General features: G+C 39.3%; 1 protein-coding gene across 1 annotated transcript; it reads right to left on the reverse strand.

Annotated features, from left to right (window-relative positions):
* Positions 1 to 16,270: 16,270 nt before the first annotated feature.
* Positions 16,271 to 67,349, reverse strand: zgc:172282 (leucine-rich repeat and fibronectin type III domain-containing protein 1-like protein). Its single transcript, XM_054605594.1, has 8 exons — positions 67,157 to 67,349; positions 65,483 to 65,634; positions 65,032 to 65,285; positions 64,622 to 64,865; positions 64,337 to 64,494; positions 62,919 to 63,299; positions 22,660 to 23,309; positions 16,271 to 16,380 (listed from the first exon to the last, which is right to left on the reverse strand). Exons 1-8 carry the CDS (start codon positions 67,347 to 67,349, stop codon positions 16,271 to 16,273), a joined length of 2,142 nt encoding a protein of 713 aa, XP_054461569.1.
* Between the last annotated feature and the right edge of the window lie 76,830 nt (positions 67,350 to 144,179).

Consider the following 144,179-nt stretch of genomic DNA (forward strand, 5'->3'; position numbering starts at 1 on the left):
TAGCTCATAGGATTTTATCCTATCTTACCAGTCCGCAGTCAGAGTGCTAAGCACTAAGTCATGTAACACCGCAGAGAGGAGAGACAGACAGGCTGATACAGACATACAGCGAGAGCACGCAGGGAGCAAGATGCCTTAATATCAATTAAACAATATACATTTTGAATTTTAACATATCATCACACTTTGATCAGTTTAAATGATATCTTAATTTGAATAGCCTATAACATGTTTATGCCTTTTATTAAAGTAATTTGAAATTATACATTTGTATTTGTTTTAGTATTTCAGATTTTATTTATTTTTTAAACAGATAATGTGAAATTGCACTAAATGGGCGATCAATTGGTTGTTTATTTTAAGAGACCCCTCTTATTTTGTCCTTTGGTATATTTACTATTGCTCCTTTATAAGCAAAAGGATTTCTAATCAGATTACTCAATGACTAGATGGAATAATGAGCGGCCATAATTACCACCATCCGACTTATTGCTGTCAGATTTGTGATCTGGTCAACGGAGAAGTGTACATGTTGCTAAAAGTGTGTTAAATTATATGAAATATATAAATGGATTGAGCATTCAGCCGCGGTGGTTGCTATTCGCCTTGTGTATGTTGAAATCAGGCTAAAACAGCTCACATTTGTAGATAGTTTGACATTTTCCTTCCGTCAAAAATGCTTCACACCTTAACATTGCAAGGATTTGCAAGAAAATCATATCAAGTTGGCCAGTCTCCACCTGAGTAGACGGCAGTCCTTAAAGGCATAACACATCCGGGTGTAGCTGTGGACTCCCCCGAGTGTGTATGAGGAGGAAACGTTAAACACTTGCAAATGAGATTCAGCTACACATGCTGGCTTTAAACCTATCTCACGATGTTGGCTGTGTGTCTTCCAGCGTTCTCTTTTCCATTTTTATTTTTCCACTGAGACTCTACCAAGAAGGGAGTAACTTCACAATCTTCAAAAAGAAGCTGTAAACAATCAGTCAGTGTTTGTTGTATGGCACGGACAGGAAATAGAAGTCTAATTTAAAAATAAATCAGTCAGTCGCTCAAGAAGCAGTCAGACAAGTATATGGCACAAAGAGCACATTTTGAAGAAGTCACTCATGCATGGAGGAAGTCAGTTACTTCAGCTCAACCTTTTAAGGAGAAACTTGAGCAGTTTTAAAAACAGAATTTATTTCTTAAACCTTTGTGTTCACACTCTTTTCTCTGTGAATCTCTACATGCTTTACTGCATCTGACTCTATCAGGGAGGATATCTGTATGTGCGTGGGGTTTCAAGGCTTCTCACTCAAGGCTACACTTTTCTTTAAAAAGAAAAAAAAGAAAAAGTTGGCCTCTCTTATCCGTCCAATCAGGCGTGAGTTCTACGGCCTTGTGGTTAATTTTCTAACCAATTAAAATGAATAGGTTATTTTCTGCCTTTCAAGGCTTTGATTTATCAAGCAGCAGAACGAAATATCCATTCCATAATTCTAACTAAGGACAGCCAAGGACACTGACAAAAGTTCTTGCGCTCTTTGTGTTACTTTTAATACCGTCGTGCTGACATCTGTCTCTCTGTGTCTGTTCAGACTTTATTTATTTCATTTATTTTGTGAAAACACAAACTTGAGACCATCACATGACAATTATTCACTACGTACACAAATAGTCGTCCCTGTAGGGAAGATGTCGTGATTAAATATGAAGTTCCCTGCTGCATAGATTTACATTTCAATGAACACAAAATTATTTTCCTGAAACTACTATAACTTCTAAATGCTGCAAGTTCATATTGATACGATGCAGAGTATGTTGACATAAATATTTGGCCTAATTAATGAATTCAGTAGAATAACTGATTAATTTTAATAGTATCACAGTGATTATGTTTGGTGTTGTCAGCTTAAATGCCTCTTGTTTTATTCATACACTTGGAGGAAAACTTTTAAGCGAAGGTGACTGTTAAATAATTAATTCTTAATGATAATATTGACTCATCAGGATACATTTGACTTTGTTTTTTACTCTTCCGCGTTGATTTCCCACTTTAATAATATTCCCTGCATGGTATAGAGCTCAAAGAGTGAAATATGAATCAAATTGTAATATGAGGATCATTCTTATAATGAGACCCCAGGTGCCGCATTTTCTACGGCTGCTGATAGCTCATGGGATGACTGTCTTCATCCTTATTCCATTTGTCTGTTTTTGATGGTGCTATGGTAATGTTAGAGCAGCCATTCCCTTTTTATACTTCTGTTCAGAAAGATATATTCTAGCGTACTTCTCCTTCATTATACCCCATCCATCATTCTTTCCGCTTCATGTGTGTGTACAAAAGAAAAAAGAAAAAAATAGGAAGGGAGAGGAAATAGAGTTAACAGGTGGTGATGGGAGTAAAGGAGAAAGAGGAGACAGAGATGGTTGGGGAGCTGATCTGGTGCTGGCGGCCTGCCAAGGACTAAGAAGATGAGAACTGAGGAATGGAAGAGATCTGGGGAGCAGGGTGGAGTTGTGTAGAGCAGATTGGGTATTAAAGTTGAGAGAAAAAAAACAGTGCTAGAGAAATGAGGGGATTGGAGGTTAGCAGAAAAGAGCATGAGGGGAAAAGACGAGGGGAGGAGGGAAGTGATAGGTGGAGATAAAAGGAGAGGAAGGAGGTCAGGAAGCAGACATATTTAGGTTAAGTTCCCAGGAAGCATTAACAAATAGTAGGAGGAAACAAAACAACTTCCTTTAAAAGGAACTACTGCTCAACTTAAACTGCTTTACGTAAAGTTCATATCTGTAATGTTGTCAGCCAGTACAATATTAATGCATCCATGCACAGTATATGATGAAACCAATCTAAGTGAACAACCATGGGCAAATTTGACAGTATATTGTGACAGTATATACTTGGCAGCTGTATTTATTTTCCACTTGGAAAGTCCCAATCAAAGGCCTAGTGAGTGATGCATTGATCCAGTCATGTGCAGGAAGGCTTAATGTTGACGTCTCAGCAGAGGGAAGCAAAAGCATCTGTCATCAGTAGGGAACTGGTTAAAGACTGATCATTTGATACAAGTCATTTTGGTCTTTGATGACTGATGACACATGCACAGTGAGCCTTAACTAAGGATCTGTATTACAAGTTAGCTTTCTTTTTCTTTTGTTACAATGCTATTTTTTTTCTGTTTAAAACGAACATATATAGAGGAGAAATGTCTACCTGAGCATAGAATGAAGGGGCCCCTCTCTCTGTGTGTGTGTGTGTGTGTGTGTGTGTGTGTGTGTGTGTGTGTGTGTGTGTGTGTGTGTGTGTGTGTGTGTGTGTGTGTGTGTGTGTGTGTGTGTGTGTGTGTGTGTGTGTGTGTGTGTGTGTGTGTGTGTGTGTGTTGTAATCCGAGCTGCTCTGGGCTTTGTTGACTTAGCCGGGTGGGCCTTGTGTGCCTTTTAGTGCATGTGAGTGCATGTTAGTGCATGTGAGAGTGCTGTGAGTATCACGACTGCTGCTCTGATGCTGGTTACAGATGAAAATGCCATCTTTTGTAGCACCGAGCCTCCGGTTCCCCCTCAGGTAAAAACTGTTCCCGTTATTTGTTTGAGCTGTTAGCATCATTAGCTGCAAGCTGCTGCCTCAGCTCTCGCTATGTTCAGAGCCGTATGGAGGAACTAGATATGCTTTGCATATCAAATTTAGTACCTTTAAATCTTAATTTATCCATATGTTTACATATTTACATCCACCTACAGCATACACCTCGACAACAATAATTAACACATTTCAAAGATGAAATTGAGTTGCTTTCAATCGAGGTGGAAAACACAAATTACTGTGTTTTATGAAATTACTGTCAATGCTTACTTTCACCTGCATTGAAAATTGCCAACTTTGTTAAGATCTTGAAAATTGTACCTGGTGTTTGTTTAGACCCAAAGGTTGATTATATGTTTTATACAGAACAACTAAAGCTGGACATAGTTTTTCCGTAAAAAAAAAATAGAAGATAGAAACAATGCAGCCAGTCTGGAACGAAGTCATCCATTTTTGTTTTAGTTTATTAAAAAAAGTCCACACACCATAAAAATTACATGTACAAAACTATAAGATTTCAAATTGCTGTATGTACACATACAAAATATAAAGCCCAAAAAAAAGTGAAGGGAGCACAGAGGGAGGAGAGTGAAGACATAGCTTTTGAAGGCTTTTTTTAGTTTTTTTGGGAGGGGGTATTTCATTCTGACATGGTTCAAACGGTTTGAGGTTCTCTTGTCTATCTGCTTTTCTATCAACATACATCTCTGCAAGGAACTGTAACAATCATGATGATCATAATGACACTGGGGAACGGCGGCGAGCGCAATTACGTGCACACACAGACACACAAATGGAGAGCACATATCTAGGAGGACACCTTTGTACCACATATCCCATTTACAATAACCAGCTTGAAGTCAGAGTCAAAGCATGTAAATGATGAGAGAGATGCTAGTATAGAGCACCTGTGTCATTCTGATGATTAATACAAAGGGATATCTGAAATATAACTCTTTCGACCAAGAGCATGAAGTGAGATGTGTCCTGTTATCTCTCATGCTGTGTGCACGTAAACACACTCCACGGGGATAATGGGCATGTTGTTATGGAGATGTGCTGAGGGCCTCGATGACTACGACCATGATGTTAACAACGCAGGTGGTGCAGTCGTATACAGTCATACAGCATTTTTCTTCACAAAAAAGTAATTAGATTTCAAAGTAGAACTCTGGACCTGTAAACTTATTCAGTGATGACAGTGATGATGATTCTGATGAGGATGAAGGCTGATTGGCGTGATTTGGCTTACTGATACCCTGCTACTTTATTTTTTTTTATCTCTATCTGTTTCCTTCTTGATTTGAGACATGTGGCTTTCATCCGGATTTCTGCGTCTGAAAGAGAAATGAACAAAAAAGAGAGAATTAAATTAGCTTGCATTTTAATGTGGTTTACAGTCAGAAACATTTGAAATACTGTGTTTTGCAAGAAAAATATGCACCGTCCAAACTTGTCAAAGTCATAACTAATGCCTAAAGATGTTTGTGGTCCTGACCCACACTTGAGTTATATAATTCCAAACATGAAAAAAATGACCAATGATGTAATCTTTTCATGCAAAAATGTACATCTAAAGATTTTCAATCACAAAGCAGAGTTTTTCTACCCCTGTTTACAGCTGTTTCATGTTTTCAGCAAAAAATATGTGTTTAGCTAGATGTAATGTGCTGTTTGTCTGGATAACAGTTATGACAGTAATGTGCTTTGTGTGTCATGGGCCAAAAGGCTGCAGATGTGTTTTTTTCTCTCTGTATATGTGAGATTTTTTTCCTCAAATCATGGCCACACAGCTTTTTTTTTCTTCTGTCAGTTGCTTTTTGGATTAGACCAGGCTTAATCAGCAGCTGATTACAGTTCAAATTAAGAAGATCAATCTGCAAGTAAAGGTGGATGAAGTGCATCCACCTTTACTTGCAGATTGATGGCCATGAAAGGCAGATACTTTCAGAGCACTTCTGATGGGAGAACGTCTACAACCGACAATATTTGCACATTTATCTTGTTACCTATTTGAAAAAAAACTAACACAGTGATGGACAGTCAACCCAAAGGCAGACACATTTCCAGCTTTCTCATTCTCAGTGCTCTGCTTTAGATACTGGGACCAACTGGGTTTGAAATCATGTGTACTCAAGTGTTTGACAAAAGGAATCTCATTTTGTTTAAGATTATACTGATCCATATCATGCACAATTGTTCAAACTGTCAAATCCATGTCAGAAAAGCCCTGAATCCAGAAAAAAAATGTAAAGCTTCATGATGTTGGCTGTCCATTCCCCTGTTAGGATAATTCAATAATAACATTCTGCTAAGTGACCATAGATTTATGGGAAAACATGTGATGGAAAGCAATTGGCCGGCCCACCAACCTTCTTGTTAAACTTGAACAAATATCCCACTGCTGGCCTCATTAGTAGAGTAATGTGAGCATGCTAAAATGATTAGCTGTCACATCGTAAGTAGCCCTCTTGGGGGAAACCTGTTGCTATATTCACATTGTGCTCATCGGGTGGTTGACACAAAGAATATGGTTAAATGTTATTGGTAAATTAAATAATAACTGGACCGAACAAAGGCCTCCAGCAGGTCCCATTTAATAACTCATGACGGAACAATTGGACTGACTAACGCTGGCTGTTTTTTGTAGTATGCATGCTCACTAGAAGGCTACAAATTCCTCTAAATGTTTGTCCAATTGATTAAACCACTGCCCGCCCTTCTTCATACACTGCAACATGGGCATTAAATTGTACTGACTGAGTGACATGGAAGTACTCTCTTATTAATGTGAATCACAACTTCATGAAATTCTGCTCACGAAAATTTATAAAGATGTCTAAACCCATCTGGACAAGGATGAAATGTGACAACTGAGATTTCAAACCTAATGTCAGCTGTTATATGGCAAATATAAATCAATATTTAGCATCATATGGAGCTCTCTGCAGCATTCTTTTTTATTTTTTTTCATTTCAAGCAACTGATGCATTATTTAACATGTGAAGTAGTAATGCATTTAGTCTTTGGTCTGAGCTGCCCCATACATGGACAAAACAAATCCTGGGTTGTATAACAAATAAAGACTAATCCCCTAAAAGCCTGTTAAAAAAATATAAATCTAACATCTAACTCAAGATAGACATTTGCCATTTCTTCACAAAATTAAACTAGAAACAAACACTAAGCATTTAACAGGAACAAAAGACACACCAACCCCAGAGCTTTGTTCCCACTGGTATTTTCAAACAAAAGCTTGTCTCTCCATCTTTATTTTTCATGGCGTCCCCCCTGAGACCATTATTTGCGTAAAGCTTTGAATCCACCAATAAGCCAATCGACCACTACAAAGCACTTTATGTTTGCAACACATAAAAGACTCCAAATCTTCAAATTCAACACCCTCAAATCTCACCATCGTCTTTTTTTCTCCTCCCAATACAAATAAACTGCATCAGGATTTTTGTTGTAAATCTGCCGATATAATCGCCAAAGAGCTGGTCTGAGACTAAAACCTTAAACCTGGACAATATTTTAATCTAACATCCCATTCTCTCTCCTGCCTGCAGAAGGAAATGGTTTTCTGCCGAGAGAGATAAATGGAAAGGTGCTAACTCAAAGCCCCTGTAGTCAATAGATGTGTGAATACTTGCATTGCCATTGATTTAGTGGATATTTTATTAACACTGCATTATGTGTCACATGTGAGGCAGTATAATACATGGAAATCCATTACGACTAGGGTGTAAATATGAAAGTGGCAAACATACATTAACACACTGCATACATATACATTAACAATATTGATACTTTTGATGGGGTGTGAAGGTTAATGCTAAACTATGTTAATTCATATCATACTGCATCCAAATTAGTTTATTCTATTATTATTATTATTATTATTATTATTATTGCTTTACCCTATGCAGCCACAGCTACTATACTGACTCTCTTCTCATACTCATACTCACACACACAATCTATTGTAAAAAAAATAGTGTGAATGTACATAATGCACTGCAGTAATACTGGCTACTGTACTTAACTCTTCATTACTACGTCAGCCACACATATTTTGAAGCTTAAGCTGTAAAGTACACAGCGTAACGCAGTAACAACCTCGGCAATCTTCAACCCAAACTTGCTGAATAGTGCTTTCCCATTTGTATTTTCATTTTGTTTGCATCTGCATCCTGAAAGTGCACCATGCATCACACATTAACAGTCCTCTGATGTGGATGAGATGCAGGGGAGAGAGTGTGAGGGTTATATATATATATATATATATATATATATATATATATATATATATAAACACACACAGCCATCAGTAGCGTCCAATTATAGCTTTACTTTATGCAGCCACAGCTGCTATACTGATTCTCTTTCTCACACACACAAATACATAACATTGACTTCCATTCAGTACTTTTACAAATCAGAGTATCACTAAATGTCAACCAGTTTCAGTTGCTATTGTGTTTATTTTCTTTAATGGCTATACATATAATTAATTGGCATCACAGGCTCTCAGTGACAATTAATGATTATTCTGCTGTCTTGAGTCAGAACTTTAAATCATTTTTAGCGCTGGAGTATGCTGACTGATATGCTCTAAATGAGAGAGAAAAAAGACTGCAGCCAAAGATTCAGCACTGTGTCATCATTTGATTTACTGAGATCAGTGTAAAAGCATTGGTAAACTGAAGTTTCCAAAACCATTCCAAAGTGGGAGTTATGTGAAAATCATCACTTTTCATATTTTTTGCTTTAAAATTCATGTTCTGAAATCTCTTTGATGGGATAAAGGTGCTGGGCTGTAGACTTTCATTGAATACACAAATTGACAGCAGTGCTTTGAAACGGTTGAATATGCTGCATTGCTGACCTTCAAAAGCCGACGCTGGTACACTAAGAGCATGATCTTTTGCAGAACAAATCCCAGTGGTCCTCACATTTTCGTGCTGAACACCGCCCAGAAAGAATATTTTTTTTCGCTGCATCAGGGTAGTTTAGCATTCACAGCTCTACAGAGGCTTTTCCTGGATGGCCAACTGGCAGAAATGTCAACTTTTTAATGTGACTGACACATGAATCCGTTCACTGAATAATTCATTCACTCACTCATTCGTCCTGAAGTATCAACACTTTCTCAGTAAGTTCGTATTGTCCTCGCAAACAAACACGCATCATTGGAAGGGCACGGGATCTTTCCATGGACATTTCTTTCGACTCACTGAGTATGTGTCCGTGTGTTGACTTATATGTTCAGCTGAGGGCATCATCTGCCCCGCTAAGTAGATCTTTTTTTTCAACCATTTAAAAAGGGGATAAGGAGTCACACAATACACACTTACAAAAATAAACATGCATTGTTTGTATGTGTCATCTATTATTCATACTACCATGTTTTCTTTCTGAGGAACCATAAGACACCTCACTGCACAATACAGCTGGAGCTCAATACACACTGGAGTAATCCTCCGCACATCCCACTCGCTGTTTTCTCCCTCTTTTATCATCGCTGTTCTTTTTCTTCTACTTCTCCATCTTAACTCTTGTCCATTGCCTTCACATCTCATACCCACTACTTTAAAAAAAAACCATAATCTTGTCTTTTCTCCTTTACCACCTCCTATTCATAAAGCTCCTTATCTTGTGCAGCCTCTCTCCTTTGTTTTGCTCTTCACACTGACACTGCGATTCAAGAAGCCAACACTGGCATGATAAGGTTTCAGCTGGAGGGTCTCAACATACCAAAAGACCATGTTAAGCTACACTAAACACGCATGTGTATGCAAATTTGGAATTATCTCACAGAGCTCAGCTCCTCTTATGTTTCTCCCCCTTGTATAATCTTTTTTTTGTTTTTGTTTTTTCGACCCCATAGTCTCACTTTCTCCCTTTCCCTCGCCCCCAGTTCTTCAGGACCTGTCACTGTTCTAACCATAGAGTCTCTGTGACTTCACCCACATGTCCACAACCTCACTTATGCCCACAACTTTAAGCCTTTTTATAATTTAGCACCTTTGGCTGAGAGGGACAGGCTTAGTAGGGCTGGTCTGTCATCTTTTCGGCTAGAGAGGGTTCCACCATTGCCCTCCACATGCCAAATTGGTCAGGTCAAGAGCTGGTGCAAGGAAGGAGTCTTCCTCAATAGAGCATGATGTTCATTCATGTTCAAAATAATTATTATCCAGTTTTGAGTAAAATAGACCATAAAGGGACTATGCTTTAAGGTGGGCTAACTGTGATTTACACTTCGCTGTTGCTACCCGAGATATATACGGCATCTCTACGTCATGCCTCCTCATTCCAAATATGATAACTTCCATTCATTGGCTGCAAAAATCCAAGATGGCGACAGCGAAATCGCCCAACTCAAAGCATCAAAGCGGTCGTCCACAAACCAATGGGCGACATCACGATGACTATGTCCACTTTTGGTCTATGGTCTGCACGTGTGTCCTCCCCTTTACGATTTTTGTATTCTTCTCACTCACACAGCAGGAAAGTCATGTGTAATGAGTGTAGGATTTTTCGGAGAACCTTAGGGTCATTTTACGATGCGTGTTTGTGAGAGATGTCAGATAGTTCTACATTAATGCAGTTATGTATGCATTGCCACATCTAGCTACATCACCGCCACATCAGCTACCAGATGTGACATGCTGCTAAACTTGGAAGTCATAGAATAGCCCCAACAGCCCACATAAAGGTAGCACACAATGATTCTCTGCTACTTTAAATTTGTAATAACAACTACAATATGTCTGTCTCGCTGTGCCATTCAAGCCTCAAATGAAATCAACTGAATGGTTGCTGGGAGGGACTCATAAATGCTGCTGCGAAACGACTACAGATGCAAGCTGTCACATCAAGTGAAAAAAGCACCGTGTTGCCATTCAGGCAAAATAGTGTAACTGAAAAGACGTAGTGCAACATAAAACATGTCTGGTTACATTGCCAGTTAAGTGATTACCTGATCAATCGTTCCGAATTTTAGAGGTTGCAAGACCTCAAAATGTCACTTCTTTGGCATAAAGGAAAAAGAATAAAGGAAAAGTTTGACATTTTGTGAAGTATGCTTGTTCTCTCCCTCTCATTGGGTCTTTATACAACAAAGCATTAATAAAGCCTTATAAGACTATTTCCTATGTAAAGATATAGTGGAGTGATGAAGTCTCTCTCCCTCTGCATGTGTTGTAATAAAAGCTTCTCTGGGCATTTTTTTTCATAGCCAGGCTGGCCTTGAGTGTCTTTAAGTTAATTTTAGTGTGTGTGAGCTAATCAGCATGCCCCACTGGTTAGCTCAAGCCTTCTGTGCTGAATTCTGCTTATACAGCTGTAAAAGCTGATAACCAGGCAGCTACCTCATGTTCTAAAAAGTTAAGCCAATGTTGAAGCAACTTACATTTGCAATCTCTATAATAGCCATCAGGGAATGGCTCCTTTGTTTGCAAAAAGCAGTCCAATTGTATGGAACTCTATGAGAAAATGAACCTACCTCTCACTTGATTTATTACCTCAGTAAACATTGTGAACATGAGTTTATGGTCTCAATCGATAGTTTAAGTCTTTTTCAATATTGCACAATATCCATTTTGGAAAACCATGGTCACATTTAGAGGGAAATGGACGATAAAGCAGGATATGTTTCAGGGCTGTCTACCGCGTGATTGACAGGTCGCTACCAGAGCCATATAAGGCGTCTCAACCACGGCGTCACTACTCTGCAGACCAAATATGGTCACTTCTATTCAGTGGTTGCAAAAAAACAAGATTGCGATGGCCAAAATGCTGAACTCAAGGCTTCAAAACCGTAGTCCAGGCATGCCATGGTGACTATGTCCACTTCTTATATACAGTCTATGATGATAACACTGTCGCGACCGATGGCATAATCGGGGAAGGGAAGCGTCCGCCCTCCGGTTAACCCTCAGGTTAACACTGTAAGCTCTGTTGCTATTGTTTGCACTTGTTGTTAGCACCGTTAGCACCATTAGCTGCGAGCCACCGACTCAGTGGCCATGTTGATAGCCATGTGGAGACACTAGATATGTTCTAAACAATGCTGTATTGGAGGGACACACACTCTTGTAAGTAAACATCACAGAACTGCAGCATAGTTTTGACACACAGGACACAGAGATAAATGGATGCCAAGGAAAGGGTTTTACAGTCCCTCATTGGTTCAATATTTAAAACTTTATAAAAAAGTTGGAATGAAATATGGTTACACAACAACCATATTGATCACAAAAAAGGTGGATCACAAAAATCAAATGTCCTTGCAACTTGTTCTCCCATTGCCATCCTACCCCTTCGGTGTAACAATTCATCATTAGATACTGTCAATCGCTACAGGCTTAAATATATTAATTCAATCATACCTATCGAACAGCCAATAAGCTTTTCCCTTGGCGAAAAAAGCAAACAGAGACAAACTGTACAAAACAGATACACACTAGAGATAAAGATAGACAACAGACCGGTATTCTTCTTAACTTTGAAACCCAACTGAAGGTACTTTAGAACGTTCACTTTATAGAGTTATTTCTATTTTTTTACCATAATTGTAGCATGTGCATTTGTGCATTTGTTTTGTGTTATCTCTCTTTATTGTGCGAGTATGAAAGAAATGGGCAAGATGACTCAAATAATCACGAGCGACAAAGGAGAGAGGCATTGTTTAAGTGTAAACAGCTTCTGGTGTCTGACATTGTGTAATCATACTGTTCATGCTGTCTTGATAGGACACACAAACAAGTAGTTACACAGTCAAAGGTGTATAAAGAGATAACCCAAATAGAGGTACCCACTCTTACTTGTGTCTGTGTACCAGGACCACAAAGACCGATTGAGTGATTCATTGATATTGTCACTGAACAAACAACGAAAACAGTTTGTGTCACTTTGTTATATTTGTGAATTTAATCTTGAGATAGTTGTCATTACTGTTGGTCGCTGCAACATCTTGTACCCATAATTTACAGGAGAAATAAATGTCTTTGTATTGCTGCCTCCTCAAAACACAGAAATCCCTGTATTATCTCACTACTTTATCCTGTACTTTCAATGTTATATATTTTATATTCATGTAATGACAAAAAAACAAACTGCATCAGTCTAAAAACATCCTCTTACGGTTTGTTTATGTGTGTGTTCATGGGTGTCAGGCTAAATAAATTATCTTTGACCAGATTGTAATTAATTTGAAATTACCAAGTAAAGTAATAATGGGTATAGAAAATCCATAAAATGTTCTTAGTTATTTAGCACCACTGCACAAACAATGAATCAAATAAATTCAACAGCGGTTTAGAGTAAATTATTGTTTGACAATTAAGGGAAATATATCCGTGCATGACAAGCTTTATTACTGATACCAATATGCAATGTAAATTTTATATGCAGCTTTTGAAGAGCGTATTACATATTATTAGGTAATAACGTAGTTCCGTTACTTGAAATATTTTGAATGGATACATTTCAGTTTGTAGCATCATGAATCTTTGATAAGCAAATGGTTGGACGAATGTATCAGTTCAAGTCCAGTAGTGAACACTTTAAGCAGCAGTTGTGTGCCAGGACCATAACATAGCCAGGGATGATTCAAGAGTGTAAAGGGCACTATTCAACTACTGGTGCTGTTTTTGTTTACACCCACATTCAGTTATAATGGAATATATCATACTTTCTCTGGAGATTAAAGAGGTTTAAATAAGTTAAGAACCCCCGCTAGATGCATAAAAAAATTACTACAGATAATCCTATTGATTACCTATATTAAATGTCTAAATTCATTTTGACAGTGAAAATCTCTCTAGCCTGGAGACTGGATAAGTTCAATTATGCAGCATCAGACATCAGGCTCTGTCCGTGACTTTAAGAGATAATGCTGACCCTTCCCCACCCCCCTTTGTACAGGCAAAGTCCATCCCTGAGGCTGTGGTGTTAACTCATAACCATATCCTCCCAGCCAGCATAGTATATTCTCCAACAGTATTTGATCACTGCCTCAGGCAGGCAGGAGAAAAACAAGAGACATCTGATTGAGAGGGGAAGAGAGGAGCATGAGATAAGGAGTGACTCAAACACTAAAGGAGGGAGAAACAAAAAAGAGGGGGGTGCATTTCCTGTGTCTTGTTGTGATATTGTCAGTGGAGAGTGGTAACGAAGCCGATCGTCAGCCAGGGTGGCTCTCTAATTGTCTTGCTGACAGCAATTAGATGGCACTTGTTAAAGCATTGCCCTTATTAGGTTACTGAGCACTCACAGCAGGAGGAGACAGTACAAAGTGTAAATGTGTCTTCAACTGTGGGGCAGGACCCAAAATCGGTGGAGGGCCGAGGTGACTGCCGGTGGGTCACCATTTGTCACACTAATTAATGAGACCGGGTCTTTGGGTGAGAGAACTCCACATTTGGCTGCGTGTTTGGTGAGGTTAATGGGCTAATCAGCAGATTACTCACCTGTATAAATGGGCCTAACGAGATGTTAGAGAGGCTGGTAAAGGTCCACAAGGTCCTCACCAGTCCCATCCAGTGGAAAAACAGACAAGACCAATTGATAACAGGCCGTTCTAGTCCAGTCTAGTCCAGTTTATTCTGCATCGGATCACTGCACAGTCTGACTCCTTTACCAGTGTACAATTCCAGTTGAGGCTCCATGGCGTCCAAGTTTGGGTCCAGCTCAGTTCAGGTTTTTGTTTTATTCTGTATTTCCAGAAACAGACTTCTGATAAATAACAGGGTCCAGTCAAGGTTGAGATCCAGCTCCAGCTCCAGGAACAGCTCAGTTCAGTTTAGCAGAATTGGATCAGTCCACATAGATGAAAGGAGCGGTGCTACTTAGAGCCAGCCATGTTGAGAGTCCCTTATGTTCAGTTGCAGAAACAGTGAGCCATTATTATTCAAGTGCTTAACACATGTTCATATCCAAATCCAACAAAAAAAATCTGTGTAATATTATTCTCTTTCTGTTTGTGCAGTCTATCACATTGTATATCCGGGTCAAGGGTGATTATCTATTAATCCATCTTTTACTGTCTGTCTGATAATACCATCCACTCGGTATCAGCATTTTGATGTTGCTTCGGATGATAAGAAGTTCATTCTTATTTTCTGCCCATGTTTATGTTGTTACATGTCCACATATTTATGTATGCTTCCTACACCCATTGTATCCACTTCCACTGACACACATGTTTCAAAGTGGAAAATCCAGCAATCAGTGTGTGCCGTTCCATGAAAAAGATGATTTATGATGATTATACTGAAAGCTGGATCCTGCAGCAAGTGGCCAATCAACAGCCAAAGAGCCACCGGGCCTTGATGCATCCAATCCAGACATAACCAAGATTGGCAGTTAATAGTAAACCAGACAATATAGTTCTTTCACCCAATCATACTCATGGAAACAAAGTGATGGGTACGGTAAACAGGATATATAGGAAAAGGATCTTTAGGGCTTTTTTTTTCTTCAGTTTTCACCAGCTTCTCCCTGGTGGTTGAGGTTCTCCACATCTGCCACTCAGAACAACGTCAGGGTTCTAGAGAACAGAAGAGTAACAGAGAAAGTAGAACATTAAAATGACTGCATTAGGCTAGAAGGAGAAGGACATTAGTATAAGGACTGAGCAGTTCTGAAAGGGACTATTTAGGACAAGGGGGTTAAAGGGATCAATAAAACATCAGGGATGTAGAGTAGGACATCAGGTCTTTACAAAAGGATCGAAAACGAAGGTTCTTGTCACAAAATATTTAAAACAGCAGAAGTCTAGAAGACACAGCTTGGCACCTGCGAGATCTGGAATATGCCAGTTAGAGTTCAAGAATATAACTGCCTTCAACGTGTGTTAGTTAGTCACAATTTAACTTTAAATTGTTGTTCAGTCTCCCGAGTTGAACTACACTTGATCCTACCCACAAGCCTGATTTATAACATTGTCTGAGGGTGCTGTTTCATTTATTTTCATAACTTCTACAATGATTTAAAAGCCGAACAAAAGCTCATATTCACAAATGGAAAATTTGTGAATATGAGCTTCAGTCCCCAATGTTTTGGGACTACATTACCCCCCCGAGGGAAAACAGAAGAAAACGAAACAATATGAAATTATTAGTAAAGTAAAGGTTCAAATGTTTTGTTTTTTTTGTTTGTTTTTTAATCTAGACTTGCTGGTAACATTAGACTTGATTCCAACGAAAGGAAAAAAAAAACGGACTTGGCTAACAATTCAGGATCTATCAACTTGTTTAGTCAGCTTTTTGTTCGGATTAAATGTCATGTCTGACATAATAGCTATTGACTTCTTACCTAGAAAATGTTTTTTTATTTTGTCCCTTAGGAAATGCTATTTTAACAGCTTAGAATCTGTGTGTTTTCTTGTGTGAGAGTGTGACTGCTGTGTAAAAGAGAGATGCATCAAATGCCTGCATAAACAAGGTCTGCTGACAATGGGAAGCAAAGAAGTGATGAAGCTGTACTTGCTGGGGAAGAATATCGCCCCAGCTGCTATTTGTAATGTGTATGTTTGTCAGGAGATCATTTCTTAACCGTATTTGTCAGGTGGAATATCTGTTAACTGCACTTATGTACAGCCAGTGCTTATTGTGTCAGTTTAAGAATGAGGGAGAGTCTTCTTAATGCCACAGTCTGTATTCATCCATCACAACCACAGCACATCACCACTGTTTATCCTCCATCATCCTCCACTCCTCTCCCCTTTCTTCCTCCATCACCCTTTGCACCACGCAGATGGATGAAGGCGATGGGGTGATACAGAGAGTAGAGCAAAGGTGGCGCTATGTGGAGACGATAAAGCAGTGTGAGTGGTGAAGAGATGGATAGAAAGGATTTAAGTGATAAAAAAGTAGCTACACAGACAAAGGTGTTATAAATGGAAAACAGACCGGGGAAGGAGTGGTGATACGGGATTAAAAAGAAACAGTATGTGCAAACAGAGAATTATAGAAAAGGGAGGTTACAGCAGAAAGGAGGCAAAGGGAGGGATGACAGAATGAGTATTAGAAAAAATACAATTAAGAGAATCAGGGAAAAAAGAAAATAAACAGTTTTTGAGGTAAGATAATACAAAAAACTATAAAGGGAGATAATTCATTGAAAATACAAAATAAAAGGGAAGAATTGAACTACGACACATCAACGAAAGAATCAGGAATCCAGAGATTATCAATAGAGATATAAAGTTGATCACCAGGATAGAAAAAAAAAGAGAAAGTTTCAAGGACCCATGAAGAAAGAAGGAGGGATCAGTTCACCCACCTGACAAAAAAAGTAATTCCCTCTAGTCGTATCTAGCCATGCAGTTTTGTTATGCACATTTTGAGATGCTTGTCCTGGCGATACCTGCCTCGACCCCAATGAAATAATGGTCAATGGAAATGTTTGTGTTGCTCATAACCTGGAGGAATTTCATCAATGGGCGGGACATTGCTATATTTATATATGATGCTATTCCTCGCAGCCCGAAGTGACACATTTGTTGCTTGTTTTATTTGAACAGTCTAAAACCCCCAAATATTTAGTTGACTATCATATATGACAAAGAGGTTTTATCACATCACATTTGATAGTCTGGAATCAGTCAAAATATTTCATTTTCTCTAGAAAAATGACTGAAATTGAAACAAGATTATTAAAATATACTACTCGTTTATTCAACTAATTATTGCAGCCCAAGGACGAAGTGTTGCTGTTGAAATTGTTTTCCTAATGTCTCTATTCTGTGAGCACCACAGATTCAATGCTTCATTGTATTTTGATGGAGGCAGGAGTCGCAATGGCTTGGATATCTCAAAACATAAGCACACAAAATCACTAGAGGAAAGTTACAATATGTTTTATGTGTTAGTTTTGAGAATTGACCTGACAAGAAAAGAAGAATCCCCATTAGAAAGGGGCAGATAGTGGTAGTGACACAGAGTGAGGGAAAGGGAGAAAATGTAGGTAGACTTCAGGGGAAAAACAAATTCAGGGAGTGCTTAACGTTAAAATGCCAGTCATTACTCTTTGCTTGTAGTGTTGGCGTGCTCTCTTTGTGAGGCCAAAAGACCATCAGATCTTAAAGTCTCTCCATTCGACAATATGAGGCCGCCTGTCGTCTGCTGCTGGAGGCGTCAGAGAGAGAGAGAGAGAGAGAGCCAGAGCCAGTAAAGGCAAAAAAAAGAAGTGAGAGAGAGAGACATTAAGAACAACAGTGAGACTCAGAGATAAACAACGATACAGATGCAGCCAAACAGCACGGAAAAAAATTGGGCACAGAAAGGAAGCAAACATTTCTGGACAGTCACAAATCTGGGTTGAGAAGAAAGACCAGAGAAAGTGACAAGGAGAGCTTGAGAAACACTGTGAGGGAAAGAGAGAGAGAGAGAGGGATGAATTCAGAGAGACAGATGGTGGTGAAAAATGAGGCCTGGCATACCGGATGACACTGAAAGGAGTGATGATAGATTAAAATACATGGAGGACAGACAGGCTCCAGGGTCATGGACGGGCCATGGGGAGAACACATTCTTGCACTTCACACGGAGTCACACACATCCCTGTGTTGGCCTCGGCTATCTCTCTATCTGGTCTAACCTCGTGGGAACATTTGAACTTGCTCAAGGCGGTTACACCTCACATACACAACACACAAATGCACAGACAGACCGGCAGGGATTTGGTAGCCGAGCTTACACAGACCCACACATGCAATGAATATTGAATATTACCTGAAGGCTTGCCCTAACAAGTCTTAACGCCTTAAAATTAATGGTTTACCTTGAGGCAACATCCCCAAAATGTTGTTAATACATTACACACACACACACACACACACACACACACACACACACACACACACACACACACACACACACACACACACACACACACACACACACACACACACACACACACACACACTCATACACTCAGTGTTTGGTTGGTTTGGTTTTTAATCTAATAACACTTGAAATAATCATAAAATGTTTGTGTCAAGCATATAATTGCTGATCATCTTGATTGAAAATTGCCTACTTAGTATTCAGGTTAAAGAGATACTTCTGATGCTGACTCCACATGCAGCATCATGTCACAATCTAGTGCTAGAGCTCCAAGATGAAACTGTGATTTGTCAGAACGTTCCGTACTGTGTATTTGTTTATTGATTTATTTTTCTAACTAAGGGATAGGTTCATATTTTTCAAATCTATGTCAGTACAATACTCTCATAACCGTATGTACAAGATATCTGTTGCTGTAATTCATGCCGGATTCCCTCCAGATACAACTGGAAAAACCTCAGTCCTTTGGTGCAAAAAATACATTTAAAGGCTCTGCAGAAGTGATGAGGTGAGCCAGATAAAGTGAGTTTCTCCCAAAGTTATTGAATGTTAGGATGACTACGGTATTACCCCTGCCTCCTTTCTGAGCCATGGCAGGGGGTTACGGTGAAAAGTAAAAAAAAAAAAAAAAAAAAAGCAGAGTTAAACTTTAAAACTAATCTTTGCAAGGTGAAGAATGTCAACTCGGTCTTCCGTTTCTTACATTAGTTTAGTAACAAATAACTGGAACCAAAAAGTGAATGGCAAAAAACGCTTTCAAAACAAGTCTTGAATATTATTAGTGTAACCTTTTCTCTTTTCAAAGAAAAGAAAAAAAAATCCGATAAGCACAAAGATTTAACAAATTCAAAACCATGTATCAAGTTTACATATGACTGTGAGCGAAACAGTCTGTGAAAAGCAAACAAACACAAGGAGAACTATCACCCACAATGTGCCTATTTTTTCATGTCGGGTTACATATCTGACAACCGTGGGCCTTTAATGGGGCCTCTCTGTGTATCTGTCAGCTGCTCTGTTCCTCAGGCGCTCTGACTCACTGCGGTTCTCTCTCTGATCAGATCAATGTTGCCTTTCTCTGCAATGCAGCAACCAGTGAAACACATCAGACACAACTACACCCTGAGAAACCCCAACAGCCTCCAAGCATACACATGAGTATTAACCCTCGTTGTCAGTTGCCCTCAAAGTGCCAGCAATCCCCGGAATCAAAGAGAGGAAACAAAGAACACAAAAAGGCCAGCGGTAACTTTCCCTCCTGGGTGAAGTGTCGGAATGAAAAACTTTAATAATTGCTTTGTTTGTCTGTGTCGTTGTAGTTTGGGATTCTCTTTTGGAAGCTCCTTTGAGTGACGCACTTCAATCAGTGAAAGGTTGTGATGAGGTTAAAGCAGTTAATTAGGCCTGTTAGACATGTTTGAGTTCATATGGTGGCACCTTATTGCGACAACAAAGTCAAATCTACGCTAACTCCTTGATCCCAGTTTGCAAAATTCTATCCTGTACCAGCCCAAATTAGCCCTCCTCGACTTCTCTGCTTCGTGACTCCTATTTGGCCTTCAACCTCTTGAACAACAAACTTCACCTCACATAGCTTTTGATATGAGAAAAAAACACCTAGAAAACAACTTGTTTGACTATGATGTTTTAATGCAGTAGCCTATTAATGAGAACGGCTCTTAATACCATCAAAAATCTCTACAACTCTTCTTTCATAATCACATTAAAGACTGTGATGTGTGCTCATTTCATTTGCTAAGGATGTCCAACCAACTAAGATCAATCAGAGTTCACAAAGGTGAAAACTTTCCCTGAACTTTCCCGGCTAAGCCGCTGCACGCTGCACAGATCTCTCGTCTCTGCCCCGCTATCAACGTGAGGCTCAATGACACCTCATTTCAACCCATACAGAGAGGCCAATTGAATTGACATATCAGCCGCTGATAAAGAATTTCAACTCAGCTGTTTAAGCCACTCATGTGAAATGGTGTCTCCATTTATTCGTTCTAATGAAAGCCCCATTTCCTGAGTGGATTAGTGTTAAAGGGGAAGAGCACGGCAGTGGGTTTAGCACATGAAAAATCTACCCAAAAATATATTCTCGTGCTCTTTTGGTTTATTATTATAAACACTATTATTATCATTATTATTAATATAACTCTATTGAGCATTTCAAGGGATCTTTGTGCTCACATGCAAGTCACTCCAAAAGTTTGAATCAAGAGATATGGGGCCTGATTACATAATAAGACAGTTTTATCTAATAGGCTTTGCTGGCAATGACACAAAAGTTACATAAAAAAATGATCTTCCATCAGTATCTCATGTTAATGAAAGAGTATACCGTCCTATCATACCTTTAGAGTTTTGCACTTCTTAGATTATACTGCGAATAAACAACAACAAACCTTAATGAATTATCATAATTTAAGTGTAGAAAATCTGTCTGTGTACCTCTCTCTGTTAACCAGCTAACAGCTATTTCCTGTCAGTAAGCCAGTAGCAACTACTGTAGAAGCTAAAAATACTTAATTCAAGCTGGCACAAGAGGTCAATCCACTGCCAGACGAGAGGCGAGACATCTTGATAAAGTGAATGGTAGCCTGAAGCTCAACTAGTACTAATAGTTCTGAAGCTGGAAAATAAAAAAATAAAAAAGCAAATTAGGTTGCGAATGCGTTGAACTTTAGTCATTTACACTAACTGGAACATCTTCAGAAAGTAGTTCTTGGTTCCATGTCTAGGTGTCAGAGAGGTTTCATCACAAATCGTGGCTGGGCTGCCCAAGTTCTTCTGTTTTTTCTACTTTATAGCAAATCTTTTCTTTTCTGATGTTTTCTTAATTTATATTTTGGCATCCCTTATCATTGCGAAAAGAAGAAAACACACTAGTGGGCAAAATCTGAACTGTAAATGTATGCAGCTGTTTAAACATACATATGCTGTAGTAAAGGTTTAACTTTATGCAGAGAGTGGCAGACAAGCTTACAGTGGTGAACTTTAGTCAACTTCTTTTTTCTTTTAGTTATGCATTTATTTTATCGGGTAAAGAATAATTTAAAATATAATATTCACAGCATGGACACTCACTCACTAAGGATGAGCATATAGGCCCCTCCGAAGACTTAGTAGCCTCTTTAACCCAATGTAACAATATATATATATATATTTTTTATACCAAGGAAGGCACACAGATGTGATAAATAAAAAGACAAATCAAGTTTTAACTTCCCCATGATAGCATTTTTTATAAAGGAGATATTAAGGTCTGGTCTTTTTTTGTACTGAAGTAACATTCTTCTTTCACTCTTAAGAGCTCTGGTCATGTCAAGTTCAATGCCAACAAGCCTTCTCGGGGTGCTTAGTCTAACAGTTTGTAGCACCCTAACAGAAGACAGGCAAGAAACTCTAACCTTAAAAATCTAAACTGGGCTGCGACGGGCAATCCCACTTGCATTACCAAATCCCTATCTCGTCTGATTTTAAACCACAAAGATTTCTCAAGAATTATGCATGAGAAAAGGCCCAAGAAGTCCAGTTTCTTGGGCAGAGGTCACAGCATCAGGTACATACAGTATATCACTTTGGCAAACAAAATAAACTCAGTAGTTTCTTAAACTCCTTAACAGCTTTCAGGCTTTTCGAGTTAATTTCCTATCCACCTTGTAAAGTATCTTCCATCGTTAAGAAAATGATCTTGGTAATTGGCAAGAGCAGGATACAAAAATCAATGATCTTGGAGGAAGTGAGGATTTAGGTTAATTCCGACTACGCTGTGCGGAGGTTGATTTTTTGTTTTTGTTTCATGTGATAAAAAAAGAATGCACGTTTTCTCATGCTGAGCGAGAGACCAGCGATCTGATGTATCAACAACCGTAGATAGTTTACTATGACTTCAGATGTTACTTTGGCTCCACATAGAGAACACGTGTTCCCCCCTCTGTCTCTCTTTACTAGCTTCCCAGTGTGCACGATGGCATCCCTCTACATTCTCTCCTTCACACTCACTCAGTTTCTTACTGTTCCACACTCTGTTATCATCTTGCTCAATTTCACACCCCCAATTACATGTCGTCTATTTCTCATCTGTAGAACTGTATTTTTGGGCTCTCCCTCTCTTTTCTGTCTTTATCAACTTCTTTTTGTCTTTCTTTCCACCTCTCTGAAATCCCTTTTTGCTCTACTGCTTGCATCCTCTATGTAAATCTCTCTGTAAGTCTGTCTCTCTACTACCTGCCAGTTCCTTGGGGGAGGTGGGCTCTTTGGCGACAGATGGCGGTCTGCTTTTCATCTCAATGGCGACCCTGGAGGAGAAGCGGGCCTTGGTGGGCGAGAGCAACTCCTCATTGGCCAATGAGTCAGTCCTTGTCATTGTGCTCCGTCCACTGCTCGACTCCTCCACCAATGCCACAGTGTCTCTCAGAGTGTTGCTAGGCGACATAGCCCTGGACGGGGCTATCCCTTGGTCCTCCTGACTGTCAGGCATTTTTGAGGCAGAGTGAGGGAGGACTTGGACCTGTCCGCCTCCTCCTTGCCCGTTGCTCTGCGGTCTTGGCGGCGTCCCTGCGATGGCTGCTTTCCCGGGGCCTGCCCCTTGGTGGCTGTAAACCTTGTATCGTATCATCAAGATGATAATGAAAACCAACACAGAGGCAACAATAATCCCTCCAATGATGATGATCATAGTGCCACCCAGGAAGTGGCTGTGCAATGCCTGGCACTGGCTGAACTCCGTGTCTGTGGTGAATGACAGACAGCCCAAAGGACGAGTTGCAGTCAGTGACGTTACGACATCATCAAACACGGCCAGGACACAAAGATCATAGTTGCGTCCAGCGGCGAGATCCCGAACCAGGAAGTCGTTGCTGCTGGATGGAATCATCCTGCCAAAGCAAAAACAAAATACACAAAGAAATGATGTCAAGCAATAACTTTAAATAAATTAATAAACATCAATCAGAAGTTTTTTTTTTTATAGTTTCCAAAATGTTTTTTGGAAGTGTAATTTGGTATTTATTATAGTAAAAATGTACACATTAAATTGATAATTCACATTCATTGTTACCATGACCTAAAGTCCTGTACTCTAGCCAGTGTACAGTAAATCAGTTGAACATGCAAAATGTGAAATGTTTTGACAGGCAAGCATACAATTTAACATGTACGGAGAAAAATCTACTTACAAATTTTCTATGTTTAACCAAATTGCGTATAAATACATATGCAAATAAATAAAAGTGATATTTAGTAACTTAGCACCAGACTGAACAGAATAGTGTTACTGTCTTTCCTTTTTGAAAGATTCAGGCCTGTTTGACCTCTGACCACATCAAACTGTGATGTCAAAGGGTCCTGGAGTTCAACAGTACATCACTGCAGCAAGGTCAGCAAAGACCACATTTCCAGGGGATGTTAAGTCCCTCTTTAAAGGCTTCGAAATTGTTTGACAATCAGAAAGCCAACATACCTGCCAACACAAACTTGCTCAGTCCAACTCTGTCTGTCCATTCACCACCACTCTGTACCACCAAACAAGCAACGCTGAGTAACACAACAACAAAAAATTCCCTTGCCCGAAATGACTTACGATTACATCAGCTTGTATTGCTCCCTCGTATTCTGTTGTGTGCTATTATCTGAAAGCAGCAGCGGTGACACATGAACCATCATCATATATTTCAATGCGGCGCCGCCCGCGGAGCAACAGCCACCTCATCGCTCTTATTTCCCCACAGAGTTAGAATTCATAAGCCGGCGACCTGACAAACACTCGAACAGATCCATCCCCCACAGCTGCAGAGATCATCATTCTCTGATTAAACGCATTCCTGATTCTTACCATTGTCAACTTCTATCTCGGTCTATCCCGAGGTAAATACTGTAGCTCTAGTTTTTTTGCTTGGCAGGTTGCTTTCCCTTGGGCAAATCCAAGGAAGAAAAGTCTCCCCCGGTAAACAGGAGCAGGTGCTTATCTTAGTTTTCCTTTCTCTTCTTGTCTCTACTTTCTCTAGGGGTCTTCAGTGTAACTAGTGGAATTGTCAAACAGCCATATGTCATTGCTACAATTTATCTAAATAATTTGTCCCCTTCTGCTTCAGTCACATCCCCCCCCATGTACTGTAAGTATTTCTGCCTGTGCCCATCCCTCCCCCATAAATGTATTTCCAACTCTGCACGGAGACAGACAGCTTTGCAATATAGTCCAAGTGAAATAGAACTGAAGGGAGGCTACTGTGTGTGTTTGTGAGTGCCAGTGGGCAGCAGGGTATTAACTGGCCTAGTCTCAGAGCCAAGCTCATCGATGGCATTGAACCACCACCTGGAAGTATATCTTGGCAGATAGCTCAGTGTGTGTGTGCGACCTTGTATGGCTGTGAAGTCTGGTGTGAAACGATCCCGGGACTGAGTTCCAAATAGGAATTGAACCAGGAAACTTTATCTGCCCTGATGTCTTGCCGAAGGGTCGCAGCATGATTTGAGAGCCAAGCTGGACTGGGGTTCCCGTAAGCAATTTTAAAAGGGGTATTGGAAGAAAAGAAATAGTGTATATAGTTTTAGATAAAGAAGTGCTTCCGTCTACCTTATTAAACTCAAATATTAAAGACTGGAAAGTCGCCCAGCTGTGTTTGAACAAAATGATACCATGGCTGTTTGTCTTTCTTCTTATCTCCGCAGTGCGACCAACTAAATCATAGTTTATTAAGGGGGAGAAACGTCAGGGAAATCAGTAGGAGACCTGGGGTCCCATTTATAAAACAGTGTGTAGGATCCACCCTGAATGGTTGCGTACATACAAATGAGGACACTAGCTATAAAAATATTCTGATTTATAAAACCTTGCGTACGCGCCTTCCGCAAAGTCACTTTCATAAATCCCAAATCCACCCGGAAAGGTACACATCCCGCCCTATATACGGCAAGATTCAACCATAAAAGTTCATGGCAAAGCACCTCATGAATGTTGATGCATAGAAATGAGCCTGCTGATTAAAAATTATTTACGGTGAATCACAGCCACTACTCAAACAAGGACCAACAAAATATGTTTTCTGACACAGAAATCAAGATGCTTGTGGTTGACGTGGTCTTAATTCTTCCATTCACATAGTTAGCTCAGTGCCAGCCCATCTATCATGCAGCATTGCTTAGCGTGTCACTGCAGTATTCACATGTTTCTAGCAATCGGACTCATTGCCTTCAAAATAACATCGGCCAGCCGATGATATCATTTGAAAATTTAAGTTTGAATGGTGAACAAAATGTATTTATTAATTTAAAGTGTGTTATGGTGAATTATTCCTGCATGATTATTAGGACTCATGGAGGATATGGAGTGTAATGATGTGCGAGTCATTGGCTTTATTCCCAGACTTTGCTAGTTTACACCATCCATATGTACAGGTGATGAAGATGTGCTGAGTTAGTTGACTGGAGAAGGGTGTGTGTGTGTGTGTGTGTGTGTGTGTGTGTGTGTGTGTGTGTGTGTGTGTGTGTGTGTGTGTGTGTGTGTGTGTGTGTGTGTGTGTGTGTGTGTGTGTGTGTGTGTGTGTGTGTGTGTGTGTGTGTGTGTGTGTGAGAAACAGTCACTGCGGTGTGTACCTATCCCTAACAAATGCATCATAAATGAATCAATAAAATCCTGTTCACTGCAACTATCGTACTTGGTGATACACAGTCTAAGATGATTATTGAAAACTATTGGAGCTCTGTTCTACAATTTCTGAATGCTATTTGATGTTATCTTGGATTGCTACAACCAATGATCACAGTTTCATCAACTGCGTTGCGCTCCACAGCTTACCAGAAGTGTTGGAGGTCTGGTGAGGGGAGGCGATTGCGCTGAATACTGAGTGAAATTTGATGTGAGATTTGAGTTGGTTTATATCTTTTACAATTGAAAGGTTCTTCTGGAATATGTATGACTCCCTAGCAGAAGCGAAAACATCACTGCTGGTTTGAATGTTAATGATGAGATTAAGTGAATCTAAAGATAACATTATGATAAATCATTATACTAGTGATTACATAATGACGCCTCTCCCGTTTAAATCTACAATCTGGCTTCAAATCACCAACTCACGATCTGCGTCGCCAATTTCCCATCTCCATAACGTGCATACTCATGGGTTTTCCTTAAAGGTGAGCACATTCTCCCGTCAAGTTCTTCAGTGAAATCAGTTGTTTTGATTTTTTGAATTCTGTTTCATGATGACTAGACTACACTGAAGAAAATATGACAGTTACATCCTTCTGTGTTCTGTCTGAGGATGCATGATTTAATGTGCGTCTGTTATCAATCAGTCTGCAAATTAATCCCAAGTGAAATAACAGATGAAATGAAATGTTATAAAAAAATGTATCTTTAACTGTAATCTTGGTGAGAGCATGGCTAGTGAGATGTTTCTAAGGACTAAGCGCATTATGTGGAACATAGCTGGTGATTGATTTCCATTTGTTATAACACAGGGTTTGCCCAAAAAACTATATTCAATGAGTATTCATCATTATCAATTACCTCTTCACCTTGCTCAAATTAGCTAGGAGTCTCTACTATTGGCATGAATCTGTAAACACCACACCACGTACACCACTGGACTTGATCAGTTGCCAGGTCATAAATATAAATTGTGTTATCACTGAAGCAGCTCAGATCAATCTAATCATAACCGATCAGGTATGCCTGAATCAGTGAACCCCATTCATACTACCCAGATAATCTTTGCACACCGTCAGTGTTGCCTACAATTGTCAGGACGGGCAAATCTAGTGGAAATCAACCAGGAAAATCCCTCGGTGTCCCCACCAGCCTGTAAGCGCTCTGTTCTTAATAGGAATCAAACTGGGAAACCTCTACTGCCCCGAGGCTTTGTTAAAAGGCAGCTGCAGACGAACCGAGGAGCGAGCGAGTGGGTGGGATGAGGTTGAGGGAATTCTTGGGGGAAATGTTACACCACCACCACCACAGGCCTTGTTAAACTTGAAGGATTAAATGTTCTGAACAGAGTTGAATACTTTAATGCCGACACTAACATTTGCGTACATGTAATTTTTTACAGATATATAGATTTTTCTATTTCAGACAGAATTACTTAAAAAAATGTTCTGTTATAGAACAACCTTGGCGCAGTGAAGGATTGAACATCTTGTGCAAGGACACTTCGACAGTGTTTGCTCACCCAGAACAATGTAACTGGACATTCTTATAGAATTCTTCTTTTTATTCGCCCACCTTTGCCGTTACCTGATGTACAAAAATTATCACAGCAACCTCAATTATATCTACTGAAATCAGCATATGGCATTTTATTTGCTCACTGGCCAGCATCTGTTTGTGTTTTGTACATCCACAGTTACACAGATGTGAGGATTGATGCGGCAGTTCCAACCAATCAATAATTAACTGTGGCTGGGAGTTTTGGGTCTTGTGCAAGTGTGTCATGTCTTTAGAAAGAAAAAAAAAAGTCTGCTGGGCAAAGCAGAAATGGTTCAGCAAGCCCATTTGACACCGCAATCATACTGGATGATTTATTCAGTTAATGGGTTCAACCACGGACACTCGCACACACTCAGAGAGAGTTAAACAGCTTTCCTTTCCTGTACGACTCAGATTCAAAGACACGGACAGAGATACTGAGCAAAACTAATGGTTTGTACAACTCTGCTGCTCTCTCGTACAAACACCACACAAACGGATCAACAGTCAGTTATGTTTTGTCACTCCTCGGTTTATCCTGACACCCACGGACACATGTGCACACACAGACACATGAACGTGCGCCCACACACAGCTAAAAAGACCGCAAGACTCCTTTAAACAGGAAAAACAGAAAAACCATCTCACTGTTTGAATTGAACAGATTAGTGCACGTCATGTGATCTTGCTCAGTGTACGCATGCAAAAACCTACTGACAATAGCCTGATTAATGTGTTTAAATGATCGCATAAGCTGACAACTCCTCAAAATAATCCCTTCCCCACTATTTATTTAATTCTTTAACAAAGCTGTTAACATGTGATTGCTAACAAAAGCTTTGCATTGGTATGAGCCATTGTTTTCTTACAGAGCAATCACACTAAGCCCTGAGGCGCTGTAACTTTGGGCATTGCACAGCGCTCGGATTTTACACTTATTTACTGCAAATGATTTACTGCTGACCTTTCAAAGTACGTTTTATCAGATTGTGCTGACAAAGATGTAAAAACACTTTTTTTTACAATCAAGTTTAACCCAAAGGTTACAGCCATAAATCTGCACTATACATCAAACACTACGTAAAGAATACTAGATAAATGAAAAAGAGAACATCTCACAAGGTGCAAAAACAAACCTCTGAAGGACTATAGACTAAACAATTAACATAACATATTCATAAAATGTAACTTCTTATAAAATGTAATGTAGGTTATTATACTGGAAATATGCGTTATGCATTGTACACAAGCAAACGGTAAACAGGACAACTATAGGAGTTGAATACAATGGACCTCATGCAAGAACACTTTTGTATTCTTATCCTAATTTTCACAAATTATTTTTGTTGGGGGGGCTCGTACGAGTGTGCCCATCCTGATTCAGCAAACGCTCCAAGCTTCGGATAACTGTTTTAATGATGTTATGATGTGAGTAAAAGAGCGCGCGTTCATGCTGTATAAGGCTACGCATCCTGCCCCATGTGTCCTATATTTAAGTCCTTTAGGAGATCATTTTCCACAGTGTCAGCAGCAGCATTAAAGGACCTACTTAAGTCAAAGAATGGGGGTAAAAAGAGTGTTGTTAATGTTGTGTTACCTGAGGGTTGTACTGTCACTAAGATAAAGAAGAAATGGTGATATGAAAAACTTGAAGGGAACTGATCACTGCGACTGGACAGGGTCAGATAGTTTAAGTTGTTTTGCGGGTGTAGATGTTTATATTGAAATTGTATTGTATAAATAATACAATAATTCAATACATCCACTATGAAGTATATAAATGCCAAAACAGTTAAATAATGTGATTCAAAGCACAGTGGGTTACTCAAATGTTACTGTAATTGCGCTTAAACACTTTATTATATTGTTTAAAACAATGTTCACATTGTGTATATATATATCAATTTTAACCTCAGCCAGATTCTTCCCCACAGTAACTGAAAGATTATTGATTTACCTAGATGTCTATTCTCTCGGAAGTTCACTCTTTGAATTCTGGTTTTAATACAAATTGCACCCAAATTTCAAATATGACAATGTTAACCTCCACTGAGATTCTAATGACATTACACAGTAACCAGTTGGAAATGAGAGCATTGAGTCCTTGCCCTGTGCTGTGATGGAGAGCAATCTGTAATACCACATGTTCATCCTGAATATTCAATAGCTATGGTAATGTTGCCGTCTCTGCATATTTTTCAGGTGTGATTCAGAGAAAATTGTTTGTTCCCGTCCTATAAGGCCTATTTTCTCATGTATCTCTACATCTAAACAGAGAATACAGCAAATATTGACATGCTCTCAAAGCACTCGTCTTTGCAACCAAAGACGAGTGCTGTCATTTCCCCAGGTGGGGTTATTCCTCGCCTGTTTCACTTTTTGATCATTTCACTGGAATGAAAAGATGCAATTGAACTGAATTTGCATACTTTCTCCTACAACTAGAACTGTCTTATATGGTATATATAGGTAGCCAGATAGATACCATTCCCCTTTAACTACTGAGAGTACAGTTGTTCTAAAGTAGCTCTAAATATATGTACTTCTGTAAACTAAAGTGTACTAAACTAATTCAATACACTAGACGGTTATGTACAATTAAAAAAACAATACATATAACTGCAGTACCACAAACATGTAGACTTGCATACCAAGTGACATCTTATACATGCGTGTGCTTTATCATGCAGGCTTTGTCTGAAGTTACTGTTACTGACTTAGCTGTACCAAAATCAAGTCACCTAATGTCACTTTTTGTTACATACATAAGTTTTGGTGGTAAAATAGATATCCTCTTTCGTTAAGGTAATAGTGAGGCTTATAAAGACTTTGTCACCTCAGCTCTGGTTGGATCCGCTGCCACCCATAACTAATAATAATAATATGGATATACAGCTTCGAAATATTCATGTGTTTCTTTGATAGTATTCTTCAGGCTGTGCTGCATTAATAAAAACTAAATTAGGAAGGCAGTTCACACATTAATCAAAATAATGTGTGTATATGAAATTGACACATGATTGGTGGTGTGAACGTATTTTGTTTAAAACCTTTTAAATGTTATCAAGCATGTTTATGTAAGTAAATAAAATGCAGTTTATGCTAGCCTTTCATACTATTATATTAGAGGGGTGAAATATAATTGTGTGGTTGTAACACACACACACACACACACACACACACACACACACACACACACACACACACACACACACACACACACACACACACACTATATTTGGTATTCAATGCATAAGAGCTTCCATTGTGTCTGTACAGCAGAGGTGTTGTCAGTCTGTGGCTGATGAAGACCTTAGTGTCTGTGGCCAAATGACATTAATAGATGCTAATAGACCCGTTATCAGCAGCTCTACGTTGTTCGCATGCCATTAATGTCTTGTCTCAGGCGAAAACAGTGACAGTCCCGTTAGAGGCACTTGTACCAACAGCAGACGGATGAGAGGCACTGCACTGCCGAGTCCGGTGTGTGCGCCTGCATGTTCATGAGAGAGTGTGTGCCCAGCATGAGTGCGGCCGACATATCCATGCCCACTGCGGATATGCGTGCTCACGTGCACATCTGTGTCTGTGCATGAGCCTGACATTTTCATGCTGTCTGCATTCAGTTATGCTGACTGACGGGACGGCGCTTTGTTTGTAAATGCTGTCCATCAATCAGCCCTGGGGCACTCAAAATGCAAACACACATATCCATACACACACATATGAGATGCCATGAAGTCACATCCGGAGCCCTGGGTTCTGACTGTTGATCTAAGCAAAACGTCAAGTGAATATTTATGATAATGTGCCCTGGCTGTTAAAATAAATTATTTAATATGCCAATTATTCCTTCAGTGCAGGCAGTACGGAGTTTGGAGAGGGCAAAGGGTTGACAGCAAAGTCCTTGCAGCACACCCGGCCTGTCTGTCCTGCCAGACATAAAATAGGTCCCTGAACTGGACATGGATGGATGGATGGATGGATGGATGTGTAGGATTTTCTAAAATCTAGCGGAAGGCATCCCACATTGCGGTGACATTATTTATTTAAATAATTCATTAATCATTGGGATCATGAACATTTAATAAAATCCTTTTTAAAGCCAGACTTCCTTTTTTTTTTTTTTTTTTTTTTTGCAGTAGCCATTAGGTATTCACAGGACCCAGGGGACAACATTTGATGTTACAAGCTCTAATTATGAAAATAAGTGCCACATAATTAACCATTCTGTGTTGACTTCCCCTCTGGGACCTCGGTAGCTGAGGGCCTGGTACTGTTACCCTCTCATCGGGGGTGAGCTGTCATCCTTCATCTTCCCTTAGAGAACTGAGTCAGTATTTTTAAGGTTTTACTGAGTGGCCGGATCTGTTCGATATCCACTCTAGCAGGGTTTTGACAGTCTCTCTCTGTCCATTTTTCTTCTTATCCTTCTTATTCTTATCATAGCATCACTCTTTCTCTACCTACAACCTGCATATAATTTTACATCCTCCGTCGTTACCTTCCCTCTCTCTGTTTTTCCATTTTTTAGCCACCATGTCCTGATGACTCTTTCTCTCCAACGCACATGCTCAGACGGATCAGAATTTAAGAGTTATGAAACAACCTTGCAAGAACATCTGCATTTATACCATTTTCACTTTTATAGCACATGTGACTGTTTTTTAAGCACCCTCAGTGACGGGCATAACACCTTAAATAACGACTTTTATTTTCTCAAACTTTTTCTTAACTAATTATTAAGTAAGAGCTCATTACAAACATATTTTGACTGCCCACAGCAGATGTAGTCAGGCAAAGTGCAATGGACTACTTCAAAATAAGAGCTCCCCTTACATTTAAGAATGTTATTATCTTACATCTTTCACAGGTGCAACTATTTATTCTCCTTAAACTAAAATAATGTAATTTTAGGATTTTAATTTTGTTTTTTTATCTTAAGAATTATCGAATGAAACAAATTTAAAATGTAATTAAATGAAGCATAGATGGAGTTAGGAAACGTAGGTCTGGTGTTTCCATATACAGTAGGTGTCTCCAGGACCACATTTTGCCATAATGAGAAAATAATACCTGTGTCGCTGTCACGGCAGCTAAACCCTTGAAGACATCCAACAACACCACTGTTGTGGCCAAGCAGCATCAATTTAGTTTCCTAACAGCCCACTGACTTCTATGTAAGATGGTATACAACCTATTTAGTAGTTGTTAGATGGTTGCTCATACTGTACAATGTTAGCTCATTACCTGTGTCATTATCGTCATTGCTTATCTTCTATTTTTATGCCTTACAGTACAAGTGTTTGCCTCCACCTCCTTACTCAAACACTCTGTTCCTTCAATTTTTGAGCTATTCTCATTTACCTCCTACTGCCTCTGCTTTGCCTCTCTTCCTCTTATATGACATTTCTTTCCCCTGGATTTCTATTGACTTAACACAAGTTGTACAGGTGCATACAAACGGACTTCAAGGATGAATGTTTTCTTGCTCTCCTTCCTTCTTTGTTGTAGCAGGGGCACAATGCATCCTCCAAACAAGAGAACTAGATTGCATTGCATTGCAGCCATAGTTTAAGCGGCTGCATTGATGAGCATGAACTCCAGCTGTCCCCAGCACTGAACCTTTAGAGAGCCAGCCAATATAGAGCTGGATCAATTATGAAGAGCAGAGAGTGATGAAAACAAAATCCAAATTATAGATCCATGCAGTGGAAGATGCTTTCCCTATTTGTTTTGCACTCCACATGCCCCTTTTTAAATCAATTTAGTTTTTTGCTTTACAATTTTAGAAGATTATTATCGATTAAGTCAGTGTTGATGGAAAGTAATGCAACATTATTCATAGAATACTTCTTTTGCAAACGACTTTGTGCCTAATGTGGATTTTGCATTTCAGTGTGTTGCAGCTTGTAGTTTAATTTTAGGAAACCAAGTTTTGAAAAGTATTTCAACATACTGTGGCCTGTACATCTTGGTAGAGTGGCAATACTATTGTGTACATAAATAAGAACTTTGCTTGGGTATCTCTAATTTAGATTTTTGCTAATGTTACTGTATAGATAAAGGAGAACATCTTGACATCAAATCACTTCGTACAGTCTGTGACACACAACATAGCATACAAGTCACCAGAGTTGGTAACAACAAGCTAACATCTCTGTGATGTGGCTGATTTCCCATTTAAAAGAGAAGTGAAAACCAGACAGCCGTTCAGAAGACTGAAAAGCAAGTGCTATGAGCCAATCAGACTCCTCTGCTGACTTCAGCACTATAAGTGTGACAGAGACAAAAGCTGCGGCACACTGTCAGTTACAAGAACGATAAGAGGACAGCGGTAACAAAATAATGGTGGAAGAATCTGAACATACAATCTACCCTAGTTAACTAGAGGCACTCACTCTGGGGGGAAAAAAAGTATCAGTTTGACAAACTTTTCCTTATTCCTTTTCTTATACTCCCATTTTTACATTTGATTGCCTTTTCTCCTCCTACTGCCCTGAACACACTTAATCATAATCCACCTGGTTCCCCAGAGGGAATCCCCTAACCAACCTTCCCATTCTCATTTTAAACTGAAAACTATTGAATGGAAATTAAGTTTCCAATCCTTGATTCATTAGTTCATGCAATCACAGAGAATACAATCTATGAGAATTGTGATGTTCCCAGTAAGGGATTAAATCACACTTACTTTTTCTGACCTTCAACCATAGGTACACAGTTTGTAGAGTTGTTGTTTTTTTTTCGTTTTTTTCTAATAAGTCTTGGATTTCTGTATGTAGACCCATGTTATGTTCTCTCAGGAAGGCCGAAAACAAGGACTTCACAAAAGTAGTATTACCCACATTTCACCTCCTTCTGAGCATCTGCGGCCACAGTAATGAGGATGATACTGACCAAATTCCAGTGTGATGATTGAGTAATATCGATTTTCACAACTCAAATCCCCCTGTTTTAGTCCATGTTTAATTGTAGTGTGTGTTGTGGATTCAACACTAATCACACACACACGCTCTGGTGGGAAACCACTGTCCCCATAATTATTGTGGTTTGTTTGTGTATAATTATACGGGAATCTATCACTTCCAGCAAGTCCTAATTTTGCTGAGTTTGCACATGCTAAAGGTGCAAATACCAGAATGTCTGTCTTCCAACAGTCTTACTCTATAAAAAAGACACAGGCCACAGCAATAGCTGCATCATATCTAGGGTACTAGTGCAGATGTAGTTATGCACTCTGCAGGTAAAAGCCAAAGAGTAATCTCCATTATTACTTTTGATAAAACTATCTATGCACACTGCTCACTTGTACACTACACGAGCCAAAATTACATTTTGTCATACATGACTGCAAAAGATGAATTATTACAAGAAAACTGAAAAGATCACATTCTTGATTACATACTTATGAGGTTTTGGGCTGATATTCCTGTTTATTTGTTCCCCTTGAATTTTGATTTATGAGTGCAGTCACTTTTCTTTTTTGTTTTAGAAAAAAACAGGCGGAATACCAATTAACATTATATTTTAAGGAGACTATAATGGGATGATATCTTATTTTGCTGGCTGACAAACAGGTTGAATCAATTATAGCAATCTAGAGGCTACGGAGACGTGTTGGGAGCATGTGGCATTGCAGACTTTGTGGAGAGACATTTGGTCTTCTTTCACAGTGTGCCCCAGCCATGGATAGGAAATCAAATCTGAGCTGAAGTCTGAGAGTGTCCAGTTCCGTGACATTATACTGGCATTTCTGTTCACAAATGATGTACTCGCCTTGCTTAACAGACTGTGGTTTTCCTGTGTCCATCGGAGCGTTTTGCGGCTGAATTTCACTCTGTATAAGCCTCGCTTCCTTCTCAGTAAAGGGTCATCTGCCAGTTAGATAAAGCGGCTGCATAAATTCAGGGGCAAAAGTGGACCGTGGCGACAGAGAGTGCAGCCACATTGCTTAATTATTTTGTTACCGATCAGTTTTTATTTTGACCTTCACCTTTGTCTGAGAGCTTTGGGAAGTGATCAGATGAATAGGATTATGGATTCAAGCAGCAAAAATTAGGTATCTCCACACCCTGACTGGACTCGGTATGCGTGACAGTGAGGAAGCCAGGCAGTCCAGAGGGCCTCGCATTTAAGCTCCCGCTCCTCTGCACTCGGAGGAGCCAGCTGAGGTTGTTTGGCACCTGGTAGGGGTGCCAACGCCTCATGTGTGTCCCTTTGAATCTATACCAACCACACATGACTGAGGGGACAGCCCGAGGCAGACCCGTGACTTGCTGGCAAGGCTTGCTGGAGGGACCTAGGATGAGAGCTCAGTGGAATTCAAACTGCAAACATAATCTAGAAGGAAATACGTTTCCTCTTACAACTTAATTGAGTTGATTGTTGCTGCTGCTTGTTGCTTGCTTGAAGAAATAAAAATGAAGGTGAAAAATGATTAACTGCCTGCCTGATTGCAGGAGCTGATAAGCAATGCCGATATTTTGCTATTGAAATAAAATCTGACTAGCTTTTATGGTATATATCAATGAATTCCAACTGACCACAGAGGGATTTCTTTTTATCTGATGATTCAATCCAATATTTTTAGATACCCAGCCATATATGCTGCTCTCCAGCCATTAAAGTTGAACTTGAATGAAATTGATGCAGAAAAAAAAACCAATCCTCTTCTCAGGCATTATGTTTTATACTAGTAGAAAATACATTTGCAATGACCAGTGAGCATACTTGTTCCAAAAAAGAATGCACAGGGAAGCTGATTACATATTCTTTATCATTGTGTTCAATGTCTGGATAATAAAAAGATTGTGTTTGATGCTTCCAGGAAACTCTCGTATCACAGCTAAGATGCTAAACTAAGCTAAGACATATTTCCCAGCAGTGCCACAGCTATAAGCACAATTATTTTGTCCAACAAACATGAACAGTTCTGCCAGAAGAAGCTTTTGCTTTGGTCAACTTGTTATTTCTGACAGTTGATGATATAACCAATCGCACTGCAATACCTAAGATCCATTAAGCACTCTTTATGTGAATATAAATGCTCCTTCTGTCTGCACATTTTTTAACATAAAAGGTCACAGTGCCCCTTTTTTTCCTGCTGAGCAAATTGCACTTAGAAAACCACTGTGAGCCCTAAAATACCAGAATAATATCCAAAGAGTGAGTACTTCATAATGACAATAAATGACTTAATAATACACAGTTCAGAGCAGCCAGACAGCTGTGCAATTCCCTCTTCACTAGGCAGATGAACACAGGTACAGTAAGTCTTGAATAAGGTATGAATGGAGCAGGGAAATGACATCCCTCTGTGGTGACATCTTGCTGCTCAATATGGAACAGTCCTTAGGGGGCAGGTTGTTAGTGGCATGCACAATGCACAGCGAATGAGGGATGAAAGGTAAGTGGTTGCGTAAGTGTGGTCCGGAACTGTCTTTCTTGTGGCAGTCGGAGCTGTCTGATGTACATTTCATAAGCCCAATGGAGGCAGAAGGAACGGGCTACAAATGGCACTTGTGAGTGCTGCTTATAAGTAGGTCAGTTTATTTAATGGTGCTCTCCACCTGAAGTTACATTAAATCTCCTAAAGCTGCCAGCGACAAGCTGTAATATACGTCTGCGTTGCACACAGGGGCTGTCGCAGTGTTTTCTGCTTGAACAAGGCTAATCTTTACTAATAAGACTGTGTTCTGAAAGATAAAATAAATCAATATTCATATCTGGTGGACGCATGATTCAATACAAAGAGATGCATGGACATTACTCTCATTGAGTCAGAGGGCAGACGGTACCCTATATGAGATGAAGTCAGCGGTAATCCCCAGTGTTACCATTGTCTATAAATACAAGCCAAGACTTAACATTCAGCTTAAACACTTTATATATTGCTGTTAGCTTGCCCTAGCCCTTTGATAGCAGACATCCTATACGAGATAAACATTAAGTAATCTATAATAATACAGATATCTAGGATTTGCTTCCGGCTAAACCCTGTGATTAAAAAGAAACAAAGTCCTTTATGAGAAAACACAAAAGTAATTTACTGATTTAATACTCAGGAATGACCTTTGGAAGTATATCATGACACATTACACATTACTAAATACCCATGAAGATTGATTGTGATAAAATACTGCTTTGCTTCATCCATATTAATGGAAAGTTGCTGTTTGCTTACGTCTGGTAAATAGTTACATGCTTTTTGAGCCCTATTTCATTCATCTATTCACCCGTGGTTTCAAATCAGATTTTCTCGTACTCTGCTTTTGTGTTCAGTTTCACGTACATTACATTGTACTGTCTTTTTAAACAACCCAATTGCTCCTTTGTGGCTGGTAATAGGGAGACATTTTATTGATCTCTGTAGGAAAATTGCCTCTCCACATGCATACCGAGATCAGAGTTCATGGTCAGCTATAAGCCTGGCAGGAAGTCTTGATAAAGGACCTATGTAAACGCCAATGTCCTGTGGTGTTCTCTTTATCCATGCTGCTGCCTGAAAAAAGGCCATTTAAATAAGAGCTGTATTCACATTAGGACTGTGGGAAGAAGACAAAGAAAAAAAACTGTACTGCTCAGTGGCAAGATTGGGATTTTTCTTAACCCTTTTGTTTGAATATAAAAGATGACAGCTGTTGCGATGCGAGTAATGTCCTCTGCTGCTGCTGCTGCTGCTGCTGCTTTACAGTAAAAATCCTTTACTTAATACTGTGACCACTACCTGTACGTTTGAGGACAATGGATGACCTTTATGGGATAAACACATTATATTTATATCATCTTTTGAGTTAGTACTGTACTTTAGTAATGGCCTGTGTTGTGACATCACACTATTACTGATGACCCTGAGTGGGTTTTGATCCTGACCCCTTAGAACAGTGCTGGAAAACATTTGTAGTATGTGTTTGAAACATATACTGATCCTTACATCAAAATTTATGACGGAACAGGTTTTTTAAATGTGTTTGTACTTTAACTTATACCACTGCAACATCTTATACTGCTGAGAGGCAATTTGGGTTGTATGGAAATAAATGAATGAATTAAATAATAAATTACTTTAAATAAATATCAACAAGATGAATGATGAATAATAACAAATGGACCGAAAATTAACAGGAATGTTTAAATCAGTGAATTACACGATGTCAATTTTGTCCCTTTTTGTCACCTCAGGTGCGACCTGGATTATTTTTCTCTCAATATGCAAATCAAGATTGATTAGACTAGCTACAAGAGCTAAATGAGCCAATCACAAATCTGGAAAGATCCATAAGTGTTTTAATTGCGCCCCCATGGTTTGCATATCGAAAGTAAAATAAATGAGGCCACAGCCCTAAAGGAAAATCCTGAGTACTTTAAGTACTTTAATGACTTTGGAACTGAATTGCACTTGATTATATTTCTCAGTTTCCTGTAGTGTGTCCATGTGCATTTTACCCATTTGTTTATCAATGTATTAGAACATTTTACTCATCTACTCAACAGTCATTTGTTCTGTACTTTTTTTTCCCCTTTTTAAATGTCCTGGTAATGTCCCAGATCAGGATTAAAATCACCAAGAACATCTAATGTACCATAAAAGATTATGATTCAGAGTGCCCATTGAAAACACTGGGGCACAAGCTTAACAACACCAGCCACCTCTGCGTGACAGCAGGGACTTTAACCAAATAGTTGTAGATGCAACAGCTCTAGATAAACGCTGTTCCAATACACTCAGACTGCTTTCAGATACAATGACTCAGTAAATGCAGTGTATCAAATGATAATGCTTTGTCTAATAACAAGCTGTACCAGTCTTTCTAAAATTGTCACTCTAAAGCAGCACAATGGGCCATTCTGAGGACGTCTTTATCAAAGTTAAATACCCATAGCTGCCGTTGTTTCATAAGACGTGTCTTTATGAACTGGGGGAAGTTATTGACCTCATAACTCTAATCTCTGCATTTTCCTCTCTCCCTCTGCGCTGCCTTCCATTCCAACAGGAAGAGATAATCTGGGCAGAGATTATTGTGGGATTAGTTGTGTCTACTATATGTTGTGTGTATGTACTCCGTTGAGGGCGGCTAGATTAGGGCTAGAACGGATGCAGGGGATGGACTGAAGGAGAACGAGGGGACAGGTGGGCAGATTCACCGTCAAACACATATATATAGCCCGCCTGAAAGAGACGGAAAAAACAAATAGACAGGAAGGCACGAGACAGACAGTGACATGTGGCTCTGCCTGAATAAAGTTGAGAGGTTGTCAGGCTGACTACCATTTAAACGCAAATGGTTGCCTGTGCTCTATGACATGTGCCATTCACTTTGTCATGCTTTAAAAGTACTTAAATTCAAGCGCCAATGCATGATATTCACTGACCGTATATGGGGCTATTTCCTGTGTGTTTATATTACTATAGAAAGTACAAACCATACAGTAAATATGTTGCATATTTTATAGAGATTTGTATTTACTGCACCAAACTACCGTGTACAGTGCTAAGCCAGTGTCAGCTGGCCTGACTGCACCAAACTACCGTGTACAGTGCTAAGCCAGTGTCAGCTGGCCTGAGTTAGAACCATCCACACAAGGATCCCGATGAAAAGCACCTTTTTTAAATAGTGAAGGTCAAGCAGCTGAAATAGGAGAGGTGCTTCAAAATTATTACCGAGCCAATATTGACCTCATTAAGTTGAAAAGGTGTCGGCCACAATTGGACCGATCCACATTAAATGCAGTTTCTTTGTCAATGTCATTATTGAAGGTTACTGTTACTGCTATCAGTTGCATTCATTAAAAGTTGCAATTCTGTATTTTTTTGTGTACACTGGTCATCAGCAATCTCTGGCCTCATGTTATCTTACATAAAGTTATTCCAGTAAGTTTCACCCAGTGAGGTTTTAAAGACTTAATATTTGGACAAAAGAGAGCACTGGTTTTAGAACAGTACACGGTATCAGCAGAGTTTGGTGTCAGAAACTGTATCAGGGAAAGAAAAAGTTGGATCCATGCATTCCTAGTCCACAGGTGAAGTGAATTATCCTTTGATATATCTGTAGACTTTGACCTGGTCCTTGGTTGAGGAGAAGTTGATTGTTGAGTAATTGCCCTCACCTTATTTTATTTTTAACCTCTGGAACAAGACGGTGTTCCTTCATGGATGAAGAAATACTTTTGTTTCTCAACAAAATTTGCAGCAATTCTTTAACCAACCAACTGTCAAACTGACATTTCCAGGTTGCATATTGGTCAAACATTGTGTTCGCTGTATCGTGTGTGTGTGTGTGTGTGTGTGTGTGTGTGTGTGTGTGTGTGTGTGTGTGTGTGTGTGTGTGTGTGTGTGTGTGTGTGTGTGTGTGTGTGTGTGTGTGTGTGTGTGTGTGTGTGTGTGTGTGTGTGTGTGTGTGTGTGTGTTATGCAGGCAGGTATGTGTTTTCTCCACTGCCAATCACGCATCATCTGGAAGGGCAGCAAAGAGGGCCTGGAGTGTCTGGACTAAAGTGAAGGCAATACATCAACTGCTGACGTGTAGTGAAATAAAAATGATGTAGGTGTCATTGACACCTTGGTAAAATGCTCCCATGGCTATAATGATAGACAGCCACATAAAGCTAGACAAGACAAAAAATACATCTTTTTTGAACCAGAACATCATTTAAAGAAACTGTGTCAGAATACTTTCCCACTGATAGGTTTGGCCTTCTTCCCAATAAAAAATAAAACGCTTGATGGAAACTACAAAGCAATCTATCAAGCAATTGTACATTAATAAAACATATTATTGGCCAACATTAAGGCAATGCGTACATGTTCAGCATTTCTTCATGAATTATTAACTTCTAATCCATGAATGAGCCACTGACTAAGCCTTAACACAGTGAGTTGATAATATTTGATAATATGTACACATCTGAGCATGGGCACATATTGAAGCATTGGTCTATAAGTACACACACACTCACTTACACACACACATGCCACTTTGCTATCTTGACTGTCCTGACCTCATGAATAAGTGATGTGTTCAAAACACATTGATAGACACTTACGCAGGTTCCTGTAGCTCTAAGTAAATAATGTGCATAACACACACACACACACACACACACACACACACACACACACACACACACACACACACACACACACACACACACATATGCTCTCTGTGACAGTCATAGCCATGCAGGGGGAAATGCCAGTCTCTTTGTCAAGCAGAAGTGCCTGACAGAATCAATTAGCAGGCAGGGAGAATGGGAAATACTGGATTCAATTAAACTGACAGCTTCCCCCATAGGCACACCACTCACTGGGCCATTATTCAACCAAACTGTGTGTTTGTGTGTATGAGAGAGATCGAGGGGGAAAGAGAGAGAAAGACAGATTGATAAGAAGTTTGTCTGTGTCTGTGTGTCTCTACGTGTGTTTTGGAGAGAGTGTTGTTCTCTCTCTGTGTGTGTGTGTGTGTGTGTGTGTGTGTGTGTGTGTGTGTGTGTGTGTGTGTGTGTGTGTGTGTGTGTGTGTGTGTGTGTGTGTGTGTGTGTGTGTGCGTGCGTGTGTGTGTGTGTGCGGAGAGAGTGTCTATCTTGAGGATAAACTCATTTCTATCCATCCGACCCAAGGTCAGCTTGCTCTGTTAGGGATTTAGACCAACACAAGCTATGTCAAAATCTCATCCCTCCTTCAGTCGTCCCCAGCAAGAAGGCAGAGTCCGTGGTTCAAAGAGCAGCTCTCTACAGTGGATTCATAGGCTACATGAGCAACAAAGGAAACAGCTTTCGGACACTGGCTTTGTATAGAGCTGATATTTCTATCAGTCTTAATTATAGCCATATGTATAGTCATAGGCAGGGATGTTTTAAGGGTTTCAGAGCAGCATTTATAGAGCCATATTGAGGGAGTCCAGGGGCATTCACCATGGGAGAAAAAAATATAGCATTTCAAAATCAATAAGAGGAATACATCTGCCAACATACATAATGTATGTAAATAGGAAACCGCAGTAGAGCTGAGTCTAGATGTGTGTGTGTGTGTGTGTGTGTGTGTGTGTGTGTGTGTGGAGGTTGAACTTGATTGTTGGTGTTATTGTACCCTGAGCACTTTGTTCTATCCATCTGTATTGTGAGGTGCCTTAGCGAGTGTTGTTGTTGGTTATTTAAAGTCATGTAATCTTAATATAAGAGTGGTTGCTGTTAATGTGGGTTTTTGTCTGTCAATTTCCATCAGCACAGAGTTGATTTTTGAAAAGACACTGAAGTAAATGATCAGCAGTCCGTACAGACCTGCAGAGGATTATAGGGTGCAGTCTGGCTTATCTGTCTCTCTGCCTGCACTGAATTATGAACAGAACCTCTACTGTTACCTCTCTTTATCTCCGTCCTCGTCTCATCCGTCAGTCCACGGATAAACAGAGAGAAATAATATATATATAAAACAAAGTGTTCATCAGGCCAAGCAATTAGATCTGAATGGGACAATGAACCTGACCAGATCCTTTTTTGTTAACTGTTAGAGTGCCTAGAGTCACAAGAGGTATCTTGTTTACAATACTATGTTTACTGCAGTAAAACTGAATGTTGTTTCTTTCAATAACTTCATATGCAAACATACACAATGGGAAGTTTAGCTTGAATAAATAAGGTCAAAAAGCCCTGGGTAAACAACGACCTAGCCTTTCCCAGGGATACAGAATGGTATTGATTGATGCACCATTAAAAATAGTGAGTACAGATCCCAGCAGTGTTGCGATGAAATGATTCCTTGTGTAACTAAATAACATCATGGATGCTAATTCTTTGCATTCATGCTACTGTAGAATACTCTATTACTAAAGCAAGCATGCTTCCTCAATGAGAAAATAATAAAAAATATATATAATAATCAGGGTTCCAATATGCTAAAACAATTTAAGTTCTCTTAGAGCATGTGTGCAAATGCTGTTTTTCTTCGTTTGATTCTCAAAACAGAGCGAGTGAAGTCACATGGCTATTCAGAGCTTCTCAACAGCGCTGTCCATGGTGCTGAAGAGGATGACACATTTAGTCTGCTGTCTTATGTAACTGTTTAAAAGCAGTAAACATACACTAAAAACATTGAAAACAGATACAATAAACCCATACCATTTCCATATTCTCAAAGCAGATCAATGTTATTTGTTGCCCTAACAAGCCGATTGTCTAAACCAGTGGTTCTCAACCTTTTTTCAGTGATGTACCCCCTGTGAAATATTTTTTCAGCCAAGTACCGGCTTAACCAGCGCAAAGACTTTTTGGTTGAAAAAAAGATGTAATACACAGCGCTGTGCCATCAGTGTCTGATTTATTAAACTGTCAACACTGAAGATTGCATCGTTGCATTGAATTCAGTTCATGAACTTACACTTTTTTTTGAATATTTATTAAATAACTCTTTTTAAAGGATTTTTGAATGGATGCTAATTTTAAATATATTTTTTAAAAATCTCACGTACCCCCTGGAGTGCCTTCACGTACCCCCAGGGGTACATGTACCCCCATTTGAGAACCACTGGTCTAAACGACAGTGTTTGCTATTGTGATCGCTTTAATCTTCCAGCAAGTTAGTGTTCTGCTCCATTTACAATCCCAACAGAAATACTGTACTTTCTGATCCCTGATAAATTATAGCTTTCCTCTTTATGATTTAATCAGCATTTCCAAACAACTGACTATTGGATATTCTGTACAAATCCCAAATGCTACTCTCAGTATCAAAGATTGATCTAGAGACATTAAACATTAGAAGCTCTCCTGCTGTGCTCCCCTTTGGTCCTCCAGTGAGTCACCAGTTAGAATTCAAATTCAAATTAGAAAGTGGATATGGTAACATTATTTTTTATTACTGGTTATGTACATTTATACTTGCGAGATGAGAACATCCTGTTCCTGACAGGGTCTCATATGTACTTTGCATTCATGCTATTTTAGATACATCACACACATTCATGAATAAGGCAATCAGTACAGGGCTGACAGGAAGGACTCAATCACAGACAGTTATATCAAATTATATTAATAATAACATTTGTATGAAAATTGTTTTAGAAAGGGAGAGAAATACAACTAAATGCAGATCGCTGATGTACAGAAATAAACGTGAAACTGGTGCTTCCTCCGTATGGCAAGATATATTCTGACCTGCTTTCCATGCAGGTTGAGCCAGACAAATTCAACACACTTGTCTTTCTGGCTGGAGCTATAACTTTGGCCATTTTATGTGTTTCTTTTGGTTCTAAGTAATAAAACTGCTACTCCAGAAGTGCATAGTATTTCTTTTGAATTGTCCTCTCATCTTTTTTCTGCTGTCTTGTTCCACACAAGCTTGTTATGGCTTATGACTGTTTAAATTGAGGTTTGAATGTTGTATCTGTAGTAATACAGGGAATGGAAAACAATACAAGTGATTCCCTCCCAAAGGATTTACAACACGACAATTACATTTTATATTCTGATACGATATAGAGACAATATGGTGAAATTGGGATGTACATCAGATTGCAACCACTTTTATTGCCACAATTGTAACTAACATTGAGGCAATCTTCTATGTTTTTCTCTATCTTATTTTCTCTACCTGTCTGTGCCTCCATCTGCATGTCCAATTCACTTTGCAGGCTATTTTTTCACTGTCACAAGCAGCAGTAGAATATTGTGCTATTTTTGTGACCTTGAATCGCACGGGATAGAAGAACAAAATGGGAGTTGCATGCAAATAAGGTAGCATGCGGCAAGGGGGTAGTATTATTTTTGCGAAGCAATTCCAAGGACCACGTCTCTCGTCTCTCAAATTTATAATTTGGTGATTTCGCCTGCTGGTGTGAAAGAAATGCATGCTCGAAATGTGCAACAGCGACACAACAGTGCTAAATAATGTGAGTAAATAAGAGTGATAACAGTAATCTAAATCAAAAATAATCAAATAGGCTCTCTGTACTCCTGGACAGTGACCACAGGGCATTGGTATTCACTGTTAATATGTATTTACTTGTATTTCTCAACCAGCTCACAGCTAAAGAACCACATATTACCAAGTCTGCTTCTCTCACTGTCTGTCTGTCTCTGCTTGTTTGTAATTAATGTTGGCACATACACACTTGCACACACACACACACAGACACTTAACCAGTTAGCACCCAAACCAGCTGTGATGGGTTAGATTTTCAAGAGCCACAGCCATATTTCCTCCTGTTTATCAAAACCATCGATCCATAAACCTCCCATGGTCCATCAACCACAGAGACAGAGAGAAAGGGGGCGAAAGAGCGAAACACATACAAAGGCAGCGAGACAGAAAGAGGAGATAAAATTCATTTAAAGTTCAATGTTGACAGTGGGAACCATGTACTAAATTTAGCACATCTATCATAGATTCAATACAGAAAGGAGGATAAGGAATGAGAAAAAAAGAAGAGAAGAAGTTTAGATGGGAAAATGAGGGATCATAAATGTAGAAGAGAGAGAGAGAGAGAAAAATGAAATATTATGGAATGAGCGGTGTTGACACTAGGGAGCTTGTATTTAGTTCAGCTGGCGGATTAAAGCCTAATTTTACATCCATCTAAGTGGGCCATAGGGGGAGAGAGTGGGGCCGAGGCTGATGCTTGTTAATGGCTTAAGAGTCTTGTAAGGGCTGGGATAGACTTTGAGTTCAATGACAAGTTGTACTTGATAGACGCTGGAGGTTTTAGGGGCTCAAGAAAAACATGTTTTCAGTTCAATACTGTCAAGCAGAAGATCCAGGCCGACTAAACCCCTTCAGTTTTAATGTAGTAGCGGTGCTAAATGAAAACGGCATTACTCACAATTTTAATCATGCTTTTGCTTTCTCCGTTTAATTGAATGCACCGTCCCTCATGTGCTGAGTAAGGTCCCTTAGCTGAGGCCCAGCAAAGCCCACTAAAAACACAATATGGACTCTGTTTAGAGACCCTCATTCTTTAAGCTGTAGCACTAGACATGCATATGAAGTTTCTGGGACAGTGACTTGAATTCTGAGCTTTGCTGTTACTGTATAGCAAATGTTCTGTTTCAAAACTCTCCATAGAAACCGGAACTTGAAAATTATGAAGTTCTTATTTGAGTGATCCATCACTGCCCTCTTTTATAATGCATGCATTAAAACAGAATAAATTCAAAGGCATCAACTAAGTGTACGCAGGGTCTGACATTTTCTTTTTTTTTTACCTGCCACCGTGAGCATTTCAACCTGCCACGTATGAAGTCTATGTAGTCAGTGGTACCAGGCAGTAGAAATATGAAATATATCATGTGACCTGATTCTCTGAATATTTTAACTCTGGAATAGCTTTTAAAAATATGTAAGTAAAACTTTTCTGCCATGGTAGCATGGTACCCTGTGTTTGGCAGGTGACAGGTGCTCATTTCAATCCTTGCTTGTAAGTATACATGAGATCCAAACATGTACAAATCAAAGAAACCAGGGATACAAATAATGTGTGCAGAGACGGAATATACGGGGAGTTAAAGAAGAGAAACAAAGAACATGAAGAAAAAAAAAAGGGAAGGAGAGACTCCGATTTCCGGCTGGTTGAATATTTCAAACAGGAAAAATCCACATTAATGCTGAAGGGAGCTGACTTGGTTACATGTTTACACCCTCACGCATAGAGTCCTTGCAAATGATCTACTTGGCTTATGCAAATGCAGTGTCAGCAAATGCAATAACACTGCTAAATCGAAACGCATCAACACAGACCACACCAACGACTGCCGTACACGCACATGCTCAAAACAACACACACTCAAATGCAAACACCTGCCTATACATAATTAATATATATTTCACTCAACATTATGCACTCATATATGAAAGAGGCACTCATCCATGCATGTACACAAACCATGAGCTAGATCAGCCATTATTAGGCTGCATATGCGCTGACATAGAAATATATACATGAACACACATTCACAAATAAAAATGATGAGCACAGGCAGTGAAGTAAGGAGTTTATATGGTTATGATTATTCCCCTCTGCAGAATAATGCCTCTCTCCCTTCTTTTCTGTCCTGTTTCTCTCCATTTCCTTGTTCATAAACCTCATTATAAGCACTCACACCTTTTCCATCTGTGCCAGATTTCCATCCAAATGTATTTGATATTTTAACCAAGTTTTTAGAAAATATGTAAAATGTGAATGGATAGTTCTTTCCATCCACTACCAGTATGCAATTATTAAGATTTGGTTCATCGAGATAAGCAGTAGGTGGCCGTTATACCATTGCAAAAGAAGAGGGCGCAATAAATGACGTAATTAAAAGAGCACTGGTAGAACCTGCAAAAACTATTCATAAAACTGGATGTAACATTTGTCTATTTCATATATTATTGTGAGGAAGGTTGCATCCGATATGTTTTGGGCGATAAGGTTTTAATCTGCCGCTTTATTAACCAGAAGCTTCAATGGACGTTGAAGTGACATTCTTGTCCATTTATTTGCTAATTCAGTTTCCATTGCACTCGGTCGCATCTTGCTTTTATCAATACACCAATCTTCCATTTTTTGCATGTTTGTTTTTTAAATTGTTCAGCGTTTCCACTCAGTTTTTTTCTATGCGTAAATTGAAAATGTGCATAATAAAAAGGTTGACGGATATGCACCTAATGCCATTGAGTTTCAGTCTTACTGTGTGGTTGTCTGTGTGTGTGTGTGTGTGTGTGTGTGGGGGGGGGGGGGTATTTAGGAGCTTATTACTGTAGCTTCCTGATGTGTGAAAAGCAACAACACAGACATAAAGCAGAGATGATAGAGCAGGTAGAGAGATATAGGGTCAAAGTAAAAGAGGAGAGTGTAGCAAAGGAAGGAGGAAGAACACAAAGACTGACATGAAGGACAATGAGAGAAGCCATACATGAGCATCACACACAAACACATTCAGTACCCACCCCAGCCGAGTATAACACACTCAAAATGGGCCAATTAAAAGAGGCCGCTACTGAGACATCGGCCTATTAGCTTTGACGGGACGCTGTTTCCAACAATTAACCGTGATTGCTCAGTGCCCATGTGAGACCATTAGCTCAGGACACGAGAGACACATAAAATGCTTATGTTTGAATAAACACAATCAAAATCAACTTGCCTCTGACATGAAGATTGCCCGACCTTTTAGCACTTCATGCCCACTGGCACTTTTCTCAGCAGCAATAACTAAAGATCTACGTTTTAACACAGGACACAAATGATAAGGGCCTCTATTTATCAACAACTGCGAATCACAATGATGTGGTAAAATACAGCCTGACTTTCAATAAAGAGAAGCTAAATTATTAATTGAGTCATCATTTGCCCAATTCATAGCTTGTAAAGTACATAGTAAACTTATTTATCTTGTTCTAAACGGGTTCAGCAGGTTGTGCAAAGCACAGCATGTCAGTTCTCATCTGCTGAAGTACTTTTTTTAGAGGTGCTGAGGATGTTCCTAAAGAAACTGATGACATCTTGTAACATAATGTGTTACAGCTCTCGGTAGGCTTCGTATTAAATGTTAATTTCCACCACATCACCACAGTGTGGTTACATATGCCCCTAAGGAGGAACTTATTTAGATACAATAAAGTTAAATGTACGATCAAAGTCTTAACCAATAAAGACATGTGCTACTGTGTTTTATTAATAACCCCATGTAAATACGGCATTGTCTTTTTTTTTACTATACTGAGAAACATAACGCTGAATCATGGCAACTATTGAATCAAGATTATGGGCCATATTGTTTGTAGACAGACTTGCGTTTGACGTCAGCATGTTGAGTGAATGGAGAAAAATGAATGGGCAGATTTATTTCATTGTTGCTCTATTCATATTTTTATGAAATTAAAACCAACACCGATTTTTTACACTGCTGCCACAGTTTCTTGATTCTCAGCTGGCATTGCTCTCCTGCACATGGTTTCTGCATCAAATATCATGGAAATCAATACCATATGTATTTAGATATTTCACTAAAAACAGCAAAAGTTAACCTTTTGTTGGTGGTTAAGACTAAAGGTCATGGGATCATATCACTGTCTGTACAAACATTTATGTCAATCCATCTAGGAGTTATCAAGATATTTCACCAAGGTGGTGGACTGACAGACATTGCCAAGCTACAGTCACACATGCCAACCTGAGGGTGTCAGTATGTCGACATAATGTCAGTTTTTCAATGTAACCTAGTTGGAATGCATCAGGTTGTAGTTTGTTGCCTAAAAAGGCAAACCGCTGATATGTAGTTAATTGCATCTACTTTTATTTTGTCAGACTGAAAAAATCGGGATATACAACACCTCCTTTGCTTCCATCTACATTGTCCGCGGCTGGCATTTCCATAATTGGAACAGCTGGCTCTTGGCATTATGCTCTCTTAAGTTATTCATTCCAATAAAAAAAAAAAAAGCAAAAGAAAACAATACAAAAATAGTTACAGGCACAAAAAAAAGAGTTGTTAGAGCCCCAGACAGCCAATTGTCTGGGCATCTCTCCAAACTCAAACTCAGCAAGCCAGTTCTGTGATAGCTCTGGTCACCAGAAGTGCATCATTGCCCCTTTGTTTACAAACATCCAGACTACTTCTTAAACCCAAATTGATTTTTATTTTACTGACACTAATCCTGGAGGAAACCCCATATCACCACATATCAATAGCACAATGGCGCAAGACAATGGCGTACAGATACCACTGAGATTCAAGGGGCCGGGGAAGAAGTGAACACCCAGCAACTGTTTAACTTTTGATTATTTCCCACTGGCAGCACTCTGTCTAGTGTGTGTCTTCTAAAGTTCAATATAACTCTTGATGTACGTGTTAGTGTGTGTCTATGTGCAGAGCCTCTCCAGTTTTCCTATAAGTTGTTGAATAAGATAGGTGGCTGTGTGTTCAGGAGGTCGCTGATTCAGCTGTCTCAGATTCAGTGTCTCAAAGCCTGTTCAGTAGGGCCCCTGACAGCAGCTTCTCCGTGTGGAGCCGAGGCAGGGTCCTCCCTCCTAATGAGGCATCATTCCCACCTCTATCCTCCTACCTTATCTCCTTTGCTTCATCTTTCTTTTATCTTCCACTCTCCTTCCACCCTTTGTGTCACCCCTACCCTGCTCCCCATCCTCTCTCCCTCTCTTTTCATCTCGCTCCTTGCCCTTCCACACTCCTTCACTGTTTTTCTTCAGCTTTCTTTTTGTTTTTCCCAGTCACTCATAGTCTCTCCCTTCCTCTTCGCCTTCTCCTCTTTTCTCTTTCATCTGTACTCAACTCTAACCTGTAACTCCTCCCCATGTTTCTTACATCTCGCTCCTCGTGCTTTCCTCCTTGCTTTCCACTCATCCCTCTGCCCTATTTCCCGTCTCTGTGCCTTGCATCTCAATAATATCAAAGTTAATGAATAAAAGAGAAGGGAAAATGAATGTATGCACTTCTTTGATGTTATTGTAAGTGAGTCCAGATAAGAGCATCGTGTGAATGCTGATAAAATGTTTATGTAAACGGGGATCAAAGGATACCGCACTGGGAGCTATATCTGTCTGCTCGATGTCATTTGGAAAGAAAAGAGTTGGCGTTCGCGGTACTACAGCTAAACAAAAATGTTAAACAAAACTATTGGAATGCATCCCTGAGTTGAAGAAGTCTGTGATTACATGTGGGTTGCAAAGCTATTATAATGACTTGGTTTTATGGGGGGATTAATCTGCATTTGGAATGTAATGACTGGCATGTTGGGCAGAATTAATCTTAGAATCATAACAGCATCTTTAACAAATTAACAAGGTCATGATTCAAGTTGATGGCCATGGGTTAGCCAAACATTTTATGATTGGACAGACTCGCTACTTAAAATATGAAGCACCACCACAAAATTGCTCGGTGCAGTTGTTTTAAATCACACTTTAACACACTCACATATGAGCTAATATCATCCGAAACTGAACATCTGAACACAGGTGACTAACAGAGAATGTGTAGGTTTGTACTAAGACACAATGCAGAATCTCCTGAGCATCACCACCTTGTGTACAGGCTCCTGCTGGAATCAATTCACTGTGGCAACCTAGATCTCCATATACAGTACTCATGGATGAGGCAGATGTTATGAATAACCATGTACTGCTCTGTAATACTGTATAGTAATTATTTAGTAATACTGATAAATTATTCACATAATTGTTGCTACGGTAGGTGTTTATAGCTGGTGACAACCAATACTACACATCGATGTAACAGCATGCACCATTTGAAAAATAGAAAAGTATGACTCCATACTGTTTAACACTGGGTCGCTGTACACATATGAGTGGAGGCATGTGTCTCTTTATTTATAGAGGGAATCTTGGATTAGAAGAAGGAAATAATAGATGACACCTGAGAATAGGAGTAATAGGACAAGGGCATGAGTAATAGAGAGATCAAGCAAGGGAATGACAGGAAGAGATAAGAAAAGAGAGAGAGAGAGCTGTATGTTTCAAGTCTATACCAACAAGACAAGAATGGATCTCACCACGAAATCCAACACACCTTCAGAGCAAAACATCAATCCCCTTTGTTGTAATCGTGTTTCACATGACCTGTAAAACAGACCTTGTTCTCATGATGGGTTCACATGTCAAGTTCTTGATCTATATCAAACACAAGCACCCACAAACTCACGCTCACACAGATGTATTAATTATTGGGATATTTCTGCTTTTAACAAGTTAATGCATTTTCTAAAAGAAATTAGACCAATTTAGTCCTCCATTTAGCAGAGAAAAGGCCGTTTTATTAGGAGGAGGTACAGAGAGGGAGCTTTTCAAGGTTGGGCTGATTATGTTCTGCACATGATGAGGAAGGGATAGATGAAAACATTATTAGATAATACAATATAAATTGAATATGGAACATGCTAGCTATTGATACTTGCTTTGTTTCATAATCTATTCATGAACAGCTATGAACACGTGCAAAGTTGTTAAACAGGGCTAAAAGGGTTTTCCAGTTGTTGTGACCTCTGACTTCATCACAAGCATTAACCCAAGTCAACTGCAATTCAGTTGCAAATAGGACAAGGATAGAACAGCCTCAGATTTAGTTAATCTCATCCTAGTTTACTGCTGAACTACATTGGACTGCAATGCACTTAATCTATTGGATTGGGTTTCCATGATTGGGATTGTTTAGTCTTGTCTTGTTTACTATTTTAGCTAATCTGATGGGTTTTTTTTTTTCTTTGTTTCTTTTTAAAATGTATTTCTTAATAAGTGTGTCAAACGAAATACATTTTGATCAAATACTTTTTTTTAAATATATTTTAAATGCATTCTCTATCCATTTATAATTTAATTTAAAATAATTAATTTATATAAATTATTTCCTGTTCAGCATTAAAGGGTGGTTGAGGCTTAGCCACACAAGCATGGATCAAACCAGGGTGTCTGCAAGTTCACCAGATTAAATGTAAGACTATGTAAGATTTTTTTTAAATCACATCAAATACAATTGTGTTTCAGTCATAACGGCCAAGATAGTATGATTTGTGATATTTTTTTTTGAATGTCAACACAGTTCTGCTCACTTCAATCATGTACAGTTCTCACCTCCAACTCCATCAGATCACTAAGAACACACTAGTTACTTGTGCATGCAAGAGAAGACCTAAACATGAGTTATGAATTGGTATTGATCCGAAAAATATTTGGAAATGGCCTGAAAATATGCTTGGGATAATGTCACAATGTGGAGGAGTCAAAGACTAAATTAATGACTAAATCATTTTTTCTAAATATTAACACTGTTAATGTTGTGAGGTTTCGAGTCTCTCACAGCTGCTGTCACATAAGGAGGTCTGAGTTCAACACTACTAGGCAGCTTAAAGCATGGATGAATCGTGATTGAATATTAAGCTTGTGCAAGCACACGCTGGAAACTCAATCATTAATGAAGAGTTTATTTACTCATATTTCATTGAGTGTTTTGAGGTGCAATCTATCCGCCATCTCTCAGCTCTTATCCCTACTTAACATCCAAATCCCCTTTTCTCCTTTCCCCCCTCATCCTCTCATGTTTCTCTTTGCTCTGCTCCTCCCCTCCTGCCCCGGTCTCCTTCTTTAACCCACTGCCTCTGTCTTAGCTTTATCATTCAATAATTCCCTCCCTTCACTCTCCCCGCCTCTCACTGACTTTTTTTTTTTTTTTTTTAATTACTCTTCCCCATCCATAAAGAGCTGAAGGCTGGGTGTGTTGGGGCTCGAGAGTGAATGTGAGTGGAGGACCGATGAAGAGGGGAAAACAACCTAGGAAGGGGGGGTTACAGGATAATTAAACATTGATTTGGGATGATGATGAGAACAGCAACAAGACGCCAAACAAGGGGATTATAGGTCAGGCAGCCGACAGCGTTCTGCTGAGCTCGGCAAATATCAGGGACAGAAGAGGAAAGGGAGGCAGTGTGAGGAAGCAATAAGTGAAACGTGCAGGGTAAGGCTGCAAGTTTAAGAATAGAAAGAGGAGGAAGCATGAAGATGAGAAAAGTTAAAAGCAGGAAAGCAAAGGGATATTAGAGCAGCCAAACTGGGAGTAAAGATGGGGAAGGAGGGAAACAGATTTGGCATATAAGGCAGCTAAAAACAGTGATAGAGCAAAGCCAGAAAACTCAGGGTATAGGAAAGTGATACAGATGGAATCAAAAAAATATATAAAAAAGAAAAGGGAAACAAATAACAAATAATTTTTTTTATAAAGGGACAGAATATAGACTTAGGATCATTTAAAAATAAAGAAAGACAACAAGAAGAGATGACTAAATAGGCAATGTCTTCAATGTCTTTAAACTTAACCTCTGATCTGACTCATTAGTTCTGCACTTCATTGGCACAAATACAGCAGGTACCACTGATGCCAATGAGTGTGTGTGTGTGTGTGTGTGTGTGTGTGTGTGTGTGTGTGTGTGTGTGTGTGTGTGTGTGTGTGTGTGTGTGTGTGTGTGTGTGTGTGTGTGTGTGTGTGTGTGTCATTTGTCATTAGGCCCTTGAGCTCATTAGTATGTACGCAGTGAGTCATTCAATTAAATAGCAATGACCTACAGCCAACTGACTCCTCATCGCCACCAGTGGGAGTGGGGATGGGCACACGAGCGTGCATGATTGTGTGTGCGTGATATGATCATCCAGCTATATCATTTTGTGATATTGTATGTTATGCTGGTAGCAGCCTGACTATATTTTCTTTGATGTTAGTTATTAGGTGTTTTGGTGTAGTGTGAGCTTCTAAATGAGCGAGCAGAAGCATACTAATTTTCTAAAAATTGTCACTGTGTCAAAGGAATATATTATTAAAGCAAGCTGCTGCCACACACTATGGCAAAAAGCCATATTGTATCAGTTTTTTATGAGCCATATTATCTATTATTTTCAAGGTCAAACACACGTGGCCAGGGCTCACTCATTAAATTGTAATTTAGTGCGTAACAGGGCGGCGAACCAAGACAAACTCATTATTCATATCAATAAATTTACCATAGAGGGTTTGTATGATTTTTTTTTTCATCATGTTGCACTGTACTTCTTCAACTGTATTTAAAAAATGACAGATACAGTGCAATATTAAGGCCAATATGAGTAGAGATAGGTACTTACTGAACGGTGCAACTCTCTTCCACACAGGCAGACCTTCATTCTCAGACACTAATACAAATATTTAGGAACTCAAACCTCGTTTTGAGGTGAGAAAAGAGATCTTAAATGTTACCAGGTTAACAGTTTGCTTCATGTAAACTAGAAATAGGCTACATTTGTGTTACCCAAGCATATTTAATACTTGATTTAATTGGTTGGTTAGTTTTCTTTTAACAAAACCACATATTTTATTTGGGGCTATGAACTGTAACCATAACAACATATGCATATCAAACTTGTTAAATAATGGACAAATGCACATCACACATGAACAAGCTTGTTTGTGCTTCATATATGTCAAACTATATATTGCTGCATGTACCCACATTCATAAACACACACACTCTCTCACCCTCTCTCTTTTCCCCATCCCTCTAGACACACAGTCCCCCACATGCAGGCCCACCCCGGCCCACCCAGCTTTGCCTCAGATGCTCGCATCACCTGCTCCAATGCTATTAACCCCCCAACACCCTTTAACCACTCACCAACCCACACATACACACTTAAATTAAAAACTACTTGTGCACTGACATCAGTTCATTCATATTTCAGTTTAATAATCCTTGACAATTCAATATTAATAGTATACCAAGCACTCTAATGGGTTTCAGCAATCTAAACTTTATGTATTCATTCAGAAGAGAACTGAAGGTATTATAGAGGATTTAAAAATAGACAATACTCATCCGTTTTCCTATTTTTTCCTGGCTTTGGGAGGAAATAGTCCTATCAATGCAACAACAGCTCTGATGATTGAGTCTAACAAATAATGAGACATCGGTGTCAAGCTTGTTTTCATCCGTAAGGTTCAAAAAGTGCATTTGCATTTGCTAACGTCTCATAATGTGCACAGCATCCCTAAACACATCTTAAGTAAAAGCCACGAGAGCAGCTATCTACTGCTGGTGATGTAACGTGTTTTAATGCATGTTTCAAGTCAATATACTGACTCTGCTGGGCTGAGTAGATTTTATGTGTCTGTCCATTATCCAAAGAACCACAAACTACGAACAATGCAGACAAGCTAGGGAGACAGTTAGGTCACAGGCAGTGTTCTGCCCACAGAGTGTTTTTTTATGTGTGTGTATGTGTTTCTGTGATTGAAAAAGGTTCACTTTGACCTCGGTCTGCCCTTGCGTGATGAGGAAAATGTGAGGCGAATACAATTCTTTAGATCAACCTGGAAAAAAAAAAAACACGGACACAAACACGCACACACTCAAAAATCATATTCCACATATACCCGATGATGGACTCACTTGTACGTGATCCAGACAGAGAACGTGGTGTGAATTTTTAAAGAAGAATCGAATGAGTGGTCTTAAAAGAAGGTTTTAAAGCAATATCTATTTACCGTGTTTGTGAACGTATGCTTATGTATGTGTGATGGTGCTTTGCATTGATGGCATAAGATTAATGTACCGTGAATGTACTTTAAAATCCCGTCACGATATCACACCAGAATTAAAGTGTTTGCTTTATGGAGTGGCCCCCGTTTATCTGAAGGCTGGCACAACACACTGCAAAAGAAAATATGAAGGAAAATTATATAATTTATTTTGTTATATCAAACCAACACATCTGCAAATATGGTAAGATTGTTTCACTTATTTTAATACAAATAAACTTGCTGGGAGTGTGTTAACTACACAACAAGGTAGTCACACCACTGGCAGATCATATGTAAGTAAAATAAGTGTTAAAGGCTCAAATGAAACAAATACCCATATGCAGGTACTTTTTGCAGTGCAGGATTCAGCTATGTGCTCCAGCTGGCTCTGCTTATGTTACATATTGTTGACAAAATGTAGTATACTATAAATGGTAGAGATGCAGCTATGCATGCTACAGTTGAGGCACAGTTTCCACTTCAATTGTAATCCTTAAACAGGATGCTCTGATTGGCAGATTTCAACACTACCAAGGCAGATTCCTCTCACATAGCAATATGTTGAGCTAGACCACATCCATTAGGTGATCAAGTCTTCATTATGACAGTGAATCTGCATGCCTTTGAAATGCGCCCGAGTCACAAGTACAAACAAGAGCCCTTAGAAAGCCAATGCTACATACACGCTGCATTTGCACTGCAGCTTAAGCGTTGCCATGCAAGAAATAAATGGACACCACGGGTTTGGTTGTTCAATGTCATACATGCATACTTGTATATGACAACTGGTAGTATCATAATAGTATCTATGTGTTCTGTTTTGCCTGGAGTAGTGTCATTAATTCTCAGCAACTGGAGAGGCTGGTCCTTGGGCACCTCCGCCCCCTGGTGATCTCATCTTTGGACCCACTTCAGTTCGTCTACCAATCTGGCATCGGGGTGGATGACGCTGTCATCTACCTGCTACAAAGATGCCTTTCTCACCTGGAAAAGGCTGGAAGCACTGTGAGAGTCATGTTCTTCGACTTCTCCAGTGCTTTCAACACCATTCAGCCTTTGCTTCTGAGGGACAAGCTGGAGCAGGCCGGGGTGGACCACCACCTCACTGCGTAGATACTGGACTACCTCACCAACCGTCCACAGTATGTGAGGATAAGGGAGTGTGAGTCAGATCGGGTGTCCTGCAGCACGGGGGCCCCACAAGGAACCGTTCTGGCTCCATTCCTCTTCTCCATATACACATCGGACTTCAAATATAACTCTGCTACCTGCCACCTGCAAAAGTTCTCTGACGACTCTGCAATCGTCGGCCTCATCTCCGCCGGTGATGACAGGGAATACAGAGAACTGAACCAGGACTTCATAGGATGGTGCCGGCGGAACCGCCTCCAGATCAACTCTGGTAAAACCAAAGAGCTGGTGGTGGACTTCCGCTGGGGTAAACACTGTCCTCCGGAACCAGTGAACATCCAGGGACAGGACATTGAGATTGCGTTAGATTTCTGGCTAATACACAGCTGCCTTGTTGTACAGTGTGCAAACACATAAACACACATAAACACACATCACACATGCACACAGATGCACACTTGAAAAGGCATTGATCATTTTAGCCAGGGGGTTTTGAAGAGCATGTCTGAGACACGGTTAACTAACACACTGCCGACCAATGGTTTTCAAAGTACATACACACAAATGCGCACGCAGACTCACCCACACACACACACACACTCTTGGTGCTATAATAGCATTGATCGTAAGTAGTCAGGGGTTTTGAGACTGCGTCAGAGAGCCCTATTTATTCTCTGAGCTCTGAAAATCCGTACTATTGGTGGTCTTTCTAAAGTGAAAATGATAGGAAATTGAGCAGGTAGCTCAATTTCATTTATTCACTCAGTAGAGGAAAAAAAGTAAGAATAGTAGAAATGATTATGCAGTAAATTCAGCTATAATTGTTTATCTAATGTGCCTTGAACACCAGAAAATTTATTTTAATTAATTCTGATCTTATCAAAAAACCTAGTGACAAAGAGTAAAAAATACAAGTAAAAAAATGTATTATCTAACATACATGTGGAAGTTATCATCACTTCTTGTGGCACAAAGCAATGTTTATACTCTCTTATTATGAGGACGAAACACAATTTGATTTTTCTTTCTTTCTAGCAACATTGATAAAGCTTCAGCGAGTGTGACATTGATCGGTTTTAAAGATATGCTGCTTTTATGTAACAGAGATAAGCAAATGTAAAGCTAAATACATTTGTTAGGCTCAGATGGCTTCTCCTTGTGGCACCAATATGTTGTTTCCTCGTTCTCTGTCCCCCCCCAAACCTCTTCTCTCTTCAAGGCTTTGTGCCTCACCCCTCTTAATGGATATTGACCAAAGAAAGACAGAAGAGAGGAACTGTATACACATGCACACGGACACACTCAGGGCTGTTTTTTTTTTTTTTCCTTTTACTCAGAGCAGAGCTGGTGCAATGATGATGCCTCCTAATGCACGTTAATCTCACGATGCCATATGACTCCACATATGGTATCAGAGTCAGGATTCAGCCATGATCTTATGCGATGAAGTGCGATTATGAGAAATTATTCTCATGCAACATTACATTATTTTAAACCGCGACATGAGTAGTATGAGGGATCAGACAGTGATATGAGCAAGATAATTAAGATTAAGCTATAGTGTAGCTAAAGCCTCAATGTGTTTTTCATGTGCTGTGCCACATTGCACATGTAGGGGCGGCTGTGGCGTAGTGGAGAGCAAGGTTGTTCTCCAATCAGAGGGTCGGTGGTTCGATACCCAGCTTCGGCAGTCGATGTGTCCTTGGGCGAGACACTTAACCCCAAGTTGCTCCCGAAGGCTTGCCATCGGTGTGGACTGGATGATGAATGTTAGTTAGAGTCTGATGGTGGCACCTTGCATGGTAGCCTGTCATCAGTGTGTGAATGGGTGAATGATATGTAATATACTACTGATTGTAAGTCGCTTTGGATAAAAGCGTCTGCTAAATGACTGTAATGTAATGTAATGTATCTGTAAAGCCATCTCCTCTTTCATTTTAAGGTGGCTAGGTTAACCTGCACTGTCAAACTTCTAGTTATTGTTTTTTGTTGAACTCAAAGTTGTAATCCTTAATATTTCAGTCCTGATTAATTTGGCAACACTTTTGGATATCATGTCAGCAACAAGTACAGCGTAATACTACAAACACTCTTTAAGCAGCTAGTTTGTCAGAAATACAAAAGCAACAAACAAATGCACCTTGTTTTAATAAAGATAACAGCCGTGATCTGATTTCATGGTAAACACCGTGCAATAACTTTTTAACCCAGCAGCAGGACATGGTACAGTCAGTTACCCTACAGGAGGTGTCTCTCTCCTGCAGCTCTTCATAAAAATTAAAAAAACTCATTGTCCACTGCAAAAATTAAATGATGACCTGCTGCCATGTCATGTTTTTGTTTTTTGCAAAAACATATTGTGTTTTCTGTTGCTGTTTACAATAAAAGCCATCCTGTGTTTCACCAGTTGAACACTCTTAAGGGAAGCAGTAACAGTGAGAATTATTGTTTCTAATTGCAGTCACTAGATTCAGCTCTTACGCGCCGTGAAGAGAGTGTACGGTAAACGTTGATGCTGATATTAGTTAGGTAAAATGATTAGGTCCAAACCCCATTAGCTTCTTAGCCGACTAATCGGTTGTTTTGGTCAGCGCCTTAGACTATTACTGTTGTGGTGCTTTTTTCATGCTGAAGGACTTATTTCCCAGAAACTTATGAGCACATCGCTAATAAACACAATATTTGAAGTGGTGCTTGTCTGATATTTCTTGCGAAGAAACTCAGTTAGGCACAAAATCGTATGAGTGTTAGTCATCTAATAATTTCTTTGGTTGAGGACAGCCCTAAAAATAGCACTGGATTACATACATGCATTATTTCCTGCAGATCACATCTTTGCTTTGGAAGGCAATTTGAATCCAGCATTGGCAGACTACGCCACTGCCAATAAAAACTACAGAGAGATCATTATTAAATATATATAAACTGAATGGATTTTGCAGGAAGAAATGCCTGTTGGATTTTATTAAAAAATCTAAAGATTTATAACTTTCAGTTTAGGCCAGGAATCTTAAGCAGGCTTTTAATGGTTGTAATTATAACAAAGTTAAAATATTTCAATATGTTAAGAATTGGGTTACTTGGTTACAGGTAAAGGTTACAAATCTGTGTGCATCGAGATAAAAACTGATATTTTGTCTCAGTGTAGCGAAGTATATTTGTTTGTGTGTGTATGGCTGTAAAGTTGCTATGTTATATGATGAATGCTGATTACTGCTGTGTCCTTTGATTGTTCGATAATGTTTTTCGCCCCAGGTGTGGGTTCATTTAAGGTCTGAGTTATACAGTTAGATTAGTATTATAAACATCCAGACAATCTGTTTGATAATGTGAAGCTCATGAGACTGACAGCTACCCACACAACGATCTACACACATCTAGACCTGACCAGTAAGGAGGGTTATTTGTACCTACAGAGCTGCAATGCCTGCTAACGGCATCCAACCTTGAAGGGGCAGGTGCAGATGGGTGGTTGCTATGCAGGAGATCGGTAGCCATGCTTAGAATTGTAAGAAGCTGCTTGTCTCCCACAGTTAGCTGAGCTGTCTGAATAAACAAGTGTCCTCTAGCTCAGAATAACATCATAATCACTTCTCCAAGATCCCCCAATTCCATATCACACAAGTGTTGACTTTTCACAAATGAAGAGGGACTGTCTGATTATCCTGTTAACGTGGATGGATTTGACACATCTATCACAGGGTCTTCTTTCAAGAATTATTTTTCCCCCAGAGACAATTCTACCTGTTGATAAAGAGTAATAAGGCCAAAACAGTACTAAATTGGTAATCACAGAAGACAGAGTGATGGGCCTTTATTTGGCCAGATTATTTGCACCTTTGAAAAAATGAAATGAATTAATAGTCAGCTGCACTTGTTCGTGATAGTATAAAAGCCACCTGTCACTCAGAACAAGATATGGGATATATTCCCAACCTGTTGCCATGACAACATATGAAAACTCGAAAGAACCAAAAATAAACAGTTTTCTGAGAGATTCGGCCAATAATGTTGCCAGTGCTTTGTTTTTTTTTTGCACATAGAGATAATGTGGAGGATTCCCCATGACTACCAAGGTTTGGAAGAAATCTCAATTGAAAGACATACAAGTGCTCTATGGTAGTTACCCAATTCTTTTTGTATCGCTTTTTACAGGTAGATGACTGCAACAGTTCCCCATAAAATATTCTGCTGCTGTTGAGATGAAAATTAGCGTTGCAACACAAAAAAGCACGAATTGGATCATTCATTAAAGTTCTTTGAGTCGCATGCACATGTCCACAAAAGTCCAGCATGCCCTTGCATATGATTTGCATATGATTTGCTACACAATGACCTTTATACCTATTCAAATGATGAGCATTAAGTGAGGCTCATTTCAGTGACAACATATGGCTGCAAAGACACCATTATCAAGACGTAATACCTAATACCTTGAAATGCTCTTTCAATCCATATCAATTTAATTCAAGTGTTCATTCTATTTATATTAAGACTTGGAATGAAAGTATGCTGTATATGCAGTAGCATGTTCTGCACACAAAGCAGGAAACCTACCTGTTTTGTCTTCCTTCTACATTGAAACTCTTACATTTTACTAAATGCTGTAGTGGTACGATAGTCATCAGTTCAATGGGTGCTAGTCAGTTAAATCTGACAAAGTAAGGACAGTTTTAATATATGGAAAAATATCCTATTCATAGAGCCATAATAAAAATACTAGCAATGAAACAATGTGGCAACAAGATCAGCACATCATCGTGGCACTGAAGCAATCTGACAGACAAGCCTTAAAACAGCCACAATCACATTTGGCCCAGGCCCAGCGAACCCAGCAATGGCTTTATCATTTCAGCTGATTAGACTTTTACGACTGGATGACTGGCTAATCTCCATTTGTATCATCTATCATCTGCTCTCATCCTCATAGCAGCGGCTGATGCTTCCTTATTAACTCACACACAACTGCACACAAACACATGCTAACATTGAATAAAACAAACAGGCACAGAAATGCTTTTTACTAATACTCCTCAAAGAGTAGACAGCAGGCATCATTTAAACTGGACAGAAAATGAAAACTCACAGATCACATCATAGATTAACAGTGTAGATAAACAGACCTGTAAACCAGTGTGTCATCCCCAGAGCTGTTGTACTGGACCTGGAACATCCTGACTCCAGTTGAAGAAGTCTGACTGCTCCATCTAATGAGGGCAGAGTTCCCTGTCAATTCCACCAATGAGACCCTTCGGTCTGCTCCTCTGGTCTCGTTGTTAGGCAGGGCAACCTTAGAGGAGGTTAGGATGTCAGAAGGGGCCTGTTCAGAGGACGGGTCTCGGCTGCGGCTTGTGCTGTTCGCCAGATGGGGCATCGCTGTGACAACTAGCTCCACCCTTCCTGTGGATTCACCTGCTGCGTTGGAGGCAATGCAGGTGAAGTTACCTGAATCCTTCAGGGATGTTACATTGATGTCCAGGCTTCCATTAGGGAAAACCAAAGTTCTGAAACAGATTGAGATGTATCGTTCAATGCATTAACTGTAGTGTAAATGTTACAACAAAGTAACAAATATATACTGTTAAAGAATACAGGCATTTGGCATAGTCAGGACTTCATATGAGATTTGACAGGTCCTTTCCCTCCCTAGTCATTTCAGACATATATTCACTTCTGGTAGCAAACTGATCCACCATTATTTGGTAACTTTGAATTTAAGCAACAACTCTCTCCCAGTCACGTAAGCCCTCCTTCTTTGTCACCCACACAGGAGCAAACACTGTTCTTATCAACCCATTAAGTCACACCTGTACTTTACTGCCTCCAGCAGATGATCCTGCCAGCTTCAACCACGAGCATCCAACCACACTCTATCCAGATGCAATGCAGTGACAGCCAGGTTGAGGGGATAGTTGCTGACAACTTGTGGGCTTCATCTCCATAAGTTTAGGACCTAACCCAAATGGTATTCTCCAACAATCCAACAATGCCTAATTTCCATACATCTAAAGATGCAAACAGAAATGTCAAATCAAAAAGTACGTAAGAAAGATATAGAGGTCTGTGACATATTTAAAAATACTGTCAATGATTTTATAGCTGATGTTTTATAGGGAAAGCCACATATTTGACACATATGCCAAATTTGTTAACAGATGGAAATGTGAGAAAGGTGTGACCTCGACAGCTACCTTCTAGTCCTTATTCAGAGTTCGCCCACACAAGCCATATGCCAAAGCCCTACTTTTAAAGCCAAGACATAAATTATGTGAGACAGCCCTGTCTAACTTTTTGACTCTGTTGCAAATAGCACTGAGGTGAGGCAGTACAGGGAGGAATATTTAAAGAGCCGCTTCTTTTGCACCTTCCAACTGGGTTGCCACGTTTCTGACATCATTGATTATGGAGCTGAGTCGCATGCCCTAAATTAACAACCTCTCCTTTAATTTTGAGAAAATGTTCAATCAATATGCTTATGAGTAAAGGTAATTCATTTTATATCAAACAAGAATATAGAACTGTATAGAAATGATCTAAGTACCTGGAGCTATTAGATATAAGTCGCCCTTCAGGGCTGATCCAGTGGACTTCAGGCTCTGGGTCGCCATTTGCCTTGCACTTCAGGCTGGCAGGCTGGCCTTCCATAGCCACTGTATGGGGTGACTTACGGGTCAGAACTGGTGGGTCACAAATAAACTCCTAAAGGGCAAAAAGGTATAAGGTCATTGTTGTCTTCATTGTTTCAATTATAACAGTTTCCTCTTAGTTTCAAGGTTATAAGACATTTTTTATTAGTTTCTTGCAAGTGAAAAGCTTAAAATGTCACCTCTTCAGGTATTGTCCAGAAATACTTGGCACTGAGGTCCGGGGGAGAGGCGCATGTCTCAAGGTCGTCTTCTCTGGTCAGTCTTCTCAACCACAGAAGTTCACAGTTACAGTGAAGGGGGTTGCCACCAAAACTCAACACCAGGGAGGATAGAGGGGAGCCTTTGGACTTGGCATAAACTGGGATTCTTAGGAACAATGGGTCTGGGGGAATTTTCTTCAGCTTGTTGGACGTCATGTCTAGCCTGTTGATGGACGGGGTAAGGAGAAGATGAGGGATGGATTAGGGGAGAAAGGGAGAAAGACACAGATACAGTATCAGTATATCAACAGTTGTTAAGTGATCAGTAAACCAGCCTGTGCATCTTTACATCATCTTTTAACACACCATTTGATCATCTATCAGTTTACCTGGCCAGCTTGTGTAGGTTGGTGAATACCCCTTGGGGGACATTTTCTATGAGGTTATGATCCATATTTAGGGTATTGACATTGGTTAGGCGCCCGATCGTGTCCCATGGCGCTTGGGCAAGGTTGTTGTAGCTAAGGTCGAGATCCTCCAGTGTTGATAGGAAGTCATCAAAGGCGTGGGGTGATATGGAGTGGAGCTGGTTGCTGGCAAGGATCAGGTGGCGAAGGTTGGTCAGGCCTCTGAAATGGTCATCCTGGTTGGTGAAAAAGCAAAAATGCTGTGAATAGCATCAAACAAATATTCACTTCCTGTCATTGTAGCCCATTAGTTAAATTATGTATATCTATTAACCAGCCAAACGTAAAGGCCTATAAGTCTGTTTATCAATCCAATAAACTATCAGATTATTAATTTCCATTTACAATCATTTAACCACTCCAAAAGTCTCACCTTTATCACAGTTAATCTATTAGAGTCTAGATGGAGTGCTCTCAGTCGCCGCAGGTCACTGAATGCTGAAGGGAGAATCTGACTGATGGTGTTTCTGGACAGGGTCAGATGTAGCAGGCTGGTCATGTTGGCAAAGTCCCTTCTTCGGACAGCTGGGAGTGAGCAGAGTGAACACAAAGACATGCTCAATCAACTAAGTCCTACATGACCAGATGTATAACATTGGTACGGTATTAAGTAGGGCTTGGTATCTTTTAAAATGAAGATGCCCGTACCATTATCAGAAGCCTTAAAGTGATAACAATACCGATAGAGTACTTTATGTGACACCACAGTTACCACTGATAATGACATCCTCCAACAGAAGGCAGCAAAACCACTACAGTGTAGCTGCTGTGGTAACAGGTCGATCACATGTTGTATTTAATCGAAAAACGTGATATGCTGTGAGCGAAAAAATACAAATAGTCATTTTTGTCTAGATAAATTGCAGGTATCGAGAGGTTTTGATACTACTTTGATTGTTTTTTTTTCAGTTAATACCTTAAGTATCAAGTATAGACGCCCAGCCCAAGTATAAGTGAAATATTGGATGTCAGGAAATATACATATGCATTAAATAGGTTTTTAAAGCAGAATGTTTGATAGCAGAAAGATGTCTCTGGTTCTTAAAGAAAAGGAAGACAGAAAAGAAAAAGTTTTAGAAAATACAGTGTCTCTTATTTTACTATTCCGATGAACCTGCTGCTATGATCATATTTGGCCACATGCAGACCATTTTGTTTTAATTTTTAAGATCAGCAAGTCAATGCCCAATTAGCCTCTAAGAGCATGGACCCCATGATACCATGGATGTTTTAATAACTTTAAAATTAACTTTTGGCAACATACACTAAGAACCTCAGTTGAAAGCAGAGAGAGTCTGGTCTTCCCCAAAATTAAATACAAAAATCTAAAGTTTTGCACAGGAAAGAGCTTAACTTAAACTAAATTGATTTGGACATGAACAATGTGACTTAAACAAATATGGCTGTGTAAAATTGTTAATGGTGCATCAAATTATCTTACTGGACCTTGTGAAAGTAGTCATTGTTTCATTTGTGTGTCTTTTGTTGATGCGAACAGGGGGAAAAAATATCTTTTAAGTTCGGTCTGGGAAGATTTGGTAGCTGCGTTGGTGGGAGCCAAAGGGAATCCAGATTAAAATAAAAGGATAAAGCAACACTTCAGTTCTTAAAAATAAGTATGTTTCAAAGTATCAGAGTTAGCTCTTTGATATAAGAAGATGAATCATGAATGAGCTTTGCTAGGCTGAACGACAAAACAAAAAAGTTTCAAAGTATGAGAGTTAAAAAGAACTCATAAGAAGTATTACTTGAGCTAACATTTGTTTTTCAGTGCTATCACTCACATGTGACAGACTCTCTTCACTGCATCAAACGTGCCCTTTGAATTCCAGCTGTATATTTAAGCTGTCTTCACATTTCTCAGTCTTTTGCAATCTTGCTACAGCTTCCACTGCTCAATATTATAGCATGCCGCATGTTCCCTCTTGAGGAAATCATCTTAGATGATGGTTGATGAGGAAGCACTGACTGCACCATGCAAAATGCCTTAATTCCCTTCCTTGATTCATGAACAGGGGAATACAAGACAGACCAGCAGGTATCTTACCTGTAATGAAGTTCTCTTGAAGCCGTAGCTCCACGGTGCGCCGATCAATGGCAGCGGGAACAAACAGCAAGCCTGTCTTGGAGCAGAGAATAGCGAGCGATGGAGAAAGGCTTTGGCACATACAGCGTTTCGGACACGGCTGTCCCCTGCATGCTGCTGCCAGCAACAGCAAAGAGAACCACAGCCTTTCCATTATCCTGCTCAGGAAACAGGGCAACTGGAAGACAGAAGGAAAAGAGCAATGAGTTTGAGTGGGTACAAAGATAGCCTTCCTCAGGACAGGGCAACTGGCAAGAAGAACACAAACATTAACAAATATCTAAAGCCCTCTGTAGACTCAACAAAATGAGATATTCTTCCTTTATTCTATTATACCAGAAAAATAAACATGAATGCTATTGTTGGTATCTTCATAAATTGGCTAACCTGCTAACCAAAGCATACTTAGGTTGTGAAAGATAGCAGATTGCTCACATGTAGAATCTGTAGGCAACCGGACAAGATTTTGACATTTGAAGTCTGGTATCTGTTTGTAGTCCAAGTAGTAGTGAATGATCAAGATTGAGCTGTCTTTGGTTGAATGCTAGTAAACAGTCTTTGTGGAGAGCAAAAGAGGCGGAACACATTAGTCGAAATTGACTTGTGAAACAATCTGGTCGTAAGTCTCTCGACTCCAACTCCAGTCTCAAATATAAAGTTACTTATTGGACTGTAAACTTGTTTTTAAAAGCTCTATAATGTGACACATCAAGTTTACTGCAAAGAAAAAAATAATGAGTAAAGGAAGAACTGTAGATGTGCGGTCCTGTAGTTTTTTTGACATTTATTTTCTTTATTGTGTCTTTTCATACTGAGCCACGTTGAAATATTTGCTCTCAATGCCTGTCCTCCTTTTTTACTTGATGATAAAGCCAGAATAGTGGGAGAGGAGTAAAAAATAGATCATTGCACTGTTCAGTAGCTGGACTAAATTACACAATGCTGTGAGCTCATAATGGTCTTTATCATTGTGTGGCTGCACGGTGAGCTGGCATTTTCCTGAGGCACACTGGGGTACATGTTTGATATTTTGGCAGGATGTAATATAGGTGTGGGGAGTCAAAAAAAGGAGAGGTTAATATCTGCAACAGTCATACTTGCATCCCTCATCCACAACAGCTTGTACGCTAAATAAAGGCTTCTTAGGAGCACACATCCCTCTGTGCTCTTATTCACATCAAACCGATTTGTTATTTCTCAGCATTCTGGACTAGTTTGGTCGTGCAAATTAACAGTGCTGGGCATGATGACACTCTCAGGACTCGAGGGACACACACAATTTAACACAGTCCCATCAAAAGTTGTCAGAGAGATTATTCTCCTTCCAGTTTGCACCACTTTAAGCCCCTTAGGGACATCCTTTCCTCACTCAGTATCTGTTTCCAACAACACCTGTGTAAGTCTTTCCAACTGGTGTTGCAAAAGTAGAACCTGACGCATCCGATTTACATTTGCAATAGATGTTGACCACCTCTGAGATGACATGGTGTGATAGAACAGAACTGTGCCTGCCCACAACTGTACTGGTGAAATTGTACAGCTGTAATGGGCCAGGTGGCATACCAATTCATTCTGTAGCCGGAATTATTTTCCTGTGCTGTGAGCACTACGGTGGGGAAGACTATTAGTGTGAAGGAAGGAAGGAAGGAGACAGGACCGGTATTATGGGTACCCTTCTCACTCATAATTAGAACTTTATTACACAACAATTAATTACCTTCAACAATTTGTAAAATAAATAATAGTATGTTTACAATATTACGTTGCTGGCTAACAATATAGCTGCTAACTAGCAGAGTAACAGTTTGTTAATAGCTGGGAGAGGCTTGGTCGCTATTGCACATTCAAGAACAGAAAAGAGAGATAGAGGAAGAAGTAAGAGAGAGCAGATACGCAACAAGATAACTTACGTCCAAGAGAAGAACTGTGTTTGTTGTTCTGAAGCTTTTTGTTTTTAAAAAATCCGACATAGCCACTGTTGTTGCCAGTGCCAGTGCCAAACTGCTATACCCCCACATTATCGTTAAAGTTATCATTAACGTCATTTAGAATCGAAAATGTGGTTATTCAGTGCAAAATCAAATTTGACAAAAATAAAAGTATTTCTTGACCTGAGCTTATTGGACAACCACTAGCATAGTTAGCACAATTTGAAATTGGAATTTTGCCATTTATTAGACCATTTCAAAATATTTTCTATTTCTGGTAATGCACATCTTATACAAATGAGCATGAACAGGTAATCACAGGGATCATCCATTTGGAATTATTTTAGCTGTTCTCATTGTTGAAACCATTCAATTTAAATAGTTCATCACTTTTCAATGCAGTCAACAACTGTTGCATAGCACAATCTTTCATAGTTTAGCTTGAACAAATGAAGGTGAGACTCAAAAACATTGCTTTGGTGTGTGCCTACACTGATGACATGGCTTTTAATAAACACATGTTGTACATTCGGACATTAGGACAAATTATTTTGACTTGGCTTCAAGATTGTATTTCAATTGTATTTCACAGGTGGAAAGGGTCACCTTTGCAGTTTAAGTTGTCTTTATGGCATCTGCTGCAAAACAGTGAATAAGTGTCACAGAACTCATTATGGATCATATTCAGTTTAAACCAGATGGCTAAATATGGAACCACTTTCACTTTCGAACACAGCCGACATGACTCAAAACTCATGGTGTGATATGTGTGTGTACCAGTGGGCAGAAGTATATTAGCCTGCCCAGTTTGACTCCCAGGCTAATAAATAGAACTGGACTTGTATTCAGTAGGAGGCCTGTGTAAAATACTACTCCATTCTGCTCCTCTCTTGATACTCCTAAAACCTTCGGAACATTTTATCAAGGGTTGACAGTGTTCTTCACAAGATACACAATACCCAGTGTTGCTATATGCTTTTCTCACTTTGTCTTAGACTTCACTGTTTATTATCCAATAAAGCAACTCTGCCAAATATATACAAACAAACAAATGAGAACGCATACAATCTTATGAGCCTGCTAAAAATAGATGTGCTGTTATTTGATACTTAATGTTCTCCATCCTTTCACAACGGGAGAGCAGAAACGATGATTAGTTGTGACTTACAAACACACACACACACACGTCTGTTCTTCTATCTGCCTTTCTATTGTACTCTTTCTCAACCTTTATCTTTGTTATTCAATATATTTATCCCCATTGCTCTTGATTCTCCCCCCCGCCATACCTTCACATCACAGTTTCCTTCATACATCATCACATCACATTTATCAGCCGTAGATTCCTCAATCCATGCCCACTCTTTTCGATCTTGTCTTACTCCATCATCCCTTTTGTATACTCTTTTAAATACATTACTATGTTTATACCCAAATATGTAGTAATTTGCATGCACATTCCAGTCGTATCATATTTATATCACTCTTTCACCCTCTATGATATGCCCTAGCTGTCCATCATTCTCTGTGATTGATGAATTTGCTTTCACCTCAACTCATGTTCCCTCTTCATTTCTACCACGCATCGCTGTTCTTGTCATCATCACTACCTGCCTCTTAACTCTACTTCCTTTCCTCTTTCTCTAAAACCTTTATTTATAAATCATGGTTCCTTCTTTTCTCCTGATCATCTATTTTGGAGGCTTCCTTTATCACTCACTTTTGTTATGGCTTTATTGTAATGTATCTTTATTATGTTTATGTGGCAGAAATAGGTACCAATGGTGATTATAAATGCAACCATCCCTCAGTTTGTTCACCAACTCATCCCGCTTGCATGTGTACAGCTTAACTCAACAGTATATTCATTTGATGATGGGGGAACGGGAATAATAAATATATTAGTAATTATCATCAATATTTTCTTTATTATAGTAATATTTATGACTTAACCATTCTGCTACACTCAACAAACACACACACACACACACACACACACACACATGGTGGCATGTTGCAGTGCTTCTCTTGGGTCTGACCATTTGTTGGACTCTCCCTTGTGTGTTGTTGACTCTGTGGGGCGGATAGGAGCCAGTGTTTTTTGAGGTCCATAACCCACATTGACCAAAACATAAAAAAAGGGGCAGAAAGCTGATAAGGATGAGCAACCCCCCCCTCCCGAGGGTCTGTGGGTTGCCCACCCTCATCTCAACCCCAAAGAAACAAGGATTCCAGCTCCCCTGTCGTGTTGCTGCATTGTTTATTTTACTCTGTTGCTGTTGTTGTTTTTTTCTCTCTATGCCTCCTGGCTCTTTATGTTCCCTTGTACTTGTCATCACCTGTAATCACTTCACACAATCGATTAAAAAAAATAAAATAATCTACGCTATAATAAGTGTCCTATCACACACTTGTGTCCTAACACAAACACCTCACTTAGTTCTCTCACACATCCTGACTGTGTGTGTTTTTAAGACTATTCAATAACAGACGTAGGGTTTTTCAGTGTAATTCAGCGAGGATGATAGCGATCAGTCACCCATCATTACTCACTGCCGCGCTTGTTCAGCTATTGAGATTTAATAACGCAAGAGAAAACAGATCCACACTGATTGCCCTTGTAACCAGTTAGATTGGGACATTATAATTGTTGGCAGTGATTTGAATGACAAACTATTACTCTGTAAATGCTACCTGTTCAGACATCTTTACTGCAGGGTAGAGCTTGACAATTCTGTTCCAACGCAACCAAACTTCACCTGGTTTCGATTCAGCTTTGATAGTGACTGGTTGTCTTGTACACCCTCATACTCAAAGGCTCATACTGCATGAAACACTTGTCGTACATGACTACTGTACTGCTGAAAAATATGATAAATTACAGTTTAAGCTTGGTCTTAGAGGAGGACTTAGATATGACTTGGTCTTGAGGCGTCTTGGTATTGTACTCAACATTGTAGGTCATAATTTCGAAAAGCCCCGATTGGTTAACCCATGAGAGATTTCTGTGTGAAACCAAGGTCAGTAAAGTGGTATGAATTAATGAGCCTTAAACAAGCCTTTTACCCCCTTCTGCTGCCTTAGTGGGTGGCATGCAGTATGGGCAAAAGAATGTTGGTCTCATTAAGCTTATTATAATTACAACCCAAACAGTGGCAATCACAAATCCTTCACGGAGCTGAGTTAAACCCATCTTTGGCCAACATATAACCCAAACTGTGCCCTTGTTGAATAAATCATGGGCCAAAACAATGCACTTATGTATGTTGTCCTGGTAAAACAGAATTTACTCTGTAACCATCTGGGCAAAAGTCAGAGGAACATACTGATAAACTTAAGTTTACAGGATAAAAGAATAGAGAGCAGAACCGTCTTAGCTGGGGAATCAGACCTCACATTAGGGGTGCAATGGATCACACAACTCAAAGTTTAAGTCTTAACAGGGTTCTGAGTAGCCAATCTGATCAGCTGAAAAAATTGGGATTAAATGTTACTTTTAGAGGTGTTCATATCAGTTATTTTGCTGCCGATACCGATTGTCGACGAGCCAATATGGATTGTTTTTGTTTTGTTATAGCAGTTATTTTTTTAACTACCATCCCGATAAATCATTTCTACCACCACTAAAGTCAATGTAAACACAAGTTGCCCACCAAATGCCAGACTGCCACCATCATTTTGCTAAATGTCAGGTCTTTCAAATTGGGTATAATGTTTCTTTATGTCTGAAAGTTCATCCAGCATCATTTTGCAGTAATTACACTGAGGAGCTCTGCATTGATATTAATTTACAACAAGTGGCTGTGCGGGCTGCCAGAACATTGGGGGATGTCTCAAGCAGTGACAAATGTTTATGTTTTTATGTTTTTGCAAAGTAAGGCACAAACACACACTGACAGTCCCTTTGTTTTGTTTGACAGTATGATCTGCGCTTTGCATTTGTGAATCAATCAGCTTCTCCCAGGCAGAGTATTTTTCAATGTGTTTAGGGCAGATATATTCTACCAGACTAGGATTCTATACTGCTGTGTGTGTGTGTGTGTGTGTGTGTGTGTGTGTGTGTGTGTGTGTGTGTGTGTGTGTGTGTGTGTGTGTGTGTGTGTGTGTGTGTGTGTGTGTGTGTGTGTGTGTGTGTGTGTGTGTGTGTTGAAAGTGCTATGATTCGAATGTATTCCTTATTCAAGAGAATGGTCATTAGTTATGGGAAGAAATAGATACACAAACACAGCTAAAGGTGGTGTTGTTTGGAGAAAATGAAAACAGTCTTTTCACCTCAGTTATACTGGAGGGTTCTGAAGAAATCAGTATTAGCTACAAATACTGCAAAAAACAAAAATCGCCTTCACAGAGCCCTTTCTTACATTCATTTTGTTCTACACTACTTCAAACCCAATCAATGGAAACAAGGGGCTGTCTTTACTAATGTTCTATTTTAAATTTAGCAGACTGCAATGCCATGGTGTTTACCGTGTTTGAGGAAGCAGAGAGCTTTTGCCTCCTTTCGATTACAGTGGACTTTCCTCTGATTAAGTCTGTGCGCTTCGGTCAGAACAAGATGTGATTAAAGTAACCTAAAGCCAGCTAAAGCTAATTTTATTTAATTGCACACATTATACATTTACGAGATAATGCAAAACAAAAGACAACAACAGTGTTTGCAACATTCACTTGAACGACGATCAAAAAACTGAATTTAGCAGTGGTCAGACACACAGATTAGCAGTTCTAAGAACTAAAACTAAAAGCAAAGCAGTGTTATTACAGCCCCCACTAGCAACGCAAATCACAACACACACACACACAGATGCATAACTAAGCCGATGAGACCAATTGGAGAAAGAGGCAGACTGAAAGACATGAGACAAATTATAACGGAAAACAAAAGAAGTCAGAAGACATGAGCGAGTTAAAAGGGAGAAAAGAGTGAAGGAAGTAGCAGTTAGTGAGAAAGAATTATTTGTGGAGTGAGAAGATAATAGAGGACAATTTACTAGAATTTCTGATTGTTTAAAGGCACAAGGAAATACTTCAGATGTAGGCTTAGCTTTAAGCAATTTAAGTTGCTCCACAGAGTAAGTTCAGACAGCCCAAAATATTTCCAGAAGCAACTTTCTCCTGTGGAAGACACTCTCAGTCAACTGGTGTCTTGACCCACATGCTGTGCTAATACCCCAGAGTGATGGGTTGATGGGAATCATTTTTAAAAATGATATGTGTAGTTCCAGAAATCAATTCAGATCCCACCTCTGGAGTTTGTTATCTCTGGCTTAACAAGACGAGGCATGATGACAACCTCCGAGCAAGCAAAAGTTATCTCACTTTTTTCCTTTAATTGTCCGTAGAAGGACACCTTTACTGTGGCAGCCCATATTGCCTCCACCCAAGTCCTGGCTATGTGATGCTATGTCTTCAAGAATCTAACTTTCTGCAAGGACCTCTGGTGAACACTTTTACCCCAACGGTCAACCTTTGATCTCATAATCTTTAAGGCTTACTCCCACTGAAGTATATCTCACTTACATAAACATGATACACTGTGTATCAGCAACTCGGAGAAGGAAACGCAACCTGTACAATGTCATTTTTTTTTAATATATCAATGTTTGCTTACCGACAGAACAGAAGTCACAGCTGACAACAATGTTGTGTGACACGAAATGCAACATTTTGCAAAATGTATTTGGGGACTCAAAGTTAGTTGTTTATCTGTCTTTGACAATTGGTATTTGCCAAACACCATCAAACTGCAAGCAATAATTACTTTTGCATTAGTGGGATTTTTAGACCCAGCGGTGCCAATACTATAGGCATGTTATTGCTTTAAAACCCGGCAGCATAAATCAGATTTGGTGGCCATAAATATAGATGTAGTGCAGTGATTGATTGATGATCTATTACCTGTATTATTACCTGCTATATCACCATCATCATCATCCTGGTTCTGTGCCCCATTATTCATTAAAATAAAATTGGAAATAACCCCTTGATGTGATCTTTGCACTTAGTACCATTAAATCATCCACGTCTGAGTGTGTGTGTTTTGGTGTGTTATTCGTTTGTGCACACTATGTGTGTGTGTGTGTGTGTGTGTTTGTGTGTGTGTGTGTGTGTGTGTGTGTGTGTGTGTGTGTGTGTGTGTGTGTGTGTGTGTGTGTGTGTGTGTGTGTGTGTGTGTGTGTGTGTGTGTGTGTGTGCGTGTGTGTGTGTGTCTGTGTGTGCGTGTATTTCCGTATTATGCTGTGTCCAGCCTGCTTTGCCAGAGTACACTGCACCTCACAAAGGAGATGGATCACCCTGTCAGCTTTCTTGCAAAACCACTGCAGAGTGTCTTCTGTGTGTAATTTACTGTATCTGTACAATAGTATGAACGTGTTCATGTGTGCATTTGCTTACTGAGTTTTTATCCTATTTGCTTCTTTGAATATGCCCATGCAGCTGTGTTCATGCACATATACCCTGAAACCTGTGTTTGTTAGTGTGTGTGTGTGTGTGTGTGTGTGTGTGTGTGTGTGTGTGTGTGTGTGTGTGTGTGTGTGTGTGTGTGTGTGTGTGTGTGTGTGTGTGTGTGTGTGTGTGTGTGTGTTGCATACATTTTTGTGTGTGTATGCATAAATCTGTCTATGGATACGTGAGTGTGTCTTTAAGGGCTTGCTTTCTTTTGTACATAAGTGCTTGCTTATGCATCTATGTTTTTGAGTAAATGAGAATAGCTGTGTATGTGTGGGTGCTCCATCTATTTCTGCAATGTCTACCCTTGCGAGAGCACTGGGTTATTAACATCGTGGAAAGCAGCATCATCCATCTGCTCCATGCACACTCGGAAACATATTGTACATTCGCACGCAAACACACGCAAAATTAACTTGAAGCAGATAGGCTATGTGTGTGTTAGTTTACAATAAGCGAGTGGATGCTTGTCTGTGTGCATATGCACTAATAAAAGTAGATAGCTGTGCTTCATCACAATCTCTGTGTGTTGCTGTAGTGATTGATGGTGAAACAAATCTGTACAGTTTCCATTTTCATTTTAACAATATGTTAACTGTCACTGAAGCAAAACTCTACTGTCTGTGTCGTTCACTTACTCAATAATTATACCTCATTATGTTTTGTACCTCAAATGGGTGAAGGGGAAGAAAAGGGTTAACCGGGAGTGAGATTGGGAGAAGGGAACTGAAATCTAAGCATGAAAAAGCATGAAAGCAATTGAATGGACAGGTGGTGACCATGGCAAGGCAAAGCAATGAAATGAGATAAAACTAAAGCAAAAACAAAGTGTTCCTACAGAATGGGGTATCTGTCAACACCAGTGGTAAAGGCAAAGATTTTATTGGCCGCAAAAAAACTTGGTGGGGGCCTGTAACTTAGCAACAGCCAATGACACATGGATGGTAACAGTGAGGAGGTGGGAAGAGAGTGTGTGTGTGTGTGTGTGTGTGTGTGTGTGTGTGTGTGTGTGTGTGTGTGTGTGTGTGTGTGTGTGTGTGTGTGTGTGTGTGTGTGTGTGTGTGTGTGTGTGTGTGTGTGTGTTATACTTGTGGGGGTGTAGTGAGAGTGTGTGTATGGGGGCTGTGAGAAAGTGCAAGATTGGTCTGGAGATCTAGCAAGTAATGAATCTGGAGTGTTGCCGTCAGAGAGGGTGAGTGTGGGGGAGAGGGAGATAGATTCAGAGAGAGGGAGACTGCGCTTGTGTTGCATGAAGAGTGCAGTAACAGTGTGTTGGTCCATTTTATTTTTGCCCAAGATACGCATCAAAGTGTCATTGTATTATCCCCCAAAATAGGTAAAAAAATAATTTTGCGTTGCTTTTAAAAGTGTAAAGAGGGATACGTTTAATGGACTCTTTAAACATAACTCCAATGCAATAAATACAAACATTTGTGTCATTTTATCTTTTGTCATAATTTGGGGAACCCCCCAAAGTGAATCCAGACTGTTGCCAGAGTCCCTCGCCACATGGGTGAAAGCCTGTTTTTCTTTCTTATCCTGCCAAAACTCATATCTGTGGAAATTCAGAAGCCAACTGTTCAAGCAATCATTGAAATATAAATGTAATTAAAGTAAAATTAGGGAGGAGGAATTTAGAAACTCTATCAATTCAATGATTGTATAGCAGTAGCCAAGCCTCACTTTATTTTCTCATACTCTCCTGATGGTAAATTTGCCTGCTCCCAGAATAGAGAGTACACAATTTCAATGAGAGTTTTTACTCTTACGACATACCATAAGTTCTTATCATGAGGTTTGGCTGTGAAAATGACAATTTGATAAAAACCTGTACAATCAAGTTCAACTCATTCGCCATTTCTAGAGATTTCAATCAAATGAAAAGGTCTGCATCAGCTTAATTGCTATGGATGATATCCTGACAGCTGAGGAGCCCACATGGCAACTGAGAAAATTGTATCCACTGATGACCATGTGATGTGGCTGAAATGTAACAAGGAGCCAAAATCTAAAGGGCCACATAGAGCTACAGCTGGCAGCTGTTCTCGGCACCACTGGTTCTGTTAGTATGTATTTTGTCATTTTTTTTTCCAATTAAAGGATTCCACTTTCAATGCTTTTGCCTTTAAAAGATGCATGATATTTACCACTTATGTTTAAGAAGACATTAATGGAGACAATAGAACTCACAATATGATATATTTGGATACTTTCCACCAATGTGAAAGTCAAATTTCTCATTGCTCCTGATGTGCCCACCATAAATCTTTGACTAGACTCTTTTAATGTTTGCGATAGACAATCTGTTCCACGTACAGACGCCACACACTTAGACCAGTTTTCAGCTAGATGACAGGTGTACAAACCATTGTGCCAGCGGGTGTCCTCAAACAGAAAAAAACTAATCCCTTTTGGCTCAAGTGGTGCTGTTCTGTAGCTGACCCTGACCTTCCTGTTGAGGAAGATGAGAAAGTAAACACCTTCTCTGTTGGGATCAGTATTTTTATAGCCATAAGGTGTGCTGTTCACCTTTTGAAGTCATTGGGAAAAGTATGTACTACTTCTTGTTCTTTTTCCCAGGGCAGCAGCTGCCTCAGCTATAACCTGTGAAACAGTGTTGTATAATCTGTCCTCACCAGGCTTGAGAAGTAACGAATTACATTGAACAGATTTATGTAATTTTAAGTGAAATAAATCCTGAAGTCCGTTACAATTACAGGAAAAAAAGACAAAGATTATTGATACATTTGGTAAAAATGGGGCTTTTTAGCAGGATTACAATTTTAGAACACGTTTATAATAAAGGGTGATATACCATGCAGATGCGCACATCATTACAACACTTCAGGACATAAGCCTAACAATGCAGCAGCAATGCTGTCATTGTGGACAAGGCACACGTGAAATCCAGAGCAGATCAAAGAGTGAGCTCTATGAAGAGGAAGAACAGTATCAAAGTAGCATAACAATGCTAATTAGTTGTTTGTGTAATTGTCTCAGTCCAAAAGTTTAAATTAATTGGAAAAACTAAAATTAACATTTTTATTTCCTTCAAACAATATTTGTTGGCCTTTCAAAAACATAATTTTTACACTGCGATCAAACAACAAAAGGACGACAAGCTGCTGTATTAATGGGGCAGTTTAGCAGCAATCTTACAACACCATACAATAATTACACCTGGAAAGAATAACTTGCACTTTACTGTGATGTTTGTACCCCTTTCCATTGTATACACTTAATTATGGCCAAATTTAAGCATGTGTCTGTTTTCTTATCTTTATTGGAATATTTACTAATGAGGTAATCCAAAAGTAATGGAAAGTAACAAGATGACATTACTTTTATTTTGCGATACACTTTCACGTTTCTGATTACATGTTTTAACAGGTAATTCCATTCATTTTAAAAGTACCCCCCCAACCCTTCTACTCACCCCCTTATCCAATTCAGTACTTTCTTATTCTTTAAAAAACGATTTGATACTTCAAAAGTTATCTTAAATGTATTGTGCAAGTTTAGTTATTTAGGACAAATAAACATATTCTAAACTCAGTTTGTGATTTCAAGACTATATGTAAATGTGAGGTTTTCATTTAAAAGTGATGATAGATAAGGTATCACACTTCATGCCTATTTACAGTTTTCTTAAACCTTAACTGGCCTTCTGCTTTTAACCTCTAGACTCAACCAGAGTGCGACAACCACATTGACTTTTTTTCGTTTTATGCTTTTATTTATACTATTTTATACTCAGTAGGCATTATGCAACTTAGATCTTCAACCTTGCTTTCAGCATGGGTTGAATAAAGTTATGTCACTGCTCTGTTTTGCTATAAAAGTTTGAATATAGCTTTTTAGGTACGACATCATTTGTTTGGCAGATTTTGTATTGGCAGTGAGCTGTAGCCCATTAAGCAGTACCTTCTGCTTTACTCAATTGCAGAGAAGTAGTTGCATTAACTTTTCACAAGGCGTGAATCCTTTAAAGTTAAACATATCCAGGCATGGGAAGCACATGCCAGGCTCTAGCTAATTACTATAAGCTTCAAGGGGAACGTTAAGAAAAAGGACCACAAAGAAAGACATACTTTCCTCGTGACGGAAAGCATTTTAAATGGGGCTTAGAAAAGCTGATGATTTCACAGCCATATGCACCCCTTGTTGGCTGTCTTTTCCAATCAAATTTGAGGGAGGAAATTAGCTAGTTTGTTACACTGTCAGCCAGAAATACAAGGACTTTGTCAAGGAATGTAAGTAAACAGCATTAGATCCTCTAAAAATTCTTATTGCCGCTGACTTACTCTAAAAATGGAAATTCAAGGCAACCCTGGAGACAGCTGAGAGGTCAGAAAAATAGAAATTATACAAAAAAATACTGCTGTTATTGCATTTGTATGTGTGACTATGTGACAGTATTGGCATTGTTAGTGGCTCATGAGGGTACACAGTCAAATCAAAGTCAATATTATTATGTTGGTGATTGGAAGGTCACAGTTTTAGTCTTTCTTTGTGCCACCCGTCATAAAGAAAGGCGCTCCAGTTAGGCGATCAAAGTTGGCCGCACTACAAACACACATCCACATAGGTACACAGGTGCTGATACACACAGTTGCCCAGACAAACCTCTATCTCTAATGTGGAACTGATACACCACAGGGATCTGAGCCACACACACAGCACACACACACACAAACACACACACACAACACACACACACACACACACACACACACACACACACACACACACACACACACACACACACACACACACACACACACACACACACACACACACACTGTCTTTCAGAGATCTTAGCAGGGGAAAGAAACAGACATTTGCTAATGGCTCTTTTGTTACATGACTCCTTTTCTCTCCTTTCCTATCTCTATTTGCTTCTTCTTCTTGCTGTTTCACACTGTGTCTCCAATTCCGTTTCCTTCAATCTATTAATCTTGCTCCTTTTGTGTCATTGTCATCTTCTTTTTTTTTTTGTGTTCTGTCTTTCTGTACCTCTCCGTATCTTCTTCGGAACACTCTGCCCTGTCAGTACAGTAGATAATGAGGTGATTCCGGCTGCTTGCAGAGTGCCTCAATGCATGTTGCACTGCATTCCATTGTAATACTAACCACGACCTCTGTTTTACGGTAATGCTAACCACAAACACACACACACACACACACACACACACACACACACACACACACACACACACACACACACACACACACACACACACACACACACACAGTCTCTGCTGCCTTGTCTCCTCTCTCTGATACCGGTCATCTCTATTGCTTCCTCTTGTCCTCTTATAACCCAACATGACATTTAATACTTGCCTCTATCAGTCCATGTTTCTGCCCGCTACATTAGAAACTCTACATCTCGCTCATTAATCTCGTGCCTAATTGATGCTGTCTATGTTACATCATTCCCGTTTTTCTGCTCCAATAGAGGGATACAGTAACTTCAAGTCATGTGTCTTCTGTCTCTCGAACAGAACTAATTGCCTCCTTACACTCTCAGCAGTGCTATGAGATATAAGTGTCAGCTCTGAACATCAATAATTCTATTTTTAAACTTGTGTAACCTAAAGCTCTGCCTGTTGTCGTGTAGTTCCAACCATGTGTGGGTTTTTTGGTTTGTCTACCAAATCATTATGATTTTGCTTTCATAATCCTGCTTTCATTTCATATATTTGTAATGTCAGAAGTTATGTTTCCATGAAATGTGCACATTAAAGGTAATGAAAAATTGTCAGTCCAAGTTTCAATAGGGGAGTGTGTGGGAGTTAAAGAAAGAATGTTACTCTTCTTATCCACCTGTACTCTATACTGTTTTTTTTAACCACCATGATGAGAGATACCGGGTTACCGGGTTATGTACAACTGTGACACCTTTGCCCAATTTTCTTCTTCTTTTTTTTGTGGTAGCAACGCAGAAACTGCTTTGTTTGCATCTCAACCAAGCATAAATAATACAAGATTTCTGGCATCTATGAACAAGTTGAAAATGTCAATTTTCACTTTCCCTCTCACGTCTCTTCCTGTACTATTCCAATTTCAAGAAATGTTGTCATAATTTCTACTCCTATTCCACTTTTGTTTTTTATCTTAGGACAAGTAGCAAACAGGTAATCGTAGCATAGAGAAACTGCAAACTAGTGACAAAGACAGCAACAGTATGAACACGACTGCACTGCGAGAGCATTCAGGACAGTCAGGGGAATACGAAGACCTAGAAGCTGTTTGATCATCAGCTGTTTGATCTGCTGGAACAAGCACAGCCAAGTCGACCTTGAAAAATGATAAACTATAAAGAGCTGACGTTAGCATAAAGGCATGCAAATGGGAAAGGCAACAAATACAACCCAGTTGTCCAATGGGAAGATTTCATCTTTCATCATTCTATATATCTGGGTTTTTTTTATGTTTGAACCTGCCATAATCAGGTTTCTGATACTGTGGCCTTGAGGCTCACAAGCCAATGACCATGAAGCACACAATACATGGTTTTCTCTTTTGCTTCTCTCTGTCTGCCTTAAACACAAAAACACACACACACACACACACATTTGTGTCTATACGGCAAGATCTCTCCAAATACTCACTACTGTAGCTAATGGGGTTCTGACATCAAACGCTTCACAATGTGAAACACTACCAAATATAGACTCTTTCTTTTCATCAGGTCTCCCTACATCCTCACACGTTTTGCCTCTCCTTAATGGTATCTTCATTAATCCTTTTTTTCATTCTTCCAACCATATTTAATTTCTCTTTATTTTCTCTTTTCCTCCCTTGACTGCTTTCATGCTTCCCTCATTCATTTCCTCCTTCTTCCCTGCCTTCTTTCCCCTCTTTCTTCTGCTCTTATTCAAGGTTTTATACAGATTTTAGCTGTGACAGATGCGTCTTATTTTGCAGAGAGCAGAAGCAAGCAGTTCTGATACAGTGATTACGGTGATTGGGGAGTAATAATATTACAGAAAAAAAGAAAAGGGGATGGGAGAAGTAGAACTGATCGGGTGAAAATAAGTAGAGGAGAGGCCAACGGGAACATGTGGAAATAAGAAGCAGACTACAAGAGGGAAATAAAAGGAAAAAGATAAGGGAGAGGAAAGTAGAAAGTAAGAGAAATGAGAGAAAAAAAGAGGTTGGACAGACGTGTGCACCACTTGGTAGTCATCACAGAAAAGCTCTCTCCATTCAGGAACTTGCCGTGCAGCTGTCGCTTCAGGGAATTGATCTCACACACTCAGTCACAGATACAACACACACATACGCACATTCACACACTATCTCTCTCTCTCTCTCTCTCTCTCTCTCTCTCTCACACACACACACACACACACACAAACACACACACACACACACACACACACACACACACACACACACACACACACACACACACACACACACACACACACACACACACATGCACTTGTGCTTTGGGCTCTGCTTTGAACTGATCCCTGCCACTGGAGAAGCACACATAGTGAGCTTGCTGATAATAATATTATCCTATGGCCTTCATATGGTAATATGGCTTTATTGCTATGAAGAAATAGGAATATTATGCTTTCAAAGGCAGTTTAGGGAATTACATGGCTGTCATGGTTCTCAGCTTCAATAGAATATTTAGATTCTCTATTTATCTAGGGTCTCCTGGTGGCAAATCTATTAAGTTATTTACCTTTGACATGATATGTCATGGCATGTTGTAAATTCACACTTATGAAAATTTACAAAGGCAAGGCGCGAGACAAGCCTTGAGATGCCATTGAGTGAAGGTCACAGCTCAGTGGGGTCCACTGACAGACATCTGGATAGAAAGGACTGTGGCTTGATGCAGCAAAATATACACCCAGCGAGATGGAAAAAGAGCAATAAACTCAGACACTCTTGCTATAAGTCATGCAGGATAGTTCAGTCACTATGTGTACACTTAACTTTAGAGTATATTTTGCACAATAGCAATTCAATACCTTGTTTCTGAAAATAAAATCCTGTTTATTTCCTTTCTTATGTTCAGAAGTATGTTGACTTTATCCTCACATAGTAACAAGAATCTTTATTAAGCCTAGTCACGCATCACATATCAATCTGGGGCTGTCCTGGGCCACAACATTTATGCCAGTGGGCAGCATCTGGCATTGGTAGACTGATGGCCATTGGTGTGCATTGACTGTTTAGCCTAATGATTTGGCTCACCTGCCAATGCCAAGATCCCTTTACTCCAGTTTGGACAGCCTCATTAATACAGTAATCTAGTTAATGTCTTTGGCCATTTCACTTAATGCTTGTCCACCTACTCTGGGAGAATGTGGTAGCATTTGTATGGACCCAGACGATGACAGAAAATAAAAAGTTTTTTGAAGTCAGCAATAACACGTGTGGTATGTTTTCTGGACTTGGGTCCGCTTAAGTGGTATTGCACCAATGGAATTTCACCTTCACCTTCACTTCATGGAATTAGTTTTCATCAATGTTTTAGGGATGATATCCCAACTTCAAGATGTTTCCCCTTGAACCATCTGAGATCAAGAGTATCCAGCTGCAGATGCAGTCTGCCTTAGGGGAATTAACGGTCTATTAAAGTCATTGTCAAACATACTTACAACAAAGCAGATGAAATTATTGTACATGAAGGACATTCGCATCCAGTGGACAAGCTCATCTTAGTCCCCGTTTTCCTCACTATTAACTGCTACCCACTTTATATATTCATGTACAACTGAAACTGTCCCGTTTTACCATTTCCTTCCTTCCATTTTGAATTACTGTTTTTTTCCCCCACTGCTAGCCTTTTCCAACCCTGTCCACATACAATGATTTTTTTTGGACAATTCTGCCAAAAACCCTGGCTAATGAAAAGTTTTTTTTTAAAGTTACAGTTCCTATAAAGTCCTGATGACAAAGCTCTTTATATTGTTTAGCTAATTACCACGACACTTTTCACTTTTAGGGGGTTGAAATCGAACCATCATATGTCTCATGCCTGGAACCCAATATTGGTAATGAACAAATTTAATATAATACCAATGCATTTCCATCTGTGTATGTAGAGAATTTCCCATAAATACTGTATATACACATGGTTGGAAATGCATTTCTGCATGTACAAGCCAAACTGTTTCCCAACCTATCATTTAGATTCAACAATCTGAAATAGAATGAGGCAGCACGGTGCATTTGGAAACTATAACCGCTTTGCTGTGTTTACTGTGCTTTCTGAGTTAGAGTAAAATAACTTACTAAAATGTTTATGTCTTTGACAATTTCTAGATCAACAAAGTTGGTTTTTTTAGCTTTGTGAATAACAGGGTGACATAATAACTGTCATTGAAATGGCAAACACATAACTAGAGACGCATGTTTCTCCTGCACAAAGGATTGTTTCACTGACATTCATGGTATTTAATTTTCACCGTGATTAAATCATTATGCCTTGAAAAATACTTTTTTAACAAGGATTTCCCTGGCGTGGTCATTAATCTAACTTAATATGACATTTGGATTTGTTGGAAATTGCTTTTAGATTAAACAAAATAAAAATTCATGGCACCCCTAAATGCATCATAATATCAATTTAGCAATGCTGAAAGACAGTTTTGTATATATTTTTCTCTCAAAGTAGCAGAGTAACAATGATAAATGAGCAATAATTTATGCATTCATTGTGTAAGTATGTCAGAGCTGGATGACTCTCATTATTGTTAATGGCTAACACTGGACGGGGACGCATTTCAACAGAAAGTCTAGCATATGTGATTACTCTTACTGGGTTTTATCTTTTCCCCACTTTGATGAAAACATAGATAACCTTGGCCCCACAAACATTGTGCATCTAAAGGACATATTCAATTAGTCTCAATGTTAGCATCTTGTAGTTGTTAGTGGGATAGTTTGTGTGTTTTGAAGTACGGTTGTATGAGGTACTTATCCATAATCAGTGTATAACCTTCTCTGGATGGCACGCCGCCGGTTTGCCAAAATAATATTTTCCAACTGGGAACTAAACTGAAAGTGAAACTTATCTATAATGTGTTTGTCAGCAAAGTCCTATGGCTTTGAAGAGATAAGTTTAACTTTCAGTTCAGTAGCCTCCCAGAAAGGGCTGTCTGATGGCAAGATAAAGCTGTGAAAATATCCTAAATGTAGCGTACACTTAAATAGATATTGATTTATTTAGGTTGCCTAAATATGTTTTGCTGTTGCCCCTTTCTACAGCAGTATATTGCTTTGCTCCTGTGACAGTATCTCTGCCCGTTTCACCAAACTGGGGGAGTGCCCACAGCTATCTTCAGTATGTAAAACACTGGCTATAAATACGTCATACAACCACACAAAGTTATCACTTTAAGATGTACACAGATAAAATAGGCTTCATCAGTTCTGCTGATTGATGCAATGTTTGTAACATTTGACCTGTGTGTGTAATTGACGTCACACCAGAGTCACATGAGTGGAAGGCACTGTAAGACCAGCTGCATACTCGAAAGAAAATTGAATCTGGCATGTTTTCACAAACAAAATTATAGTTTTGTGAATGGAAAAGGGCAACACATTTGGCATTTTACCAATGTGCACAGGCTGATAGAAAAAAGCTGACAGAAATGGTTGCTGCAGTAATTGTGTTTAGTTGCAATTTTGATGTATAGGACTATGGATACTAAGTCGCTTCTCTTATGTTTGGGTATATGGACAGGGTAGGAAGAAAAAAAAAAATTTGTCCTCTTTGTTAAAAATATATGTTCTCTTGACACATTTAAGGATATACTATTTGATTAATTATCTAGTAGAATTGTTACATGATTACAGAGTGTATGGGTGAACACGAGAGAAGATACCACCGACTGCTCTACCCACAAACCTCGTTAATTAGAAGCAGGTGTGCAGGATCCCAAATTAGATAGCAATTAAACCGAACATGTGACTATGCATTGTTTCTCACAGGCAAGACGTCGATTTACTAGATTAAGTGAGCAACACTTGATTTATAATGTTGTCTTGAGCACTCTACTTTTTATAAACCTGAATTAAAAAAAGATGCAATGCTGATGTTAAAAGAACATTACTTTTCTCTGTACCTTTGTACTTTGTACTGTATGCATGTATGTATGTATGTATGTATGTATGTATGTATGTATGTATGTATGTATGTATGTATGTATGTATGTATGTATGTAGCATTGATGTTCCAACATATAAAATCCCGCCATTGCAACTTGACAACACACAATTGAGAAACCACAAAACCAAATGTGAATACTATATGACAACACATATACTGTATAGCACTTAGAATTGCATTGCACACAAGCTCAAAGGCACCAGTGTGGCCTTTTTCAGTCGATCTAGGTTTTGTGAACTTGTGCATCTTCAGCTCTAAAGATGTAAACTTCAAATATCTGAATCTTTCACATCAGTCCTCTTCAATTTCCAAGATAACTAATCTTAGATAAGCTGAAACCTCACTGATACCATGCTGCATACTTGATTCGATTCAGATGTGTAATCTATGAAGATTTCCCAAGGGGATTAGGAAATAGAAATAGGCTGTATTGTGACGGATACCAGATAGTTCAAAGGAGAAATCTTGAGTTATCTAAAAAAAATATTAGACGCATAAGAAGTTAGTTGTCTGACCTAATGTCTCCTTGTAAACTCCTGAAAAGTTATTTGAATGTCAGAAACGCCTCACCTGAAGTTACATCCATCAGTGTTGGATGAATATCATTTTTTGTTTCTCTGCTAGGTTTAAACAAACTGCAATAGAAAATATCTTGGATATTTTTGCCGCTTAGTTCACTCCTATAAACTGCTCATGGCATATGTTTCTGCTGGGTGCTGGCAGAAAATAAAACAGTGTAGGGAAGGCAGGGAGAGCTGCAAGCAAGACTAAAACAGGATACTGGAACAAGTTGTTCATCACCTTTAGAAATTAAATAATTTTTCAAACCCGTTCTAAAATGGTGTGTAAGCCAGTTAATATTCTGTAGTAGGTTGGCTGGCGAGATCTTCTGTAGAGAAATTACACTTCATAGGACCTCTTCTGACTCTATACTGTTGTTCAGCATACATACAGCTCGACGTTGGGACACTTTTTAATCTTTTAATCTTTAAGATATATTTTATTGACAGTACTTTTGAACTTGTTGCAGTTGTGTTAACCATACACATTCGGTATAACTACAATCTGAAACAAGTGTTTTGGTGACCAAGCTGCAGAAAAAAAAGATTACAAAGGGTGCACATGCAATGCATACAATCATTCAAAAAGGGGGATATAAAGCAATAGCAGGAAATACTGTTGGGTAAAATTGCTCACCTACACTGCCAGAAAATGTTTGGAGAAGTGTTATGGCTTTAACTGATTGCCTGACTTGTCTTCGTGACTGCTTTTTGGGTGGCTGCCAGTATCCACAAATTGATGACACTTCCAACAAAAAGAAAGCCCAAGAAAAAAAAGCTCTTAAATTCCTGTGCTCCTGAAATGAATCAAAAGCAGTAGAAACTGAAGAGGTAAAAGAGCAACTGGGGTGGAGGTTTTCCATGTTCTGTAGTAGCAATTATAGCCATATACCCTACAGCACTTGGGTGAATGTGCAACCTGACAAAGGGCAGTTGTGGAGGAGATAAAGTCCCCTCAATTATATCTTGATGAATGAATGTACAGTGGATCTTTGCAGGCCTACAATGTCTTATGGTAGCTATAACCATTGATTGATTGATAGCCCATGTTGGCTTCAGTATCTGGAGTATTTCGTTGTTTTTGACCTTTGTTCACTGATCTACAGGTTTAAGGCCATGCTGTGCTCTGACAGGCTCACTGCCAAGATATCCACTGTCTACAATCTGTCCTGCTACAAACACAGCTGGTTTATGAAGGCTTAAATGTTGTCTTACCTGGGAAAATATGTCTGACATCATATCGCTGTACTTAACTCCCAAACAACTGATACTAGTTCATACACAGATGACAACTAAGGAACCAAATCTCAGCCTTTGACATTCACTATATACAGTACTTAGAGATGTCTAGATGTGTAAGACACTAACATGTTATGTCCTCAAAGTTATAATTTCAAATAACAAATCTGATTAATCCAACTGAATGACTAATACTCTGACAATTATGTTTCTTTGCGTCTCTATAGGAAAATTTAATAGAGTAATCGTGCTAAAGGCAGTACTGATGTCTCACTTCTACACTTCTACACATTTACATTTACATTCACATGTGAATAAGTACACTCAACCGCCCTATTATTATGGTGCATTAGGTAGGTGGGCACATGCGTACATTTTTACCCACTCACTCTCACGCATACACAGGTGCATGCTTATGCAGTATGTTTTACTTTCACGCGCCAAATTACTTAAACTTCATGCCATTTATGTAACTCACATGCACACCTAAATATTTAACACATGTTTCTAGTGGGTTAGTGTAAGTAAAGTCATTATGTGTGGAGTAAGATGATATACATCAAAACATTATGTAATATTCTATACTTATCTAATACCCAAAGGGGATCATCAACATTTAATTTAACTGAATTGTCTATTAGTGTTTAAATGCAATATAAAAGAAACATTGCCAACCCCATGTCACAACCAGCAGGCTCCATCTTGCACCCCTCAATCAGCAATTCAATCAATATGTACATTTATACATGGCAAACAATAACAGAGTGAAAGCAAATGTAAAGCCTTGCCTACCTTTAAGTGGTGTGCTGTGATTTATTAAGACTCAACATGAAGATACATTGTGACGACTGGTAGATGGACTTAAAAGAGAAAAGATGGCCACGGGAGATGGATCCAAAGATCTAAGAAAGGAGAACAGAGAAACAAGACATGGGTTAGTGCATGATTCTTTTATATAGATATCGCTGACTATATTGACTGTATACACCCTGAAAATCCAATCCTTATGTTATCGTAGCCCATTGGACACTTTAGCTGTCCTCATGAATAAATCACAACAGTTTCAGTTATGGTAATCCTACTGACCCCTGCCTACAAAAAGAGACACTTTATGTTAACAACACTAAGAGTCTTACGCCACACTGGCTGCTCTGTGAGGTTGTACATTGGTCTTAATGGTAACATCAGCATGATAACATGCCCACAAAGATAATGTGAATATGCTGATGTTTAGCAGGTGTAATGTTGACCTGCATAAGCCATCTTAGTTTAGCGTGTTAGCAAGATAAGAGTTGCTATTCATGACCTGATTATAGTGTTAAATAAGATGATGTCCAACGAATGTCCAAGCCATCCTGCCACATCCTGCCATACCTACAAACGGATATCATATTGGGTTTTGACCCTGTTTTAGTTCGGTGGAAGAAATCTCAGAGTTCTTTAAAATAAGATATCAGACCCTAGCTACATTATTGGCAAGCAGAAACCTGGAAGGCAGAACATCATATCAATGTTCGAGACCTTGACTAAAAATACTTTTGGCACTTACAAATGTAGGTGCTGATGCAAAAGTTGTGTCAGGGTTTTTTTCTAACAATTCGTCCTAATACGGATCAAAGTGCTATCAAATTGAAACTGACAACCTGAACTTTTGTGTTTTAGTAAATAGTACACACACACCACACACACACACACACACACACACACACACACACACACACACACACACACACACACACACACACACACACACACACACACACACACACACACACACACACACACATCAAACTGGATGCAGCGACTTTGGCAGTCAGTTTTTTAGCCAGCTGAGCTAACAAGCTGCAGGTTATTAGAAAACCATTACTCACATCAGAGGCCCAAAGTAATCTTATCTCTAAGACATTAAACAGCAATGTGACACAACAGTGGGACAGTTGATTGTTTTGTAGATGCCCAACATTACATTCTGCACAAAAATCTAAAAGCATACAGATAACCAACATCTAATGATGGCAATGATACTACATATTTTTCCTCACGCCCATGTATGTAAGATTTTTTTTTGGTTGGTGGTCGTCAGTTATGTAATTCTCCTTACACACAGGCTGATTTTGACATTGCAAGTATTAATTATATTCACGAGAGGAACCCTCTTTTCCATAAAAAAACAAGAGTGTAAAGGACACATGCACACACAACACGCACCCTTTCTAGCAATGACAGCCTCATGTAATATTCATTTATTTCTGTATTTTCTCTTTAATGGCTTTCCCTTCAATTGATGAAGCTCCACACTTCATTCTTCATCAACTATCAAAACAATGATACACTAGGGAATCCTCTTTTGTGTGATATGCTGATTTAACAGCTATCTTTAAGTCCCTTGTGACAGGTAGAAATAAATAAAAAAAAGATCCTATCTGTTTCTGAACAATCTATTAAGACTGTTAAGAGAAATTATGTGTAATGATATTAATGTATTACCTTGTATTTCAATTTTTTAACCAGGACTTACTTAATTCATCCCTCAACTTAATTAATGGTGGGGAATTTTGTGCCCAGTGAATTGCTAAATTATGCTCTTCAGTTATTTAATTTTTATCTTCTCTCTCTATTGATCAGGAGCACAAATTCCCTCCTTTCACACAGCCCAGGTTCATTTCAGGTGCTATCCAACCACTCCAGAATCTCGAAGGGGAAATGTTTAATTAATACATGACATCTGTAGTAACAATATATATTAAGGGTTATCCCTTAAAATAATATCAAAACGATTGTTCAAAAATGTTGTGTCCGTTATCGAAATTCCAACATAAATAAATGTTATTCAACCCAAGATTATAATTAAGTTTGAAATCTGTGCAGTCAATTTATATTTATTTATTTATATGGCACCCAGAAATTACAAATGTCAGTTATTATTTTGCATAGCATTACTTAGCGGCATGTGTGCAAAGAAACAAACAATGATGAAAAAAAGCACTCAATGTAGAATTAAAACTGTATTAGAGAGTCTGGATGGAACCAGAAAATTGGAATTAGGGTCAAAACACTTTTTTAGGGAATGAATCTGACCTGATGCTTGATAATTGACTTACTCAGTGCTATATATCAGAGGATAAATGTTGAAGCCTCCAAAGCCTTAAATTCCAAAAGTTTTGATGTTGTGTCTTTGGAGAATTGAAATGAAGTTTTTTCATGAAAGTATTCTTTAAAATCTAGTCAAGCCTCACATTAACCACCTTTAGGTCTTGAACCTGTCTTTTGAAACACTGCCTTATCCCCTTGTGTTAACCATCACATTGCTCATCTGTATTGTATGATCTTGAAAGTCATTGGTATTCTGCTCAGTTTGCCTCTATATTTAGCATCTGTTCTCTCCACTCAGCTATTTGGGATTGTAGTGAAATGACCTGTCAGTGTGCTTTGGTGTGTGCGTACATGTGCATGAATGTGAAAGAAAGACGGATAAAGGGGAAGCGTGCATAAAATCCATAAAGAAGGGCATTCGCGAGGCGTGTATGTGATGGCTTTTTACTAACAATCTGCCTGATACTCTTTGAACATAAGAGTCAAAGAAGAAACAAAGAGTAATGTGGGAAAAAAAGCAATGTCAGAGTTCTAAAAGATTAAAATAAACAGGGCAGAAACACCCACAGTAGAGCACACACCCATCTAAAACACATACATCTATTTTTGACCTGCTGTTTTTATATTTTTTACAGAAGGCAGGAAATTCCTCAATAAATAAATTAATAAAAAATACATTTCCACCATCTTCTCTTAACTTCATCTCACACTCCTCCATGAACCTCCCCTTGGCATCTCTCTTTCTCATTTCCATTGTACAGCACCTAGTTCACCTATCAGCAGCTCAATAGGAACCTGCAGAGGCGTGATTAAGTGCTGGACTCACCAGTAATTTTTTAGAAAGGGCAAAGTGTTACCTAGAGTATTGCATTTTTTGCACGGGTGTGGTGATTGAAAATGATATATACACATGCTGTATCTACTGTATATAGAATACTATTTTCCAATATACACTTTATGTATGTTTTTATCCTGGCACCTATTTTCTGTCTTTTCTATCTCACTCAGAAAAGACAGTGCGTATTGTACATGTACCTGCCAACATTTCATTGTTCCTTTCGCTAGGTTACTAAAGGTGTCTGCACAATGTGTTCAAACACCTGTGGGGACAGATTCAAAATGAAAAAATAGTGTTGAATTCTGTAGTTTAAACTTATTCAAAGCATCTACTAAACTATACACCAGAACCCATTCACTGTCAGTCATGCTTGAAGTTCACACCACCATAAAGTATAACATGAGAGGCCACTTAATAGTTATTAATTATTAAAAACCAGCCGGTATGAATTACACCTAAACATGTGGTATGTAAATGAGGTCATTAGTAAACCTGTAAAGTCCTGACCAGGTATATTCAGATAACATTAATAACAAATCTGTGCTTCGGCAAGAAAGAACATTTTGTATTTCCTTAACATTGTTCTTTGTAAATATCTGCATCAAAGATGGGCTCATGTGTGGTATTTGTTTAGAAAAACTAACCTTTCCCTGCATCGGAATGATGGGAAGTGGGATATACACAATGTATAGTCATGATTCTAACAGACATAATATTTCTCTCTTCGACAGTATTAAGCCAAAAATTTAGTTGAGGCGGACTCTGGCAGTCAGTACTCTGTTAATCCACATTAGTGCAACCTTCATGCTGTGAGTCAGTGGTCATTACTAAATTTGCACAGTTTGTATTTAACCTCAGCTCCACTGTGACATAATGCACCTTTGTGGTTGTTGTGGGTATTTGCCACTGCCTTAACCCATTAGTGCTATCTTCCTCACAGCAGGTAGATAGCACTAATCTGCCTTTGATGTTGTGGTTATCTGCCTCTGCCTTTAACCCTTGTGTATTTCTATTATTTTTGTCTTTCTAACTTTTTAATATGATGTTTGTATTTTTAGGTTGCTTTTATGTGTGTGATTTCATCATTTATGTGTATTTTTGTTTGGAAACGCTTAACCTTGAGAGAGGAATTTAATTGTATTTGATTGAATTGTCACTGCACTCACTGGGCTGGAGACATCCAAGTCCAAAACATATCCAACATATTTCCATGTTTTGATGTTCTTTAGCTCTATTACCTAGAACAGAATAGGTCGGCATAAAAATTAGAAGCGTTTATAGTATTAGGTAACTTCAAGTAAGACCTTTACAGGCCTTCAACGTACAGTGTAGATATTTAAGTCAAAGATATTTAAAGATTTTCTTTAATTGGCCTTCAAGCACCCTGCTCTCATCTCGTCCCATCTTCTTTGCTCCTCTTCTCTTCCAATTTATCGTGACACACTGAATCCAGCTCCTCTCAACCCCTCTTTGTGTACGTGCACTCCTCTTTCTGTCATCTATTCCACTCTCTTTTTTTATCCACCTCACCACTGCCGCCCTCGCTGCGCCTTCCTCCCTCCTTCAGATGCAGTATAATTATCTGGTCATCATTATCAGAATCATTCTGTTTCCTAATTATAAACCCATCTGCTCTGCTCTGCTTTGCAATCCAACCGACATGACATAAACACACAATCATACGGATACTGAAGCGCACACACACGTTGCTCTTTCTCTCTCTGTGTCCCCTCACTGTCTCATCACTGGAGCCACTTGAGGGACTGAACACATCAGTGTAACTGGTGTGAGGTGATTATGCTGAAAGTGGGGTAAAGATGTTGGACTAATCTACTGAGATCCATCGAGGAATGAAAAAACTGTCGAGCACCATCTTCTTCTGTGGTCTTGAAGTAAAAGTAACTACTTTTTCAATGATATATTAATTGCATTTACTGTTATACTATTGTCCTATTGATTGGCATTCAGATTTAACTATCTTATTAAACCATCAGTGGATCAAGGGGGGAGGGGGGGAGACCTTTGTGGCTGAGAACGGGTCAGTGATAGTGTTGACTGCAGTTCTCATGGAAGGTGAAAGGACAGACAGTGACAGAGAATTCATGTGAGACATCGACTTAAAGGACAAATGCACAGTACAATGCATGAAGAGAAAATGTTACCATGGCTACCACTAGTTTGTGAATCATGTGAATCAACCATTTAATCAACAAATCATCGAAGCTGCTTTCCTCTCGAGAATTTAATGTCAAAATGACCTCATTACAGCTCCCGTAGTGTTTATCAAGGCTAGATTTGATTAGAAATTTTAATCTCCTTGATGAGAACATTTACATTTTAGTAGGGTATGTAAGCCTATTAGTTGTTGTTTTTTCTTCTTCTTTTTAATAAAGCAAAAAGTAAGAGAGCAAGGAACATGTAGGACATGGGCCGGCATCATATGACTCTAAAAACATGCCGTATAAATATAGAGCACTATGCAACATACAGAAGTGAAATGAGGATGAAAGCACCAGAAATAAAGCATGGAATTCAGAAAAAACTATTTCAGTGGAGTCCATTTGTCAAACACATTGAGTGTGAGCAACAAACCTGCCAAAAGCAAAAACATTAATGATTCTAATAAACTGGAAATTACCATGTTTATTAGCGAAGTGCAAAGATGTCTATCAAAAAGCATTTCATATGGTTAAATGCTGATGTGATGACCTCTAAAAGCTCCCGGCTCCCAGAAAGCCTTTTAGCACTACACACACTGTGGCACAAAGTGAGTGCTTACAGTATGTTTGTGAAAGCACATATGTATGTCTAAATGTGTACACCAAGTGCTCACAGAGATCTGGACACAGTGTAACATTCGATAGCCAGCTCCGATGTTTGTGTCATAGGCCATGCTGACACATATGTGCCCCGTGCACTTAAGAATACTAACGCTTGTAGCTGGAAGCACACAGATGCACATGCTGTACACACACAGTGTTGTAAATATGGAAGCCGTCTCTGGCACTCTCACACGTACAGATGCTCCCAGTTGTTGTAGGAGGATCACAGCTACAGCTGCAGTATAGAGGTCAAGCATTCATCAGCTTGGAATGAAAATGTATACATTTTTCATGAAAAACATGTGAGCAACTAACTTTTATTGAGCACAATATATGGACAATGTCTTCAAAATATGATATCGCAACAAATGGACAATAGATGGCTTTGAAAGTGAATGTTCTTTAACAATTCTCTAATACAACAGACACATTGGAAAGTGTATCTTAAATAAGAGCTGACTCTCTCAAGACTGAACTCCTTTCTTACAAAAACGTTGTTTGTGCTGATTTTCCTTGTTTTCCTCACACACTAAACTGCTAATCAATGCCCCAATATGCGCGAAAACGTCCTTAGCAAAAATGTTCCTCTGTGTGGTGTACAGTGACCGGTAGGATTGACAAACCTCATTAAATGGAGTTGCCTTGGCAAGCCTTTGTCACTGTTCTCAGAATAAGCCAACGGAGAACACATTAATAATAATCGGGTTGATAAGACAACGATGAAGTATAGTATCCCTTAATTAAATATAACATATTTAGTGTGCCTAGGGTTGGAAAGAAATGTCATCTTTAAACTAAATAGCACAGCACATTTGAAAATAAAATACAGTTGTAAACTCTCAGTTGACCAAATAAACCAGTTTGATTTCACCTCTTTGTTGCACACATGTACAACTAGAGGGTCACAGACAGAGACACATATTCACATGCAAACACACATGCAGCTGAACACACACACACAGAGTGCCCAAGCTGTGCTAGGGATTAGAGATTTGGAGAGAGGAAGGGGATGAATCTATCGAAACACAACAGTCCATAACAGTACCACCCATCTACATCTCCAACCATTTATCCTACATATCAGCATATCAGCAGAGATAAGTGTGACAGTGTGCATTTTAGTTTGTTTACATACATGCTCGCATTATAAATCTGTATCTATCTTCTTTGCTAAACAATTGCAACTGCAAGCAGCGTATGAGCCTGGTGATAATGTCATCCATTTCGCTGATACAGTATACCTCCAATCAGATCTCATTGCTGCCTCCTTCTATTATTTATCAGACCTTTCATTTATTATCCTGCTTTCCTTTTTGTGCTTTTTTTTATTTAAATAGACGGTAATGCAACTCTGCAAAGCAGTAAGATTGGGTGATCTGTTTGATGTTTTAGTTTACTCTGCCATTTCTGAATCTGAGACAGCAGCATGAATATTCTGTTGATTTAGGAAAATAAATTGTAAAATAACAACAGAAGAATTTTTGCTGATGGACGGGACAAGTTTTGGGGAATATGTTTGTTAACAAATCTAGATAAGACCATTGGCAACTATAATATCTGTGTAGGATCTTTCATTAGGGTGGGACATTAAAAGTTATTGTATTTTAATAATGAATAAAAGGAAATAACAAATTCATGTGATGTAATCTGGCCATCAGCCGTCAAGCGGCATCTTCTGCAAAAACAGGTTGATTGTTAAATATAACAGAAATTTTAATTTAGATCTAAAACAGAGGGGGAAGTGAGAAATAGTGGGAAGAGAGGAGGAGGAGGCAAGCTGATTAACGGACTGGAAAAATACGAGAGAGGCTTTACTGCATATAAATGCTTTCTCACCATTTCTGTCTATCGTTATGTTTTTGGGGGGGTTCGGTGTCAATCAATCTGCCTGTGAGTCACTATGATGGAGATAAACCAAATTTACTCTTAAAACAAAGGATTTAATCCCTAAAACACCTTCATGCTGCATGTGCGTGTGTGTGTGTGTGTGTGTGTGTGTGTAGGTGTGTGTTTGTGTGTGCAGGTGACCACTGATGTCTGGAGAACAATCACTCTGTCCTGCCTCCAAGCAAACTTTGCCACATGGCTGATGATGACTGACAGCCGCCTTTGGTGTTCTCTCCTCTCTATTCTTTTTGTTTCTCTTTATCTTCTCCTCTCATTCCTGTCTGCCTCCCCTTTCTCCTCTTAGAGCCTATAATTATGTGATGATTGATGTTTTTTCCAAACCTAACTATGTGGTTGTGTTGCCTAATCCTACATTGTTTTTGTTTGAATTAACAACTTTAAATGTGTTTACATGTCTGCGACCACGCACTGGGCTATCATGTGTAATAGAAAATATATTCCAAGGGTTACTGACATATCAGTATGTGAAGAGTTGGGATGTGTACATGTTGCCTTTACCTCAGCCTAAGAAGTCAACTCAAGCACTTACATGACACCAAAGATACTAATGCAGCAGTGAAACATTTGTCACCTAACTTCTACACTTCATTGAAAACAAAGACCTTTGTCCTCTGTCCTAGGAACACAAAATAAAATGAGCCACATCAAATTCCACTTCCTAAAAAAGCTATGTGTTTGTTATATGAAGTTTACGTGAGGATTAAAACTTGCCTCCTTTCTAGAACTAAGGTTGATGTACCTGAACTGTGCACACAGAGATCTTTGACTTTTAATGAAATTTTGCTTCAAACACATGACTAACACACTGTACAGGTAGTTTACAATATGTTTGTAATTTTAGTGTTTGACACTTTACCTCGGCATTGAAGTTTGTGTCGGAATGGCTGACTAGTAGCCATTCCATGACTTCGACAAAATTAGCATCACAAGCAAAGCACAGGCCGGTTGTAGACTGAACACAAAGTGGTACACTACCCATTCTCCCAAATGTATTTCCATCTCCCTTCTAACGCGCACAAAAGCACCCATGTGCAAAATAACACGCACACACACACACACACACACACACACACACACACAGAGACACACAAGTATGATTTTGCACCAGCTTCTTTCATCTGAAACAATTTCTCCCCTCCCCCCCCTCCCTCTGCCTCTCTCCCTCTCCCAACCACTTACAGCACCACTATTTCTCTCTATTTAGCCTGTCCACATCACCGGGGAGGCACTGCATTGTGTGTGTGTATGGGTGTGACAGTGTGTGTGTTCCACTCCACCAGAGTGAGTTGATAGGTTGTGATAGGTCTGAGGGAGAAAGCCAGGCCACAGCAGTTAACACTGACCTCTCTATCGCGTTCTCCCCACCTCCCACATAACACCACCACCTCCCGTCTCTCTCTCTACCTCTCTATCTCTACCTCTCTATCTCTACCTATCTCTGTCTCTCTATCCCTCTTCCACTGTCAGTCTCAAACCTCTCTTCATCAGTAAAGTATATTACACTCTTTGTTTTTCATCTACATGCACCTCCCCCTCTCAAATTCCTCGATCTCCTTCACACTCTCCGCCCTTCTATGTATTTTTACATCTCCCTGCGTCCTTCTATTTCTCACATTTTTTATTTTTTGTGTTTTCAAGATAAGCAAGTTTATTTTATATCCCCAGCTCTGCACTCTATAACCTGTTATGCTCCCTCTCCATTGTCCTTTCTTTCACCTAAAGGCCCCTAGACACTGTGCGATAAGAGCGATTGTGCAGGTTCATTGCACATCACACTGTGCAAGATGGGTCTAATAAAGTCTTGGTCACACTGTGCGGTACCAATTATGAGGCATGTTAGAGTGTGCCATGAATACCTAGTGAATCCTAGCACTGCGATGTAAAAATGGCTTTCTAGTTGAAAGTTTCCAGTCTGCTGAAGCCCAGTGTATTTTAATTCAACTTAAATCAAACACTGTCCAGGCAATCCTTTGTCACCATAGCTCTAAATTGGCCATTGTTTTCCACTTTTGCCCAGGACAGACCCTTATTGTGCATTGCAGAGTGCCTTTACTGTTCAGTTTCAATATAAAGCAGTTTGACCTTGAGATTTTAAATCTGCACTCTCCAGCTGTGCGCTCCATCCCCCTCACTCTCATCCCCCCATTTTCTGTCCTGTCAAGCCCTCTATGCAATATCCTAACACACTCTCCATTTGGTTATCTCTTCATCCATCTGTCTCCCCTCCTCTCCATTTGTCAACATCTCAATCTATTTCCCATATTTGATCACTGATTCCTCAAATTCCCTGCCCTCAATCCCTTCGCTCCCTTCTCTCTCCATTACCTCCTCATTTATTCATTCCACACATTCCTCATCCCTCTTATCTTTCTAAACTCGCCCTCAAATTACTGTCTAAATTTAAACTTAATATAAATATGCTTCATCCTCCCTGTCTCAATGTCACCATTTCTTCATTGCCATCTCTTGTACTTTATTTTTTATTTTTTCCCTCTTCTCTCCCTCCTGACTGTAATCCTGCCTTCCTCCCACCCATCTTTCATCTTGACTCCCTTTAGTTTTCTGACTCTTCCCAGCCAAACAAGCTCCTTATTGCCTTCCTTCACTGTGCAGTGGTCATTCATTTATCTGTCCACCCGGTGTGTGTGTGTGTGTGTGTGTGTGTGTGTGTGTGTGTGTGTGGTGTGTGTGTGTGTGTGTGTGTGTGTGTGTGTGTGTGTGTGTGTGTGTGTGTGTGTGTGTGTGTGTGTGTGTGTGTGTGTGTGTGTGTGTGTCTGTGTAGTGATAATGAGTGGTCTTGCTGATCTAAACTTTGCAATATGACCTCACTAACACACCGATTTGCCATTTACACACACATGTAGACATATTGCCATGGTCACTGTGACGCCCAATATATTGTGGTCCTTCCGTCAACACTTGGTTTCCCCCCAGACCTCATTACTGTGCTATATAACAAGCAAATTTGGTCTTTTGCTGTTTCATCTAACGTCTCTGTTTTTTTTGGCCTCCCTCCATTCACACCCTTTCCTTTTTATCCTTCTCAACTCAGCTTGTTTTTTTATTTATCCTTGTTCTGTCAAAAACCTATTTTTTTTTTTTTTAATAAAAGACAGTGTTTGTATACGGGACACAAGGTCCCTTGATTGACACTTCAGACCCCCTGAAAGCCTCAATAGCAAAATTTTAGGGGCTTCTAAAATAATGACACAATTATTTGTCACTGACAATTGTCACTGAAAGGCCTTTGAAAGCGTACTAATGCCCAGCAGTTGTCTTTAGTCGCGCTGCAAAACATGTATTCACAAATATGATTAACGAGTGCAAGAGACGATTTTCTGCCGTAAATGACACAGCAAGCCAGTGCTGAAAAATAAATTTTTCTAGGGAAGATGTTCCCGGCTTGTTTGACGGGTTATTTGCAATAGTGATTAATAATCAAATCAGATGTGTGTAAACCTGCAGTGATTCATTGTAGCTCTTAGATACAATCTTTAAAATGCTACCTGCCTGTCGTTCTTTTGTTCTCAGACTAATGTAACCCTCTGTCAATTCCTCTGTCTCCATTTTTTTAGCAGCCTGTCTCTATCTCTATTTCTCTGTCACTCTCTTTATCTTTGGCCCCCTCAACTTTTAATACATTTACTGAATACTTTCTGGCATGACATGTAGATCCTCGTACTTTTGCCAAAGGAGAAAATGAAGTGCATTCACTAAGGCTCACATTCAGGGTTGCGATAAGCACACATAATAGGGATTTATCTGCATAATTGTGTCCGTTAGCATTCAGACATAAGCGCTTGTGAGACACCTCGGAATCTGCTAGATTTTTTCAGAAAAATATCCAGTATTCAGTACATCATGTCTGCTTTGGAGACAAAAATGGCCCAAGGACAGCGGCCACTGTGCATTTTTGATTAGACTCCTATTCAATACTCACTATAAAGACAACAATTTGATTCAATTCATCCCAATTGATATTGAATTCAGCACAGCCAACCTCTTAAGCCTCAAGCCAATTTCAAATTAGAGCAGTGGATAATGTCATGCAGTAAAATAAAACACTGTATTATAGGGCTAATAGACAACACAATGATGAAGCTATTTTATACATAGACATACTGCACTGTGTTTTAGGCCTATTCGATGCATCTCTTTAAACCTTTGTGACTTTAAGAGACAAAAGAAAACACAAAGTTATTTATATCAGACGCTTGGCAACTACACACATATATATATATAAAAAATCAAAATGGCCTGATTTAAATATTCTTAGATGCAACACCACAACTCAAAGCTTGAAGACAGATTGAGACAGACGGGGAATACCTTCTCCAATGCAGTTTTTATCTTGGCTAAAGTCCAAAGCATCTCAACTTACATGGACAAACTCTGAAATCGAAGCCAAACAATCATATGCTTCATTATAAGGGCAGTTTGTGAGTGTTTGCTGAATTTATCAAGTGAATGTTATGTCTTGGCTGAAGCTATTCTGGCAATCAAGTACCGCAGCAACCACAGGGCTGGATGTTGTTAGGGCCACTTTACATACAGTCTATTTGAGCAATTCCTACCTAGTATTCATTCCTGCATTTTAGACCTGACCTATGTGATATTTTCCCATGTATTCAGGAACATAATCTTCTAGACACAAAACATTTACATGATATAAACCTGCAATCAAACTAACCCTGATTATTTTGCTGAAATCACCTACAGAGTCCAAAATGTTCATTTATTTAAATCACAGACCTTTCAGGGAGAAAGTAAAAAAGTGATTTAGGTTATGTAATGTAGTGTTTATTTTGCGTCAGTGCAGTCTAGTGTAATCCTATTATAATGTGAAGTGTACAATATAACAGCCTACAGTATGTACTTACAGTACAGTACAGTGCATCAAAGCACACACACTTGGTCATTTGCGGAAAACCTTTCACTAACATTTCATAACCGGCAGCTTTTATGTTTACTGGAGAGCGGTAGAAACTTGAGTACAGCAAAGCCTACTTAAAACTAGTAGTCATACACAGTAAAGGAAGTAATAAATAAATAAATTCAATAATAAAAAAGTCGCTACGATTGCACTGGGTTGCTTAATTGCCTGAAAGTTCATAGAGTTCTAACTGGCTAATACATACCATAGTACATAATCAATCATTCACATCATTTAAGCTTCACCCTGTATTTCACTTTTTAAATTTTCACAGGTTAAATGAAAGAGTCTGAAGGGAAAGAGCTCTTCCCGGTCGATGGTGGACTGGTTGCGGTCCCTGGAGGCTCAGTCGAGAATCCAGGAAAAGAAGTTTGAATTGCTTTAAAATGTATCCTCAGTCCGCCTTTGAGACACAGGCTGAGCAGACAGAAATCCTCCTGTAGCGAGCATAAGTGAGAACTGATTTATGGAGACTGCTGAAGAAAGTATGAGAAGTGTCTCTTTAATGTGCAACGGTCTGAAGCTATTATTATATCTATATATTTGTGTATCCTCACTGAGATTGTGTCCCATTTCACAAAATGAACTCCTGTTGGATTTCCTAATAGCCATTGCTGCGTGGGAAGATTTGTTTCTGCGTCCACATTTAGACCAGATATGTCATTTTGTTTTGTGAGTGATTGGCCTGACAATGTGAAGGTGTTATCATTCATTTTTAACAGCAAAGTGATAAGTGTTTGTGTTGTGCCCTTCACACATAATTGGCTGTCATTCTTGCTCTTATTGTATTTTGTACAACTCTGGTTTCAGCAGCTCTTTAATTTAATGTTTACCAGCTGAATAGGTCATTTGATTTTCAATTAGAATTACTATTTCTTTTCCAATATCATTTCTGTTTTGCTTGGTTTTGACACTGTTGCTGGGATTCTGCTTTTCGCTGGAGACGTTTAATTTCATTTTTTTATTCAATATTGTTTTGGTATTTTGATTTTCATGGGCAGGGACAAGGGCAGTACATCTGATAAAGCAGTTGTTCCTTTTTAATATTTTGTGTCAATCCCAACAGCTCCAGGGGTGTTGCACTTTTGCTGAACTGGGGCCAAGTTTTAGTGGATGTAATTCACTTCAGCCATAATGTCTTGGGTGTGCAAAGAATCCAGCAGTATACCTCACAGTAACATGATCCATAATGTATTTATACAATCCTCCTCGGATTCCTATCTTACAGCAGCACACTAAACTAATCATGTTTCACTCTCTGTCGTGGTATATGTCTCTGCGGCTGTTTTTTATTCTCCTTTTTAAACTGCTGCTGTCTGAGCCCCTGTGTGGCAAAGAAAAGGTTGATCATGAGGATGATGGAGAAAAAAAATCACACTTTTTTAATTTTCATAACTATATTTACAAATCCAACATTATCACAAACTGTATTACAAACTATTATCTGCTAAGGACCAATTGTAGCTCTCCTTTACCACTGTTTTTGTCTATAAACAGTTGGAGATATGAGTGTGCGCTGAGTCAACTCTCCAAGCAGCCAGCCACAGACGGTCGAGTGACCACTTTCAGCTGTAATAGTTCAAGTATGAGTGATTACAAGTGGAGTGGTTGTTGGATGGAAATTTAACTAGTCTGGTAAACTGCTGAACAGGGAAACAAGCATACTATAGCACCACTGGACACCTTTTAACTCCGGGGCTAAGGGTTGCCATGGCCAACTCAGCAAAACACAAAGCAGCGGGTTTCTCAGGTGAAAAGGGAAACCAAAACTGCAGGTTTATAATGAGGAGGGCGAGAGAGTAAGGTACAAAGATAATCTGTATTATGGTATAGTTTGAATAGAGGGAGGGGAAGACGGACATTCAAATAAGGACACAGATAAAAGAGAGCGTCAGGGCTGCCCCACTTGAGGCCCTCTAGTGTCATCCTCAGGCTTCCCTGAGGGGAAACAGAGACGCACACAGAGAACCACTATGCCCTTTCTTTATCTTTTTAAATTAACTCTTTTTATTTAACCCTTTTGACACTTTGCTGTCAACTTTCCAAACCTTTTTTTTTTTCTCACTGCCTTCAATTCCTGTATCCTATATCCTCACTATTTAACGATTTGTTTAAAACACTTGTTTTTCGATCTATTTTCTATCTTTGTCACAATTAATCCTGTAACCAATGGTACACAGTGTTGGCAGCCTCAAAAGTGTGTATGAGAGAGTAGAGAGAGCGAGAGAGAGAGAGACTGTGTGTGTGTGTGTGTGTGTGTGTGTGTGTGTGTGTGTGTGTGTGTGTGTGTGTGTGTGTGTGTGTGTGTGTGTGTGTGTGTGTGTGTGTGTGTGTGTTGACTGGATGCCAGTTGGCCTGTGGTGCAGCAAGCTGTTCTAATGAAGTGATCTTATGTGCCCCACAAAACTAATCCAAATTTATTTTAAAACGGCGAGCACATAGGTACCCTGGATAATTATTTTAACCCATAATAGGAAATAAATGATTAGGAGTCAGTTTCCTGAGATGAAAACAACAAAACAAGGAGCCTAAACTAATTCATCAGACGTCTTTAGAGGTTAATTTAAGATAAATTGAAAAGGCTTTGAAAACATGTAACAAGTGGTTGCAGTCATAAAGCAAATTATAAGAGAATCACATTTCAGTGTAATTAACGGTTTGTGTTTTTGGGATGTGTCCCAATAATTAACACTGTAATATTACTGCTACTATTCTCTGATATTTCTCTTCTTACTTGATGAAGTTCAAGTCTCATCAATCAACAGTTACATCTGTGTGTTGAGCAAGTGTCTCAACACAACGCAATAAAACCCTCCTCAACGACTTAAACTTAATCATTTTTTTTTTCTTGAGACAAAAGGTTATCTTACACTCTTTTCAGTGGTTATTGAATAAGCAAACCTCACAAGATCCCCGCAGCATCAACAGGCTAATCAAATCAGAAAATAGTTCATTTGAGCCTTGTTTAATCAACTGACCTCAGGCCAAACAATCACAAGATCAATACTCCTACTCAGAAAGACAGGTTCAGTGAATTGTTTTATTGGAAACAGATGGCAATTATGCCAACTGCCTCATGTTTGTACATCTTCTATATCATAAAGGCTCTTTTGGGTTCATCCCTATGCAAATGTCAGCAGTGCTGACTATCTCTCCCTCACTGCACTCAGACCAGGCACACTGAAAAAACCTGTGTTCTGTCGCTGGGGATTCCACTCTGGAGAGTGACGTCACCCGCGGACACGTCCCTCGCTGGGTGGGATGGGATACACCAGTCTCAAGTTTGTGGTGGAAAATTAGGAGTCCTCCATCCCTTCATGTAAACTGTCTGGACCTGTCTACGCTACTAAAAGAACTGAAGTACTTCGCTTCAAACAGACATGTCATGGTGATAACAGGGAACATGACAGCGGCAGCGCTGATCAACCATCAGGACAGTGTGCACTCAGCCCGGCTGCTGGAAATAGCAAGGTGCCTTCAGCTGTTTTACCATCACGGCGCTTTTCATCCCCGGGGTACAGTACGGCGCTGCAGACTTTATGTGTCATGGATTTTCGTTCCACAACGGGTGAAAAATGAGTCCCACACTAGTTCAGATGTTAAGGGACAGGTTTAGGCACGCAAGGTGGATGTGTTCGCCTCTCCAGAGAATGCACAAAGCGCCCTGTGGTTCTCCATGAACACACAAGAAGTTGATGCCTTCTGTCGCCCACTGTGGCCAAGAGTTTTTCCCTTGTTCCTCTGATTCCTTGCCTTTAAGCGGACATTCGTGAAAATAATCTAATGCCATATCCATGACCCTCCTCAGAGTGATGACAGTGTCAGATGTCTTTGCTGTGGCATCCTGGGCTTCTCCTTAGTTTGTGGGCCTCTGGCTCCATCCACGCCAGCTGAGGAAATGCTGGTTTAAATTTGGAGCAGAACTATGGTTGCACGGCTGTCATTTATAAAGCAAGTGCAGACGTAAGGGGGGCACTATGCAAAACTCCACAACTGCGCATCTCTTGGAGATGATCCCTTGAGCTTTGCTTATACTTATAGAATCTTGAGTTACAGTTCATAACAAAAGTATTTTCTACCAGGTTTTAGCCATGCAAGTGGCATGGCCCTGGCAATGTCATCTGGGCGATCCACCACTTTGGTCCAGATTCAATTACTGTATCTCTATTTTGGAAAAGTTTGCCATGGACATGGTACCTGTTTTATTTCCAAGGTATCAAAATGATGAATTCTAAAAACTTTGGGAATCCCTTAACCTCCTCTCTAGCACCATCATGGGGTTAACATTTGTAGTTTTGTAGTAGCTGCTAGCATGGCTGTAGATGGTCATGCCCGGGTCACATGCCTACCTGAGTAGCTGTGTGCATTAGGGAACCTTTTGTTTTCCTTTTGGCACCCATGTTCACAGGTTGTAGCAGCCACACAGCCTGCATGAGTAGCTCGACTGCAGTTTTTGGATTGTCTGTAGCTTGTCTTTTTTGTCCATGTGACACAAACGGTTAACAGTAAAACTATTTTTGCTAGTCATATTGACATCATACCAGCACCATAACACCTTTTACTAGAGTTTCAATTTCTATATTTGTAGAATATAACAAACCTAAAAAATATATAAAAATGAGCTTTTTAACTAAATTATTTACAAAGGAGCAAACCGTTTAGTGTTAGTAAAAAGTTACATTTCATTTAAAGCTAATCAAATGTCATGAAAAATATCATTATGAGGGCGATAATCAAAGCTAATCTCAATGTAGAAAGATGCAGCAGAAAATCTGTTTATGTGGACACCATACATGTGTGAGCCTCAGCAGTTCAGCGAGGTAGCCAATCATGCTCAGGTAGAGTAAGGCAGTGTGGCCCAGGCATAATGTCCTATTGCAGGCTGCTATAAGTGGAGACTACATGATGTAGCTCTGCAAGGCCGCTGATAGCACAGAACGTGAGTCAGCTATCCTCTGGCTCACATGTGGCTCCTTTGCCACTCTAAGATGCTGGAAAGACAGGCACATATGACAGATTTAGCTTAGAGTAGCTCTTTTCCACAGCAACAATGTGACGATAATGGCAGTTTCATCTTACATTACAAGATAACCATAATCACATAAACGTCTGATTAGAAAGGGGAATCAGTATTTTACATATCACTACATTTTCATGACCACATTTAGCGTCAGTTGTACTTTGGCTGCCAACAAGCCCATCATGCATGCTTATTTAACATAATATTTTCTAGTGAAAAAGTCTAGGGAAATGTGAAAATTCATCGTTCATTTCCCTTCTGGTAAATATTAGCAAAACTTACGACGGCTATGATAATACGATAATTTAATATACTAAGTATTTTGTAACTCTCCCTTGGCGTTCTATTTATGGAGCAGGAATTTAACAATCAAGGGCTGTTGTATCATGGGCCTATTTTCCTGAAGTGCTTATTAATAATATCACTGTGTGGATAATCCATCCATCCATCCATTATATTTAACCGCTTATCCTGTTCAGGGTGGCAGGGGGCTCAAACCGATCCTAGCTGGCATTGGGCTAAGGCATGTCGCCAGACTAACGCAGGGCATTGTGTGGATAATAATTTATTTTATTTTTATTATAGGTAAAGTTGGTTAAACAGCTACAGTATGGTTAAAATCAAGTGGACTGCGGATTGCTCACCACAGGTGCACGGATATTCACAGATGTTCACAGGTTTAGTCACCGCAATGCTCAGTTGTCGGGTTTTAAAGGTGCACGTAAACAGCTTAACAGGATCAGCTTTAACCTGAGTGTGGCAAACAGCTGGATTTACTCCGAGCAACATTGTTGGTGCAGGCCACACCTGGCTGAGAGAGACAGAGAGGAGGACAGGATAGAAAGCGGTAGAAAAATCATTAATCAGACTGCTAGGCTGACAGCACTCCTGCTGAGCCTCCTCTGCTACCACAGCTGCATGTCTGAGATGAAGCAGCCTTTTGCTAGAGTAGCTTCTTATTCCACTCTGCTCAGAAAACACACACCTTCGCTACACTACTTAAATAATAGATGGGCTTTGCATGATATATTCACAATACAGCCCCCCGTACACACACACACACACACACACACACACACACACACACACACTGACACAGATGCACACAGCCTGCTGTGCATGTTATATGTTGAATATGTATATTCACAGCCCCCTATATGTTTGAAGAATTAATTCAGCAAATATGTCCTATGTCTATCCAACGGCGTTCCATGAGCAATGAGCTCAAAAGCTATAGGCTAAGCTTTCCCTTCCAGGAATTGCACAATTTAAATATAATTCAACAAGTAATTGCTTTACTGCAAAAAATAATCTGACGATATTGTATTGAAATATCCTGTGGGATTGAACTAACACCCTACGTATGACTAGTTTATAATGAGTCTCAAAGTCAACAAGGTGTGATTACAAAGATGTCTCCCTCTCTTCCTGGTTGTTCCCTTCCATCTGTCCCCTGCCTTCCACCCTCTCCTATCCCATCTATTCAACAAGACAAGACATGAGTTTAAGCTTCCTAGATTGAAAAGAACATTACTTATTGACAAACACATCTTCTCTTATTACAATGAGATTATTTCAATCTTGAGTCACGACCACCCCCACTACTGTGCCAGGCAGCAGTGAATTATCCTTCATGATTTCTACTGCAATATTGCCAGTCTGCCACCTGAGTCTAAGCTCCTTTTCCCTGCCACTAGACCTACTGTGAGCGAGGTAAAAATATGCAGGCAAAGCTATCTGAGCGCTGAAGACATGTGCTCTGAAAAAGGGAGGGAAGTAAACACTTTTGACAACGTATTTCATCAAATAATCTGCCACTGGAAGTGTTTGCTGCAAGCAATATTGCCTCTAACCCGCTAATGTGCTGACTGATGCTAATAAGCCAAGACAAGAAAATATTAGAAAAAGTGACAACAATGATGCCAAAAAAATCCAGAATAAAAAAGGCAGTGAGTGACATCCTGTGAGTATTGCTGTTGGGTGATATGTACAATCTTTTATCAAATTAATATTTGACAGATGTATATAATAACCAGCCACTAGAAGTACAGTAGTACATCGTCATATTAAAATCATATAAAAAGCCAATATTTCCATAAGCACTCCTGCTCGATTGATTTGTAACATTGCCCACAATGGTTTAATATATGTATAAAGGATATGTTCACGTGTATAAATCAGTAGCTTTATGGTCACGGAAACACATTTTGCTTTCTGTATTCATTCCTCCCTTCCTTATGCAATTGCAAATTAAGTGATGGGGGACAAAATCGACAGTATGTCAATGTTTAAAAGTTGATCTGAAGCCACTGAGGTTTCAGCTGTCTGAGTTCATCAAATCAAGTTAGTGTTTTTAATATAAAATTCCCTCTGTGTGTTCAAAAGACAGTGTTGCACTTTTGCACGGTAAAAAGACAGCATTTTGTACTGAATGATTTTAACTATGGTTTGATTAATTCAAACTGCTGAAGCCCTATTTTAGCGATGGATCTGCCACTAAAACAATTCCATGTTGCCAGTGACAATCTATTTTGTTAAGGTCCAAGATATTCCTGTTTTCATTGATATTATATAAGATTTTGTTGACTCTAGTTTGAAGAGACAGAACTTAAAAAGTTCTAACATGTGCCTACTTTGTAGACATATGTATTAAAGTTTCCAAGTTAAAAATGTATAATCAAAAATCTAGTCTTATTTAATATAAGGAAAATACAGAGCAATACATTCTCAAAAGAAAAAAAAGAATACAGCTCCTATTATTGTTTGCTGTGCAATATCACCAGTAAACCCAACCTCACGTGAATTATATATATATATATATATATATATATATATATATATATATATATATATATATATATACTGTATATATTTAATAGGTTATTAGAAACAGTTTTTTAATCTTGGATCTTTGTTTCTGTGGTTTTTCCAAACCACAGAAACAAAGAGAAAAGAGGGAATGACATGAATAAAAAAGGCTTCAAAATGATCATCTGAGGGTTTTTCTGCGCTCTGATATTCTGACAGTTGTTTCATCTAGGAACTGTGCAGAATCCAAAGAAATCTATTGGCTGTCAGACCTAGAAATAACTCATGACATGCCACCATTGGCAGCGGGTGTCTCATGCTGCTAAACACACACGCACGTAACCAGCACCTCTCACACGTCTCATACTTGCACTCACACACCCTTTCATGGCCCTACTCAGCATGCAACATGAGTAACTTCCTTGGTTGAAGCGCAGACACAGCGTTAATTTTAAATCCTGTGTGTGCGTGTGTTTATATCCATGATTGTATCGTTTTTCTATCTCTACTGGTTCATGTATAACACAATTTATTTATATAGCAATTCTTGCAACAGCCTTGGTTGCACTGGAGTATGATTTATAATTTATTATCTTGTAAATATTTTTCACAAATCATGTGCAAAAGGCTCTTCCAGGGTTAATGCTAGAGTGACTGAACAGATTGTCAAATATTCAAAGCTGCATTCACAGCCCTGGTTTCTTGTACAAACACTGCATGTATTAAATGCCTCATTATAATGATACGTATAGCCTTTGAAAGATAAGTTTGTGCTCCATTTGTTTTTTCTTTTAAGCTCAGTCTACTGGATTTGGAAAGGAGTAGACTATACTTTTCCAGTGCAGTAGGATAGCTGAAAGAGTTGGACTGGGGACTTAATGGCTACCATTGCACAATCACATTGACACAAGCTGTTTAAAAACATCCATTAAGGATATGAGTATACTTTTATAAGGGTAACACTGTGCAAATGTCTTTTTAAAGCTTAGCATGCCATATTTTTGAATACCTGTATGGCATACAGTATATATTCTATAATATCTGGCATTATTAATGCAAGGGTTTATGATGCAGTACATATTAGTGCACAGTTTTGTATCTGCTTGTGTGTGTTAGCATGTGTTACACTGCCGTACCCATATGCCTCTCAGTTATAGTGGCAGTAGTTAGAGTAGTATGGGAGTGCAGCCTCAGGACAAAAACACACCGAGTTTCAGTGTCTACCATTTGCACCCACTCTGTTGTACGACTCAGTGCTGGAGGGCAACCATTTAGCCAGCAATGCAATATAGCGTCTCACTGTTAGCAAAATGAAAGCTATCACACCACCCTGTGAATGGATGGTATAAAGAAATCACAGGCTCGAGGAAGAATCCCCCAAGATGGAGGGTAGGAAAAAGGAGAGCTGGGATAAAATGAAGTGCACTAGAACTGAATTAAATGGAATCACAATGACAAAGAGAGAAGAAAAATCTGCTCTGAAGCATCCACCTCAGCATCATTCCCTCCCCCAGCCTTCTGTCCTTCCACCTCCTCATTTATATTCTTCATCTCTTGTTCTTGCTGATCAGTTGCTGGATATTGATTACTGCTATAACTGCACAATACTCATCACATGCCCTTTGGAAATCACTCTCACTCATTCTGTTCCCAGCTTCTCTCACTGCCCTCCACTTTCTCCCTTATTTCCCCTTCAGCTGGTTTAGATTTCGGAGCCTCCCTCTTTATTTCTCTCATGAAAAAAATAACCAGGGACTATAATCCCTCTATAGCTTGTGTTAGACAGGATGTGATCTCTAATCTCTTCCCCACTGTGCCGTCCTTGGGGACATAAATCCATTAATGGCCAATGTGCTGTATATCTTTTATTACCAACTAATCAGTATTATCATTATTAGGTGCTCAGGAGGAGCACTAAGAGCCATTCTCTCTTTACTCGTTTGTTTGTGCACTCATGTTTAATGCTTTTTGCAGTGTGACTGTTAAGGGATTTATGGTGGGCACTGTACAGACTACGCAGGGTTCAGGAGCCTTGTGTAAGCAAAATGCAAATTTCTGTTACAACAGACAGGTCACATAAGCAACTGTAGTACTACTGCAACATTAGGTGTATACAAGAAAGACCTTTAAATCAGTGATGTCATTCCCTTTATATACAGTGGGTACGGAAAGTATTCAGACCCCTTTAAATTTTTCACCCTTTGTTTCATTGCAGCCATTTGCTAAAATCGAAAAAGTTCATTTTTTTTCGCATTAATGTACACTCAGCAACCCATCTTGACAGAAAAAACCAGAAATGTAGAAATTTTTGCAAATTTATTAAAAAAGAAAAACTGAAATATCACATGGTCATAAGTATTCAGACCCTTTGCTCAGTATTGAGTAGAAGCACCCTTTTGAGCTAGTACAGCCATGAGTCTTCTTGGGAATGATGCAACAAGTTTCTCACACCTGGATTTGGGGATCCTCTGCCATTCTTCCTTGCAGATCCTCTCCAGTTCTGTCAGGTTGGATGGTGAACGTTGGTGGACAGCCATTTTCAGGTCTCTCCAGAGATGCTCAATTGGGTTTAGGTCAGGGCTCTGGCTTGGCCAGTCAAGAATGGTCACAGACTTGTTCCGAAGCCACTCCTTTGTTATTTTAGCTGTGTGCTTCGGGTCATTGTCTTGTTGGAAGGTGAACCTTCGGCCCAGTCTGAGGTCCTGAGCACTCTGGAGGAGGTTTTCTTCCAGGATATCTCTGTACTTGGCCGCATTCATCTTTCCTTCAATTGCAACCAGTCGTCCTGTCCCTGCAGCTGAAAAACACCCCCATAGCATGATGCTGCCACCACCATGTTTCACTGTTGGGATTGTATTGGGCAGGTGATGAGCAGTGCCTGGTTTTCTCCACACATACCGCTTAGAATTAACGCAAAAAGTTTAATCTTGGTCTCATCAGACCAGAGAATCTTATTTCTCATAGTTTGGGAGTCCTCCATGTGTTTTTTGGCAAACTCTATGCGGGCTTTCATATGTCTTGCACTGAGGAGAGGCTTCCGTCGGGCCACTCTGCCATAAAGCCCCGACTGGTGGAGGGCTGCAGTGATAGTTGACTTTGTGGAACTTTCTCCCATCTCCCTACTGCATCTCTGGAGCTCAGCCACAGTGATCTTTGGGTTCTTCTTTACCTCTCTCACCAAGGCTCTTCTCCCACGATTGCTCAGTTTGGCTGGACGGCCAGGTCTAGGAAGAGTTCTGGTCATCCCATACTTCTTCCATTTAAGGATTATGGAGGCCACTGTGCTCTTAGGAACCTTGAGTGCTGCAGAAATTCTTTTGTAACCTTGGCCAGATCTGTGCCTTGCCACAATTCTGTCTCTGAGCTCCTTGGGCAGTTCCTTCGACCTCATGATTCTCATTTGTTCTGACATGCACTGTGAGCTGTAAGGTCTTATATAGACAGTTGTGTGCCTTTCCTAATCAAGTCCAATCAGTTTAATTAAACACAGCTGGACTCCAATGAAAGAGTAGAACCATCTCAAGGAGGATCAGAAGAAATGGACAGCATGTGAGTTAAATATGAGTGTCACAGCAAAGGGGTATGACCATGTGAATAGTTTTTCTTTTTTAATAAATTTACTACATTTCTGTTTTTTTCTGTCAAGATGGGTTGCTGAGTGTACATTAATGCGAAAGAAAATGAACTTTTTCGATTTTAGCAAATGGCTGCAATGAAACAAAGAGTGAAAAATTTAAAGGGGTCTGAATACTTTCCGTACCCATTGTATGTGGTTTCTTATGTAGGCCTATGCATATTTATTTTCATTTTTTTCTCCACCTGTATCTCCCTTCTTGCTCCAAGTTTCCCATTCCTCTCTCTCAAATGGGAACCCTCCCTTTTCGTTGGTCGAATTTCCATTTCTGAACTAAGTGACTTGACTTCCCCATCCATCTCAGGGAGCCTCAAACCCAGCATCCTGCTTTTATCATCCGTCCCATCTATGTTCCTTCCCATTGCTTCCGTCTCTCTTTTTACCCTTAGATGGCTCCCTCGTCTCATAGTTATGACAATATCTCATAGCTCAACTTTACTTTGTTCCAAAGTTTATAGTTATGTATACTTGCGAGCATGCATGCATACCGATAAAAACTCCATTTACAGCCGTGGACAGTGAATACATGTTTAGGCTACTTGGTGCAATGCTATTAAAATGTAACAGCAAGTTCATAGACTATTTCAAAGTTTGTAAGAAAATACTTATTTTGTAGGCCCCTATGTTGTATGTTATCAATGTAATCAGGCTAATCTGCTTGTAGGTGGACATTGTTATAAAAGAACTGCAATGCATGTTATAGTGTTTTTTAGCATATTTCGGAGAGGAGGAGAAGAAAAGTTGTTGGGATAGTAGAAATGGCAAGGAAAAAATATAAAATTAAAGAAGCTGTGATGAAGAAACTGAGGGAAGAGAATGAATCACAGATGGGAGGGGCAAATTGTATAAGGACCCCTGCTGGTCAAAGAGGTTAAGTCGCTGTCAGGCTGATGAAACTCGTATGTGACTTTCAAGTTAATGAAATGAGTGTGTGAGTGTGTGAGTGACAGATTGTGTGTATATGACAGTAGCTGTCATTTTAGTGATCCAAAATTGTTCAATGCCGCAACCTCTGAATCCGAACGACACACACACACACACACACACACACACACACACACGAACACATTAATACAGCTCTTTGATCTTCTTCAGCACCTTCCACACATTCCAGAGCACAAGCACCTTTAAAATGACACCTGACACACATGCAACATTATATAGCACAATGGGGGGAAAAAAAGGAAGCTGCATTTTGTGTGTGAGGGGAGATAGTAGGAGGGAAGTGTTTTCAAGATGATCCAAGTGAGTGTGTGATGGGGTTGGAGATACTGATGAAATAGCAAGAATGAGGCAATATGAGAGAGCAAAGGGAGACTGGGGAAAACCACACCCGCATGTAAGTTGTTACTGAGGTCTATTACTGGAGCACAAGACACAAGTACAAGACAGGTATTGTACAATATCTACAGTTTACATCAATGCACACTACAGGAACAAACGAATCAATGCACTCACAAAGGAGGCTGATTGGTGCAACTTCCTCAACATGATAGTCCTAGCTGGTCGGATGATTTAAGCGGTCACCTTTCAGTTCACAAGTCTGCACCTCTAATCTCTGAATTACTCCTGCCTCACTATCAGTTTGTGATTTGCATCTTATTTTCCCCTCGGCTTCCACTAGGAATTGAGATATCATGGATACGCGGCAGGGCAGTTCAGCTGCTCCTGTTCACATGGTCATGTGGGACCCAACAAGGAACCTCGTCCCAAAAAAAATCAGACTGCCTTGCTAAAGCGAGCTAGGGGATGGGGTTGGCGAGGTGTTAGCCATGGGCACAAAATACATCCTTGCACCTGGGTCCACTGCTCTCGAGCTACGCCTGGAGCTGGCTCTGAGCCTCGCAGGCTGCTGAAAGAGGATCAGTTTGTACTCTGAATGAGGAAAGAACGACCTACTGCTACCAATAGCAGAGCTTTATAAATTGCTCTGAGATAATAAGACATATGAGGCTACAATTCTAAACTAATAACCCCATTCCTTGACTAGTGAGGTTTGCTTTCCTTGCTCAACAGAGAGCCACAAAATTGACCCCCCCTTTTTCTTTATCTGGGGATATGTTTGTCCTTTAGTGTCAATGATAACATGGGGAAATCAGTATGTGCATTTAAATCATGCTACATCCACTGCTAAGATATTCCCCAGCCACATGTTCTACCTACACCCTCCCAAGCTAGTTATGATATTCAGTCCTTCCATCACACCTAGCACCAGGGCCTTATTCTGCCCAAATGTGCACAGAATACCGATGAAGGGATCAGACCTGGATTCATCTCAGCTGATTCATGTCAACAAAAAAATACCGTACAGCAGCTCTTTTTGGAGATAATCCAAGATTGAAGATCCTCACTTTGTGTCTATGTTTCCAGGCACCTGACAAAGCAGGTTATTTAAGCCACTTTACTTGTGATTTTATCCTTTCAGTCACCACTCAGAGCTCATCACCACAAGAGTGGCTTGGATTGTATAGATTGATTGGGAAAGTGAGAGCTTCAGCCGAACCTCAGCTCCCTCTCAATCACAGCAATATGGTACAGCTCCCACATAAAAGCAGCTGGTGCACTGTCCATCTCACCCTCGCTTAGAGAAGCAAATCAACTCAATAACTAGCCAGAGGGCACACTCCACTTTTGTCCTAAAAAAACGTGGTCTCAGAGCAAGAGATGTCGAACCTTATCCCATCTGCTACACACTTGTTTTCAAACCACCCATTGCAGGAGGTCATAGCCTGATGAAGAGAGAATAAGTGCTGTCATCTGCAAATAGCATAATGTAACTTGAGAATCTTTAGTCATTTTCTGCACCATGACATCCTGTCCACAATGTGCATATGTAAATCAAAAAAACAAAAGGTGACAAAGCACAAAACGTAAATTTAAGTCCTAGGATGGCAGATTTCTGGAGCATCTTGCACATGACTCTGGCTCTGATTCACTCAATGTAAAATAACCATCATTTGTAGGTTCAAGAACATTTAGGAAGGGGAAGTTTAAGTGTTGGCTTTATATGTTTAAACAAATCTCATGTCTTAAAAACAATATTCTCCATATGCAAGAAATTGGGGATGTCATTAGTATGGTGGCGCTCGTAACTGGTATCAATGGCAAAATAAACAATAGCGACAATGCACACATTTGTTACTGACTATGAACAAAATCTAATTAACATAATACATGACTCATGCCATGATAGAAATATTCTCATTATCATGGTAAGATGTATGTAGAGCTGTGTGTGAATGTGTGTGTATGTGTGTGTCTAGAATACAGTCAACAGAAGAGGGATAATTGGAAATAGTCTATGCCAAATGCATTTTAAACACATTTGGAGATATCGCTGGAGAAATGAGCAGCTTTTTATTACACAATCCATTAAATCATTTAAATGTAATTCACCACGTCCATGTTTATGAAAGACAGAGCTAAGAGAGAAAATAGAACTTCTGTAGTTGAGTCTGCATGGGAGTTCAAATTAATGTTTTTTGTTTTTTTTAAATAAATGATGGCGACAACGCTGCCAAGAGAAATTGAGGATGTATTTTGCAGTAGTGAATAACATCAATTAAAATCATACATATAATTTAGATGAGATCCCAGCGAGTTTCATAGAAAAAAAATTCAAGTTGTTGTGAAGAAGGCGCTGTAATTCAATTAACAACCTTATTCGTTTAAAAAAAAAAAGATATTCATTATGCGCTCCTGTCTAATTACAAAAGCCTTATTATACTGTTCTTCATATAAGACTGAATGGCTTAACTTGCTATAAACACATTTTCTTTGGGGAATATAGGAATTAAAACTCAACTACAGAATTCTTCCACATACACATCCCAACACAAATCCTCCTGATGGCAACCCTTTGCATCACTGCTTCCCCGTAAATAAAACACTGTGCAGCAACACAAGCATTTCCAGGTCACTTAAAGAGATGGCACAGATCGAAATAATACAAACATAGACACACTCACTTTTTATCGCATATATGCCAAATTACATAATGTGCTGTCACAAATGTATGCAGTAGGTAAGCACCAATGTGACAGTCAACAGTGGAATTCAGCACATGTTTAAGTCCTCTGACTGTGCCTGTCTACACAGTGGCATCATTTTCTCACAACGGATGCAGTCATTTATATATCTTTCTGCATTTTGATGAACCCTGCTTATACTGGCCTTTAAATACAGTAAAAGGTAAACACAATAACTGTTGTCTTTTCTTATCTATATCTCTGTCTCCAATTTTGCCCTTGACGCATGTCTTGTGTTGGATTACCATCTTTTGAATAGATATAAGAATGGCTAAACAGATTAAGGTGATTTGGGTACAGATCCCATTTTCTTTCTCCCCTATTAATGCCATTGAAAACTCAAAGTCCGGGAATTAACTTGCAAAAGTCACTGACTACTCCCCTCCATATTCAATCTCCCTTATAGATATTAGAGAGATTCATGGTGGTCATAGACTTGTGAATACTTCAGAAATAGTGTTTACAGGAATAAAAAAACAAAAATAGAAAATCCTATCCTTATTATATCCTAGCAGTATCAATCACGTTGTGGAATCATAAAAAAAAAAACAAGCTGTTTGTGTCTTATGGCTCTGTGGTGGATCAAATCTCCATTGAAGATCTCATCTCTCTAACGTATTGTGGCAGGTGCATCTTTCTGGCCACTTGGATGTTACAAGTTTGAGGCTTGATCATCTTTATCATAAATGATCAAACACTGCCCAACTGTCAGGTAAGAACACGCAAAGCACAGGCTTAGCATCATTAAGCTTTTGTGACAGAGCATCCCTCAGGGGAGAAATGAGATTGCCCCATATTTCTCTGCACTACTGTAATTGGGAATATGGACATAATTAATACCAAATGCTATTTCTTTCCTTTTTTTTTTTTTTAGTTTCAGACCCCATACATTTATTTAGAGAAATTATTCTGCACATCACTCCATGATAATACATCCAAAACACAAGATGATGGCTGTTGAGCTCACCTTCATTTAAAGTGAACTGTAACCAGCACCAGCCACACACACACCACATACTGTAACACACATGCATACACACCAACGTAGTGAACTGCTCTGCTGACATCAATTAGCTGCAGCCAAACGCCACTCTGAACCCCAATCTCAGCAGGGACAAAATCAGTATATAGAGCATATTTCATAACGACAAATAAATCACACTGGATTTCTGATCTCTCCCCAACCAGTGTCACCCTCATTCTATCAGTCTCTTTCCATCCCCCTCCCTTCCTTAACATATTTTTCCATCCCTTGATGTCTGCGGGTATCTCTGAGATGCATGTTGCCCATCTCTAGCGTAGCCGTTAATGAACCACACAAACACACACACACACACACACACACACACACCATTCTTGTCTCTTTTTCCTTCATAACAAAATAGTGGGTTGTTTAACTGCGTAGGTTTGTGTGAGTACTGTTGTGTCACACACACACACACACACACACACACACACACACACACACACACACACACACACACACACACACACACACACACACACACACACACAGAAGGGGCTAAAGCTGCTTATCAATCAGAGGGGACCAAACCATGCCAGTCCAGTTAGCAAAGTCAGAATGTGACACCACTTACATAAGCCGAGGGCTCCATCTCCCTCTCTGCCTGTCTTAGCTCACACTGCGTAAGGTCACCCTGGAATTGATGGGCAGCCCAATCAATATGTGAATAAAATCTGTTAAGTGCATACTTAAACCTTACTGTACACAAGTTTGTGTCAATATTTTTTCCAGCAGATGAAGTTGAAATTGCCAGGAGGATGCCGCTTCAGTCAGTTACTTGAACGGGCCAGGCAGTATGTTCCAAGTTTGATGCAGAATATACTAGTGTAATAATAATAATAAAAATAATAATAATAATAATAATAATAATCTTCTCCTGTATCAAAACTCGTAAAATGTTTAACAAACAGCAACAAAAACAATTATTACTTACTCGCAGCTCTTAAAGTTTTAAAAGGCGTGTTGCTTTTGACAGTTTTAAGTTTAAAGTCTGAGAATTTAGCTTTAAAAAAAAAAAGAAAATGTCATGTTATTAATGAGTAGTTGAATTCATAAGCACCCATGTTAAACTAAATACACTCACAGGTTTTGCTGCGACAGCTTTACATTGTCAGGTATGACCAGTAGGGTATGGTGGCTAAAGGTAGCTTTGTTACCGAACTTTACATAGCTTTTGCTGTGTTATTGTTGATATTATAATTGTCACTTCCATGACTTTAGAACTTATTTCTACTTGTACAGCAACCCCATGTTGTAGTATGTGATGACTAATATATTTGTTGTTGATTTTATCACCAAAGCAACACTGTGTACCTCACAAGAAGTTTCCTGCTTGGATGAATGGTTTAACATTTTGGGAAATACTCTGAGTCCTTTCCTTGAGTTCGATGTGAAAAATAATACCACACTAATTTATATCCATTAAAAGGTCTGGCGAAGACTGTAAACAGCTTGCCTGGCTCCGTCCAAAGGCAACCAAACCCGCCTACCGGCACCTCTTAAGCTCACTAATTAACATGTTTTATCTTATTTGTTTAATCTGTGCAAAAACTGACAATTTTTCGGGGGCTTTGCGCACTGGGCCTGTACTCCTGGACAAGAAATACTCCTGCACATAGTCGTGTGCTGTGAAAAACAGATATTGTGATTACTTAAAAGGGTGAATGGAGGAATGAAAGGCAGGAGTGACAGTTCATTTCAGTGTAACAATTACAGCAGCTGTGCGATTCATTTATAAAATGGAATTAGCTGGAGAATAAAATCAGTGTATGTTTGTGTGTGTCTGTGTATATGTGTTGTTTTTTTTTTTTAAATATTGTCTCAGCTTTGATTATTTTGTTATTAAACATTAAACAGCATTATACTAATGGAGAGAGAGAGAGAGAGAGAGAGAGAAAGAAAGAGAGATGACAGCTTAAAAGCCCACTTTAATTCACCACTTATCAGTACCCATGTTTTGTGCAACTGTCTTGATCACTTATTAAAAAACACTTACATTTAAATAGAAGCATGACACTGTATGTTGAAAATGTGTGTCTGACTGTGTGTGTGCAGGGGCAGAGGGGGGGAGGACTACATACTGGATGTAATCTCTGAGTGTTTAGTCCCTCATGGAAAACATATGTGATATTAAATATTGAGGGAGTGCATTATCATTATTAAATTACAGTGACATCAGCACAGAGCTCGCAGCCTGCAGTTGTGTAAGCTGCTATAGTTTATATGATCAACCAGCTGTAGTAAAGCCTTAGAAAAAACATTTCACACCTCCATGACTTTAAAGGAATACTTCGACCACAAAGCTACTATTTGTATATAAATGACTCATCCCATGTTACCTTGAATTCTTGAAGAACATTTAGTTTTCCTAGCATGTCCCCACTGTGAAAGGAAGAGTCAAAAAAGGAGAAAAGTCTTGATGAATTTAATTAAATGGGGGCTTCATTTAACAACACAGCTCTTTACTCACTTGTGTGAGTCCGTACTAGCCTGAAGTGTTATGAATAGTAAGGTAACACAGGGTGAGTAATTGACATACAACTGACTCGGTAAGCACACTGAGTCAAACAAATTGACCTGGAATGCATTGCAACCAACTGGTGCATGTTGGTTGGGCTAATAGTTCATGGCAGATCGGCACTTCTATGCTAACATTACCTTCAGTGTACGGCCTTTCTGCTGTCTCTGACAATGATCACTGATGTGACTGCATAGTCTTATTCAGAGAGGCTGTGCTTGATTTTTTTAGTTCTTATTTTTAATTTCTTTCTTATTTTTTGCCGTTCATTGTTAATTCTAGAATGAATACACTGAGAAGGGCAGTATATTTATAGTTGATAAGCAGTTGTATGCATGAGCTGTAAATGTCCGACTTAAGAAAAGTAATTTTTGTAGCCTTTTCTTGAATTTAATAGTTTTATCATATATCACTTATCATCATATCCATGTTTAAATAATATATTCCAATAATGTCTATTAATACTAACATACCTTACTTAAGTAAGATTTATTCGAGTAACATATACAGTATTTCCTTGAGTAAAAAGTTTGAAAGAAACTGGACATAAATTGCCACTTTATCTTACACACTGGGCCTTTCCCCGGGCTCATTGCAGCCCACTGCTCCTCCGGGATGGGTTAAATGCAGAGAAATAATTTCCCCATTGTGGGACTAATAAAGGATTGATTATTATTATTATTATTAAATGGATAATTTGCTTTGGGGTGGAGTCATTGCTGCTCTGAGCATTTCAGTTACAAAGCGGATAGGGTTACTATCAGCATACACACACAGACACACACCACGTCTGATGTCATATAATTGTGGCACACTCTAAGCAACAACTTTACACAAATTGATGTGCATTGCGGCTCATCCAAGGAGACTATGACAGGCTCCCCATGGGGCAGTGTGTTTTAAATTAACACTGAACAGTGGCAGTGACTGCCAAACCACACATTTCTCTGGTTCGGAACATCTTGTGATTTTCAAAACAACATGCTGACAAGCAGCTTCAGGCTCATTCATAATGGCTATGAGTCTAGACAGGCTTGCTGTCTCACTCTTTCTCTGCCTACTTAGGTCTGTGATAGAAAAAAGAAGCATTTACAAGGGTTTATACAGTACAGCTGTTGACACAGCCAGGGCTGGTAAAGAAATGGCTCTTTACCCTGCAGACATTAAGACATATTCATAACAGTCTCATTGCAACAGCTGTCCTTCCAGAACCTTTCAAAGCCATGATAATACTACTGGAAATGCTTTCAGAGAGAAAGGAGGAGACAGGACGCAGGGGATGAGAGAAGTCATCCGCTCGCTGCTGCAGGAAAAAAAAGAAACCTGCAGGACGAGAAGAAGTAGAAGGGAAAAGTAATGGGGGATGGAAGTGAGAGAACGAGAAGAGAGAGCAAGATAGACAGGAAGAGGAGAGAGTGAGGGGTAGTGAGTGAGAAACAGAGTTGCAGCGGGACATGTTGACAGTTGCAGCCTGTCATCACACAACAGGGGATTTTGGTTTGTGCGTGCATGGTGTGATATTTGAATATGCACTGCCAGCCGTCACATACTCTCTCTCTCTCTCTCTCTCTCTCTCTCTCTCTCTCTCTCTCTCTCTCTCTCTCTCTCTCTCTCTCTCTCTGCTCTGCGCTCAGAGAAGAGCATTTCAGAACAAGAAATGTCATTTCTGCCTAGCAACCACGTGGTAGAGTCTGGGGCTATGGCAATATGACATTTTTTTCTATTTTTCTTTGCCAGATTTCACCCTTCCACTTGATTCAAATGCATGGTCAAACCAATACGATGGGTGCCTGAGCGTGTGAGTGGTCTTGTGACAGATTCATGTGTGAGTGTTTGTGTGTGTCTGTGCTTATACAGGCGCATGGCCAAACTTTTTGATCAGCTGCAACCACGCCAAGACAAATGTTAACGATAGCTACTGCCTGGTTGTGTGTGTGTGTGTGTGTGTGTGTGTGTGTGTGTGTGTGTGTGTGTGTGTGTGTGTGTGTGTGTGTGTGTGTGTGTGTGTGTGTGTGTGTGTGTGTGTGTGTGTGTGTGTGTGTGTGTGTGTGTGTGTGTGTGTGTGCATATGTGTGCATTATAGTAACGTGTGTGTAAATGCGTGAAACCAGGTTGTGCCAAGTTTGGTGTGAGGCTTGTTTGTGTGCATACACAGAATCATGAGAGTAGGACCCCTTTTGTAATGCAGAGAAAACATTTATGTAAAATACCCATAAAACATAAAAAGATACATCTAGAATGATTTGTATTTTCAGAAACTGAAGATGGTAACTGAGCCGAATAATTTATTACCAAACATTGACTAAAATGAACATAAATCCACTTCTTGGACTTGACTCAACAGTGTTTAAATACATTCTCCCCTTAAGGAGTTTATTCTTACAGTTTATATTGTCATAGTTTTTATTTTAGGGGAGGTGTAAGTTGAATTTTTATCAGTCCAAAGGCTTCTCCATCTGCACCTTCTCAAACACACACACACACACACACACACACACACACACACACACACACACTCAGCTATACTTTATCAAGTTCAACCCTCCATTTATGAATGCGCTTAGCTCCTCCAGACAGTGACTGGCATATACATAAATAAAACATAAGTATAAAGCATGCAGCCTAGGTCACAAGGTTCATTCGCTGTTTAACTGAATAGTACAGTGGGTATGTGTGGTTGATGGTGCCAGACATTTGCATACACTGTAGTGTGTACAGCTCCATGAAAACGACATAATTCATGTTTAAGCGAGCGAGTTTAGCTGCAGTTCTAGAAATCACTCTGACCAGCAGCGTGAGAATGACAGCTCAATACATAATGCCCATCTCAAAAAGCACAACCTCTCCCAGCCTCGAAGCCAATGAAACAATGGGCCTCATGCAAGAATCACTAGTACAAGTACAAAAACATATGTGTTTTTAAGTAGCTTCTAAGAATGATTTAAGAGCACACTTGCCACATTCACTAATTTTGTCTTACTTTAAATTTCATTTTAGGTACAAACACAATCTAAGAGTGATTCAACCTGTCGTAGGAGTCGTGTGCAACTAGTCTGCTCACATCCAAACCTAAGTTTCTCACTTGTGGATTGTATATTTCATTATACAAATTATATGAAGCAATTTTGCTTTAGAAAATCCTATATAAATTACAACACACATTTAATTAACAACATAAATTATGCACTAGTTGAAGGTTAATTTGTCTCTGCATATAATCAGTGAGAAGTCATGTCATAGCTAACTTTTTTTGGATGCCTTAAAGGGTCAGGCCTCATGACCGCGTAATGATATTGGCAGAGACAGATGGGTGGTTCTTCCCATGCTGGTTTATGCAAGTTGCTGTTTAGGGGCACAACCTCCATTACAATGCCTGACAGGGCAACATCAACTATCATGCTTGTATTCTTTCGCCCTCCTCTGTGATGTAGACTTCCCCTTGACCCTCTCTAATTACAGTTTTTGATTGCCTTGCTGTCCCGTTTTGTGTTTGTGAAATGTGCTAACTGTTCTATTTTTCCATTTGTTGTAGTGAATTATACAAAGTTGAATCAAGTTGAGAGTTCAGAATAATATAGGGGTGACGATGTATAGGAAAATGAATCAGCATGTGTCCTAGTAAGGTGTTGGGTTAGCCTTGAACATTGTTCTTCAAACATAATCTTCACTGTTTTGATGATTGTGTTTGCGCTTCAAAATCTTCCATAGGTGTTCAACTGGGTTGAAATCTAGTGGTTGTGAAGGCCATAGAAGATGATTTACATCATCACCATCATACTCATCAAACCGTTCAGTGAGCAATGATGCCCTGTGTGGAAGCGCCTGTATTCAGTATGTTTCTTCACAATTTTATTCAGCTGTTCTCCCTTTAATTTGGCCGTATAACACAAAACCTCTGGTCCGAAACAGCAGATACAAAATCAGAATAACATTACTCAATGACTTGTGAACAAAACCTGTGTTTTGATGTTCAATTCACCACATGAATGAATTTAGAGCCTTGTGTTGGAGGATATGATTTGCTTCGATGAATTGTAACATCACCATTCACCAGATATCAGGGCAATAGCACACCATTTGGATGAAGAGGGGGTGGCACATCCACAGTATCATTGTGCTGTCAAAAAATCTTAAAGAACAGCCTGCCACTATTGAGTCTAAGGGTGACAAGGATCCTTTTGAAACATTTTTGGCACCTTGTTGAATCCATGGCTCAGGTTGTTTAGTAGGTACACTGGGGTCTGACTTGGTACTACATACCAGAAACTAAAGAAGTAGGCACTGAGAAGGTACAACACACTCTGCTTTCTAAACAACTCTCACCCTTCTGCCATGGATGATTTTGAATTTCTTCTGACACCTTAGAGAAAACTAAACTGCTTATATATTTTTTTACAATTCCTTCGTTTCTTCCAGAACTGAATTTATTTTGTGTTTTGGACAATATTGTTCTCACTAAGGCATCCAAAAAGTTCTTGAGCAAAGAATCCAATTAGCAAGTTTAGCCTCTTGCCTTGAAAAGAAGGTTCATTAAAGCATATTGCTTCTCTTGTCATGTGGGGAACCACAAAAGAATAGGTCCATGTTCCATTTTGGGTCTCAAACTAAAGTGTTTAAAAAAATAAATAACCTGTGTGTGTGTGTGTGTGTGTGTGTGTGTGTGTGTGTGTGTGTGTGTGTGTGTGTGTGTGTGTGTGTGTGTGTGTGTGTGTGTGTGTGTGTGTGTGTGTGTGTGTGTGTGTGTGTGTGTCGGGTGGAAATTCAGGCTGCTTCTGTTCCTACTTTCCTTCAGGGCTCTCAGGACAACATAGAGCACCACAGAGATACTGAGAAATAGAGCAGAACCGGCAAAATTAGATCTTTCTCCAGGCTCCACCATAACTGGCTCCTTCCTTGAGAGCACACATGTAGGGGAGTACAGAGAGTAATACGAAGCAAATGAAAGGGTGACAGAGAGAAGAGCAGACAGACAGACTGACAGAGATAAAACAACACACGGAGAGACAGAAAGAAGCAGTGAAGACTTGCATAGACATAACAAGGGAGTTACAAATTGTAAAAAATGTCAGCTTGACTGGCATGTTCTGGTGACCGAAATTACTTCTGTGCAACTTTTCCTTATATTGCAACTGGACATGTAATCCTGCCGCAGTTAATGTTGTTTATAAGTATCTGTGACAGCATGGCGAGACGGGAGATCATCATGGAGTAACAGCTGGCTACCAACCACCTTCTTTTCTTGTCTCGTCTCTTTCTCTGCCGCTCTCTCTCTCTCTCTCCGTCTCCCTGCCTTCCTTTTCTTTCTCTCAGGCTGTCTTACTGTCTGCCTCTCTTCACGTCCTCCTGCCCACAGCCTCTCTGCTTCTCTTTTGCTTTCTTTAACACAGTTGGTGGTATGATGGAGGGCCAGTGAGAGAAATCTATAACTCTCTTTTTGTGCTTTTCATCCTGTACTCGCCACTTTAAACACATACTTATGATGCAGATAATTTCTGCACCATTGCAATCAAAAGGGCAAAAAAAAAAAGAAAAGAATTGAGCATGAAAAATGACTATTCATGAATTCTGAGCAAGTTTCATTGACTCTAGTGTCATGGAAATTGCATGGCACACCTGATGAATTTTGCCTTCTTTTTAAATGGTTAGGAGAATGGGCCCCATGGTTGGATGAGCTACTGAATTAATAGATGGATGGTTGAATGGATGGATCAACGGAGAGCAAATGTCCAGACTGTTCCTACTTTAATCCCAACGCACAATCTCTCCATCTTCCCCCACCTCAACCGCCCAGTTCATCCCTCCCTCCAGTCCACCTGTCATGGCATTAATCTTGTGTCCATCACATTTTCTGACACACTAACCTTAGTCCTTGTGTAGCGAGTACTAATCCAGATGAAGCCTCCCTTTGATTCAACTACAGATCCTATCACTTTTGCTTTTGAAATATTCGGAAAGGAATATATCTTCCCTATATGTTATCTTTTTAACACAGCGAGCCACAGAATCACTGTAACAAGTGCTGCTTTTTATGAGGAGAATATATAGGGGGTTATTGATTAATGTGTATTATAATAACCTGATTTTCCATACTCAATCCCTTGCTGTTATATGGTAATATTTGTAAAGGTGCTTTTTTCACTATATTAACCATTGCAGACATTATCAGTTTCAAAATCATCTTGCTCCAGGCTGACATTTTTCTGTAAATGGAGCAAAAACAACTTTATTCTACAGCAACAGTTGTCAGTTGGTTATAAAATAGCCAATGAACAATTCAAGGTTCCTGCTGCGCACCAAGGCAAGGCTCGAACAAAAGAGCTGTGGTGTTTTGTTTTTTTGTACAGCTAGCAATGCAGTGGAGGCAGGTTATCCTGCATCTACGATTGGTGCCACCGGCCAACTGGCTTAACACTATTGCTGCTTTACAGAGGCCACAGTAATACGGTGTCTGAGCCAACAGACTGACAAAGTTCATAGCAGTCACACTGACAAATACTCACAGAGGTGAGCAGGCTTTGTAGAGCCATATGGTGACACAGAGCAGCTATTTATAGCCTCTGTAAGAAAAAGAGAAGCATCTAACAGCCAGTGGCATGGATGTCTTTCTCTATGATGCATGTCTATCTGCAATAATGACTGCTTTGAAATGGTGAGTTTGAAACCTGTGGGAGGACTGATGTCTTCATAGCCTATTATGTCTTTACACGTCCAGACCATGTTGCTGCAGTCAAATATGTATTATCTGTACTGACCAAGCAAATTTTCTTCAAACCTAATATGTCAAAATAAATGTAAATGTTCCCTAAATAGGAACAATATTTGTGTTCATTCAAATGGTTCTTGGAGTTTAAACTACGCAGTATCAGATGACTTCAAATCCAATGGGGCATTTTGTTCATAGTCCCCTGTGTCAGGATGCCAACAGTACTTAGAAGGATTAAGATAATATTCAATAAAGCAGACATTTTTTTTATTTATTTGAGGCTAGAGATTCTAAGAATGACTCATCCGAAATCCATTGAGAGAACACATTTAGGCCCATCATATTTTGTTTCTATGCCTGTTTTACCCCCTCCTATTTGCATTTATATGTATTTAAAAGATGAGACTGTTTTGGGGTTAATGAAATAAGGTGAAAATGTTTTGCAAACTGACCAGGTATGCATTGCTCATTCCAGCAGTATTTTACACCATTACAGGACTAGACACATTATTTCTTTCGTACCATTGATTCATTTTCTATAAAGTGTCCAACGAGCCGTAAAAAGAAAGATATTACCACACTGGGAAACAACATTTGTCAAGGAAAACCTTCCCTTTCACAGAAAAAAACAAAAAACACACAAGTTCTAAGAAACCACTGCATGTGTAACTTGGCTAGAGGGGGCCGATTGTGGATGCCAGCAATTATTTCTCAAAGCTATATTTATTTTCTTATTATCTATTTTAATTAAAAGCCACATCCTTACATTAACAAACCAACATTTAAACTTCCAATTGGAGCCCAGAAATAGCTTTTGAGTGGTGTTCAGATTAATTCTGCTGCAGGTAGCATTCACCCAGTGGTGAGCCATTACTGAGTCACAGCGACCAAAACAATGGGGGAAAGCGGTGTCAAGTTGAAGAACAGCGAGGCGTAATGTGTGTCTGACAAGCCTTGCTCAGAAACACATGTCAGCATCACAAGCACCTTTTTCTTTTTTGGACTGCCTACACTGACCATTTAGTCCATGTACATTTTGTGTCAAATGTAGGGAGCATTAGTAATAAGGTGAGTTATGAGTTAAGTGTTAGGGCTTAAACTTAAGATTTAGAATAGACATAAACATCCTGCTCTGAGATGAAATATGCAGCTGTGCCTTTAATTGTTTTTCATTGTCACTCCCAGACAATACGGCGTGTTCTTTTAATGTGAGATACTTTGGGATGTTGCCCCGGGCAATACAAGTTAACCATGTCTTCTCTTTAACTGCACAAAATGCATAAAAGCCCTTTAAATGCCCATGGGACATGGAACTGAGCAATGGTAGAGGGTCTATTTATAGAAGATGTGCATGTTATACTGTTTTGAAAACATGGGGTCTACAGCTTTCAGAACCTGTAAACCAACAGTATACCTTTGTTCATCTTAGTATGGGGACAGATGTGTGAGTAGTAACAGGGTCACAAACCCAAAACAGCAAGAGAGTCATACTTCACTTTTGAAGTTTTAGTTTTAGCTCTAAGGAAATGCTGCTTGCACACACATGAAATCATGCGTGTTAAATTCCAAAGAGAATAGACATGTTGCTAACAAACTATCAGAAACATGACGATAACGATAACAAGCCGTGTGTCTAGCTCAGATTTCTTGGAGATAGGCCATCAGTGTATCATCCAAAGAAAACAGTTGATGTACTCCCAGTTGATCCAAGCTTGATTGAATCATGATATGATAACATGAAAATGTATTCATTTTTTCATCAACAGCAATTTAGATTGTACATCTGCTGGCATGCTATGAAGGCATTTTTCAGGGTTTCCAGGTTTCTGTTTTTCCCATGCATTTCTTCCTCAAGCATGAAAGAAATCAGTCGATAGATTAAGCTATTACTAAAGCCCATTGGCAAGACACCAAATGCATCCTTCCCTGACTAAAAGCTTTAAAAGAAATATAGAATATATTCTTCAGCTTTGAGAGCAGGATTATTGAGTTTTTTTCATAAGGGGCTTTAGAATCCATCCATGACCACGCTTTTAAAAAATGTCTATCACTTGGATTTTCAGAGCAGGAGTTCAGCTTTTTAATGGGAGCTTTTTGAGCTCACCTCCATGCTTCTGGGGGCCCTTTTACTGTGTGTTGTTTGATAATGTAAACATCATTAAGATGCATGAAGAGTTCTAACAAACAGACATGAGAGGCATGCTGAGCCTATTTCCATATCAGAACTAACTGATCCAGCCAATAATAGGCCAGTGATGGTAAATAGGAGACATTTGTCTCTGAGACTCCGGCTCAGTCACATATCAAGACGTCCATCCGGTGTTTTAAGTGGAAAGTGGTGATAAGCTTCAACACTGGTGTCCAATGTGTACAGTACTAATGCAGTGGCTTACCACAGAGTGTAGAGGTTACTGGTTTTATTTAACCAAGTTGTTGTTGCAGAGAGCTTGTGTCTTTACTTCAGTCAACCAAGCAATAAAAAAACACTGACTGAAGGCACTTCCCAGATATGTGTTGGAATTTACAGTAAATGTTAACATGGTTTTCTGAAATGCTTATTTATTTCAGCAGCAAGATCTTTCTGAAAGCTTGTGTGATGACACATGATTTACACTTTGTGGTGATTGTTTTCTTCATGTCGCAGTCTTTCTCAGGTATGATACTTTTGAAGTGAATTGCTCTAATCGTCCATGGTGCTTCCCAACCTTCATAAGGATTGCAGGGCACTGAGGGTCTGGCAGACCTTTACCCTGGAGTTGTTAACTATTCCATGGAAGCATATTCAGTTTCTCTTAAATAGTCCCTTAATTCACATTTTGGAGCACAAATCTACCATGTTGAGCAAAGAGGAGACCATAGGAACTGGGAACAATATAACCATCCCAATGTTTGCATTAGGCAAACTTTTGGAGATTGTGCATTGTTTGATCCTAAGTATGACAAAGACAGTCAGCTAAATTCGAGAGAGTTACGTGTGTCTGTCTCATGGCTAAATTACGGTTGTGTCATGGCATATTTCAAAATTCTTGTTTGATGCTTTTCTTGTGTTATCTCAACAGTCTACAGCTGGTGTGCATTAAGTTGCTGGCTGTCATATTCATGCCTGTTTAGTTGTACGGTTATATTTGTTCACAGACACACCAGGCAGTGACTATTTTCTTAAGAAATAAATGAAAGGGTATTTAAAAGTCAGTGGAATCAATTAAGGTAAGCTTTAAAATGCTAATTGTTATGCATCATTAATACTCCTAAGTATCTTTTGCTGGTCTAAATGACCCTTAGACCAAGAGGTGCCACGCCATTCTCAGCCTGTCACTGTTATGCCAGCCCTCACACTCGGCTGCAGCAGGAGATCACAAGCTGCTCTCCATTCTGCTGCATTGTTAGCAGTTCTTCACCATATGAGGTATCGTCTGTGCCACTGGTATTCTAATTGAAAAACCAATTGTTACAGACTTGATTTGCATAAGTGGATCTAATGAACCAGATGTTACACTTCGGTTGGTTGATGCACTTGATAGTAAATAGTGCTTTAACCTTTAAATAAATAGTTCCTGTCTTCCTTGTTTTGGTGTCCAGTAGGAAAAAAAGTACCAATGTATCAGCAATGACAGCTCAACTATAGTGCTGGGCATTTTTTATCTTAAGTGCCTTATAGCATCGTAAGAGTGTAGATGGTTAGCCTAAGGTGAGTTAGACCAATAAAATATCACTTCTAGCAGCAGCACTTAAACCTGTTGTACAGACCCAATTACTACCGAATAGTGGAGAAAAAAGAAAAGGAAGACAAGACAGGAAATAGAAGGGTGAGAAATAAGACAAAGAACAAGGCAGAAAACAAAGGACAGTAATGAAGAAAAGAAGAAGGCAGAAGAAGGGGAGAGATGAGTTGTTTATGAGCTGCCCTAGGAGAGGTCAGCTGTGGCCAATAGACACTCGTTAATCTGTCATTACACTCATCAGGCCTCTGGCATCGCCACGCTGGCAATGTGCTGTGTGTGTGTGTGTGTGTGTGTGTGTGTGTGTGTGTGTGTGTGTGTGTGTGTGTGTGTGTGTGTGTGTGTGTGTGAGTGTGAGGGCGGCGCGTCTGATTGGGATTCTGGTCGTCGGCCTGGGAAAAGCTGAGTCACCATGGCGACCTGGAACCACGGAAGAAAGCAGAGGGGAGAGGGGCTTAGGAAGAAGAAGAGATGGTGGGTTGAGAAGAGGGGATAAGAAGGAAAGAAAAGGGCAGAGGCAAGAGAGGAGTGTGCAGGGTAATGAAACAGTAACTGTTAAGACCATTGTGTTCTGTTCGCCTGTCCTGTGAGCAAGTTATAAAAAAGCAGAGTGTGTAAAAATGACACCTCATAGTGAGACAAGTATGTATTATCACCCTCTATTTGGCTGTATCTGCGTCTTTTTACCTTCTCTTGTCTCTCAGACCATGACACTAAATCGTTTCACCCATCTCTATCCCTTCCACTTCACTGTCCCTTCACCTGTCAGCCTCATTTAACACAGGAAGGTTGTCATTTTTTTTCTATTCAATCTAAACGTATATTCACAGCATTTCTTATTTTCTTAAGCTTTTTACACTTTGTCCTGAATTTTTCACAAAAAGGTTCCATTATTTCCGACTATCATTAGCAGTGTTCTATCTGCACTTATCATCATGTCCTGTCAGAATTGATGTATTCACCTCTTATGACTCACTTTTCTTAGGTATAAATGAAGTCTGAGAGAGAGCACAGATATGTTTTCAATAAAGGTAGCGCTGCGTGTAATGGACATTTTACATATTTTCCACCAACAAAATGTGTTCTCGATTAAGTTTGTTATTACATTTACCGACCTGACTAAATGCAAACATGTAGTTTCACCGATCCATTGTTACAAGGTTATTGGTCAAAGCATCCCAGTCACCACTTTAGTCATTAGGATTAACTGTCACCAAATGAAGCAAATCATTTATTACATTTTTGATTTCATTCAGTGTTAGGCACTAATTTTAATAATGTTTTTCATTTAATTTACACTCTTAAATATAATACAGTCTGTGCGTCAATGAAAAGTGAAGCCTCTTAAAGTTTGCATTATATTGCAGAGCTATTTCTACTCCTCTATAGCTGTAATGTGAGACATGTTTGTGGTATACCTGTGCTATTCAAAATGTACTGAAACTTAGTGTGACAAGGAGAAGTGTGAGTAATTGTTCCTTTAAGCAAATTAGCTTGGGGGTTTGGGGCCAAAACAAAAGCTTCTGTTGAGTAAGGACATTCAAAACAATTCTGAGCAACACTCAAAATAATGCAGGATTTGAGTCTTATTGGCAACAGTCAGAGATAAGAGCCCTTCTAGTGCCATGTAGCCAAAATTAAGAACAATAGCCAATTTTGTTTCACAGGGAAACAAGGGAACAAGGGAAATTCCTGAATTTTCTTTTAGCAAATGATTATACTTCCTGACTGTGCTGAAAGGACAGCAGCATATTCAGTATAAAGATGTTGAGGTAATGTTAAAACTATAAAAACTAATATCATTTGGTAAGCTGTTTGGTTTGTCATGTCAACCTGATCCTGACAACAGTAGTACAGTAGCACTGCCATCCCTCTGGAATCCCTGAAATACAATGGGATGTCAAAGCCAATGTTGTGGTGCTGTACTGCTCACCTTTACATTGCATTCAACTGGCTTATATTGATTGTTTGGTTACATTTTCAAACCACTCACGCAGTATGATCTGCTTTTCGGCCCATCACTTTGGTGCAGACTGAATTATTTCAACGACTATTGGTTGAAATTTTTTAAAGACATTCACAGTCCGCAGAGAATGACGCCTACTGACTTAGTTGACTCCCTGACTTTCTATCTAGCACCATGAGCAAGTCAAAGTTTTCACTTCTCCAGTGAAATATCTCAACATCTCTTGGATGGATGTGCACAACATTTTGTAAAGGCATAGATGGTTCCCAAACCAAATATCCTAATGACTTTTCTTCTAGTGCCAACATGACTTCTGTGGTTTTGTTGAAATGTCTTCACAAATATCAGATGGATGTCCCCCCAACCCCCAGGAATAATTGTGTTGATGACCTTCATCTAGCACCATCATCAGGTTAAATTTGTATTTGGCCACTGGTTTATGGCAAAATACCTGCAAAACGAATGACATTCCAACTTCTGCTGTACTTTGTGTTTAGTTCTAACTAGAACATCAGGTTGTCAGCATTGCCACGGTAATATATTAGCGTTTAGATCAAAGCATTGCTGAGCCCCAGTCAGGACAGCTTCACGGAGTGGCTAGCGGTTATATACTCTCACTATTTCTAAGTTGTTTAACTGGTTAGAGTTTTTCTAGGAAATGCTAATACTCTTAAAAACATATCAAAGAGTAGAGTAATACTGCTGTGATCACATCTTCTGCGTTTGACTGGTAGAATATCAAAAGTAGCCACTGACCTGAACTTGAAAGGGGATTTTTTATCATATCTGACAGACATTTAAGACACCCGATCAGACAAGAAGATAGACACACTCACACCGCTCTGGACAGCTGAAAAACGTCTCACAGCTTCAGACATTGACATGCCAGTCACTGCCTATAATTGATTTTCTTTTAAGGTGTAAAAAATATTTCAAACCCCAGTATTGATGTAACCTCCATCTCACAAGAAGAGCGAGTGTGTGAATGTATATGTGAGACAGTGAGTGGAGATGAGTGTCTGTGGCAGAAGCAGACAGTGTGGGCTGTTCAAGTACAATAATGGGAGTTGATGGGGATCAATTGTTAAATTACATGCCACACTGATTATCAATCTATAAAGTGGCTGCTGTTGCACACAGCTGAAAAAAGAAGGAGGCCACACCAACTGTATGTGTGTGTGTGCAGGAGATCTGATGCAGTCCACACACATACATACTTGTGTATGTGAGTCTGGGTGAACACGCATTTACAATAAAGTACACACAAACACACACACACACACACACACAGACACAGACACACACAAAGGGCAGTGACAAATTAGTCTCTACGTATTGCACTGTCAGCAACACTAAATTACAAGACAACCAGACCTTTTCATGCTGAAATGCAATACCTGAATTAGAAATAGGTTTTCTGCATTTCCCCTGTTATTCATAAACTCACTCATTTAGCTTGGACTTGATTTAATTTATGGAAGAGTTCCTGAGGCACATCGTATCACAATGAGTGATTCAAAAACAGAGACAAATGCATAGACTGGAAAAAAGGCTTCTCTTTACCAATCTGTTCTAAGGCTTTTCATTAAGATGTCAACCCTGTTTGACAAGGGTTGGTGAATACTCACGTTCAATGTCACCTAATTACATTTCCTAAGATGATAAATACACACAATCAGTTGTATCCCATGAGCTCTGATTATTTATCATGCACTTTCTGCTTTGTTCTTTGAAGCACTTAATTGTGTACATGGAGAGCACCCGTTTGTTCAAAGAAGATGGGAATGTCCCGTTTATTAACTTATGGATAAGTACCAAATATAGACAGGTAGAATGAGGGAAGAAATTGAAGTGAGTATTAATTATGAAGTATTAATTAAGAGTATTTATCAGAGGCATCTGTCAGAGCTAGATCAACACCAGGAGGCTAAAAAGTAAATATTAGAATTAATATTTTGATTTTTTTTGTTATGAGCAAGGGGTGTGTATTTACCGTTTAGAAGGTTAACATTTCATTTAGCTTCTGCTGATAAACACTAATTAGCTTATACATTAAAGATTATTACTCATTTCATAAATAATGAACAATTACACAAAGCGTTATCTTAAAAGTCTAGGCTCCAGGTCATGCATTAAATACTCATTATACACAACTGTCAACATACCTAGAAGATTACAATTTGTCTAATTAATAATATATGTGATGATAAGAGTAGGGACTAGAAACCAGTGCTCTGTGCCGGCAGATACAGCGGTAGGCACATCCACCATTTGGGTGTGCGTGTGCACAAAAACACACATAGCCTTGCCACCTCATTGCTAGTCTACTGAAATCACTTTATCATACTACCACGAGGAAATAATCATCACCTGGTGCATAAGATAAACCTCTCGCTTTCCCTCAACTCCACATCGGGTCTGTTTATCTTTCCTGTGTCTCACCTGAAGCAAAGCTTTGGAGCTTAAATCGATTTCAAAAGAAAAAACACACAGGGCAAGAAAGAAATAGAGGTACCAAATGCATCTCAAACTTAAAAATAAGAGACAACTACAAGGTAAAATATGGTAATATATCTATATGTGTGTGTGTGTGTGTGTGTGTGTGTGTGTGTGTGTGTGTGTGTGTGTGTGTGTGTGTGTGTGTGTGTGTGTGTGTGTATAAAGATGGGACCAATAACATGTAATGTAATATTCACTAACCCAATTCCTTAGGATATAAATCCAACTCTATATTATTTGAATTATGTTTAACGCAGAACCTCTGGAAACTAAAAACAAAGGAACAATATGTCTTAAGAACAATCAGTAAAATAAACAGTTAAAAAAAACATGTTGGTAATGTTTGCAGCATCCTACTAGTTCAAAAACAACTATAAATTCCTGTGAAAGCAAAGAATGCCTCAGAAAAGCCCGCTTTAGATAACAGATGGGAAATTCAAAAGTCTCTTTGGCACTAACTTTCAGCTGGGAGAACATTGTATTTTACTCAATCCATTATGTATCCCCAGTTGAATTAAATGTTAACTAAAAGAGACACAAAACGAGGGAAAACAGGGATTTTGATGTGTACTGATGTTTGAGAATGCAAGGTACCCAATTTATGTGTATGTGAAAATGAATTAAAGAGGAAGAGAATAAAAGATGAAAACTTTGGTTCAAGGTAGCAATAAGTCCCTGCGATAATTCAAAGCCCTGGAGAACAACATCAGACAAAAGCCACTGTGAAGAAGATTTCATACACTCAATTTTTATGATCTGAGTAGTGCAGTTATGTCCAGGAATGTTATTCCTCAAAGCCTTGAACACACACCAGCCAGTGTTGACTGTCATAGAGATATTCTATTTTGTAAAAATGTTCAAACTTAACTGACACATGACAGTATTAAGAAAAAAACAAAACACTGAAGTGTCTGATGTGCAGCAGAATTCACTCTGGAGTCAGACTTCCCATTCTTAAAGTCTAAATCCATTTGATGAAAAAAAAATCATCCAACTTCTTCGCAATTTTTTAATTATTGTTTACTTCATTAAGCCAGTTTCAGTTATAATCCTTAAGATTGATTGATACCATTCATGGCTGGCATTATCAGCATTAGCCATTCAACAGATTAGCATTCTAATTACATATCTATCTAGTGGGTTTCCTTCAAATTGCGTATAATATTTGAAGGAAACACAAATCGGACAAGTTGGACATAACGTTGAAAACAAATGGCAGAGAACGTGTGCATTTCATGACCGTTTTACTGTGTCGGACAACGTGGCTGATGGTCCTATTTGGTCATCAAGTAAGTAAGTAATTTAATGCGATTATTCCCTCAGCCCATGTTTTTTGTTTTGACAAGTATACATTTTTCTTAGCATTTCTGACGTTTTAGCTGCACAAAGTTCCCCTATGATATGTGATTTCTGAATTAAATCAGAGACTTGTATTAAAACTCTTCTTACCGAATCAACCAGGACTGATAGATTTATAATTTATGCCAAAGGTACGTGCATTTACATAACAAAAGCCGTTTTTTACATACTGACAAGTATTACTTTGGAATATTATGTGATCTATATTCATGGCAGATGTCTTAATCTTATGTAAATCTGACAAACCTGTAATGTAAATCTTTATCTAAAGCTCACAGCTCTCCATATCCTCCATGCCATGAACAGATCTGTTGTTACATTACTGCAGCTTCTCTTCACAGCATTTATTAAAGAAAAACATGCAGAAAAATGTTTTATGAATTTTTTCAAATTGTAATCACTGAGGTCAATACAATTCAATTATCAAAGGCTGACAGTGGTATTAATTATTCATCCTTTGATGTCTTGATGAGGCCAACACAATAAAGTCAAACTTTTGATCTGGAATGTTTATGACTGGCTCGATAAATTATAAAACACTATTTAACATTAGCAAGGTGCTTACACAAGACCAACAACGCACTTAATTCCTCTGCTAACAGATAGCAGCAGTAAACAAATAGCAACAGTTGCTTGAAAGCACTTTTGCTTTTTAGTTACAGTAAATTCTGACATCTGACAGAATGTGCCCAAATATGTGTGGTGTGCAATCTCCACATGATGCTGACAGCTCTTATATGCAAAACGTCTTTAAATGTACACTGGATGTTGAATATATAAGATAGATATTTTTGGGGGAATTTGCTCAACACTACAAATGACAAACTACTGCTGATCCAATACCTTAATTTTACTTAAAACAAATGAAAATATGCAAATAGGCCAAGATTTGTATCTTCCTGTCAACCAGGTCATTAGTTATTGATTCAGATCACATGGCCTTAATCTCTATGCAGGGAAAGTCAGAAAAGGTCAGATTAAGTTTTAGCTCTACACAGGACAGAGATTTATGTAACTAGGTTTAAAATCCCAAAGAGAATAATGTCACTCATCATAATTCCTCATAAATCTTTAAATTAGCTTGTTTGGTGAGTTGATGAGGCATCAATGGGGTAAAAATACTTTGAAGAAATCATGCTGCAAAACCCTTTCAGAGAAGTTTTTGTGTTCTACAGAACTGGGTTTAAAGATAGAAAAATGTAGAGAGAAAAAGTAACATGATTTTGTCGGTAGAAGCTCATCTTTATGTCTCTCAGTGTCTTTGTGCATGTACATGCCACGCTGTATTGTCTTTGTCCAATATGAACAAGTGTTTCTCAGTGCTTCTCCAAACAGCACTTTGTTTTCTAACATCATGACCTATTTATTTGTTACATAATGGGCTCAGTTCATTACGCATTGTCCTTGGGGAAAAAGCCAATTAAATCATTATTTGCAAGAAAACAATTATCATTACAAAGACTCATCATCGATGCAGTCCCCACGATAACCACCAAAACGGACTTGCAATGTGTACACCCAACAGCAAAACTAAATGTCAGCAACAAATCCGGAGTATGAGTGATCCAAATGGCTTAAAAATTTCACAGGATTTTTATATGATGGCATAGAGACTACACGCTACAAATTTATTGTAACAGCTCAATGAGTTGGCAGCAAAGCACAACAGCTGGACCTCTACAGCTGCCACACACACACCCACACATATATGGATACCATACACAGTGGAAAGCCAGTAGAAACTGGACGCCATTAAACTGAAGCTATTAATATCCTGTGGACGCCGATAATACTGGGAATACTTTGAAACCCACACCAAACCTTAACACTTAAGTGAAGAAATACACACAAAATCGGACCAATCAGGGTTTGTTTAGACAATATAGTTTTTAATGGTAGCCATCTTGGCTTTCACAATCCTTCCCTATGGCTGTTATTGACTGATTTTGGCTTCACTATCACCTGATTTATGGAGTGCTTGGCACATCAGCGGCAAATAGCTCCCAGTTCTAGAGGGGGCATCTTCATGGCTCTATCTGAAAAAGAGCAGGCTGAGTGAGCGGCCCCAGCCAGATGTCTGACCCCATCTAGCCTCTACTGGTCCAGTGAGCAGTTGATGATCATAGGATCAATTTCATGCACAAAGTAACACTGACTATTTTACTCTGACAGACATTTTGGGCTAGACAATATTGACAATATAAACATGTGTGTAATGGTAATTATTATTATAATTACCATAATTATTTTGTCAGTCCAATCCCCAACCAAGTATTTAATATTACATAAGGGTTGATTCTTTTCCTAATTGTTTTAAATGTATTGGAAGCATTTGTGCATTGTTTTACCTACTGAGTGAGAAACACTTGGCTACAAAAAAATATGTATAGTCAGTCAGAAAGGAATTAATAGCCACTGTAATTATTTTTCAAGTGTAGCAGCCGTTATGGAGCAACATTAGCATTAACTTGTAGTCATGTTTGTGTGCATCTGACGAGTCCAGTATTCACTCTCTCTTAGCTCTGTTTTTGGACTCTAACAACTCCTGAGGGAAATATCTGTCTCGTTATCTGCTAGATTCCCCACTATGTTTATTTGCTAGTGTGTAACTTTACCTGTCTGCTGTTTGATGCTGAGCAGGTGGTGTACAGTCATTTTTTACAGCTTTTTTTTCTCTGCTGTAGCAGAAAGTGATGCTATAAGAGCAATGTTTCTAAGGGAGCCATAGGTTGTCAGTGTCTAGCTGCCATTGGTGGTTCTCCACACTCTCACATACAGACACAACCCTTTCAACTATCAATCAAACCATCATCATATATGCATCAGAACCCTCACAGGAGCCTGTAAACGTATGTGTGTGTGACAGAGATCTTGCATATTCGAGTATGAGTGTATACGTGCATGTGTGCTTGAATTGTTTGTGACAGAACAACAGAATGTATACCTCTGTACGTGTGTGTGTGTGTGTGTGTGTGTGTGTGTGTGTGTGTGTGTGTGTGTGTGTGTGTGTGTGTGTGTGTGTGTGTGTGTGTGTGTGTGTGTGTGTGAGAGTGAGAGTATACTTGCATGCTCATGTCCTATGATCTGTAGAGTGAGCCTCCACACTGGCAGCCTCGCATACATATTCAAAGGAAATATAACCCATATTTTACTTTTGTAAAACCTCCCTGCCCCCCATACTGACGGAAGGATTTCTGTACCCGAATAACTAAGGTACAGCTAGAAAGTTACTTGGGAGGAAGTAAAATGCCAGGTTTAGAGGGGATTTTCAAAACATCTGTAGGATGACACAGTATATCAACATTGCTCTTATGTTGGAACTTAATAAGGTCCACCAGGAGTTTCATGTGATTGCTTGTGTGTGTGTCTGTGAGCAAGTGTGCATCTCTGTGTCTGTCCAAGGCTAATCTCTCATACTGTGTATTTTGGGTGGCCAATTAAAAGCTGCATGCTCAAGGACCTCTTGCGGTTGCAGAGATGCCCATAAAACGGAACTGAGACACGCCCATGCACAAAGCCAGTGCTCACATCTGCATAGAGAGGTTAGCAAATTGTGGTTTGTATTCATCAATCACACATCACAGCGGTTATTGCAGACACACCTGGCGGAGATCTTCAGTCTTCTGAGTGCAACTTTCTAGTTTTAAACTGTAGTTAATCCCAATCTTATGCACAAAGGAAATCAGTAAAAAAAAAAAAAACATGTTTTCTGTTTAATTTAATGTGGCATTATCTTTATAAAGCTTAACTCACTGTAGCAATGGGTTTTTCCACTCTCTGTGTTTACATATTACACCGAGCACTTACAGATTGCTGTGCTTTTGAGTGCTAGAAGTGCAATTTCTGATGTTAAACTCTGATATTTACCCACTGACAAGCTTTCCCGAAAGCTTAAGTAATATAGCTCCCTCAGTGTCTAATGATGACATGATATGCTACAATGACAGCATGTATGCTATTGTATTTGATATTGTAGTCAGCACTACCATGTCCAGTTACAGAGCTCTAGTGTTATGCAGACAATTCAGAAGCCATGCAAAGCCATGTAAATCAGATAAAAAGATTAAAGCTATAATGGTCCAGATGAGAATCAAAGTGAAGCTGAAAACACTGATAAACAATTATTTTTCAGTTCCTTGGCTCCTTACTGTCCGCTGCCCAAACGGCAACATTTCCTGATCTTTCAGAACCAAGCTGCTAGGTCCTGATGAGTGCCTTTATGAGCAGTAGATTGCCCTTTCAAGTCTAATTATTTCACTCGACTATCTTGCAGACCATCAGGCTCATGGTGTGTCAAGTGGACCATTTCAACCCAGCAGGGTCTGTCCTTTTTAGCCTGTGTTAATAAACACTTCTTTTGTGAACTGCTGAGCAGGCTGCATCAAGGCTGAGGGGTTGACTGTCCCTTCAGCAGCTGTTTTCAAAACCGATGACAAGGTTGGAATTTATTACTTGTAATTCTGTGAAGAAGGTGTAGCTCCAAATTAGTTCAGGGAGACATGCTCTGTTCTAAGGAGCGTACATCCCATCCTGTGTATTGGTAAATGTTCCGTGACGTTAAGATCGAGAAGCATGGGAAGGTTCTTAAGTGCTTAGGAAGTCTTCCATAAGAGATGGGCTCTGTGCATTCATTAAGTTGTGTGTTAACTTGTAATTCTGTTTGCAGTGTGGACTGATTAGGGGAGTAAAGTCTGCATTATGAAAGCAATTCAGAGCCCCAAAAGCGCTGTGAGCATTTGTGCTTTGCGTTGTACGATAAAAGTGCAGTACATTCACACACCAGGATATTAAACTATTTCCGCAGTAATTGTTTGACAGTAAAAGGTGTAGTTTAACAAGACAACCTTGTTTTATATGTATTCCGCACATTCCAGAAACTGCGAAATATCAAAGTTGATTCTTGACCATGAAAGCAGTTGACAAAAATATTCTACTTACTGGCTTTTTTTTTTTTTTTTTTTTTTTTTTTTAAAAGCACACCTCTGTATCTCTCAGGTTTGGTACTGGGGCTGATGTACACTGTGAGATGCTACTGAAAGCTCTTGAAAAAGCTAACTGACCCCTGAATTAAAAGTACTTTGTCAAACTATAAATTACTTGTATAGTTTTTAAATGCAATAGAAAAAGAAAAAATGCAGCAAAACCAATGTAAATGACTGTGTGGTTGGCTATAAGTAATCTAAAATTAAGAGTCACTAATATTAGACATTTTCAGCTGGATTGCTCAAGAATATTGTGTATTTAAGCCATATGCAATAACAGAGACCTTTCTAACAATTTGTAGCTATGTAATGTTTATAGTCCACATAATTAGTTAATTTTGGTTTTATGAAATTAACTTGTACTTTTTTGCTCAGACCTGGTATGGTTATAATGAGTTTGAGGTGTCCCTTTTGTATTCAATAATTAGGTCTCAAATTCCTTGACACCCAAAAAACAATATGCGCCATTCTACGTAAAAGGCCTGGGCAGCCCTGGACAAAAAGCCTGCCAGTTTCGGTTTCAGTCACAATGAAAAATTATTTAAAATTTGACATTTACAATGTACTAAATAGTCAAATGAAACCTTTACACAACACTGTTCACAAATATCAATGCACTCATACACACCAGAACATGAGGAGCACACTTCAGAAAGAGTGAGGATGAAATACAACCAGAGAGAGACATACAAACACATCAGATGTGGGAATTATACATTTGGTGAATAATTGTTAAAGCCCTTCAAACTGAAAGGTTAATGCATTTCTTTTAAACACTTTTCCTTTCGTCAGCAAATTGCATTGATTTTATCATGAAATGCGCCAGTTTTAACCATGGCTACCTTTTCTTCTTTGTTTCATTTTGCAATACAGCATTTGTTACAAGCAACACAGGAATGCCAGTATTTCTGAGGGCTTCCTCTGGTTCTCTTGCAAACATCAACCATCACAAAGGTTGCACCCAAACACCACTTGGACTATTCCACCTCCCCCTTACAGTGGTATGCTCTGCTCCGTAAATGGTAACTTACGTCTCTCCGTTTTTTCTGGGTTCCTGTAGTTAGACCAATTAAGCCTAAAAACAAGTATTTCAGCCCTTTTTTGACTGTTGTGTGCATCAAGTGAACTAATCCACACACACAGACACACATATTCACACACCTACTAACAAACACAAACTACAGGTACAAGGTAGTCCTGAACACCCCATAAAGCAAAACCCAGCAATAAAAGTTAATTTAAAAAAATGTTTTGATCTGGAATTGCTGGATTATTTGTGATTTGACCAGTCACTTCAGTGGTGGTAGGTAATATTCCAGAACCCGAGTTTTTAAAAGTAGTCACGGTCAGCCATCCCCTTTCTTTTAATTACAATATAGGACACAATAGAAAACATTAGAAGAAACCATTACGGAAAGCTATATTGCTGTGCTGGCTGTATTTTCTTAGCCCAGAACTGCTATAATTTATCTTCCAAATTGCATTAGCTTTACTATTTTTTATTTAGATTTTTTTGGGGCCAAGTGTGCCCTGCACTTTTTGTGTTCATTTACAATTGAAAGTCAAGCTATTATGCCTGCAGTATTAAGTATGGGGAATTGAATGTGAGCCAAGATTGCAGACACTCGTGCTTGAGCGACAGCAGACTGATAAATGGCAACAAACATGGAATGATAGATAACTCTGGGCCGAGTAATTTGAAACTCTGGGTTTGTGCCGTTTTTTTATAACACATACACTTTTATAACTTGCACATACACAAACACACACCACCTTGAGTATGCACATGCTAAATAAATTAAAGAGAGTA

The sequence above is a fragment of the Anoplopoma fimbria genome, chromosome 1, assembly GCF_027596085.1.
Source record: "Anoplopoma fimbria isolate UVic2021 breed Golden Eagle Sablefish chromosome 1, Afim_UVic_2022, whole genome shotgun sequence".
Lineage (NCBI taxonomy): Eukaryota > Metazoa > Chordata > Actinopteri > Perciformes > Anoplopomatidae > Anoplopoma > Anoplopoma fimbria.

Bases quoted from the DNA above. Each gene is read 5' to 3' on its own strand.
- zgc:172282 (XM_054605594.1), bottom strand. From the start codon at position 67,349: ATGGAAAGGCTGTGGTTCTCTTTGCTGTTGCTGGCAGCAGCATGCAGG. The intron at 63,300-64,336 runs GTACTTAGATCA...AATCTGTTTCAG, and splicing joins CTTATATCTAATAGCTCCAG to AACTTTGGTTTTCCCTAATG. The intron at 23,310-62,918 runs GTCTGTTTATCT...TTGCTTTGGCAG, and splicing joins GATGACACACTGGTTTACAG to GATGATTCCATCCAGCAGCA.